The sequence below is a fragment of the Oncorhynchus masou genome, chromosome 11 (assembly GCF_036934945.1).
Source record: "Oncorhynchus masou masou isolate Uvic2021 chromosome 11, UVic_Omas_1.1, whole genome shotgun sequence".
NCBI classification, from domain to species: domain Eukaryota; kingdom Metazoa; phylum Chordata; class Actinopteri; order Salmoniformes; family Salmonidae; genus Oncorhynchus; species Oncorhynchus masou.
In genome coordinates this window covers 29,781,469-29,921,844 of record NC_088222.1, presented here as the reverse complement: position 1 = coordinate 29,921,844, position 140,376 = coordinate 29,781,469, and the positions used below count along the sequence as shown (strand labels likewise).

Sequence of the window (140,376 nt, the reverse complement as noted above, 5' to 3'; positions counted from 1 at the left end):
AGGCAGTGGAGTGTGCGTATGGATAAATTGTCATGCTTGTGTACTAATACAAAAGGTTGTAGAGAAGTAGTCCATGTAGAAGGACAAAGGAAGGAAATGAATACGGTGGAGAATAGGAGATATCTGAGAATATCTGTGTTTAAAGATAAAACATTGTGAGTGGGAATGTGGATGGTGATAAAAGGTTGCCTACAAGTTCTGGAGGAGAGCCTCATCCATGGTTAGAGAAGCAAAAAGATATTCAAATGTTGTTTGAACATGATTTGAGTGTATTAGCAGTATCAATAAGGAGAGAGGTTGGTTTATGCCCTACTGGGGTGGGGAACCGTGACAGATTATGTGGAAATAGGAAAACAACTGAATCATTTTGGTTGTGTGTCGTTAACAATGATATTTATACCGTATTGTCCAGTAGTAAGTTGGCAGACACTTCAGTGTTCGTTTTAATACAGGGTATCAGTTGCCGTGACCAATTAATAGGTATAAATACCATACTTACTCTCAGGGAAAGTGAGTATCACTACCTTGGAAAATTGTTAGTAGTGAATTAGGAAATCTAAACACCGTCGACAGAGGCGCAGAAGTAGCCACTATTGAGATGGCACCCGTGTCTTCTGAAACTCTTGTAAAAGGGGGAATAGAAGAGAACTATAGTAAAGCCAAAGGGGTGCTAAAAAAGCGCTCAAGCATTGTACCAATTATGTTCGAATATGGGAATAATTTAGCAAACTGGATAAAATTGGTCCGCATTTCTCTGCTGACAGAAAATTCCAATCTAATAAAGAATTCAGAGATGCTATTGTGAGTTGGCACAATGACAAAAGAAATCAATCTCAATACACTAGCGTTTTGATTTCAGCGTTCTATCAACAGAAAAGCAAAACCGATGGAACAAAAAATTTGAAGCTGTACTCAGCATCGAAAGGGCTGGGTATATGAGTACCTTTTATATAATTATTTGTATCTCTGCTTAGATCGCAGGTTTGAAACCTGTTATCAAAACGGCTATTGCGGGGGTAGTGGACCAATATTCTCATTGGGATGAAATAGTACAGCCAGCCTTGAGAGTAGAATCTAATTCCGCTCACTTTGCAGCTGTGCGAGTAGTTAATACGGCTACAGTGAAAGTCACTAACAGTGGTTTTAACGGCCCAAGTAAGATGAAGAAACAGGGAAGGAAAAGTAGCGAAAAAATACAGAAGCGTAGCGATAGATCCCTGTTTTAAATGTGGGACCGTCGGTCATTGGTAGAATGAGTGTACTGGAGCCTACTGCACTCTGTTACGTTTTCATTTTTCAGAGTAAATAACTCACGGACACTAGAGAAGCTTAACCAAGTTTAATTATTCTCAAAGGGTTGTTACAGTTGTAATTCAGACAAAAACATGTTCTCACCATCACAAGTATATATACTCCACTTTGAACACTCCTTCTCTCCAATCCTAACATCTTATGGTTCCACAGGAAGAGGGTACTAGGATAATAAACCCTTATTACTCCCTTCAGGGGATCTGACCTGACCTCAACCCCTCCGTTTCCTCATCCACAGATGTCCATCCGCTTCCCCTATAGCAATCCTGTGATCTCCTCCCGTTTGCCCAACACATTCCAAAGCCATCTGTCTTTCGACAGAGACCCATTACCTCCTGACATAAAACCCAGTCTCTTTCACTCCTTACACACAATGAGTCTGATCTATCATGTCTTTAATATCTTAATGTTCAAAGTTTACCCTGAATCCAACAACCCGCATCTTCTGGAGGGAACGCCGCAATGCAGACATTTGGCGCACTAGACAGCAGCAGCAAATTCTCTTGAAAGCAGTGGGGCAGGAAAACTTCACATTGGGCTGGCTGGCCTCTATGGTCGATTGTGGTTCGGCGAGAGGACGGTTTCCATGTGGAGGGGGATGTAGGAGGCCGTAGGAGGCCACGTATCACAACTTTGTAATAGATATCGGCGCTCAGATATCACTGATTCCTTATGATGAGAAATTGCCAATGGAAAATTATAGTCTTTGCGAAATGACAGGGGAATGGATTCTAAAAGGTAACAAGTTAAAATTGGCACGGCTAAAAACCGTGGTTTTTGTTTAATCTTGTGAGACACTTTATTCTGAAATAGAATTTACTAAAGGAAGGAGGGGTCCTCACAAGAAATTAGAGTGGAGTTAATATTGTGAGTAATTGTGGAGTTTTGATAAAGCAATTCTGTCAAGCGACAGCATTGGGGTTACCAAACCTAAACTTACCAATTTTGTAATGAGGTGGTGACACAAAATCATGGGGAAAAGAGAGACCAGTCATGTACGGAAGGAAATCGTTAGACTCAGTGGCGAGAGGAATGTCTCCATGTCTAAGTGTAGTACAGGCTACATAAAGGGTACGTAAACATTGGGATGAGTGGAAGGAGGACAGTGGGCTCCCAGAAGTTATGTTTTGTTTTGTCTGTAATTTCACTGATTAAGATTTAGCATAGTGAATACTAACAAAATGTACACACTCTCTTCCAGGAGAGGATGGGGTGTCCCCATCTCTCTCTTTGAAATGTTTCCAGAGGCTGTTGTCTTGGGAGAGCAGTTAGTGAAATTATGCAGTTTTATAAAGTATAAAAGGTACCTGGATCCAGCTGTAAAGGAAGCTCCCAATTAAGTAAGGCCTGGCCATTTGTTTGTTTTTGCACTACGTTTTACCACACACACCAGCACACGCAACACCATTTATGAATATTTGTTAGTGGTGGTTACCCATGTAAATTCTCCTGATAAGAAGGGTACTGAAAAACCCAATGTAAACCAGGTAAGCAGAATGATGGAAATGTAGTCTGAAGTATAGGGAAAGAAAATACTTAATGGTGTTGAATGACAGTTCTGACTTTCTGGTGGGGCCTGATCACCCTCACTAGAAAGGCTAGAGACATCAAATCACATGCCTGTCACACCCTGATCTGTTTCACCTGTCTTTGTGCTCGTCTCCACCCCCTCCAGGTGTCGTCCATCTTCCCCATTATCCCTGGTGCATTTATACCTGTGTTCTCTGTTTCTGTTGCCAGTTTGTCTTGTCAAACATACTAGCGTGGTTTCCCACACTCCTGTTTCTTGTTAGTTCTATTTTCTAGTTCTCTCGGTTTTGACCATTCTGCCTACCCTGAGCCTGCCTGCCGTTCTATACCTTACGGAATCTGCGCTGGATTACTGACCTCTGCCTGCCCTTGACCTGTCGTTTTCCTGCCCCCTGTTTCGTAAATAAATATTTGTTGTTTCGAACTGTCTGCAACTTGGTCTTATCCTGAGGTGTGATAGTACAAACTGGCCATGACTGACCCAGCAGACTCGGAACAGCTCCGGAACACTGTCTCCTCTGGAGCCACCCTTTGAAGGCACAAGGAGTTGCTTCTTGGCCTTATGGAAGGTTTCCAGACCTTGGTCGAATGCCATGAACGTTGGATACATTGCTGGAACAATTTTGCGGGTTGTCTGTTAGGCAGCCTACCACGACGGTAACCTCCCAGCCCCTCAGTAATCTGGCTGTCAGCAACGCGTCTCTCCCTGCCACCCCGGCTTCCCAAGAATCCTGCTTACCTCCAACGGAATGCTTCGCTGGAGTGTCGGGAACCTGTCTGCCGTTTCTCGCTCAGGGTTCCCTCATCTTCGAGCTGCAGCCCTCCTCCTTCCCCTTGGACTGCTCGAAGATGGCGTGCCCACTAAAAGACCAGGCTCACCAGCATGGGCAAGTACTCTGGTGGGCCATACGGAGAACTTTCCCTCTCCCTTTACTCGCACCCTTCTCCATGACATCCTGCTGTAGGGAAGCCAGTCGAAATCTCTCCGGGTACTCAATGGCTCTGGGCCTGATGAGAGTTTTTTTTATTTATGCTGGGCATTCCCACTCAGCCCCTCTCCATTCCCATGGATGTTAGAGAGCTGGACGGGTGCTCTATAGGCAGGGTCACCCACAACACCACTCCCATCAACCTACAAGTGTCAGGCAATCACAGCGAGGGTATCCAATATATTCTTATTGTCTCCTCAGGTTCCCATGGTATTGGGATTCTCTTGGCTTCAGCGACACAATCCCCTCATTGACTGGACTGCTGGTGCCATCATGGGCTGGAGTCCATTCTGCGTACCCATTGCCTGAAGTCGGCGCAGCCTGCCCCGGGACATCTTCCTGTTGGCTTGGAAGTTGCTCTGGACCTCTCCGCCATTCCCTTAGAGTACCAGGACCTCCGGGAGGTTTTCAGTAAGGCCCGGGCCACTTCGCTTCCTCCGCACCGACTATGACTGCGGGATCGACCTTCTCCCGGGCACCACACCACCTCGGGGACGGCTGTATTCACTATTGTGTCCGGAGACCAAGGCAATGGAGACCTACATCGAGGACTCCCTGGCTGCAAGGTGTATCTGTCCTTCTGCCTCCCCCGCCGGTGCAGAGTTTTTGTGTAGAAGTACAAAATCCTGTGCCCGTGCTTTGAACCGCTACCCGCTACCACTCATCGCCTTGGCCTTCCAGCTTCTCCAGGGGGCCACCATTTTATCCAAGTTGAACCTGCGGAACGCCTACCACGTGGTGCAGATACAGAAAGGGGACGAGTGCCTTTAAGATGGCCAGCCTTCACTACGAATATCTGGTCATGCCATTTGGTCTATCCAACGCTTCAGCTGTGTTCCAAGGCTCTGGTTAATGATGTTCTCCGCGGCATGTTGAACAGTTTTGTCTACCTCGACAATATCCTCGTTTTCTCCCGCTCAGCCCAAGAACACGTGATCCACGTCCGACAGGTCCTCCAGCGTCTCCTGGAGAACCAGCTTTTTGTGAAAGCGGAAAAGTGCGAATTCCATCGCTCCACCATCCCCTTTCTCAGTTACATCATTGCTGCTGGGAATGTACCGATGGCTCCCGGAAAGATGAGTGGTGGTGGATTGGCCCCAACCTACGTCCGGAGTGCAGCTGCAACTCTTCCTGGGTTTTTCAAAAAATATATGCCGCTTAATCCGGGGTTACAGCACCCTGGCTTCCCCCCTGTCTGCACTCACCTCTCCCAAGGTTCGTTCACGTGGTCCCCAGCTGCTGACCGAGTGTTCTGGGACCTCAAGCGCCATTTCACCACAGATCCCATATTAGTTCATCCTGACCCATCCTGTCAGTTCGTGGTGGAGGCCGACTCTTCGGATGTCGGAGTGGGGGCTGTTCTGTTCCAGCGTTATGCCCTGGACCTCAAGCTGCATCCCTGCGCCGACTTCTCCCATCTTTTTAACGCCACAGAGAGGAATTACGATGTGGGGAATCGTGAGATTTTCTCGGTGAAGATGGCAATGGAGGAGTGGAGGCACTGGTTGGAGGGGGCGGAACATCCTTTCATAGTGTGGACTGATCACAATAACTTGGAATATCTCCGCACCGCCAAGCATCTCAATTCCAGGCAAGCTAGGTGGGTTTAAGTTCTCCCTCTCCTACCACCTACCTACCACGGGATCCAAGAATGTCAAACCGGATGCACTTTCAAGCCGCTATAGCCCCGTGGCTACTGCCTCGGACCCCGAGACTATCCTGGCGGCACTCAGCTGGAGAATAGAGAATCATGTCTGTGAGGTGCAGCGTTCCCAACCCGGGGGGAGGGAGCAGATAACCGGATGTTTGTTCCTGACGCTTTCCACCCCTCGGTCCTGGAGTGGGCACACTCCTTCAGGCTTGCATGCCACCCGGGCTCTCGTTGGACCTGGCCTGTTGTGCAACAACTCTTTTGGTGGCCTACCATGGTCCTTGACATCTCCGCGTTTGTTGCCACCTGCATGAATAAAACTCCTCTGCAAGCTCTGGCTGGTCTCCTTCAATCGATTCCTGTTCCTTGTCGTCCCTGGTCATACATATCCCTGGACTTTGTCACTGGTCTTCCCACATCTGATGGCAACACCGTCATTCTTCCAGTAGTGAACTCATCACGGAGTTCCACTGCCTGCACCCCGCTCAACCAAGTATGAGCCCAGGTAGCTTACTGTGAAATGCTTACTTACAAGCCCTTAACCATCAATGCAGTTAAGAAAATAGAGTTAAGATATTTACTAAAACAAAGAGTAGGAAAAAAAGTGACAAAATAACAATGAGGCTATATACAGGGGGTACCGGTACTGAGTCAGGGGTACAGGTTAGTCGAGGTAATTTGTACATGTAAGTAGGGGTAAAGTGAATATGCATAGATAATAAACAGCGAGTAGCAGCAGAGTAAAAACAAAGTGGTGAGGGGGGTCAATGCAAATAGTCCGGGTAATTGAAAATGATACTACTTTCAAAGTCTCAAAATCTTTCAAACAAGCATTGCAGAGCTGGCTACGATTTAAATTTCATCCCCCTGAAAAGATAGAACAAATATTATGGCTGAACTCAAATGTGCTGGTTGAAAAAATACCTGTATTTATGAGAAAGATGTTTGAAAAGGGTATTTTGTTATTAAATTATATTGTAATAGTAGAGTTATGTCCTGCATGGAGTTATCAGAATTGTACGGGAAGGTCTGCTCAATCCAAGAGTACATCCAATTGATTAAAGCATTACCCCAGGTGGCAGTGGCAGGAGGTAGGGAACTGGTCTGTCTGCCCAATATAAAGGATCAAAACTGTCAGAGGAATACAAATAGCTTAAATAGGAAAGTATACCAGTTTAATTTGAGGACCAGGCTGTTGACCGCTGTGTCATACAGATAGCAAAATAGTTGTGAAGAGATTTTTGATGTACCAATTAGAGGTCGACCGACTATGTTTTTTCAACGCCGATACCGATTGGAGGACCAAAACAAGCCGATACCGATTAATCGGCCGATGAAAAAAAAATATATATATATATTTTTTTTAATATACAACAATATATATATATATTGTTGTATATAAAAAAAATGTAAATGTATTTTTTTTATTTAATTTTTTTTTTATATATATATATATATATATAATATAAATCAATATCTGCTTATTTTGGGTATATATTTGTAGTACTTTCTCACGGTTTCTAGAGGGAAATGCTGTAGGAATGCTCAAACGGTGTCGCTCATTCAGCCGACAGAAACTTTCAACCGGTTTTCCCCATTAAGCAACGAGTCGGAGTCAGAGGCTGAGCCTTCTCTTGTCTCTACTCCTCCCGTTACGGGATCTGAGACGCCGAAGCTTCCCACCATTAGCTCGGACAAATTGAAAACTCTAGTCATTGGCGACTCCATTACCTGCAGTATTAGACTTAAAATGAATCATCCAGCGATCATACACTGTTTACCAGGGGGCAAGGCTACCGACGTTAAGGCTAATCTGAAGATGGTGCTGGCTAAAGCTAAAACTGGCGAGTGTAGAGAGTATTGTTATCCACGTCGGCACCAACGATGTTAGGATGAAACAGTCAGAGATCACCAAACGCAACATAGCTTCAGCGTGTAAATCAGCTAGAAAGATGTGTCGGCATCGAGTTATTGTCTCTGGCCCCCTCCCAGTTAGGGGCAGTGATGAGCTCTATAGCAGAGTCTCACAACTCAATCGCTGGTTGAAAACTGTTTTCTGCCCCTCCCAAAAGATAGAATTTGTAGATAATTGGCCCTCTTTCTGGGACTCACCCACAAACAGGACAAAGCCTGACCTGCTAAGGAATGACGGACTCCATCCTAGCTGGAGGGGTGCTCTCATCATATCTACCAACATAGACAGGGCTCTAACTCCTCTAGCTCCACAATGAAATAGGGTGCAGGTCAGGCAGCAGGCTGTTAGTCAGCATGCCAGCATAGTGGAGTCTGCCACAAGCACAGTCAGTGTAGTCAGCTCAGCTATCCCCATTGAGATCGTGTCTGTGCCTCGACCTAGGTTGGGCAAAACTAAACATGGCGGTGTTCGCCTTAGCAATCTTACTAGGATAAAGACCTCTTCCATTCCTGTCATTATTGAAAGAGATCGTGATACCTCACATCTCAAAATAGGGCTACTTAATGTTAGATCCCTTACTTCAAAGGCAATTATAGTCAATGAACTAATCACTGATCATAATCTTGATGTGATTGGCCTGACTGAAACATGGCTTAAGCCTGATGAATTTACTGTGTTAAATGAGGCCTCACCTCCTGGCTACACTAGTGACCATATCCCCCGTGCATCCCGTAAAGGCGGAGGTGTTGCTAACATTTACGATAGCAAATTTCAATTTACAAAAACAAAATGACGTTTTCGTCTTTTGAGCTTCTAGTCATGAAATCTATGCAGCCTACTCAATCACTTTTTATAGCTACTGTTTACAGGCCTCCTGGGCCATATACAGCATTCCTCGTTGAGTTCCCTGAAATCCTATCGGACCTTGTATTATTAGCAGATAATATTCTAATCTTTGGTGACTTTAATATTCACATGGAAAAGTCCACAGACCCACTCCAAAAGGCTTTCGGAGCCATCATCGACTCAGTGAGTTTTGTCCAACATGTCTTTGGACCTACTCACTGTCACAGTCATACTCTGGACCTAGTTTTGTCCCATGGAATAAATGTTGTGGATCTTAATGTTTTTCCTCATAATCCTGGACTATCGGACCACCATTTTATTACGTTTGCAATTGCGACAAATAATCTTCTCAGACCCCAACCAAGGAACATTGAAAGTTGTGCTATAAATTCACAGACAACACAAAGATTCCCTGATGTCCTTCCAGACTCCCTCTGTCTACCCAAGGATGCCAGAGGACAAAAATCAGTTAACCACCTAACTGAGGAACTCAATTTAACCTTGCGCAATACCCTAGATGCAGTTGCACCCCTAAAAACTAAAAACATTTCTCATAAGAAACTAGCTCCCTGGTATACAGAAAATACCCGAGCTCTGAAGCAAGCTTCCAGAAAATTGGAACGGAAATGGCGCCATACCAAACTGGAAGTCTTCCAACGAGCTTGAAAAGACAGTACCGTGCAGTACCGAAGAGCCCTTACTGCTGCTCGATCATCCTATTTTTTCAACTTAATTGAGGAAAATAAGAACAATCCGAAATTCCTTTTTGATACTGTCACAAAGCTAACTAAAAAGCAGCATTCCCCAAGAGAGGATGACTTTCACTTCAGCAGTAATAAATTAATGAACTTCTTTGAGGAAAAGATCATGATTATTAGAAAGCAAATTACGAACTCCTCTTCAAATCTGCGTATTCCTTCAAAGCTCAGTTGTCCTGAGTCTGCACAACTCTGCCAGGACCTAGGATCAAGAGAGACACTCAAGTGTTTTAGTACTATATCTCTTGACACAATGATGAAAATAATCATGGCCTCTAAACCTTCAAGCTGCATACTGGACCCTATTCCAACTAAAATACTAAAAGAGATGCTTCCTGTGCTTGGCCCTCCTATGTTGAAAATAATCAACGGCTCTCTATCCACCGGATGTGTACCAAACTCACTAAAATCTTATCTGTCGGAAAGATATCAGTTCGTCTCTGTGAATGGTTTGTCCTCTGACAAATCAACTGTAAATGTAGGTGTTCCTCAAGGTTCCGTTTTAGGACCACTATTGTTTTCACTATATATTTTACCTCTTGGGGATATCATTCGAAAACATAATGTTAACTTTCACTGCTATGCGGATGACACACAGCTGTACATTTCAATGAAACATGGTGAAGCCCCAAAATTGCCCTCGCTAGAAGCATGTGTTTCAGACATAAGGAAGTGGATGGCTGCAAACTTTCTACTTTTAAACTCGGACAAAACAGAGATGCTTGTTCTCGATCCTGCCATACATGCCTACACGTACACTACGGTCACAAGACGCAGTCCTCCTAATTGTCCCTAGAATTTCTAAGCCAACAGCTGGAGGCAGGGCTTTCTCCTATAGAGCTCCATTTTTATGGAATGGTCTGCCGACCCATGTGAGAGACGCTAACTCGGTCTCAACCTTTAAGTCTTTACTGAAGACTCATCTCTTCAGTGGGTCATATGATTGAGTGTAGTCTGGCCCAGGAGTGGGAAGGTGAACGGAAAGGCTCTGGAGCAACGAACCGCCCTTGCTGTCTCTGCCTGGCCAGTTCCCCTCTTTCCACTGGGATTCTCTGCCTCTAACCCTATTACAGGGGCTGAGTCACTGGCTTACTAGGGCTCTTTCATACCATCCCTAGGAGGGGTGCGTCACTTGAGTGGGTTGAGTCACTGAGGTGATCTTCCTGTCTGGGTTGGCGCCCCCCCTTGGGTTGTGCCGTGGAGGAGATCTTTGTGGGCTGTACTCGGCCTTGTCTCAGGATGGTAAGTTGGTGGTTGAAGATATCCCTCTAGTGGTGTGGGGGCTGTGCTTTGGAAAAGTGGGTGGGGTTATATCCTTCCTGTTTGGCCCTGTCCGGTGGTATCATTGGATGGGGCCACAGTGTCTCCTGACCCCTCCTGTCTCAGCCTCCAGTATTTATGCTGCAGTAGTTTATGTGTCGGGGGGCTAGGGTCAGTTTGTTATATCTGGAGTACTTCTCCTGTCCTATCCGGTGTCCTGTGTGAATTTAAGTATGCTCTCTCTAATTCTCTCTTTCTCTCTCTCGGAGGACCTGAGCCCTAGGACCATGCCTCAGGACTACCTGACATGATGACTCCTTGCTGTCCCCAGTCCACCTGGCCGTGCTGCATCTCCAGTTTCAACTGTTCTGCCTGTGATTATTATTATTTGACCATGCTGGTCATTTATGAACATTTGAACATCTTGGCCATGTTCTGTTATAATCTCCACCCGGCACAGCCAGAAGAGGACTGGCCACCCCACATAGCCTGGTTTCTTCCTAGGTTTTGGCCTTTCTAGGGAGTTTTTCCTAGCCACCGTGCTTCTACCCCTGCATTGCTTGCTGTTTGGGGTTTTAGGCTGGGTTTCTGTACAGCACTTTGAGATATCAGCTGATGTACGAAGGGCTCTATAAATAAATTTGATTTGAATCATCAAAGCTCTGCAGATTTTGTTGTGAGGATACAGAATCAATAGACCATTTATTTTGGTATTGCCCTCAGGTAGCTTGTTTCTGGTCTCAGGTTCAGGAATGTCTGAAAATTAATAACATTGATCTAAAGTTGACCCTAGAAATAGTACTAGAGACCGGGTCAGTCAATTGCTAATATACTAGTACTCTTAGTAAAAGTTTTAACCTGGGGCGGCAGGGTAGCCTAGTGGTTAGAGCGTTGGACTAGTAACCGGAAGGTTGCAAGTTCAAATCCCTGAGCTGACAAGGTACAAATCTGTCGTTCTGACTCTGAACAGGCAGTTAACCCACTGTTCCTAGGCCATCATTGAAAATAAGAATTTGTTCTTAACTGACTTGCCTAGTTAAATAAAGGAAAAATAAAAAATATGTGCAGGTGTTTGTACTCAAACATATTCAGTTGGCCTTGCTGGGGGGGAATATATTTTAAAAAATTAGTTCTATCGTATTTTCTTGGGGGGGACTGTGGGCGGGGGGTGTCTCTGTTGATGTGCCTTTTAGCAGGGTGTTGACACTGGTTGCTTCTGTGTTGCTCTGGATGGGAGTCCGTTAGATGACTAATTTGGTGCAGTTGTTGATCGGCTTCACTGTACAGTTGAAGATGGAAGTTTACATACACCCTAGCCAAATACATTTAAACGTTTTTCATGATTCCTGACATTTAATCCTTGTAAAAATTCCCTGTTTTAGGTCAGTTAGGAACAGCACTTTATTTTAAGAATGTGAAATAGAATAATAGTAGTCATTTATTTCAGCTTGTATTTCTTTCATCACATCCCTTGTGGGTCAGAAGTTTACATACACTCAATTAGTATTTGGTAGCATTGCCTTTAAATGGTTTCACTTGGGTCAAACGTTTTGGGTAGCCTTCCACAAGCTTCCCACAATAAGTTGGATGAATTTTGTCCCATTCCTCCTGACAGAGCTGGTGCAACTGAGTCAGGTTTGTGATGGCCACTCCAAAACTTTGACTTTGTCTTTAAGCCATTTTGCTACAACTTTGGAAGTATGCTTGAGGTCATTGTGAATTTGGAAGACCCATTTGCGACCAAGCTTTAACTTCCTGACTGATGTCTTGAGATGTTGCTTCAATATATCCACATAATTTTCTTTCCTCATGATGCCATATATTTTGTGAAGTGCACCAGTCCCTCCTGGAGCATAGCACCCCCACAACATGATGCTGCCACCCCCGTGCTTCACGGTTGGGATGGTGTTCTTCGGCTTGCAAGCCTCCCCCTTTTTCCTCCAAACATAATGATGTTCATTATGGCCAAACAGTTCTCTTTTTGTTTCATCAGACCAGAGGACATTTCTCCAAAAAGTACGATCTTTGTCCCCATGTGCAGTTGCAAACCGAAGTCTGCCATTTTTATGGCGGATTTGGAGCAGTTACTTCTTCCTTGCTGAGCGGCCTTTCAGGTTATGTTGATATAGGACTCGTTTTACTGTGGATATAGATACTTTTGTACCTGTTTCCTCCAGCATCTTCACAAAGTCCTTTGCTGTTGTTCTGGGATTGATTTGCACTTTTCTCACCAAAGTACGTTAATCTTTAGGAGACAGAACGCGTCTCCTTCCTGAGTGGTATGACGGCTGCGTAGTCCCATGGTGTTTATACTGGCGTACTATTGTTTGTACAGATGAACGTACCTTCAGGCGTTTGGAAATTGCTCCCAGGGATGAACCAGAATTATGGAGGTCTATAATTTTTTTTCTGAGGTCTTGGCTGATTTCTTTTGATTTTACGATGATGTCAAGCAAAGAGGCATTGAGTTTGAAGGTAGGCCTTGAAATACATCCACAGGTACACCTCCAATTAACTCAAATTATGTCAATTGGCCTATCAGAAGCTTCTAAATCCATGACATCATTTTCAGAAATTTTCCAAGCTGTTTGAAGGCACAGTCAACTTAGTGTATGTCAACTTCTGACCCACTGGAATTGTGATAGAGAGTTAAGTGAAATAATCTGTCTGTAAACAATTGTTGAAAAAATGACTTGTGTCATGCACAAAGTAGATGTCCTAACCAAGTTGCCAAAACTATAGTTTGCTAACAAGAAATTTGTGAAGCGGTTGAAAAATGAGTTTTAATGACTCCAACGTAAGTGTATGTAAACCTCCGACTTCAACTGTATATTTTAAATATTCAATAAAAACTTTTTTAAACAATTGTCCGAATGGCGATTTGATTAATTGTTCAGCAGTCTTATGGCTTGGGGTGGAGGAGTCTTTGTCCATTTTTTGGGGCATTCCTCTGACACAACCTAGTGTGTATGTCCTGGATGGCAGGGAGCTTGGCCCCAGTGATGTACTGGGCTGTACGCACTACCCTATAGCGCCTTATGGTCGTATGCTGGGCTGTTGCCATACCAGGCGGTGATGCAACCGGTCAGGATGCTCTCGATGTTGCAGCTGTAGAACTTTCTGGGGACCCATGCCAAATCTTTTCAGTCTCCTGAGGGGGAAAGGGCGTTGTTATGCCTTCTTCATGACTTTCTTGGTGTGTTTGGACCATGATAGTTTGTTGGTGATGTGGACACCAAAGAACTTGAAACTCTCGATCCGCACCACTACAGCCCCGTCAATTTGAATGGGGGTGTGTTCGGCCCTCCTTTTCCTGTAGTCCGTGATCATCTCTTTTGTCTTGCTCAAGTTGAGGAAGAGGTCACTGACCACCTCTCTATAGCCTGCCAGGTCTCTCTCTGACCTCCCTCTAGGCTGTCTCATCATTGTCTGTGATCAGGCCTACCACCGTTGTGTCGTCAACAAACTTAATGATGGTGTTGGAGTCATTCTTGGCCATGCAGTCGAGTGTAAACAGGGAGTACAGGAGGGGACTAAGCACACACCCCTGAGGGGCCCCCGTGTTGAAGATCAGCGTTTCAGATGTGTTGTTGCCTACCCTTACCACCTGGGGGCGGCCCATCAGGAAGTCCAGGATCCAGTTGCAGAGGGAGGTGTTTAGTCCCAGGGTCCTTAGCTTAGTGATGAGCTTAGTGGGAACCCTGATGTTGAACGCTGAGCTTTAGTCAATGAACAGCATTCTCACATAGACATTGGGTGAGATTTAAGTATAATATGAAGAAGTGTTCTTTTGGTTGTTTTGGGCTTTGTTTCAATACTAATCTCACCAGATTGGGTCTGCTGTATGGTTAGCCCTCTTACTCCCTGACCCTGTAACTCTGCCGTGAGGTTGCCAATATGATACGGGAGTATAAGCCAATTTGCAAAATGGTTTCAGCAGTGTGTTGTTATTCTCTTTGACATTCGTCTTAGAAATGTTGTATTAAAAAAATTGGTTACGTAATAATTTGTCATACAATGAATAGTTTGTCTGGATTTCCTGAATCAGAAATGCCCTAAACTATTCTGATCTGCCCTCTCTTGGGGTAATGGCCATATTGACTCCAGATGGTATCTTGATACATGGAAGGGATAATTCGACAGAACAGTGTGAGCCTCACCCCCTCTAACCGGCTGAAGTAATGGTGACAATTGCGCTCACTACGGCCCTGTCTTTCACCATTCCTACCTGAGACCTGAGTCTGAGCCAGCAACCTGTGTTCGAGCGGCAGGACTGCGGTATGAGTCCTGACACTACATGTGGAGGGAGCATTGAGAAAGTTCCCGTCCAAACTGCTCATGCTGCTGGTGTACTAGTCAGAAAATGAACAGGACAGAATGGATCATACAGAATGATGGTGGCGGCCTAGGTGAGAGATTAGTTTGCTTGGGATAATCTGATTTATTTCCCAGATATTGAAATCGGGACATTATCAAGGGACATTCACTTTGACAGGCATGAGTTACATGTGTGCCATTGTGAGGATGAACTGCAACGTTATCCGATAAAGAAAATGAAGAGACCCCAGAAGAATGAGTGCCGAGAAGGAGTGGGGTGGTCAACTGCCTGTAAATTCATTTAAATTGTTTATTTGGGGTATCAAGTCGATTGAGGGGGGTCTGCACACTGGAAAATTTGTAGTAATTTAGACTAGAAATGCATTGAGATACCGATCTGTCATTAACATGCCACACGCGACAGGGATAAACGGTGGCAGTGATGAGAAAATGTCATGCTGGTATAATATAAGTAGTACATACTGTATATACATTTTCCCCCATCTGTAAATGTACATTCTGCTACTGTCGGTGCGTGCTAAGTTGAGGGTCTTGAATTCGAGTGATAGACTCAATGTGAGCACTGTCATTCTAATTTTGGATAGGATAAGATATCAATAGTTCTAAGTATGACTCGGAAAGGCAAGGAGAGAGAGCGCAAAGTGAGGGGAGGGTGCACTGCTCGAATCTATTGAGTCTAGGGAGGATTTCCTCCCAAAAAACCTTGTCTTTTAGTGTCCTCTAAGAGGGAGATTATCAGAGAACCCACTAGCTTGGGCTAACCATGATGGGGACATTGATAGTAGGGGTTTTGTTTTACCATGTCATCAGAATCCTAATGTTAAAGCGCATCAATACATATGGCTTTCTGGATGATACTGTACAATTAATTACTTACAAGGCTCATAGTCTGCATCTTGCTTTGACACCTGAGGATGAAGAAGACTGGCATGGAGACTAGCATCCCATTGGCATAGAACAGAACGGATGGGATGGTCCTTGCCCCAATCATTCTCATTAAGGGTGTATGAAATAGTTAAACATTTATTCTCTCTTCCCTGTTGAAGTCAATGTGTTTTCTAGGTGGTGTGAACATGGTAGGACTGACATCAGTGCATTCTAATGAGTCCCAAAAGCCATAGCGATAAAGTTACAGGGAATTGGGAAAGTGGAATGGAATATGACTGGGGTGGAGATTTGTGTGGCTCATAAATTAAGGAAGTGGGTAATAGAGTCTCTGGGGAACGATACAGTCATCACTGTATAGTGATACAGGGGATAGCTCTTAGTAGAGGAAGGACAGCTGACTATGTACAATATAGAAACTACTATGAAGACAAGTTGAACGTCACGCATACCCAGATCATGGTGGAAGTAGCAGAGCTAGTGTTGTCATTTTAGACACCATTGTCAACTTTCAGTGATTGGTTCAACTCTTGAAAGAATAGCCACAGATCCTTGTATACAGAAAGCCACCTCACCGGAAGGGGAGTTTACTATAATAATAGCATCACATCTCCTGCAGAGTGTGATTAAGAAACATGTGACTCAGAGTTTTGTAAGGTTGGATACTCTTCCAACGCCACTAATCTGTCCCTCAATCCTAACCACCAGCATTGGGGGAAAGTGTAACAGGAAAGGTAACAGGAAAGTGTCAGAAGGTTGCGGCTTATCAACCGTTGGGACCCAAAGTTTACACTGTAACGAGGATGTTCACAAAGGGGTGGGGTGTAGATCGGCCTCAAGATGAGAGATGTGTACCTAACCTGAGCACAGGGAAGTATTATCCACAGATACCGACTCTAGCTGAACATAGGATGTCATTGGAGATGTTGGTGGCTAGAAAACCGGGTATGAGTTGGGAGAGAGTATCTGAAAGATTCAGTCCTAGATCTATCAGTGAACCACAACGGCAACAATAGCTATTCTCACGGCAGTCGCTGTAGGGACAGTAACTGAAGGAGCAGTAGTAGTGGTGAAGGATGCTATAGTAACTGCATGGAACTGGACAACGGCACAAACTAGGAGTATTTTGAAGTATGCATAATGGGTAGTGTTAGTGGTAGCAGGAGTTACCTTGTTAGCATTGCTGGGATATCACCTTCTGAAGGCATTGATGTTGAAACGTATATAGAGTGCTGATTTACCTCAAGATGAGGTAAAGTTGATTAAGGTCACCGCACGTGTATATCAGGTGGCCATGGAGGAAGAAGTAGATTGTGAGCGAAGTGAAAATTATATGGCGTTAGAACACTTTTTATAACCTGTGGCTAACGGAGGAAGATTGGGTGAAAGCATGAGGAGGTTTTTTTAGGGCCTTCATTTTTGTGGACCCCAGAAGAACAGTATCCCGAAGGTATAGAGTCAGGCTAACAGAGAGTGGGAATTATCATGTTATCAAACTTTGGTTTTTCTTTGCATATATAATTATGCATAGCTTAACGCATTATTAATACTTGTTATGTTTTGTGTTTCCTTTTGCTTTTCAAGTTTTGTGCTATCACTCTCTTAGGAACCCGAAAGAGGAAATTGATCAAGTCAAAAGCTCCAGCTGAAATGTCACTATCAGTACAATAGGAGTGGGAATTAGTGTGCATAGCGTGATCATAAATCAGAGGTCATAAGTCTCGGAGGTGCAAACATACAAATCAACTGAGAATGTTAATCATGTTTTATCTTCTGTTCATTTATGTCATTTCAAAGTTTACATAATGTTGAACAGTATGAAGTTACTAATAAATAGGAGGGACTGTTGATAATGATTACATGTATAAGGAATGTATATGGTGGAGTCAGTGGAGGGTGGATTAAAAACTAGGGGTCTTGACAGTTACTGAGTGAGGGAAAATGTAATCACCTGGTTGCGGTCACTGAAAAGGTTGGATAGCTGTGGATTAGTGAGGAATTTGGGCCCAGGTCAGGTCAGATGAACTGAGAAGGAACCGTTTTATTACACACACCACCTAAGTTCCTGCCTAGCAACAGAGGTGTATTGACTGTCTAGATGGGCAAGGAGGAACTCCGCCTAATAGGAGTGTATAAATACTTGTGCTGGTGGAAACGTGTTTGTCTTTGCAGCTGTTTGACCCAGTGGGGAATAAACTTGGTTTTAACTTTAGTTGTCTGTGAGTGTTACTCTGTTGTTTCAGAACCTAACAGTATAGAATAACAAATTAATTCTACATAAACTAGAAACTGAATGCAACAGATGTGGCACTAACCAGTCCTCCATGGAAGATGGTAACAGACTCACCAAAGACATGCCTCTCACTGGTGCAGTGATTTAGAGCTGTGTGCACTGTTTAAAATAAATAGTCGCAACAGGGATGTAATCATCACTACAAACAGTTGTAAGATGTTCTGTTTTACAACGAAAACTAGTGTTTCTATTCGACAGATTCCCTGTTTGCTGAACCTGTCCAATAGAAACGCTAGTTTGTTACAAAATGGAACGTGTTGCAACTGCTTGGAGTAATGATTACATCCTGGAGTGTATTCATTAAGGAAACTTTACAGTTGTAGGACCAAGCGGACACAAATAGAGCAAAACGATAGTTTCTATTGGACAAATTCAGGTAGGTTCATCCCTGTTTCATTCACTTCCACTTAACTTCACTAGGGTAGGGGGCACTATTTTCATCTCCGGATGAAAAGCGTGCCCAAAGTAAACTGCCTGTTACTCAGGCCCAGAAGCTTGGATATGCAAATAATTGCTAAAATAACAAAACTGTTAAAATAATGTCTGTGAGTATAACAGAACTGATATAGCAGGTAAAAACCTGAGAAAAATCCATTCAGGAAGTGGGATTTTTTAAATGTTTGCAGTTTTCCATTGACTGCCTTTACAGTCTCCAATGACTTAGGACTCAGATTGCACTTCCTATGGCTTCCACTAGATGTCAGTCTTTAGAAATTGTTTCAGGCTTGTATTCTGAAAAATGAGAGACTAAGACCAATCTGAATGAGTGGATCCTGCAGTGTCCCAGAGCTGTTTACTGCGAGCGACCGAGAGCGCGCCTTTCTTGTTTTTCTTTTATATTAACGTAACTATTGTCCGGTTGAAATATTATTGATTATTATGACTAAAAACAACATGAGGATTGATTAGAAACATAATTTCACGTTTCTACAAACTTTACTGATACTTTGGGGATTTTTCATCTGCCTGTTGTGACCGCCTTGGAGCCATTGGATTACTGAACAAAACGCGCCAACATAACGGAGGTTTTTGGATATAAAGAGAGACAATCGAACAAAACTAACATTTATTGGGTAGTTGGGAGTCTTGTGAGTGCAACCATATGAAGATCATCAAAGGTAAGTGATTAATTTTATCGCTATTTCTGACTTTTGTTACTCCTCTACTTGGCTGGTTTGTAATGTTTTGTGTGCTTGGTGCTGTCCTCAGATAATCGCATTGTATGCTTTCACCGTAAAGCCTTTTTGAAATCTGACACAATGGTTGGATTAACAAGAAGTTCATCTTTAAGCCTATGTATAACACTTATGTTTTATGAATTTTTATTATGAGTATGTCTGTTTTTGAATTTGGCGCTCTGAAATTTCACCGGATGCTGGCCAGGTGGGACGCTAGTGTCCCACACCCCCTAGAGAGGTTAAGAAACATTTTGCAACCGTCGGCTAATGAATACGCCCCAGGGCTTTGTCTTTGAACAGTAATCTGATTACTAAACGGAGGGAAAGAAATGTGACTCATTCCCCACTAGCGCAATGATGAAGTGGCTTTTTTAATGGTCTCACAAGGGCACACCCTTAATCAATATAAATCAGTAACTGTTGAACTGTGTGTTACATGGAAGGACGAGGAGATTTTATACTGATGGGGTAACTGGAGGCGGTACGTGACAGGGTTGATGTGATGGATTACCTTGAAGGGACCAATGAAGTGAAGACAGAACTTTTTGTAGGGGAGGCAGAGCCGGACATGCTGTCTGGGGTGAAAGAGTGGCGTAGGTCGGCAGCGTCTGTCGGCAAAGCGTTTCTGGGTATTAGAGGCTTCCTGCAGATGCCGGTGCGCGGTCCCACATTACCGCTCACTATGCCGAAACCAGTCATCGACAGCTGGGACAGTACCAGGCTCTGCCTCCCAGGGAAACATGGGGGGTTGGAAACCAAGTACACATTGAAACGGAGTAATGCGGAGGGATGAATGCATGAGTGAGTTCTGAGCGTATTCGGCCCAGGCCATATACCGACTCCAGTCGTGTGAAGAGCCAGAACATTGTTGGTGGAGGTACTTCCCTATTTCTTGGTTCAGGCGTTCCTTCTGCCCGTTGGTCTGGGGATGGTACCTGAAGGAGAGGCTGAGGGCGACCCCCCCCAGTCACAGGAGGCTCACCACACCCAGGAGATAAACTGGGGCCTGCAGTCAGAGACGATGTCCTTCGGAATCCCATACAGACGGAACACCTGCTGGAACATACACTCACACTCAGACAATTCCATGGCATTAGGTAAATGAGGAAGAGGAACCAGACGACACATTTTTGAAAACAATGGTCTACTATGACAAGGATGGTGGTGTAACCAGGGGATTCATGAAGGTCTGTGATGAAGTCAACAGCTATGTGGCACCAGGGTTTGTGAGGGATTGGCAAAGGTTGAAGCTTACCGGAAGGGAGATGACGAGCGCTTTTGGTTTGGGCACAGACTGGACAGGAGAGTACGTAATCCCTTACGTCGGATGCAAGTGAGGACCACCAGAACTTCCGGGCTAGATGTTTGTTGGTTCGTGTAATACCCAGATGTCCTGACCCCAAGGACGTGTGACACCATCAGTTGGGGTCTAACAGTTGCTGGTACGTAACTCTTCCCAGCTGATGTCTCAGGAGGAGCCGGGTCCTCCCACTGTACCTGTCCCATAATTCAAGAGGAAGGAAGAATGGGTGTAGGGTCTGAGTTACTGGTCGGAAGTTCAAACTGGCGGGAGAGAGCATCAGCTTTTACGTTTTCTTTCCAGGGATGTAAGTGACATGAAAATGGAAGCGTGTGAAGAAGAGAGCCCAGCGGGCTTGTCTGGAGTTTAACCTCTTTGCCCCTCTGATATATTCCAGATTCCGATGATCTGTTAGGACGAGAAATCAAATCAAATCAATTTATATAGCCCTTCGTACATCAGCTGATATCTCAAAGTGCTGTACAGAAACCCAGCCTAAAACCCCAAACAGCAAGCAATGCAGGTAGAGAAGCACGGTGGCTAGGAAAAACTCCCTAGAAAGGCCAAAACCCAGGAAGAAACCTAGAGAGGAACCAGGCTATGTGGGGTGGCCAGTCCTCTTCTGGCTGTGCCGGGTGGAGATTATAACAGAACATGGCCAAGTTGTTCAAATGTTCATAAATGACCAGCATGGTCAAATAATATTAATCACAGGCAGAACAGTTGAAATTGGAGCAGCAGCACGGCCAGGTGGACTGGGGACAGCAAGGAGTCATCATGTCAGGTATTCCTGAGGCATGGTCCTAGGGCTCAGGTCCTCCGAGAGAGAGAGAGAAAGAAAGAGAGAATTAGAGAAAGCATACTTAAATCCACACAGGACACCGGATAGGACAGGAGAAGTACTCCAGATATAACAAACTGACCCTAGCCCCCCGACACATAAACTACTGCAGCATAAATACTGGAGGCTGAAACAGGAGGGGTCAGGAGACACTGTGGCCCCATCCGATGATACCCCCGGACAGGGCCAAACAGGAAGGATATAACCCCACCCACTTTGCCAAAGCACAGCCCCCACACCACTAGAGGGATATCTTCAACCACCAACTTACTATCCTGAGACAAGGCAGAGTACAGCCCACAAAGATCTCCTCCACGGCACAACCCAAGGGGGGGCACCAACCCAGACAGGAAGATCACATCAGCGACTCAACCCACACAAGTGACGCACCCCTCCTAAGGACGGTGTGAAAGAGCCCTAGTAAGCCAGTGACTCAGCCCCTGTAATAGGGTTAGAGGCAGAGAATCCCAGTGGAAAGAGAGGAACCTGCCAGGCAGAGACAGCAAGGGCGGTTCATTGCTTCAGAGCCTTTCCGTTCACCTTCACACTCCTGGGCCAGACTACACTCAATCATATGACCCACTGAAGAGATGAGTCTTCAGTAAAGACTTAAAGGTTGAGACCGAGTTTGCGTCTCTCACATGGGTCGGCAGGCCATTCCATAAAAATGGAGCTCTATATGAGAAAGCCCTGCCTCCAGCTGTTTGCTTAGAAATTCTAGGGACAATTAGGAGGCCTGCGTCTTGTGACCGTAGTGTACGTGTAGGAATGTATGGCAGGACCAAATCAGAGAGAGAGGTAGGAGCAAGCCCATGTAATGCTTTGTAGGTTAGCAGTAAAACCTTGAAATCAGCCCTTGCCTTGACAGGAAGCCAATGTAGGGAGGCTAGCACTGGAGTAATATGATCACATTTTGTGGTTCTAGTCAGGATTCTAGCAGCCGTATTTAGCACTAACTGAAGTTTATTTAGTGCTTTATCCGGGTAGCCGGAAAGTAGAGCATTGCAGTAGTCTAACCTAGAAGTGACAAAAGCATGGATTAATTTTTCTGCATTATTTTTGGACAGAAAGTTTCTGATTTTTGCAATGTTACATAGATGGGAAAAAAAGCTGTCCTTGATATGTTCTTCAAAAGAGAGGTCAGGGTCCAGAGTAACGCCGAGGTCCTTCACAGTTTTATTTGAGATGACTGTATAACCATTAAGATCAATTGTCAGATTCAACAGAAGATTTCTTTGTTTCTTGGGACCTAGAACAAGCATCTCTGTTTTTTCCGAGTTTAAAAGTAGAAAGTTTGCAGCCATCCACTTCCTTATGTCTGAAACACATGCTTCTAGCGAGGGCAATTTTGGGGCTTCACCATGTTTCAATGAAATGTACAGCTGTTTGTCATCTGCATAGCAGTGAAAGTTAACATTATGCTTTCGAATGACATCCCCAAGAGGTAAAAATATAGTGAAAACAATAGTGGTCCTAAAACGGAACCTTGAGGAATACCGAAATTTACAGTTGATTTGTCAGAGGACAAACCATTCACAGAGACAAACTGATATCTTTCCGACAGATAAGATCTAAACCAGGCCAGAACTTGTCCATGTAGACCAATTTAGGTTTCCAATCTCTCCAAAAGAATGTGGTGATCGATGATATCAAAAGCAGCACTAAGGTCTAGGAGCACGAGCACAGATGCAGAGCCTCGGTCTGATGCCATTAAAAGGCCATTTACCACCTTCACAAGTTCAGTCTCAGTGCTATGATGGGGTCTAAAACCAGACTGAAGCATTTTGTATACATTGTTTGTCTTCAGGAAGGCAGTGAGTTGCTGCGCAACAGCATTTTCTAAAATTTTTGAGAGGAATGGAAGATTCGATATAGGCCAATAGTTTTTTTATATTTTCTGGGTCAAGGTTTGGCTTTTTCAAGAGAGGCTTTATTACTGCCACTTTTAGTGAGTTTGGTACACATCCGGTGGATAGAGAGACGTTTATTATGTTCAACATAGGAGGGCCAAGCACAGGAAGCAGCTCTTTCAGTAGTTTAGTTGGAATAGGGTCCAGTATGCAGCTTGAAGGTTTAGAGGCCATGATTATTTTCATCATTGTGTCAAGAGATATAATACTAAAACACTTGAGTGTCTCTCTTGATCCTAGGTCCTGGCAGAGTTGTGCAGACTCAGGACAACTGAGCTTTGAAGGAATACGCAGATTTGAAGAGGAGTCCGTAATTTGCTTTCTAATAATCATGATCTTTTCCTCAAAGAAGTTCATGAATTTATTACTGCTGACGTGAAAGCCATCCTCTCTTGCCATCCTCCAGGTGTCAGTACGAAACTGAGGAAGTTTACCCGAGGTTGCATGGAAGGTGGTATTTTCAGCCTTCACATAAAAGGTTATAGTCAAGGAGCCGTTGAAGAACCTTTTGCACATGCTGTATGTGTTCCTTCAGGGAGTGGGAGTAAATCAGGATGCCATCAATGTAGACCATGAGAAAGCAGTTGATTATATCCTGGAAAACCTTGTCCATAAAGGATTGGAAGACGACAGGGGCGTTAGCAAGGCCGTAGGGCATGACCAGGTTTTCACAGTGCCCTTGTGCGATAAAGGCTGTCTTCTATTTGTCGCCTTCACGTATACAGACAAGGTTATATGCACTTCGCAGGTTGAGTTTTGTATAGATGTTGGCGCAGCCCACTTGTTCAAGGGTCGCTGGGATCAGAGGAAGAGGGAAATGGTTATTGACTGTGATGTCATTCAAGGAACGGTAATCAATACATGGACGGAGACCACCGTCCTTTTTTCCAATGAAGAAGAAGCTGGACGCAGCCGGGGAAGAAGGCCAAATGAAACCGTTTGAGTGCTTCATCAATGTAGTTCTACATTGCCTCATTTTCTGGGATAGATAGGGGGTAAACACGTCCCTTCGGTGGGGACACTCCAGGGAGTAAGTCAATAGCATAGTCCCCTGGGTGATGTGGAGGGCTTGATTTTGCTGAAGAGATTGCTGTACTGGGCGTATTCAGATGGTATGGTGGGTGCCACTTCAGAGGCAGAGTCCTCAATGGTGATGGCTTTGCAGGGTAGGCTGAGACGACTGGTGAAGCAGGTAGAAGACCAGGACAGTAGTTCACCTTGTCGCCACGAGATGGCAGGGTCGTGACGACAAAGCCAGGGGAGTGGCTGTTTGGGGGACGAGAGTTCCATGAGTTGAATGGTTTCGGTGTGGAAGTCTCCAATCTGGAGGGTGACGCTCTGTGTCAAGTGCGTAATGAAGCTTGTGCCCAATGGCTGCCCGTCCAGGTTGTTAATCCTTAACCTTTTTGGGTAGGGGGCAGTATTTTCACATCCGGATGAAAAGAATGCCCAAAGTAAACTACCTGTTACTCAGGCCCAGAAGCTAGGATATGCATATAATTGGTAGATTTGGATAGAAAACACTCTGAAGTGTCTAAAACTGTTAAAATAATGTCTGTGAGTATAACAGGCAGGCGAAACCCCGAGGACAAACGATCCCCCCAAAAATAAATTCAGCCTTCCACAGTTTCCAATGGCTTTCATGTTTATTATGAGGCGAAGTCCTCCCAGATTGCAGTTCCTAGGGCTTCCACTAGATGTCAACAGTATTTTGAAAGAGTTTCAGGATGGTTTTTGGAAAAATGAGTTAGAAGTTGTAGTTTTTCTAAGTGGCTCCCATTTTGGCTGCAGTGTTTCCATGTGCATGGGTGAAAGCGCTTTCTTTTATTCATCTCCGGTAATGAACATACTATTCTCCGTCTTAAATTTGATCCTTTATTTACATATTAGGGTACCTGAGGTTTGATTATAAACATTGTTTGACTTGTTTGGATAAGTTTATTGCTCACGTTTGGGATTCATTTGGTATGTATTTTGAAGGATGGAAACCGGTGGATATTGAATAAAGCGTGCCAGCTAAACTGAATTGTTATGGATATAAAGAAGGACTTTATTTTTTACAAAAGGACCATTTGTGATGTAACTGGGACTTTTTGGAGTGCCAACAGAAGAAGATCTTCAAAGGTAAGGCATTTATTATATCGCTATTTCTGACTTTCGTGTCTTACCTGCCTGGTTGAAATTTATTTTTCATGTTTTTGTATGCGGGGCGCTGTCATCAGATAATTGCATGGTGTGCTTTCACTGTAAAGCCTTTTTGAAATCCGACACAGTGGCTGGATTAACAAGAAGTTAAGCTTTATTTTGATGTATAATACTTGTATTTACATGAATGTTAAATATTTAAATTTCTGTCATTTGAAATTTGCGCTTTGCTACCGTCCCACCTGCCCATAAGAAGTTAAGGGAGAGGTTACAGGTGTTAGATCAATGTCAAGCTCTTGTACTAGCTGGTGATCAATAAAATTACCTGCTGCTCCCAAGTCTATCAAGCCCTCTACGTACTTTGTAATCCCCTTCACGGTTATCAATACTGGGACGGAGAATTGCTTCTGGGAGATGTTTATAAATAAGGACACGCGTGGTAGCGGAGGGACCCTTCTCATCTCTCTGTGTGGGGCGAACAGGGCAATGGCTGAGTAGATGGTCTTTCCCTCCACAGTATAGTCAGAGCCCTTCTTTGATCTGCCTTTGACGTTCAATACACAGGAGAGGAGCATGGCCCAACTGCATGGCTCTGGAAGACTCGGACGGGATGACGGAATCATGGAAAGACAAGGTTTTGGCAACACGTGTGTAGCTTTTTCCCCCACTTGCAACGTAGCACGCTGCAAACTAAGTAAAACGGTAAGTAACTTCTGCGTTATCTCTCAGAAACATGACCAAGGTAAAGAAGGAAAAAGGTACCAAGGAGGAGGAGGCTGGAGCGACGGAGACTGTAGGGACAGAGAAGTCGTATCAAGAGTTGATTGCAAACATCAACCCAATTGCTAATCCACTGGCCACTAGGAAGCTAAGCAAGAAGCTCTACAAATGTGTCAAAAAAGCATCTAAGCTCAAACAAATTCGCCGTGGAGTGAAAGAAGTTCAGAAGTTCATTAACAAAGGAGAAACTGGGATTGTGGTGTTGGCTGGAGATACTCTTCCAATCGATGTTTACTGCCATCTACCCGTCATGTGTGAGGACAGGAGTCTGCCATATGCCTATATTCCCTCAAAAGTGGACCTTGGTTCGTCTGCAGGCTCAAAGCGTCCCACCTGCGTCATCATGATCAAATCTCACGAGGACTATAAGGAGGCCTATGATGAGTGTTTTGAGGAGGTCTCTGCCCTGCCCAAACCCCTCTGAACCTGTTCTCTGGCTATCAGACTCAAATTGTATCTGAGAATGTCTGGCTGTAGGCAGAATCAATGGGGGGGGATGAACTGACTAACTAGAGCCAAGCTGCAGGGTGGTGTCTCAGTATACATCCATACCCCAGCAGTTATCCAATGTCATCTTTGTTTGTTTTGGTTATTAAATGTAAACGGGGCCTATGAAGGTCGGCAGCATCCTTTGGTATTTTAAGTAGGTGCTGACTTGAAACAGGACTTTATTTTCCTCGTTTTGGTGGTATCCATGCGTTGTCTACAGCCAGATCTGAATATGTCTACCAAGTACATTCAGTTTTTACATTGTGTTATGTGCTTTCATAACTTGTGTTATTTCAACGTCACACCTGCTATCGGTTGCACTGCTATATAACATACATTTTGGTATTAATAATAAATCTGCACGCTGATTTTGAGTTGATGAGCCTTGTTGTGTTTGAATGGTCGGGACTCGGGTTAGGTAACAGCATGTGCTTAACGTGTGTTTTGTTGGCGTGAACAGCCGGTTCTAATTGAGGGACCATAGGGGACTACATGACTCCTGCGCAGTTAAAGGTGAATTCACCAATTTGTAAGTCGCTCTGGATAAGAGCGTCTGCCAAATGACTTAAATGTAAATGTTTTGGGTTCCTGGGTGGCAGAGTTCTTCGGCGATGAGGTGGTCGATGGAGATGGACATAAGGATGTATTGATTTAAATCCTGAAGGTCACCTCTACAGGCCAGCTCCGCCTGAAGTTCCCTGTTGAGCCCTCTTCGGTAGACGGTAAGTAAAGTAGCCTCACTCCATCCACTCCCTGCAGCCATGGTGCGGAACTCGAGGGCAGCTGAATTGCGTCCTTGTTGAAGTCCTATAGGACGACCGGAAGGAGAGTGATTGAATACCTCTTTGAAGAGGGTGTGGAAATGGGTCTCAGATATGAGTTCTGTGCTGTTGGCAGTCCATATGACAGTTGCCCAATCCAGGGCTTTGCCTGTGAGTAGAGACACAACAAAATCCACCTTGCTCTTGTCGGTGGCGAAGTTAGTGGGGTTGTGCTCAATGTATTTGCTGCATTGCATCAGAAATCCCTGACATTTCCCAGGTGAACCGTCATATTTTCCAGGCATGGATATGAATGGAGGAGGGCTATGGGTTACGACACCTGGCATCGGAGGAGTAGGGATAGGCTGGCAGAGAAGATGGCAGATTTCCTCCATACGCTCCTCTTGCTGGGTTAGGTGCCGCTGTAGCTCCGCTGAAACCATTACCTTTTTAGGTTAGGTATTCTGTAATGAATACTCAGGGAGAAAAGGTGTAGATTCATTCGCAGAGCACCGCAGGTGTTAATTTCGCCTTCACTAAAGGCAGGAATCGTCGTCACAGGCAGGCGAGGGTCTTACACAGGTAGGCAAACAGGCAGGAATCAAAACTAGGACTGAAGGCTATAACTGGTTCACACAAACAAGCTAGGAAAAGGCTTAGTAGAGTCAAAATGAACAATACATTAAATGTGTCTACCTTGTATAATTAAAATATCTAATAGTAACACAGCACATGTATATACCAGTTACTTAGTTTCCAAATTCCTCTTATCAAAAAGTGATACAAATTGAGGTAACTCTAACCTAATGTAGGAGTCGTAAAATAACCGCCTGAAACTAGATCCCCTACATACTGGTCTTAACAAGGAGGTTCTCTCCTGTACTGTTCAACCAATCCATTAAATGTGGAGGTGGAGTTAAGATGGAGTGTTGCCTTGTTTATGGGTCGTCACTAGTTACCACAACCATAAACCTTGCCTATTTCAAAGATTTATCTTCTTAAAATCGGATTTTAAACCTAACCATACTGCTAAGTTTATGCATAATTCTAACCTTAAATTAAGACCAAAAAGCTAATTTTTAGTTTCCATGAATTTGCCCAAAAGCTGAACACGCTCACGAGGTCTCTTTCCAGTTCCCCTGAAAACCGGAACATTCGGTTGTTGGGGGCTCTGTAGGGTTTGTCTAGAAGGGATATAGCTTTTGTCAAAACTTTTCATAGCAGGTTTAGGAAAATTTACGCAGCACGAGATTTAACGTAGCAGGTTAGGTTCCCCCACCTTTATTTAACCAGGTAGGCCAGTTGAGAACAAATTATCATTTACAACTGCGACCTACATTAAGAAAAGGTTTCGCTAAAATGCAAGAAACGACTTTTGACGTTGTATCCCATCTAGAAAAGTTGTATCCCCATCTCGACATGGCCACTCGACAGAGGCTATTGGAATCAGAGATTATATATTATATTGACAAGATGACCGAACTAACAATTGAAATACATGTTTTCATGAAGGGACCATTCTAGCCAATGAGTGTTCAGATACGCGTGTGAACGACTGGCAAAACTATGTAGTTTTTCTCAAAGTGGCTGGAATGCCACGTGCATCCACTTATGTCAGTACATTTGTAATAGTCTAAACATTACGAAACTATTATTCGATCAGGCCTCACGTAATTCGAAAGTCTCATATACAAAAAAATCCTCTCGCTTCGCCTCCTCCACTCTGGTGGAACTTAATCATTCAGTCTTGTTTTATTCTCTGATTGGCTTCTGTGTTTCAAAATGCAAAGTCCCGCGCACTAATAATATGTCATGATTGGCTTATCTTTCTTTCTTTTCTAGTCGGCCGCATCCGGTATGAATGACGCCGCCGCGGATACAAAAAAAAAAGAGAAAGGGAAAAAAGCTAGGAGAATTGTTAGCTAAGATCAGCGTTAAATATTTTACTCGTTTTTATATTTTGCGAATCCGTTAACATCGGTAGTCAAAACAGCTGATAACTAACTTATGTTAGCTAGCCAACAGAAAGAGATGATAGATATTTGAGAACATTTAGCTGTTTTATTTAGCATTAGCCTAGCTAACTATTATTAGCTAGCTGGCTAGCTACATGCTTAGCTAAATAGCTACCGAGGAAATAGTTAACACGGCACGCTGTCTAGGTGACTACATATTTCACTCTATTTGTTTTTATCTGTGACTTTTTGTTAATCTTGGTGAGAATGGCAACAACGGCCCTCTACGCGTGTACGAAGTGTAACCAGCGGTATCCGTTCGAAGAACTGTCGCAGGGACAGCAGCTGTGCAAGGTTTGGAATGGAGGTGTGGGTGCTAGCTAGTTGTGGGCGCCTGCTATTTAGTTAGCCCAAAATCTGGCAATATGAATGGTTAAGTTAACTAACGTTACTGTACTATTACAGACGCATACGTGTTTCACGCGTGTTTAGACTGCTACCTGGATGTAGAATTCCAAGGTCTCTGGCCACATTCAGCCCTTATAGCGGTTACATAATTATCACTCGCTATATCATTGCAACATGTCTGGGATGCAAATGGCATCATCGTAAGCTCGATAATATACAATGGGACTATACAATGTATCCGCGAGTTGTTTTCTCACCGAAGTGTCCGCTAGGTGTAACAGACAAAATAATGTCAGATGAACTTGTGTTATTAACTAACGTTATCTATTTTCACATTGCATCGTCCATGACCTGTTCAGTTGTCATTAGTTTATACTTCATGCCACTTACTAACAAGTCTGTTTTATCATCAATGTAGTCTAACTACCGGCATTTACAAAACTGAATTCCAGTGGGCTCAATGTAGCATTCCTCTTCGGCCTGTAGGGTAGGCTATGTTCCACAGAAATTCAAAATGGAATGGGCAAAAATCGAGTTATAATTCCAGTGGCAAATTATTACATTTATTAAAACATTTTGCTATTCATGCTGCTGCATTGTAAATACATATTTCCCATTGCCATAAACTCACCACCACACACACAGGTTTTCAAGCTTTCTGCCCAGATTGACTAAATAAAAGGTTTGTTGTAAACACTTCCCATTCATGGTAAATAATTATGAACAAATGTTTAACACTAAATAAAGGCAGACAAAGGTGTTTTGACAGGTAGGACAAACAACTCATGATTGGGGGGGTTTAATAACTAAGTTATTTATTAGTGTTATTGCCAACATTATTATTATTTTTATACACGATTATATTTATATTTTGTCCTTGAAAGAGCTTTATAAACTTTGAAGAGATGAATCACTAATGCTTTGTTTCTTGTGTCATCAGGAGTGTCGCATCGCTCATCCCATCGTCAAGTGTACATACTGCAGATCAGAGTTTCAGCAGGAGAGGTGAGTTCTGCTCCAGCACCTGGTATTCTTATTCCATTCTTAATATAGTGAAAGGACGTTGTTGTGATTTCTCTTTACCGTTCTTTATTCCAGCAAAACAAACACCATTTGCAAGAAGTGTGCCCAGAATGTAAAGCAGTTTGGGACAGTATGTTTGACTTGAATTATCTGTTTATAATTGTACATTATGTACTGATTGACTCAGTTCCGGATATGCTGGCCAAATTGTCTGCCAAATCAGGTTGAAACTGTCTTCTGTTGTTTCCCACATAGCCCAAACCCTGCCAATACTGTAACATCATTGCTGCTTTCATCGGGACAAAGTGTCAGCGTTGCACCAACTCGGAGAAGAAGTATGGCCCTCCACAGACCTGCGAGCAGTGCAAACAACAGTGCGCATTTGACCGCAAGGAGGAGGGCAGGAGAAAGGTAGGCACAGATTCCTGCTGCATTGGTACCCTGACATGCATGTTGTTCAACACTTGCGTATTCACTATCCTCCACTGTCCTGTGTGTGTTGTGTCAGGTGGATGGGAAACTGCTGTGCTGGCTGTGTACTCTGTCCTACCGACGTGTACTGCAAAAGACCAAGGAGCAGAGGAAAGGCTTCAGCTCCTCCCACTCCAACTCCTCGCTCAACGAGAAGGACCACCACTCCAGACAGCACCATCACCACCAGCAGCAAAGACACAGCAGCTCACACAAGTAGGCCCTGGCACCACAGCCCTCTCCTCTACATGTTAGTCCTTTACATCCTCTGTAATGCAGGTCTCTGCTCTGTCACAATACTATATATGTATTGTGCTGAACAGGCACTGTTTGGAAGGATGTAGGGGTCTGAGTAATGATGTATTTGTCAAATATCAGAAGAAACATCTTGAAAGATGATTACATAACTTGGTTTTTGTTTGTGTGTGTGTATTTTCTTGTCTCTGTGTTGTAGACTCAGTGGGAGCTTAAGTCCAGAGCAGGAGCAGGGAATGTGGAAGCAGAGGTGACTTACCACCACTTTCTGAATCACATTCCCTAGTGTTTTGACTTATGACAAGCCCATTTGCTTAGTTATGCAATGTATTTTAACTATGGGGCAATCTGGGACGAGTTCCGTTTTTGATGGAGCCTCTGTGGCTTAAGTTGTGTGTTGGTTCTCCCTTCAGCCATAAATCGTCTTCGATCCAGAAGGATACCCCAAAGAAGAAACCAAAACTGGAGATGAAGCCATCCAACGGGGACAGGTACGAGAGGAGTTTCAATCAGATGTAAGGAGTTACACACTCGTTCTAACTTTTTGAAGTAAACAGGGCTGAACATCCAGTATGTTCCTGACACTTATTTTTGGCCTTCTTGGTTCTAACACACATCTGTGATGGTTGCCATCAAGGTGTTGTTGGAGCAGGTAAAGTTGGCCAGTGTGAAAAAGATCTCCAAACAGGTATTTTCCTTTTTCTGCCACCCTAACTTGTTTTTTTCCCTGCTCTCTCCCTGCAGTAGTTCAATCACCCAATCTATGGATTCTGGAGGAACGGACAACTTCATTCTGATCAGCCAGCTGAAAGAGGAAGTGATGTCATTAAAGAGAATGCTTCAGCAGCGGGATCAGACAATGCTGGAGAAGGACCGAAAGGTACATGCCTAGCTAATAGAGATATACCTAAACCTACTCGTTCCAGGGTTTTTCTTAATTTTTACTGTTTTCTACATTGTTGAATAATAGTGAAGACATCAACTATGAAATGACACTCATGGAATCGGGTAGTAACCAAAGTGTTAACCTCTGGGATATTCTGGACGGTAGCGTCTCACCCCGCCAACAGCCAGGGAAAGTGCAGGGCGCCAAATTCAAAACAACAAAAATCTCATAATTTAAAATTCCTCAAGCATACAAGTATTTTACACCATTTTAAAGATCCAATTCTCGTTAATCCAGCCACAGAGTCTGATTTAAAAAAGGCTTTACAGCAAAAGCACCACAAACGATTGTTAGGTCACCACCAAGTCACAGAAACACAGCCATTTTTCCAGCCAAAGAGAGGAGTCACAAAAAGCAGAAATATAGATAAAAATTCATCACTAACCTTTGATCATCATCAGATGACACTCAGAGGACTTCATGTTACAGAATACATGTATGTTTTGTTTGATAAAGTGCATATTAAAGTGCATTTTTATATATCCAAAAATCACATTTTACATGTCAAACGAAGTATAGAATCAATCTTTACAATGTTTTTATCATAAATCTTCAGTAATGTTCTAACCGGAGAATTCCTTTGTCTGTAGAAAAGCAATCCCCTCTCATTCGGCCCCACTTCACAGTAGAAGCCTCAAACAAGGTTCTAAAGACTAGACTTCTAGTGGAAGCCTTAGGAAGTTCAAAATGACCCCACAGACACTGTATATTGGAATGACAGAGTTGAAAATCTACAAACCTCCGATTTCCCACTTCCTGGTTGAATTTTTCTCAGGTTTTCGCCTGCCATATGAGTTCTGTTATACTCAGACATTCAAACAGTTTTAGAAACTTCAGTGTTTTCTGTCCAAATATACTAATTATTTGCATATTCTTCCAGCTTTTATGGCTGAGTAGCAGGCAGTTTACCCTCGGCACCTTATTCATCCAAGCTTCTCAATACTGCCCCGCAGTCACCAAGAAGTTAAACAAATCAAAATATATTTGAGATTCTTCAAAGTATTCTTCAAAGTAGCTACCCTCTGCCTTGATGACAGCTTTGCATTATCTCAACCAGCTTCATGAGGTAATTCATTTCAATTAACAGATTTGCCTTATTAAAAGTTTATTTGTGGAATTTCTTTCCTTAAATGCATTTGAGACAATAGTTGTGTTGTGACAAGGTAGGGTTGGTATACAGAAGATGGTCCTATTTGGTAAATGACCAAGTCCAAATTATGGCATGAACAGCTCAAATAAGCAAAGAGATGGCAGTCCATTACTTTGACTGACCTTCATGTCTTAATCTGGAAAATTAAGAACTTTGAAAGTTTATTCAAGTGCATTTGCAAAAACCACCAAGTGCTATGATGAAACTGGCTCTCATGAGGACCGCCACAGGAAAGGAAGATCCGGAGTTACCTCTGCTGCAGAGGATAAGTTCATTAGAGTTACCAGCCTCAGAAATTGCAGCCCTAATAAGTGCTTTAGAGTTCAAGTAACAGACACATCTCAACATCAGCTGTTCAGAGGAGACTGTGTGAATCAGGCCTTCATGGCTGAATTACTGCAAAGAAACCACTACTAAAGGACACCAATAATAAGAAGAGACTTGTTTGGGCCAAGAAACACGAACAATGGACATTGGAGTGGTGGAAATCTGTCCTTTGGTTTGATGAGTCCAAATTTCAGATTTTTGATTCCAACTGCCGTGTCTTTGTGAGATGCAGAGAAGGTGAACGGATGATCTCTGCATGTGTGGTTCCCACTGTAAAGCATGGAGGTGTGGGGGTGCCCTGCTGGTGACACTGTCTGTGATTTATTTAGGATTCAAGGCACACTTAACCACCATGGCTGCCACAGCATTCTGCAGCAGTAAGCCATCCCGTCTGGTTTGGGCTTAGTGGGACTATAATTTGTTTTTCAACAGGACAATGACCCAACACACCTCCAGGCTGTGTAAGGGCTACTTTACCAAGAAGGAGAGTGATGGAATTCTGCATCAAATAACCTGGCCTCCACAATCACCTGACCTCAACCCAATTGGGATGAGTTGGGCTGCAGAGCGATGGAAAAGCAGCCAACAAGTGCTCAGCATATTTGGGAACTCCTTCAAGACTGTTGGAAAAGCATTCCAGGTGAAGCAGGTTGAGAGAATGCCAGGAGTGTGCAAAGCTGTCATCAAGGCAGAGGGTGGCTACTTTGAGGAATCTCAAATGTAAAATATATTTTTGATTTAACACTGACATGATTCCATGTGTTATTTCATAGTTGATGTCTTCACTATAATTCTACAATGTAGAAAATAATAACTGAATAATAATTAGAATGAGTAGGTGTCCAAACTTTTGACTGGTACTCATACACACTTCTAAACTGTTTTATGTGAAATTTGACTTTTGGTCATGTTGTATTCATTAAATTGTCTGCCTCCTTTTTTTTTTTTTTGTACTTTAGCTCACAGAGCTCAAGGCAGACTTCCAGTACCAGGAATCCAACATGAGGGTGAAGATGAACAACATGGAGAAGGCACACAAAGAGTCCATGGAACAGCAACAGGTAGACTAGACATTTCCATGCATGCCTTTACAAGAAAAAAACCTGACAACTTGTGAGCCATTGGCTACATTTACACGGTTGGCCCAATTCAGATCTTTTGCCCAATTATTGGCAAATGGGTTGATCTATTAGTGGAAGAAGATCAGAATTGGCTGTCTGTGTAAACGCAGCCATTGAGACAAGTTCCAACCCAATATGTTGACCTTTAGCCCCTCAAGTACATGGGATTCAAACAAATTTCCTAAGAAAGAGGCACAGTCGGATGTAATCAAACACTACTAGCTTGTGTGGTAAATGCTTTCATTAAACATAGATGGTTACATACTCACTACTTTTCTTTTACTACAGGCCAAAAATCGGGAGCTGCTAAAACAAGTGGCCGCACTCTCAAAGGGCAAGAAGTTTGACAGAACAGGGAGTTCACTGCTGTTACCGTAACGACAAGCCCACCCAACCACAGCTCGGAGGGGCTTTGTTGTTTTAACACTGTGAAAGGCTGATGCCATTCAACCTTTCCCCTCTCCTTTCTGTTTTCTCAATTTTGATTCATTTCAGTTTTCTTCATTGGAAAACCTGGTGAACATGCTGTACATGGAAATTGTCTTTCATGTTGACATGACAATAAGAATGCGTCCTCATGTTATTTTTTTTTATCTGGCTGTGACTGTGGATGGAGGGAGGAGAGAGCCTCGTTAACACTGCCTGGGTCCAGCAGCATGGTTTGCGCAAGGTGGAAAAGATTGCCAGCATCACAGAACCAAGTTGATTTTTATAGATGTCATGGAATTATTTATTCAATTGTCTTTCTTAGTGTTTTCTCACCACATACTCTGAGCATTTCCCAGGGTTTGGGGATTTTTGTCTTCAACAGCAACTTTCTCTTAACATATTAGTTATATTTTTCTAATTGGACATAATTATGGAAAAGGTTCTCTCCTCATTGGAGAGACCATTCTCAGCTTACTATGTATGCAAATGTTAAAATAGTGTCCAACCACAGTGTTGCTGGCCAGCAACGGAGACTTCTCTCGGCGTTAATGTCTAAAAACCATGAACTCTTTGAGAGATTTTTAAACCTTGTTATTTAGAGACACCTCCCCTCCCGGCTGCCCTCTTTCTCACTGTGACAGCTGTAGTGCTTTGCTGTTTCTCTGTAGTGGAACGATTGTAATACTGCATGACTTAGTGCCATATACAGGTTGGCATTGTGGTCTCATGTACTTTTAGACTTTTGTCTGTTTTTTATCACATGTAAAGGTATTACAGGGGTCAGCCTATGTATTTAAAATGTGTAACTTGTATCGGTTTTAGTGAGTATGTGTAGGCTGGGTAATTATATGTAGAATATGGTTTTTAAAGGAACACAACTTTCACTTTACAGCTCTGGACCAAACTGGTTTCATACTGTGGCGTACAGATCACTTTTGTACTTTTTTTCCAAACCCAATGTTTAAAAAAAATATTAAATCTGGTTAAACATGTTTTGGTTTTTATTTGTTGCATTCTCAGCAAGGAGTGGCTCTCTACTATTGTGCCCTGTATCATTCCTTCATAATACTGCCAGACTCACCCAAACACCACCATATTGTGCCTGTAAGTTTTCCTGTTCCACCAGAGCAGGTGTAGGTGTCAAATGATATTCAAGGTTTGACCACTAGGTGGCACTTGTTTGCTTTACTCTATAAAATCTGACATGCTGATTCAGACATTGCTCTACATTCAATGGGTGCATTGGACAGTCGACTTTAAAGGTGAATCCAGACTGATTGATCTACAAATTAGCTTGCATCACAAATAACTACTCGATATTAATTATTGATCAGTCAGTGTCACTATTTACTAGGGCTGGAAATTGCCAGGGACCTCACAATATGTTATCACGATACTAAAGTCCCATTATGATAGTCTAATGAATTGCGAATGGATACTAATTTTATTACTATTTGATGTTCCAAACTATGCTCACCATTTGTCTGATGCAGAGAGACATGAGAATGAGTTTGGATCAGTCATGGGGAAAAAGAGCTGAAAACAAATTGTCTCTATTTAAAAAAGAGCAAAAATAATATCCTGGTATGTAACTATGGATATTTTTCACCCACCTCTACAATTTATCCATGATCACAGTTTGGATGGTCTGGAACTAATCTAATGTTACCTGAGGATTTTCTGAAGAAGACGGATAGAGAATTCTTTATATCTGTCCAATTGTGGCATCTGAGGTGAAGGGCGGTGCCAGTGAGGCCATCTCCATTTTGAAGTAGTCAATTTCCTTCTGATAGTTCTGGCAAACAAACTGAAAGGGTGCACATTGCCACCTGGAGTGTTTGAACAGATATAACGCCAAGGTTGTTGATTTACTGCTACCTGTAGTTATAAAATGTTTGATCATGAGCATAATTCATTGGCTGATAACTTGGATGGAATTATATGATGCTCCCTTAACCCATAGGAAGACCCACCCAGTTGACTACTTCAAAATGGCAAATATCCTCAATGGCGCTGCCCATGCTAAAAATTTTAAGGCACTAAAGTCCTCTTTCACCTTTGGATTTGTTTTGTCTTAACCCTACAACAAGGACCTTTTCTCAATTGGATTTGCACAACTCCTGCGTCCTGTCTCCTCCGTCCTCTCTTGCCTCTTGAAAAAAGTCAAAGATAATCGAGGCGAATGAAGGTAGACGAAAATGTGCTTGTGAGAAGATCCTTCATTTGCGAGTCATCAGGCAAATGACATTTACAGGGGTGGTTCCCAAAATAAATGTATAAAGTGATAAAACTAATTAAGGTAGGTAGGCATATCGTTTTTTTAAATGTGCACATGCTTTTCTGCTTCGAAAATACAACAGCTGAATCAAAGGGTGTATGGCAGGTATCAAAACTCTTCCACGGTAGGATACACTTGTGCTTCCTCACCAAAAGGAGTCTATCAAGGAGGGGAGGACAATCTTCTGTTTAGCATACTCCTCAACCATTTACAATTTACAGGTGACGGAGGAGAGAGGACGGAGGACAGACTTTTGCCCAAATGAGAAAATGCCAGGGAATCAGCACAGTAGAATTTTGGGAGATTCTCAATTGGTTTGATCAACTCTTCCGTCCTCTCCTCACCTTGAAAAAGGTAAATGGTAGTCGAGGGGAGGAGAGGAAAGTAGAAACAAATGGACATGTATGAAATGAGACTCCTTCTTTACTCACATCATGCAAATGACGTTTACAATGGTGGAGTCCTCAATTAATTGTGTAAAGTAGTAAAAATACATTTAGTTAGTTGTGATAAACATTTTATAGATAAAAGGATAAAAAAGCATATTGTTTCTGAAATATATGCATGCTTTCTCCTCCGTGTAAACAACAGCTGATTCAAATGGGGTGTGGCGGATCTCTAAACTCTTCCGCGAAGGACTCAGGTAGGATACTCTTGTGCTTCCTCAGCGGAAGGAGGCTGTCAAGGAGGCGAGGACACTCCTCCGTTTGCCTACAAACTAACTGATATTCTCCTCAACCACTTATAGGTTTCCTGGTCACAGAGGAGAGAGGATGAAGGAGTCAAGGAGAGGACAGTCTTTTTCTCAAGTAAGAATCTCCCTTAGACTTGTGATTTCCATCAAAAAGGTTACGTGAGTGCAGAGAGAAGGTGCCCAACATTGAAGGCCTGTCATCCCATGTCACTTTGTTTAGAAACAAGTTTTCGCAATTCTATTTACATAAGTTATCTGCTAGTCATTCAAAATGGTATCCGCAAACACATTGCAGTCTATGGATCAGGTAGTTCAGCCCTGTAGAAGGACATATGCTTCAGAAGGGTCAGCTGGGCTGAAGTAAGGGTCAACAGTCCAGAATGTGGGTCAATGCAATTATGAATGTGGATCAATGCATTGGGGTCTACACTCGGGTCCTCTTGACTGAGGCAGTATTATCTATATGGATGCTTCTTTTCTCCTCCCCCTTTCCTGCTCTCCCTGTCAGAATTTATTGGTGATGTCAATGACCTACCCCAACAACAGAATGGTGTGGGCGTTTACTAGTCATTAAAAATATTAATGTAGACCACTGATCGGCCAGTTTAGCTAATGAAGCAGGATGGCATTCTCTTTTAGGAAATAGCAAGCATTTTTTTAACTTCTGTTTGAGATTCAAGTTTGAGGTGGAGATTTTGAAGTGTTTTTTCTCCAATTTATGCTTTGACCACAAATACGAGTATAAGACTAGTCAACTGCATTTTTTGGGTATGGGTTAACAGAATATTAACTTTTAAAAAGGATATTTTCACAGTTACTTTAAGAGTTACATTTTATGTAAAGTAGATGTAACTTAGACCCAATATATGTGGCCCCACATTTATGGTTTTAGATTCTGTTTTATTATGCCCTTTACCATTTACGAAATCCGCCGGGATCATTTTGTAATATTACAATGGTTCTTATGGAATTTACTGTTGATAATACACGACGTTGTCCTTCAGTCTTCCAATAATGTAAGGATAATACACTATGTTGTCCTTCAGCCTTCCAATAACGTAAGGATAATACACTATGTTGTCCTTCAGCCTTCCAATAACGTAAGGATAATACAATTATTACTGACAGCTTGACAATAGCCATACAGTTAACACAGCCTTAACTAGAGAAACAGCAGGTGAATGTCAAAGTTTAATCTGCTCAAACTCATGCAGAGAAGAGAGAACAGCAGTACGTATTCACAGAACTCTGACAGACAGAAAGGCACTCCGGATCTGTTCACAAAACAGGAAGTGAATACTTCTGCCAAGAAAACCTGAATCAGACCAACATATTTTTATATATTCACAAGAACCACATTACATAAGTCTCAACAATAATGAGACTTAAAACTTTATGAACAAAGGCACACAATAAACCTTTGTTATTCATTGTTTGAACTGAATTGTGGCCAGGCATTGAACCTTGATTGCTGAGATATGAAGTAGGAGTTGTTTATGAATTTTATTGTTATACTGCGATGTGTTGTAATGCATAATATAGTCATCCTCACACATTATAGGAAGTACTGAGAATCTGATATCCAATCAGAAGCCACTCGCTCCTGCCAGCTACCAATCTGAACTTCCTCTGTGTCACTGTCCAGCAATGGAAACCAAATATTTTATTGCTTTGAAAAATTATCAGCGGTTAGGTATGCTCACTGTACGGTGCAGACATATCTGTGGGGCAGACTGTAATATGCATAAACACAAATTCCAATATAGCCAAGCCATTTCCGCATAACCTCGCAAACACCGAGCTAACAGGGTCTGGAAATCAGTCTCTTGCTCTAGCCACAACCAGTGATCTGTGTCTGGGTTTCCCAGTGAGCTCAGACAGGCTTCATTGTGTTGGAGGACCCTGTGTTATGATAAGATGTATTATTTTGTTGCTGAAGTGGGACTGAGTGTTGTGTAAACCAGCCATTGAGGGTCAGGCAGTGCAATACCTGATGACAGAGTTTGAAAGTAAACCAGCTACAAAGGAACTGGGAGAAAGGTGCACATTCAATACCCACCTATTGGAACAAAAATGAGAAGCATATGTGTCCTGTAGTAGGGACAGGTTTTTATTTATTTTATTTATTTCACCTTTATTTAACCAGGTAGGCAAGTTGAGAACAAGTTCTCATTTACAATTGCGACCTGGCCAAGATAAAGCAAAGCAGTTCGACACATACAACGACACAGAGTTACACATGGAGCAAAACAAACATACAGTCAATAATACAGTATAAACAAGTCTATATATGATGTGAGCAAATGAGGTGAGATAAGGGAGGTAAAGGCAAAAAAAGGCCATGGTGGCAAAGTAAATACAATATAGCAAGTAAAACACTGGAATGGTAGATTTGCAATGGAAGAATGTGCAAAGTAGAAATAAAAATAATGGGGTGCAAAGGAGCAAAATAAATAAATTAAATACAGTAGGGAAAGAGGTAGTTGTTTGGGCAAAAATATAGGTGGGCTATGTACAGGTGCAGTAATCTGTGAGCTGCTCTGACAGTTGGTGCTTAAAGCTAGTGAGGGAGATAAGTGTTTCCAGTTTCAGTGCTTTTTGTAGTTCGTTCCAGTCATTGGCAGCAGAGAACTGGAAGGAGAGGCGGCCAAAGAAAGAATTGGTTTTGGGGGTGACTAGAGAGATATACCTGCTGGAGTGTGTGCTACAGGTGGGAGATGCTATGGTGACCAGCGAGCTGAGATAAGGGGGACTTTACCTAGCAGGGTCTTGTAGATGACATGGAGACAGTGGGTTTGGCGACGAGTATGAAGCGAGGGCCAGCCAACGAGAGTGTACAGGTCGCAATGGTGGGTAGTATATGGGGCTTTGGTGACAAAACGGATTGCACTGTGATAGACTGCATCCAATTTGTTGAGTAGTGTATTGGAGGCTATTTTGTAAATGACATCGCCAAAGTCGAGGATTGGTAGGATGGTCAGTTTTACAAGGGTATGTTTGGCAGCATGAGTGAAGGATGCTTTGTTGCGAAATAGGAAGCCAATTCTAGATTTAACTTTGGATTGGAGATATTTGATATGGGTCTGGAAGGAGAGTTTACAGTCTAACCAGACACCTAAGTATTTGTAGTTGTCCACGTATTCTAAATCAGAGCCGTCCAGAGTAGTGATGTTGGACAGGCGGGTAGGAGCGGGTAGCGATCGGTTGAAGAGCATACATTTAGTTTTACTTGTATTTAAGAGCAATTGGAGGCCACGGAAGGAGAGTTGTATGGCATTGAAGCTTGCCTGGAGGGTTGTTAACACAGTGTCCAAAGAAAAAGGTTTAACGAAGGACACAAACTACCCACTGGTTACAGAAGTCACTTCACGGTATAGCTTTGATTTACAGTTGGTTGAGTTGTCATCTAACGTTAATTCAACGAGAAATCAACAAAATAATTCAGTGTAATTGGATTTATGTTCAAATTTAGGGGAAAAAACCCACAATGCCCTTATGTTAATGACTTTTTACAGATCCAATCAGTTTTGCATGTTGAGTCAACGTCATCACAGATTATTTTGGTTGAAATGTCTTGGGAAAAAACGTTGATTCAACCAGATTTTGTCCAGTGGGTAGCTTCAGTGCCACAGAGAGATTATAATGTATGCGACACACAGCAGCACTGACCAAATAGAGGGGTTACAGTTCTTTCAGAAAGTATTCAGACCCCTTGACTTTTTCCACATTTTGTTACGTTACAGCCTTATTCTAAAATGGATTACATACACAATATTTGCACACAATAATCCCATAATGACAAAGCCAAAACAGTCGCATCTGGAGGAAACCTGGCACCATCTGTACGGTGAAGCATGGTGGTGGCAGCATCATGCTGTGGGGATGTTTTTCAGCAGCAAGGACTGGGAGACTAGTCAGGATCGAGGCAAAGATGAATGGAGCAAAGTACAGATATATCCTTGATGAAAACCTGTTCCAGAGTGCTCAGGACCTCAGGCGAAGGTTCACCTTCCAACATGTTAATGACCCAAGGACGCAGCCAAGATAACGTAGGAATACCTTCGGGAAAAGTCTCTGAATGTCCTTGAGTGGCTCAGCCAGAGCCCGGGTATGAACACGATTGAACATCTCTGGAGAGACCTGAAAATAGCTGTGCAGCGATACTCCCCACCCAACCTGACAGAGCTTGAGAGGATATGCAGATAAAAATGGGAGAAACTCCCCAAATACAGGTGTGCCAAGCTTGTAGCGTAATACCCAAGAAGACTCGAGGCTGGAATCGCTGCCAAAGGGGCTTCAAAAAAGAACTAAGTCTGAATACTTATATACATGTGATATTTCATTATTTTATTTTTTATATACATTTGCAAACATTTCTAAAAACCTGTTTTTGCTTTGTCATTATGGGATGTTTTGTGCAGACACCATTTTCACTGTAGCTTTCGGCTGGAAAGTCTCTCAGTTTACAACATTGTAAATGTCGGATTTCTTACTGGGTAACACTTTTTGCTTGTTTGAAGCAAGCCCTCGCACGGCAGATTTACAGTGTGTATGAAAACACAAGCTGAAATCCAGACTAGTGTCAAATTCAATAATACACATTGAATTACACCTGAATAAACAATTGTGACTCGTTTGAAATATTGAGACTATAAGATGTCATATGTATAACTCTTTATCTTTGTATGGGAGGAGCCAGGAATCAATGACACAGCCAATCAGATAATGCCAACATGACATGAGGGCTTGAGTATTTTTCTCTCCAGTTATTGTTATAGTATTAGTACAGCATAGTGATCACCTACAGTACAATGAAGGTCTTCAATTCCCCCAACATACAGTATATAAATACTCTGGATGTTTGCAGCTGTACACAGCCCATCTGTAAATAGCCCATCCAACCAACTACCTACCTCATCCCCATATTTGTTTTTGTTTTTCTGCTCTTATTTCTACTTGCACATCCTCATCTGCACATATATCACTCCAGTGTTAATTGCTCAATTGTAATTACTTCACCACTATTGGCCTATTTATTGCCTTACCTCCTTACTTAATTTTCACACACTGTATACAGATTTTTCTTTTGTGTTATTGACTGCACGCTTGTTTATCCCATGTGTAACTCTGTGTTGTTGTTTTTGTCGCACTGCTTTGCTTTATCTTGGCCAGGTTGCAGTTGTAAATGAGAACTTATTCTCAACTGGCCTACCTGGTTAAATAAAGGTGAAATAAAAAATATAAAAATACAATTTTGGAAGATAAGTGCAGATACAGATACACTCAAGTGTAAAACTGTTCCAATGAAAGGCCTGTACTGTGTATGTACAACCCATTCACATTACAACCCATTCACATTACAACCCATTCACATTACAACCCATTCACATTACAACCCATTCACATTACAACCCATTCACATAGCATTACAAACAGTAAATAATCATCTAAATGTCACTCTTCTTAGAAAAAGGACGACAACGACAACAATAGTCGGTATGAAAAACTAAGCAGAGAGAATTTTGGGGTGAGCCAGTTGTTGACTGACCTTTGATCAATACTTTGACCTTTGATACATACTTGATGGAGCACATTTCAGTTTCATGGCTAATGATTAGTAATAGTTTTTTTATAGGGAGATTTAAAGAATTTTACTTTACAAATATAAGTGGGAAAGCCAAACTCAAAGCCTAATGCAGAGGGATAATGAGCAGTAGAGCACCTAAGCCAGGGTCACCTGGTATCGCCTGCTGAGACTCCCTGGCAATGAGGTGGAGGAGATTGTCCCTAACTACCTTTTGACCTGTCACCTTTTCAATCAGTTAAGTAAAAAACAATGTAGATTGTTCCAAAAGAGATAATTCCAAAAGAGAATGTAAGGGACAAACGGATTGCATCAGTGGCACTCATAAGATTACCAGTGTTGGGGAGTAGTTTACTACTAGTAATTAAACTAGTCTGCAGTAGCTTGGTTTAAATCTACATCGTGTTTTCAGTAGATAATTACTTTTTTGCTCAAATAAAATATGGGTGAAGTAGGCAAGAATGTCCTTTATTTTCAGGCTTCAGACCAGCCTAATTCTCCCATGAAACATTGCTTTTGTGTTTAATAGCATAAATTACACATTATGTTATTGCATTTTTTATTCGATGACATTTCAGATTTAGATATGAGAATTTCACGAGGTATTCAAAGTAGCTTTAGTTAAGTAAACTGTTTTTCTTAAAGGTAGCTTTAGTGTAGCTTAACTTCTTCCAGTGTGTAGGTAGCTTGGTAAACTATATTTTCAGAGTAGCTTTCCCAACACCCATATTTAGGGGTTCACAGCGAGGCTGTCAAACCTATTTTTATTCTTAGATTTTTTTTCTCTTGACATGGTCAAATAACTCAAGTTCAGATTGGTAACTTTTTTCTAATTTGGCACACAGAAACTAGAGGCCTTGAGTAACTTGGTAAAAACAAAATGGCACGATTTGCCTATAGGTGGGTATCACTAGCAGGCCCGCTAGTTTCTCGAAGATCCACTACTGCTCGCTTCACAGTTGGGTGCACAGTTCGCATATGCCGGTGTAGGTTGTGCGTAGAACCGGCTTTATATGCGATTTTGTTTTGGCAAATTCTACACTGTGCTCTAACATTGTGTACATTATTAAAATGCATCCACATGCTACTGTGCTTCCGACTCATTTTCCAGCTGTTGTTTTCACAGCTGTCCTTCCTCTCTCTCCTCGCTGCTAAATGTGTGACTGTGAGCGAGTTGGCTCGGCCCTCCCCCACGCATCTTTGGTTCATTGGTTGACACTGTGTGTCTGATTGACAGGAACAACCGGTAAGGCTGTTAGTCTGAGCAGACAGTCTGAAAGAATGTGTTGAGCATTTAGGCCTATATATTTGATTTCTTTGTTTATTCTTTGAATTTGTTAAGTCTATTCGTTTAAATCTTTTGATTATTCATATCTTAATGTTTTTATATTTTTATAAATATATTTGGCTCTTCTGATATGCGAGCCGGCTCCCAACGTTCACCACAAGAGCTGGATCTTAGAGCCGACTCATTCGCGAACGACCCATCACTACCACTCATGGCTGCACCCCTACACAGTCATGTAAAATCCATAGATTAGGGCCTAATTCATTTATTTCAATTGACCGATTTCTTTATGTGAACTGTAACTCAGTAAAATCTTCCAAATTGTTGCATTTTGCGTTTATATTTTTGTTTAGCATAGTTCACTACTCCCCAGCCCTGGGTGAGACTTGAAAGGAAGAAGAGAAAGGGGGTGAAAGATGATGAGACATATCTTTACATGTCTGTGGGGCTGGATTAGTCAAGATTTCTGCTGAGTGGTTTTGTTACCACTGCTGCCCTCTTTGTTTGCTGACTCAATGTTGTACTTGTATGCAATATTTTCTGCTTCCTCAACTAATAATGCATTTCAAATTAAAGATAATTTACAGCATACCAGCAGAAAGTATGGTGACTCACGTCAGACTTGCCAGTACTACCATGGCCCCATACACGAAAAACAAAAGGAGGATCCTTCCTTTATGTCTGTATTTATTTATAGTTTTTAGTATAAAAATGAAAATAATGGTTTTATTCTTGAAGATCTACATGGCTGAAGGCCTGTGTTGCGTTGCTCTGCAAATTGCTGAGCCTTCGTTTTTCATCTTGTTTGTTTACACACACACACACACGCGCGCACACACACACACGCACACACCCCTACGTAAAACTTTATTGCCTATTACTAAAACAAACCTTGTAGACCAGAGTATTGTATCCTGGTTCTATCCATGCTGTTATATCCAATTGAAATTACTCATGACAAACGCATTGTAATTTATCTATACATCGTAACACAAAGAAAAGTAATCAAATTGTATTATTTTGCTGAAGGTTGTTTTTTCCTTTATTTGGTTCGGATTCAAGTTGCTTTTTAGTTGTCTTGGGTCTAATAAAAGGATGCGGGTTGTGGAAAGTTATTGCTTTAATAGCTAACTGAAGACAGCAGGCGTATGTTGTTTCGCAAACACACCCCTCTAGCTGTTGTGCGTCGCTATTGGCTGGTGGGCGTGCCCACCTCCGGCAGAGCAAAGTCAGAAGTTTGCTCACCGAACTGCCTGGCTTTGTGTGGTGAGCGAGACTGGGGAAGACAGAGCCTCCGTATACCACTCTCGAAAAACGGCTTGGTGATATAACAACTCTTCGGTCTCCCCAACCCACCACTACCACACCTGCAAGAGTGACATAGGCCTACAGTTATTTAAAGTACCGTTTCTACGACGGTTACAGTGGCGGCCAGCATGAGCTTCAGTGCGGACTCCACCTCCCCCAACCCATTTCACATGTGTAACATCTGTCAAAAGGTGATAAGGAAAAAGGTATGGTGTTTTCAGATTGATTTCTCCAAATGTTATTTTTACTAGTCGACCAATAGCATGTTTTATCAAGGTGATTAGTCATTCCTTCCAATTTAGATATAATATCATTGCACCCTATTAAGTTTTCAATTAGATCCTAGTACAGTAAGTCGCCTATAGACTCTAGTAGGCTTTGATTAGATCTACTGATTCAGACAGCAGACATACACATTTCTTTTCGTGGGCCTAATCCTTCCCTTACTGATATGTTTGTATTACATTCTGTATTTCAACATCATCTATATATTTGCTTCAGGACCTAAATTGCTTTAGATTTAGGCCTATTGTAAATCATCTCAAATCTAATAATTTAGTCATTAGTCATGGGCTTTTTTGCAATTCATGAACAACATGAAAGTTAATGATAATTTTGATGACAATCGGGCTGTTTTTCCATTCAAACATATCAGACAACAATCTGCAAAAATTGTACCATTTGCCTTGATTTAATTCCCAGTATGGTCATCAATCAGTATGAAAGCAATAGAGTTGGGGGGGGAATTGATAAGAGTCTCTAACTCACTCACTGCATGTAAATGGTAAACTCATTAGAAATGTATCTGCATTTTGCACACAGATGGCACATATCCATTACATAATTCATGTACTCAAAAACATTTAGCAGAACACATAGAGACTGCCTTTGATATTAGTATAGCATGGTGATCATATTTCCACTGCATCACTTCCATTTTCTCTGCAGATTCACTGTGGAGTACCAGTTGTATTTACATTTTGTGGTAATATTTGTATAGGCATGTGAGTGTATAGATTTGGACAACTATACCATGAATTTATAGGCTAAAATGATTGTAATCTGTCATAGAATACTTGTTATTATCGACTTCAAGTGTAATTCATTTCAAGTACATTTCTAAAAATGTTCTGGTATATTTCTAGTTAATCCCTACTTTTATAGAAATCCACCTCTTAATTCCGACTTTTTTCTAAATCTCTACTTCGGTCTAAACAACATTCTGTTGAAGAACTTCAAAAGCATCTCTCAGTCAATGAATGCATCAATACTCTGGCCTATCCCTGTTGCCACAGTTATCGGTTTAACAACAAAACAGGAGGACATACAGATTACAATGCCTAGAGACAGCTTTGTCTGTATGCACACCAGAGTCAGCCCTTTCATGACAAACATCACTGACAGAAAAAAAACACTTTCATGTCTGCCTCCTACATTTACCAACATATACTGGTAAATACTCTATGCCTCAATCAGATATACATATACTGGTAAAGGCAGAAACTATAGATATTTTATTTTGTAGGTTAAAACCCAAAAGGTTTCATAGAGGTTGTTCTCAACAGACACCCTATTGGTTGGAAATAGTTTACTGAGAGAGAGAGAGAGAGAACTGTCACTTGGCATTTTACTTAATGTATCTTTAATTATGATGTAAGATTCTTGTTTTTGATTACTTTATTACTTATTTAACAAATACTTATCCCACAATTACAACTGTCTATTAGTTTTTTTGTGTGATGGAGACAGACGGGTCCAGGCTCTTTTTAGATCTGCACAGGCCAGGATATATAGGAGCACTTGAGCCACATCTCTCTGTATCATCTCAGGTAGTTGCATCAGCCACGCTGCCCCAGCAACAGACACACATCACACACAAAGGGCCAGAGGGCAGAGAGAATAGGAGAATAGAGGGGGATAGGGAGAAAGAGGGAGGGGTTGCTACCAGGTTGCACCTGTCTGCAGCACAGGGCAGGTCTGTCTGTCTGTGTGTGTCACCGGTGGCAGTGGGAGACACAGGGCTTCAACCCAATTAGCTAAATTCACGGGAAATTGCCTGTCTGTTGACAGAAGGCACATTCAAAGGTCTGTTATGTAATAAGACATATGCCACTGGAACAGAGAGGGGTCTCTCTGACTCTTTCTCCTCCACCCCCATATGTATTGAGCCGACACTGTCGTTAGCTTGTGTGACATAATTTTACAGTTCTTGTTTACAATGTCCTTCATAAATATTATACACTTCATGTAAATTTTTTCAAAATTGTATATATATTTTTTCTCTATCGATATATTGGACTTTAGCTATATTATTTGCTGTAATATTATATCTGCCTTTTCTGGAGGATGAAATTGTAGCCAACTCTGTATGACTTAATTTAAACAGGAGGATACTTTAAACAGGAATCCATTGTCAATCCGCTGAAAATGTAAGGTTTTAATCTGCAAAAAGGTAAAGATAGGATGGGCCTCTCTTAGTAGCTTGCTAGAAATCCTATTTGGATTTACAGTAGATACAATTGTGGTACAATGGAGGCTTTAAGAGAGGTTTAATGTCTTAATATTTAATCGTTTTAATGCTCATGTTCGTTATATTAATATGCTCGTTTAACTTTATCTGGTTTGCCATTCCAAATAAATTGAAAAAAAACCGTCTTGCATTGTTTGAAAAAAGGATTCTCCTGGAGTCAGTAGAACATGACTAAATATGTTAACTGTGATTTCACTAGAGAAACTGGTACATTTTCCAGTTACCAAACAATTGATTCACATTCAAAATCCTATGTTCCCTAAACCTAATCCCTAAATCTAAAATAGCCTTTTTTCTTGTGGGGTTAGGGTTAGTCATGTCCCCAATTTTCTTGTTTTACTATCCTTCTGAGCAAAAATATAAAATGCAATATGCAACAATTTCAAAGATTTTGCTGCGTTACAGTTCATATAAGGAAATCAGTCAATTGAAATAAATTCATTAGGCCCTAATCTATGGAATTCACATGACAGGGAATACAGATATCCATCTCTTGGTCACAGATACCTTTTTTTTACGCTAGGGGGCCTCCCGAGTGGCGCAGTGGTCTAAGGCACTGCATCGCAGTGCTAGCTGTGCCAAATGAGATCCTGGTTTGAGTCCAGGCCTTGTCCCGGCCAACCGCGACCTGGAGACCCAAGGGGAGGCGCACAATTGGCCCAGCGTCGTTCTTGTCCCATCACGCACTAGCAACTCCTGTGTTTCCTCCGACACATTGGTGCGGCTTCCGGGTTAAGCGGGCTTTGTGTCAAGAAGCAAGAAGCTGGGTTGTGTTTCAGAGGACGCACGGCTCTCGACCTTCACTGCTCTCTCGAGTCCGTACGGGAGTTGCAGCGGGAGTTACCAATTGGATACCACGAAATAGTGGAGAAAAAAATAAATAAAATGTATAAAAGAAATGTATATACTTTAGCGTCGTGGATCAGAAAATCCATCAGTATCTAGTGTGACCACCATTTCAGGCCTGTGGAATGCTGTTTCACTCCTCTTCAATGGCTGTGAGAAGTTGCTGGATATTGGCGCAAACTGGAACATGCAATCCAGAGAATCCTAAACATGCTCAATGGGTGACATGTCTCTTGATCATGTAGAACTGGGACATTTTCAGTTTCTAGGAATTGTGTGTAAAATAGCCTTCTCCAGTGTACGTACCAGTGACCATCGAAGGTGAACATTTGCTCACTGAAGTCGGTTACGACGTCAAATTCTTGTCAGGTCAAGACCCTGGTGAGAAGGGTGAGCACGCAGATGAGCTTCCCTAAGATGGTTTTTCGGTTGTGCAAACCCAGAGTTTCATCAGCTGTCGGTGGCTGGTCTCAGACAATCCCGCAGGTGAAGAAGCCAGATGTGGAAGTCCTCGGCTGGTGTGGTTACACGTTGGGTCTGCGGTTGTGGGGCTAGTTGGACGTGTGTACGAAACTAATTTGTCTGCAGTTGTGGGGCAAGTGTAGGGAAAAAATTTGTACACAACATTTGAGAGAAATACACTTTTTGTGCATATGGACAATTTCTGGGATCTTTTATTTCAGCTCATGAAACATGGCACCAACACTTTACATGTTGCGTTTATATTTTTGTTCAGTGTAGTATTTAAAAGTATTTTTACTTTACATCACTGCGTCTGGGAAGAGATCTCTTTAACCTTCCTCTCTCCTCAGAGCTCTCAGTACATTCATTTCAATAGATGTACAGGTGTGACATACACAACCTAACATAAATCTACACTTTAACATGCCAGACTGACGCACGCGCACACACACACACACACACACACACACACACACACACACACACACACGACAATGTGAACTATAAAGCTGCCGTTCTTTCCTCTGCCCAGGACTTGATCCCAATGTTCCATGGCTAATGTGTGTGCACACAGGCTGTTTGCTCATCTCAAAAGGTTACAAGAGGAGGGGGTTACTTTACCTCCGAGCAAATGGATTGATGCACAAAGGCCTGGCTGTTACATTTTAGTCACTTAGCAGACATTCTTATCCAGAGCGACTTACAGGAGCAATTATGGTTGGATGCCTTGTTCAAGGGCACATCGTTAGATCTTTCACCTAGTCGGCTCAGCGATTTGAGCCAGTGTACTTTCGGTTACTGGCTCAATGCTCTTACCCGCTGGATTTACCTGCTGCCTATTACATATCAATAAATACCTTATACCTTAAATACCTTATTTACATAAGCATTCAGATCCTTTGATATGAGACTTGAAATTGAGTTCAGGTGCATCCTGTTTCCATTGATCATCCTTGATGTTTCTCCAACTTGATTGGATTCTACCTGTGGTCATTTCTATTGATTGGACATGATTTGGAATATATAAGGTCCCACAGTTGACCGTGCATGTTAGAGCAAAAACCAAGCCATGAGGTAGAAGGAATTGTCCTAGCTCAGAAACGGGATTGTGTCGAGGCACAGATCTGGGGAAGAGTACCAAAACATTTCTGCAGCATTGAAGGTCCCCAAGAACACAGTGGCCTCCATCATTCTTAAATAGAAGAAGTTTGGAACCATCGAGACTCTTCCTGGAGCCAAACCCGAGCAATCGGGGAAGAAGGGCCTTGGTCAGGGATGTGACCAAGAACCCGATGGTCACTCTGACAGCGCTCCAGAGTTCCTCTGTGGAGATGGGAGAACCTTCCAGAAGGACAACCATCTCTGCAGCACTCCACCAATCAGGCATTTATGATAGAATGGCCAGACAAAAGGCACATGATGGCCTGTTTGGAGTTTGCCAAAAAAAAGCACCTAAAGGACTCTGACCACGAGAAACAAGATTCTCTCGTCTGATGAAACCAAGATTGAAGTCTTTGGTGTCACGTCTGGAGGAAACCTGGCACCATCCCTACAGTGAAGCATGGTGCTGGCAACATCATGCTGTGGGGATGTTTTTCATTCAGCGGCAGGAACTGGGAGACTATTGAGGATCGAGGGGAAAGAAGTACAGAGAGATCCTTGATGGCAACCTGCTCCAGAGCACTCAGGACCTCAGATTGGGGCGAAGGTTCACCTTCCAACAGGACAATGACCCTAAGCACACAGCTAAGACAGCGCGGTAGTGACTTTGGGACAAGTCTCAATGTCCTTGAGTGGCCCAGCCAGAGCCCGGATTTGAACCCGATCGAACATCTCTGGAGAGACCTGAAAATACCTGTGCAGAGACGCTCCCCAGCCAACCTGACAGAGCTTGAGAGGATCTGCAGAGAAGAATGTGAGAAAATCCCCAAATACAGGTGTGCCAAGCTTGTAGCATCCTATCCAAGAAGACTTGAGGCTGTAATCACTGCCCAAGGTGCTTCAACAAAGTACTGAATAAAGGGCCTGAATACTTATGTCAATGCAATATTTCAGTTTTGTTATTTTGAAAATTTCTAACTAATTTTGTCTTTGTCATTATGGGGTATTGTGTGTAGATTGAGGGGGAAAAAACAATTTAATAAATTTTAGAATAAGGCTAATGTAACAATGTGGAAAAAGTCAAGGGGTCTGAATACTTTCCCGAAGGCACCGTACATGCCCTCTTTTTCACTTAATTTAATTTTTTTTTCTTTGTTTCCCCAACATGGCTGAGTTCATTTAAGTGGTGCTTAAAGTGGGGTTGTACATCTAAGTTCCTTGTGTACTATGGTTCCTTAGCTAACCCAGTTTCCTTATCTAACGCTCTTGTCTCGTCTCAGGATAAAGGAGTCAGAGTGCCGCGACCCTTCTCCAGTGGACCCAGTGCCTTCATTCCAAAGGAAGAGGTGAGAAAATGCTTTCGTTCTGTCTTGAGACTATACTTCCCCCTGTCCTGCTTACACTCTCGTTTTCTGTCACTTTTGTTTAATCTCTAACTTTTCCCCCTTTGTCTTTCTTTCCACCTTTCTTCTTCTAGCCTCGAATTTAGGTGTAAACCATATTTTAGATTACAGCAGCAGCATTTTTACTGTAACACGATTTCAATACACACCGCCTAACTGAAACCTCTCTCTTCCCTGTCCTGCCGGACCCCTTCCCCCTATCCCTCCTTCCTGGTTCCAGATTGTGGTGGCATCCCAAGTGGACCCCCTCACAGAGCAGCTCCTAGCCGAGGCCTACTCTCCGTCAGGCCATGTGGACCACCTGACCCAGGTGATGGGACTGCACCCCCACTACCTGGAGTCCTTCCTGCACAGCCAGTTCTACCTGCTGAGGATGGACGGCCCCTTGCCTCTCCACTGCCGACACTTCATCGCCATCATGGTAAACACTGGAGTAGGATGAACAAGAGATTATCATTGGGTGTGTCTAAAATTGCACCATAGTTCCCTATATAGAGCACTACTTTTGACCAGAGCCCTGGGAACTCGTCAAAAGAAGTGTAGTATATATAGTGTGCCATTTTTCCCTGCAATGGTTGAGGTTAGGATATAGGTAAGGTAAGCTGATCCTACAGGCAACTTCTACCTGAAGCTGCATGATACAGGATAGGTCAACGGTCAAGCTAAGCCGAGGGGGATGTCTCCTGCATAGACACGTCCTCTCTTAGATTCTCCCTCCCTGCTCAGGAGACCTACCTAACACATCTTCTACTGATTTATATCATCTCCATATTCACCCATTTCCTTAACAACCAATAGCTGTCCCGACGTGACGGATTATATTTTTCTTTATGGTGTTTAAACTTTCGCCTCAGTGCTGAGATTCCCCCGGAGGGAGGGAGAGAGAGGGAGAGGTGCGCGCGAGCCTAGGCATACTGGCCACTCAACACCTCCATACTGGTCACTCAACACCTCCATACTGGCCACTCAACACCTCCATACTGGCCACTCAACACCTCCATACTGGCCACTCAACACCTCCATACTGGCCACTCAACACCTCCATACTGGCCACTCAACACCTCCATACTGGTCACTCAACACCTCCATACTGGCCACTCAACACCTCCATACTGGCCACTCAACACCTCCATACTGGCCACTCAACACCTCCATACTGGCCACTCAACACCTCCATACTGGCCACTCAACACCTCCGTCTGTGGAGCTTTGTTATGCAGCCATCTCAGGGGGTCCTCCCAGCACACCTCCAACTCACCCAGTTCCTGATGTGGCCCACAACTAGGCCAAAGTCTGCCCCCTCACTCTTAACGACACAGCATGTTATGTCAGGAGGAACAGCTGAATGCAATGCATTGTCAAATAACCATGTGGAAACCATCAATGTGCAGTTTAAAATAAGTCATGCTTAGAAGTGACAGTATACAACATGCATATAAAATATTAATTTAGTATAGATCGTGCATATACAGGCAAAATGTATGCTTTATATTAGTCTGCCAAGCCAGCTACATGGTGAATGCAAACTAAAACAGGACTGTTAAATACAGTACTACCCAGAATATTTATTTCATTTTTATTTCACCTTTATTTAACCAGGTAGGCTAGTTGAGAGCAAGTTCTCATTTACAACTGCGACCTGGCCAAGATAAAGCAAAGCAGTTTGACACATACAACAGAGTTACACATGGAATAAACCAACATACAGTAGGAAAAGTCTATATACAGTGTGTGCAAATGAGGTAAGATAAGAGGGGAGGTAAGGCAATTACTAGGCCATGGTGGTGAAGCAATTACAATATACCAATTAAGCACTGGAGTAATAGATGTGCAGAAGATGAATGCGCAAGTAGAGATACTGGGGTGCAAAGGAGCAAAATAAATAAATACAGTATGGGGATGTGGTAGTTGGATGGGCTATTTACAGATGGGCTATGTACAGGTGCAGTGATCTGTGAGCTGCTCTGACAGCTGGTGCTGAAAGCTAGTGAGGGAGATATGTCTCCAGCTTCAGTGATTTTTCCAATTTGTTCCAGTCATTGGCAGCAGAGAACTGGAAGGAAAGGCGGCCAAAGGAGGAATTGGCTTTGGGGGTGACCAGTGAGATATACCTGCTGGGGCGCGTGCTATGGGTGGGTGTTGATATGGTGACCAGTGAGCCGAGATAAGGCGGAGCTTTACCTAGAAGAGACTTGTAGATGACCTGGAGCCAGTGGGTTTGGCGACGAGTACGAAGCGAGGGCCGGTCGCAGTGGTGGGTAGTATATGGGGCTTTGGGGACAAAACGGTTGGCACTGTGATAGACTGTATCCAATTTGTTGAGTAGAGTGTTGGAGGCTATTTTGTAAAGGACATCGCTGAAGTCGAGGATCGGTAGGATGGTCAGTTTTATTAGGGCATGTTTGGCAGCATGAGTGAAGGATGCTTTGTTGTGAAATAGGAAGCCGAATCTAGATTTAATTTTAGATTGGAGATGCTTAATGTGAGTCTGGAAGAAGAGTTTACAGTCTAGCCAGACACCTAGAGTATATAGAACAAGAATATAAATAGTTTAGACAGTAGAAAACAACAAAGTATATGCAGTAAAGGAAGAGTTTTCCCAGTAGGCTATAAATATAGATATGAAAGCCTCCCCTCTTTCTCTCTCCAGGCTGCAGCGCGTCACCAGTGTTCCTTCCTGGTGTCTCTGCATGTGCGGGAGTTCTACAGGATGGGGGTGTGTCTGGACTGGCTGAAGGGCCTGCAGTACGTCCCTCAGAGACTGAGGAACCTCAACGAGATCAACAAGCTCCTAGCACACAGACCTTGGCTCATCACCAAGGAGCACATTCAGGTTAGAACACAGACATGCATAAAACATACACATATTCAAGGACATTATCCACATATGCACATACTGTATCTATTCAAAAACACAACTTTTATCCACATACGCACACAAAGTAACTCGCACCAAACCTTTTTCTTCCCCTCTACTTTAGAACTTGGTGAAGACAGGGGAGCACAGTTGGTCTTTGGCAGAGCTGGTCCATGCTGTGGTCATATTGGCCCATTTCCATGCTCTGGCCAGCTTTGTGTTTGGCAGTGGCATCAACCCCCAGGTTGACACACAAAACACCAACGGCTTCCAGGCCGTCTACATCAGCAACTACTGTACATGTGACCTGGCCAGCGACCATCACCTGGACCGAGATCTCAGCAGTAGCAGCCCTGAGGTGAGATTTAACTATGTGTGTTTGGAGGGATTGTGTTGGAAATGTATCTAAGTATGTGTAACTCTATTGTCATAATAATCGAGTTCTGCTTTGTTGTGTGTGTTTCAGACCACAGACTCGGTCAGTGAGTTGGAGGCGCTGATGGACAGAATGAAGAGGCTGCAGGAGGAGAGAGAGGAGGATGAGGCTTCGCAGGAGGAGATGGCCACACGCTTCGAGAAGGAGAAGAAAGAGAGCCTATTGGTGGGCTCTGGAGGTACTGCAACCACACCTGTTCCTGTTGTGTCTCTCTCACTGAGTAAAGGGATTATGTGATTACTGATTATGATCCATCTACATTGTGACTCTGCAGATTTAGAGGATGAGGTGATGCCCATATCCAAAGTGTCTCAGTTTGTGGAAGATGCCACCTTCGGGTACCAGGACTTTGCTCGACGCGGGGAAGACAATCCACCAACTTTTAGAGCACAGGTGGGTGATAATGGAAAACCTTAATTCCACTGTCATGCCTGAACAACTTCACTCGCTTTCGCTCTGTCTCTCTCTGTCTGTAGGACTACTCGTGGGAGGACCATGGTTTCTCTCTGGTCAACAGGCTTTATTCAGACATCGGGCTGCTGCTGGATGACAAGTTCCGGACAGCGTGTGACCTGACCTATTACAACATGGCCAGTCACGAGGACGTGGACACCACCATGCTCCGACGTGCACTCTTCAACTATGTGCACTGCATGTATGGCATCAGGTAAGGCATCAGTGCCACATACACAGTGTCACATACATTTCTCATTCACTATCAAGTGTGGACACTTAGTATTAATCAAGTTAGTGTGATAATGATAATATTTAAATGAGTAAGTGTTTATTGAAGCCCTGAAGTAGTCCATAGCAGACCGTAAAGTGATGCTCCAGGCTTGATGTCCTGTCTGCAGATATGATGACTATGACTATGGGGAGGTGAATCAGCTATTGGAACGCAGTCTGAAGGTCTATATAAAGACCGTAACATGTTATCCAGAGAGGACCACTCGTCGCATGTATGACAGCTACTGGAGGCAGTTCCGCCACTCCGAGAAGGTTAGAAAACTGCAGATGCTCGTATTTGTGAGAGTGTATAATCGTATGGTGTTTATGTACGTGTGTATCCTTTGAAAAACAACGTTTTGCTTTGCTTTACACCGTCAACAGCCACAGAAATGATCTTGTGAATCCTGACATGTCTTTGTAACGAGGCCAGAGTTCAGGGGCAGGGCTGGTCATGCTGTTAGGTTGTGTTTCTGCAGGAGGCTTTGGCTCATGAGTACACTAGGACTATTGAGCAGAGCTGGAGGAAATGAAGCTCTTGGCCGCAGGAACATGCTGTTATTGTGTTTGGGTTGTTCTGCAGAGAGGCCCCCTGTTGGAATCTGACTGGGCTGAAAGAGATGAAAGACGAGCTCGAGTTATTATTAGAACCAGCAGCGTGGAAGTGGGTCATTGTCTTGTTTTTAATGCTCCGGTCAAGACAACCTGGAACAAATGTCTCATCCCTGACGTAATGAGGGCAGCAGCATTCACTTTAGTTAGTAATTATGTCTGTACAAGCATCTTTTCCTTCAGACCCCATTAAAATGTTTCTCAACAGAATCTCACTTGGTTTACATATCCGACTCAGTGAGATGTCTTTTTTCTCTTACAGCCTTGTGCTACATTCTGCAAATGCATATCCATTTTACAGCTCAATGGCTGTCCATACTGCAGTCCATACCATTCCAGTTATATAAAGTAACTGCACTGTGTTATAGTATGTATGGTATGCTAATCCTCTGGCCACCATGCCCCTTCCAGGTCCATGTGAACCTACTCCTAATGGAGGCCAGGATGCAGGCAGAACTGCTATATGCCCTGCGCGCCATCACACGCTACATGACCTGACCAACCACAGCGGGCCATCTGTCTTCACCTTACCAATAGAAACCCAAGCCCACGTCCCCCCAAACACCGCTACTGGCCTTCCCCCTCTCCACAGCCCCAGGAATGCGGCCTCTGGGAACCAGGAAACTGTCTCACTACCAGTCACGTCACTGGCCTCTTACTGTATGGTTGGATGGTGACTTTTACCCATTTTCTTTTACCTTTATGCCCTTTTAAAAGAGGAAGTATGTGAAAATGAAGGAAATCCTACTGTGAGTGTGTAAAAATTGTGAAAACGGGTGCATGTTCTCATCCTTTTTTGCCAAAATGATATTGCCAGTTTGGCTTTAGTGACATAGTGAAGGGGTTGGAGTTCATGACTAACTTTAAAAATATATATATTTATCCAAGCAACCTCAAAGTACTGCACTGTGCTCTAAGGAAATACTGAATAGCCGGAAACGGTGTTGCACAATGTAGAATATACCTCTGAATGTAATGCCTTGATTTGGTACAGTCCCACCGATATCAGGTATAACATTAAAATGTTATCTGATTGAGAGAGCAAGCCCTTTTGTGGCACTATTTTAAAAAGTGCAATATTTCGACATTATTTGCAATTTAAAAAGGTAGACTCAACTAAATGACGTTGCCATAAGCAGCACTGCAGATATTGAGATGAGTGAGATGCAAGACTTCACTCTAACAGTCACACACAGTATCTTCGCATAGGTATGAGTTCGCTTCACACTTACAGCGTGGTAGCCAGGATACCAAAACAGAAGTTGAACCTCTCGCTTCATCATTCTTAGTTGTTGCAGAAATTGACCCACTATGCTGTTTACTTTTATGCATCTGTCATATCGCTGAGTTTACCTTTGACAGAATAATTATGCTTTTCAGTATATTTATACCTTTGTCAATAAATATGTCAATTTAAAATATTTCTAGAGAACTATTTATCTGCAATGTTTGTCCAAATACAGAATAGAAATCACAGCAGGTAACGCACAAGATTTTGTGGCAACATTATCATCAATTTTAGGACTTCTCTCATCCTGTTCTGTGCCAAATGTTTCTCACTGGGTCTGTAAGACATTAAGATTACATACTTGTCTATTTCGACCCAAAGATGCAGTGTACAGATGTTAGATCCATGAGACATTTTTTAAAACATTTTTATATTCCATTAGGAAGTACATTTTTAGAACTGCAATAAGCTATGTAATGCTGGGAATGTGCTCTGTTTTGTTTTATAATTACTGAAGTATCACCACATGAGTGTGTTCCTAATCCTACAATCTGCACTGTTAACTTTGTATCACCAGCATTTATTTGATGCTTATTTCTTCACCAGTGTAGGGTTGAAAAAAATCAGTGTTTTTGTGAATGATTGTTGCTCTTTGCACATCTGTATCTGCAAATGTAGGAACTGCTGATGGCAGTGTCAATCATTTTTGCAGATATTTACTGTAGGAAGAAAAAAAACTCCCAGTTGGAAATATGCAAGAAATGTCAGTATTTCCTTTAAATCCCCTCCCTCTCAAATCTTTCTTGCATTTAATTTCTCAGATGTGAAATGTGTCATATTTTAGCCCCCCCCCCATGTATAGGTTTAGTTACAATGTTTAATCAATGCCTCTGTGAACTCAGATTACATTCACCAAAGTACTGTTTACTTTTTGCCAACCTACCTTTTAAAGGGGTATTTTTTTCATTAGTACACATAATCATGATGCTGTATTAACAGTGGACTAAAGAAAAAAATACCGAAATAGTTTGAGTGGATTTTCATATTTTATTTGAATAAACATAGTGTTAACAATACCAATTAGGCTCTGTATCATCAGAATTATAACTGATGATGGAAGCTGAGATGTCCAAACTTTACAAAATGATAATCTACTGGTCTGAGAGTTAAAGCTGCACTTCTCTCTTTCCCAGATTGTGCTTCAGGATTGCTGTAATAGTTTTGGGAGGTCGTGCCTTCATCAAAGCCACATTCAGCCATTTGCCCCCCCCCCCCCCAAAGCAAAACAAAAAAACAAACAAGCTAAAAGGACAACAGTGCAACTGAAACTGTACCTCGCCTGTAAGGACATTTTCAAAACAATAAAGAAGTTACAAATACATTGTGTTCTGTTTATTTGATACATCAACATGCATACTGGTAACTTGATGTATGATACTGGTATGTGTGTATCTGTAGCATCAGTCAACATTTTAATAACTCATTCTAGATAGAAAAACTGTGGCATGAAAATTAGGCGATTTAGAAAAATGTCTCCCACAAATACACATACTGTAAAATCGGGTTTCAAAATTGTTGTTCGACCTCAGAGGTTCAACTGGTTAGCTAGACATGATAATGCCACAGAACTTTGAGCCAGATATTTCATTGGATGTATAAGTGTGAAGCATCTGCTTGGCGTTTCCACTCACTGCCAAATATGGTAATGAGAGGAAGCCCAGTGACCGGCAGATGGAGAAGTTGGATTTTGGCCAACATTACGCAGATTTTCTCATGAATTAATCGTTTGATCTTACTGTTTTCTGTTCCCAAAACTAGAATATGTTACGAACAGAGTGGACTAAGTCATGTAGATTTTATCCTTTGCCAAATAAAAAACAATATTGTTGTTTAGAATGAGGTGAATTGAGTTCTTGCACACGCATGTCACAGAGTAGGCTTTGGATGTCAATTAAGGCAGCAGAGGGGTTGGGTTAAATGCGAATGACACATTTCAGTTGAATGCATTCAGGTGTACAACTGACTAGGTATCCCCCTTTCCCTTCCTTTCCATAACGGAAATATGCAAATGTGCTAGAACGCGGCTATAGGATCTCGTTAGTGCGTGCTTGGCTCTGCCCTCTCCTCTTAGGATCCCTAACCCTGGACCCATCTTTCTCTACTACTCTTCACTGCCTCAGCATCTGACACCTTCTGTACAACTCTGATCCTGGCAACCTCAACCAGCCTTTCTCTTACCAGACACCTCTGATCTCCAACATCATGGTTACCCCTATAGTTTACACACACAACTTTTTCCACCTATACACCTTCCTTTGTATCATGTCCTTCTGCACACTTCTCAATTTATCCTCCTCAACACTTAATGCCACTAGTTATCACTCCTTTCAACGGTGCCCTGGCTCCGGAGATGAAAGCAAGTCACAGTTTGGGCACCGGAGATGAAAGCAAGTCACAGTTCTTGTCCCCAATCGTGTGGCACACGTTCACTCACTCTGGACGGCAGAAACGCAAAATATCTGCACGATTCCACTTCGAGTCATCATGCAAAACTATAAATCCCTGTAAGCTCCTGCAAGTCATCTCTCGCTGATACATTTGCAAACAGTTAGTGTCATTTTAAAACTTGCACAAGACAGTTCACAGAATTGTCCATTTAAAGAAATGTTGGCAATTTATTCATTACTACATTTAGCTAACATTAGGTAGTTAATCCAGAGATTCTTACCTTTGCCTCGATTCGGTAGTGTAACAGCATTCCTCCTCCTCTTCTGAGGAGGAGATGCGAGAAGGATCGGAGGACCAATGCATAGTGTGGTAAGTGTCCATAACGTTTATTAAAAGACATAAACTGAACACTACAAAATAATAAACGTGAACATGAACGAAAACAAAACAGTACCGTGTGGCCAAAACACTCACACGGAAACAAACACCCACCACTCAAAAGGCTACCTAGGTATGATTCTCAATCAGAGACAACTAAAGACACCTGCCTCTGATTGAGAACCATACTAGGCTAAACTCAAAACCCCAACATAGAAAAACGCACATAGACTGCCCACCTCAACTCATGCCCTGACCATACTAAATAAAGACAAAACAAAGGAAATAAAGGTCAGAATGTGACAGTACTCCCCCAAAGGTGCGGACTCCGGCCGCAAAACGTGAACCTATAGGGGAGGGTCTGGGTGGGCATCTGTCCGCGGTGGCGGCTCTGGCGCGGGACGTGGACCCCACTTCACCACAGTTTTTGTCCACCTCCTCAACCGCCCCCGTGGCCTCTTATGAGCGGCGACCCTCGCCTCCGACCTCCGACTGGGGACCCTAGCCATGGGACCCGAATGAGCGGGAGACTCCGGCAGCGCCGGACAGGCGGGAGCCTCCGGCAGCTCTGGAGTGAAGGGCGATTCCGGCATCGCCGGCGTGACAGGCCAGCCTGTCCTGGCTGGCTGACGGCTCTGGCATATCCTGGCTGGCTGACGGCTATGGAGGCTCCTGGCTGGCTGACGGCTCTGGCGGCTCCTGGCTGGCTGACGGCTCTGGCGGCGCCTGGTTGACTGGCGGCTCTGGCGGCTCCTGGCTGACCGGCGGCTCCTGGCTGACCGGCGGCTCAGGACAGACTGGCGGCTCTGGCGGCTCAGGACAGACTGACGGCTCTGGCGGCTCAGGACAGACTGGCTGCTCTGGCGGTTCAGGACAGACTGGGGCCTCTGGCGGCTCAGGACAGACTGGCGGCTCAGGACAGACTGGCGGCTCTGGAGGCTCATGACAGACTGGCGGCTCTGGCGGCTCAGGACAGACTGCCGGCTCTGGCGGCTCATGACAGACTGGCGGCTCTGGCGGCTCAGGACAGACTGGCGGCTCTGGCGGCTCAGGACAGACTGGCGGCTCAGGACACACGGGAGACTCTGGCGGCTCAGGACACACGGGAAACTCTGGCAGCTCAGGACACACGGGAGACTCTGGCAGCTCAGGACACACGGGAGACTCTGGCGGCTCAGGACACACGGGAGACTCTGGCGGCTCAGGACACACGGGAGACTCTGGCGGGTCAGGACACACGGGAGACTCTGGCGGCTCAGGACACACGGGAGACTCTGGCGGGTCAGGACACGGGAGACTCTGGCGGGTCACACGGGAGACTCTGGCGGGTCAGGAGGACACACGGGAGACACACGGGAGACTCTGGCGGGTCAGGACACACGGGAGACTCTGGCGGGTCAGGACACACGGGAGACTCTGGCGGCTCAGGACACACGGGAGACTCTGGCGGCTCAGGACACACGGGAGACTCTGGCGGCTCAGGACACACGGGAGACTCTGGCGGCTCAGGACACACGGGAGACTGACACCGCTGGGCAGGAGGAAGGCTCTGGCAGCGCAGGACAGGTGGGAGCACCTGTAGGGAAAAGACGGAGAAACAGCCTGGTGCGGGGGGCTGCCACCGGAGGGCTGGTGCGTGGAGGTGGCACTGTATAGACCGGACCATGCAGGTGCACTGGAGCTCTTGAGCACTTAGCCTGCCCAACCTTACCTGGTTGAATGCTCCCCGTAGCCAGGCCAGTGCGGCGAGGTGGAATAGCCCGCATTGGGCTGTGCTGGCGAACCGGGGACACCATGCGTAAGGCTGGTGCCATGTACGCCGGGTCCGAGGAGACGCACTAGAGACCAGATGCGTAGAGCCAGCTTCATGGCACCTGGCTCGATGCCCACTCTAGCCTGGCCAATAAGAGGAGCTGGAATGTACCGCACCGGGCTATGCACACGCACTGGGGAAACTGTGCGCTCCACCGCATAACACGGTACCTGCCCGGTCCCCCTCTCTCCGGTAAGCACGGGACGTTGGCGCAGGTCTCGTACCAGACTTCGCCACACTCCCCGTGTGCCTTCCCCCAATACATTTTTGGGGCTGCCTCTCGGGCTTCCAGCCGCGCTACCGAGCTAGCTCCTCATAATGGCGCCTCTCTGCTTTTCGCTGCCTCCAGCTCTGCTTTGGGATGGCGATATTCCCCTGGCTGAGTCCAGGGTCCTTTGCCGTCCAGAATCTCTTCCCATGTCCATCTCTCCAGATATCGCTGCCTCTCCTGCTGCTGCTGCCTGTTACCACGCTGCTTGGTCCTCTGGTGGTGGGTGTTTCTGTAATGGAAAAACACACATAGACTGCCCACCCCAACTCACGCCCTGACCATACTAAATAAAGACAAAACAAAGGAAATAAAGGTCAGAACGTTACAGGTAGACTTGTCCAGATCATCAGGGCATTTGTAGTTATTTATGTTAGCCACATTAGCAGCTAATTAGCATTTACATTTTTTTAGGGGGGGGGTAAATACAGGCAAACATATTGCTAAAAGTCACCTAGTCCTAGACAGAATTATACAAAACGTCATGCCAGGGTAAGCCTACATGAAACACAGCCCTTATCAAATCAAATTTTATTGATCACACACTGTAGTGAATGGCTTGTGTTTCCAGCTCCTAACAGTGCAGTAGTATCAAAGAACAATTCACAACAATACACATACATCTAAAAGTAAAATAATGGAATTGAGAAATATCCAAATATTAGATTGAGCAATGTCGGAGTGGCATTGACTAAAATACAGTAGAATAGAATTCAAAATATACATACGTGATGAGTAAAGCTGTATGTGAACATGATTTAAACATTATTAAAGTGACTGGTCTTCCCCTATTAAAGTGGCAAGTGATTCTATGTCTATGAAAATAGGGCAGCAGCCTCTAAGGTGCAGGGTTGCGTAACTAGGTGGAAGCCAGCTAGTGATGGCTATTTAACAGTCTGATGACCTTGCGATAGAAGCTGTTTTTCGGTCTCTCTCTCCCAGCTTTGATGCACAAAAACTGACCTTGCCTTCTGGATGATAGCGGGGTGAATAGGCCGTGGCTCGGGTGGTTGATGTCCTTGATGGAGGAACTTGACGCTTTCCACCTTCTTCACTGCGGTCCCGTCAATGTTGATACGGGCGTGCTCCCTCTGCTGTTTCCTGAAGTCCACAATCAGCTCCTTTGTTTTGTTGACGTTGAGTGAGGTTTTTTTCTGGCACCACTCTACCATGGCCCTCACCTCCTCCCTGTAGGCTGCCTCATAATCAGGACTACTACTGTTGTGTCATCTGCAAACTTGATGATTGAGTTGGAGGAGTGCGTGGCCACGCAGTCATGGGTGAATAGTACAACGGTTTGATTTGTTTGATCGTAGCTAGCTAGCTACATAGCCGTCTTTGTATCTAGACAATTGTGTAGTCTAGAGCGATTTTCTAGGTTAGCTAGCCAGCTATTGTCGTTCTTTTAACGTAACGTAACGTAATCATCACTGCTAGCTAGCCAGCTAGCCCCCGAATAGCAGCACTGTAGAAACTATTACACTCGACGGAACGACTTGATTAGTGTAGTGTCAACAACGCAGCCACTGCCAGCTAGCCTACTCCAGCAGTACTGTATCATTTCAATCATTTTAGTCAATAAGATTCTTGCTACGTAAGCTTAACTTTCTGAACATTCGAGACGTGTAGTCCACTTGTCATTCCAATCTCCTTTGCATTAGCGTAGCCTCTTCTGTAGCCTGTCAACTATGTGTCTATCTATCCCTGTTCTCTCCTCTCTGCACAGACCATACAAACGCTCCACACCGCGTGGCCGCGGCCACCCTAATCTGGTGGTCCCAGCGCGCACGACCCACGTGGAGTTCCAGGTCTCCGGTAGCCTCTGGAACTGCCAATCTGCGGCCAACAAGGCAGAGTTCATCTCAGCCTATGCCTCCCTCCAGTCCCTCGACTTCTTGGCACTGACGGAAACATGGATCACCACAGATAACACTGCTACTCCTACTGCTCTCTCTTCGTCCGCCCACGTGTTCTCGCACACCCCGAGAGCTTCTGGTCAGCGGGGTGGTGGCACCGGGATCCTCATCTCTCCCAAGTGGTCATTCTCTCTTTCTCCCCTTACCCATCTGTCTTTCGCCTCCTTTGAATTCCATGCTGTCACAGTTACCAGCCCTTTCAAGCTTAACATCCTTATCATTTATCGCCCTCCAGGTTCCCTCGGAGAGTTCATCAATGAGCTTGATGCCTTGATAAGCTCCTTTCCTGAGGACGGCTCACCTCTCACAGTCCTTGGGCGACTTTAACCTCCCCACGTCTACCTTTGACTCATTCCTCTCTGCCTCCTTCTTTCCACTCCTCTCCTCTTTTGACCTCACCCTCTCACCTTCCCCCCTACTCACAAGGCAGGCAATACGCTCGACCTCATCTTTACTAGATGCTGTTCTTCCACTAACCTCATTGCAACTCCCCTCCAAGTCTCCGACCACTACCTTGTATCCTTTTCCCTCTCGCTCTCATCCAACACTTCCCACACTGCCCCTACTCGGATGGTATCGGGCCATCCCAACCTACGCTCTCTCTCCCCCGCTACTCTCTCCTCTTCCATCCTATCATCTCTTCCCTCTGCTCAAACCTTCTCCAACCTATCTCCTGATTCTGCCTCCTCAACCCTCCTCTCTTCCCTTTCTGCATCCTTTGACTCTCTATGTCCCCTATCCTCCAGGCCGGCTCGGTCCTCCCCTCCCGCTCCGTGGCTCGACGACTCATTGCGAGCTCACAGAACAGGGCTCCGGGCAGCCGAGCGGAAATGGAGGAAAACTCGCCTCCCTGCGGACCTGGCATCCTTTCACTCCCTCCTCTCTACATTTTCCTCCTCTGTCTCTGCTGCTAAAGCCACTTTCTACCACTCTAAATTCCAAGCATCTGCCTCTAACCCTAGGAAGCTCTTTGCCACCTTCTCCTCCCTCCTGAATCCTCCTCCCTCCTGAATCCTCCTCCCCCCCCTCCTCCCTCTCTGCAGATGACTTCGTCAACCATTTTGAAAAGAAGGTCGACGACATCCGATCCTCGTTTGCTAAGTGAAACGACACCGCTGGTTCTGCTCACACTGCCCTACCCTGTGCTCTGACCTCTTTCTCCCCTCTCTCTCCAGATGAAATCTCGCTTCTTGTGACGGCCGGCCGCCCAACAACCTGCCCGCTTGACCCTATCCCCTCCTCTCTTCTCCAGACCATTTCCGGAGACCTTCTCCCTTACCTCACCTCGCTCATCAACTCATCCCTGACCGCTGGCTACGTCCCTGCCGTCTTCAAGAGAGCGAGAGTTGCACCCCTTCTGAAAAAACCTACACTCGATCCCTCCGATGTCAACAACTACAGACCAGTATCCCTTCTTTCTTTTCTCTCCAAAACTCTTGAACGTGCCGTCCTTGGCCAGCTCTCCCGCTATCTCTCTCAGAATGACCTTCTTGATCCAAATCAGTCAGGTTTCAAGACTAGTCATTCAACTGAGACTGCTCTTCTCTGTATCACGGAGGCGCTCCGCACTGCTAAAGCTAACTCTCTCTCCTCTGCTCTCATCCTTCTAGACCTATCGGCTGCCTTCGATACTGTGAACCATCAGATCCTCCTCTCCACCCTCTCCGAGTTGGGCATCTCCGGCGCGGCCCACGCTTGGATTGCGTCCTACCTGACAGGTCGCTCCTACCAGGTGGCGTGGCGAGAATCTGTCTCCTCACCACGCGCTCTCACCACTGGTGTCCCCCAGGGCTCTGTTCTAGGCCCTCTCCTATTCTCGCTATACACCAAGTCACTTGGCTCTGTCATAACCTCACATGGTCTCTCCTATCATTGCTATGCAGACGACACACAATTAATCTTCTCCTTTCCCCCTTCTGATGACCAGGTGGCGAATCGCATCTCTGCATGTCTGGCAGACATATCAGTGTGGATGACGGATCACCACCTCAAGCTGAACCTCGGCAAGACGGAGCTGCTCTTCCTCCCGGGGAAGGACTGCCCGTTCCATGATCTCGCCATCACGGTTGACAACTCCATTGTGTCCTCCTCCCAGAGCGCTAAGAACCTTGGCGTGATCCTGGACAACACCCTGTCATTCTCAACTAACATCAAGGCGGTGGCCCGTTCCTGTAGGTTCATGCTCTACAACATCCGCAGAGTACGACCCTGCCTCACACAGGAAGCGGCGCAGGTCCTAATCCAGGCACTTGTCATCTCCCGTCTGGATTACTGCAACTCGCTGTTGGCTGGGCTCCCTGCCTGTGCCATTAAACCCCTACAACTCATCCAGAACGCCGCAGCCCGTCTGGTGTTCAACCTTCCCAAGTTCTCTCACGTCACCCCGCTCCTCCGCTCTCTCCACTGGCTTCCAGTTGAAGCTCGCATCCGCTACAAGACCATGGTGCTTGCCTACGGAGCTGTGAGGGGAATGGCACCGCAGTACCTCCAGGCTCTGATCAGGCCCTACACCCAAACAAGGGCACTGCGTTCATCCACCTCTGGCCTGCTCGCCTCCCTACCACTGAGGAAGTACAGTTCCCGCTCAGCCCAGTCAAAACTGTTCGCTGCTCTGGCCCCCCAATGGTGGAACAAACTCCCTCACGACGCCAGGACAGCGGAGTCAATCACCACCTTCCGGAGACACCTGAAACCCCACCTCTTTAAGGAATACCTAGGATAGGATACAGTTATCCTTCTCACCCCCCTTTAAATGATTTAGATGCACTATTGTAAAGTGGCTGTTCCACTGGATGTCATTAGGTGAATTCACCAATTTGTAAGTCACTCTGGATAAGAGCGTCTGCCAAATGACTTAAATGTAAATGTACAGGAGGGGGCTGAGCACGCACCCTTGTGGGGCCCTGTGTTGAGGATCATCGAAGTGGAGGTGTTGTTTCCTACCTTCACCCCCTGGTGGCGGCACATCAGGAAGTCCAGGACCCAGTTACACAGGGAAGGGTTCAGACCCAGGGTCCTGAGCTTAATTATGAGCTTGGAGGGCAATATGGTGTTGAATGCTGAGCTATAGTCAATGAACAGCATTCTTACATAGGTATTCCTCTTGTCCAGATGGGATAGGGCAGTGTGATGGCGATTGCTTCATCTGTGGATCTGGGGCAGTAAGCAAATTGAAGTGGGTCTAGGGTGTCAGGTAAGGTGGAGGTGATATGATCCTTAACTAGCCTCTCAAAGCACTTTATGATGACAGAAGTGCTACGGGGCGATAGTAATTTAGTTCAGTTACCTTTGCTTTCTTGAGTATAGGAACAATGGTGGACATCTTGAAGCAAGTGGGGACAGCAGACTGGAGATAGGGAGAGATTGAATAGGTCCGTAAACACTCCAGCCAGCTGGTCTGCGCACACTCTGAGGACGCGCCTAGGAATGCTATCTGGGCCGGCAGCCTTGCGAGGGTTAACACGCTTGGAGCGGCAGAGTAGCCTAGTGGTTAGAGCGTTGGACTAGTAACTGGAAGGTTGCATGTTCAAACCCCCGAGCTGACAAGGTACAAATCTGTCGTTCTGCCCCTGAACAGGCAGTTAACCCACTGTTCCTAGGCCGTCATTGAAAATAAGAATTTGTTCTTAACTGACTTGCCTGGTTAAATAAAGGTCAAATTAAAAAAAAGTTTAAAAAAAATGTCTTACATCGTCAACGGAGAAGGAGAGTCCACAGCCCTTGGTAGCGGGCTGCATCGGTGGCACTGTGTTATCCTCAAAGCGGGCAAAGAACGTGTTTAGCTTGTCCGGAAGCAAGACATTGATGTCCGGAATGTGGCTGGTTTCCCTTTGTAGTCCGTGGTTGTCTGTAGACCCTGCCACATACGTCTCGTGTCTGAGCCATTGAATTGCGACTCCACTTTTTCTCTGTACTGACGTTTTGCCTGTTTCATTTTCTTACGGAGGGAATAACTACACTGTTTGTATTCGGCCATATCCCCAGTCACCTTGCCATGGTTAAATGCGGTGGTTCGTGTATTCAGTTTTGCGCGAATGCTTCCATCTATCCACAGCTTCTGGTTTGGGTAGGTTTTAATAGTCACAGTGGTTACAACATCTCCTATACACTTCCTGATGAACTTGGTCACCGTATCTGTGTATTCGTCTATGTTATTCTCAGAGGCTACCCGAAACATATCCCAGTCCGCATGATCAAAACAAACTTGAAGCATGGATTCCGATTGGTCAGACCAGCGTTGAATAGACCTTAGGACAGGTACTTCCTGTTTGAGTTTCTGCCTATAGGAAGGTAGGAGCAAAATGGAGTCATGATAAGATTTGCCGAAGGGAGGGCGGGGAAGGGCCTTGAAGGCATTTTGAAAAGTTTAGTAGCAGTGGTCCAATGTTTTCTCAGCGCGGGTACTACAGTCAATGTGTTGGTAGAACTTCGGTAGCATTTTCCCAAAATTTGCTTTGTTAAAATCCCCAGTTACAATAAATGTGGCCTCAGGATATGTGGTTTCCAGTTTGCATAAAGTCCAGTGTAGTTCTTTGACGGCCATCTTGGTATCGGCTTCCCTCTGGTGGTAATACGGTCGGCAATTGATTGTGAGGTATTCTAGGTATGGTGCACAAAAGGACTTGAGTTTCTGTATGTTATCACAATCACACCATGAGTAGTTAATCATGGAACATACACCCCCAAATTTCTTCTTCCCGGAGAGGTCTTTATTCCTGTCTGCACGATGTACTGAGAACCCAGATGGCTGTATGAATGGGGACAGTATGTATGAACGGGGACGTGAACATTAGCGAGTAATATAATCGGAAATGGTGGATGGTGTGCACTTTTCCTGAGTCGGACTAGAAATCCACTCCGAATACCTCTTCTCCGCTGGCTGTGTTTTGGAGCAGCCTCTGGAATAAGTTCAATTGCCCTGGGGGCTACGAACAAATTATCCAATTTGGGAAATTCGTATTCCTGGTCGTAACGCTGGTGAGTTACCGCTGCTCTGATATCCAAAAGTTCTTTCCGGCTGTATATAGTTACACAAAACATTTTCTGGCCTAATAATGTAAGAATAACACACCAAAAAAACAAAATACTGCAAAGTTGCTTAGGCGCTAGAAGCAGAGCTGCCATATCTGTCAGTGACATCTTACTATTTCAAGTGTTTCTAAAATCCCTTATAGGAAAAATGAATGGTGGAAAAACGATTGGAACCATTTCCCTATTTGACCTCTAGGTGTTATGGGTATTATGACTTATACTGTGGTACTCTATACTGGCAACCATCTCATTCAGATTGCACCTAGGTTAAAAAAATGCAGAGTTAAAAACGTTCAACAACTGGGACCTCAGAAATCTCTGACTTCCGACTTAAGTGCGTTCAAGATAACTGGGGAATTCAACAAAATATATACAAAAAAGCTCAGCTCTAACTCGGAATTCGAAGTTGGAAACTCAGGCATCTTTCTACAGCTCCAACTTTCCGACTTGAAGATCACCGACATCATGATTTGACCTCGTTTTTTGTTCCCAGTTTCTTGAAAGCACAAAAAGCAAAATACGGACAGTTTGTAGAATGGTAAAAGTGCTTCTGTGAGACGTCACACACTCAAGAAGGCTCACCAATCACCCGATGTAAGTCATTAATATTAATGCCTTTGGCTCCGGAAAGGAAATTTCGCACACGGCGTAACGTCACGTTTCAACCAGTCCAGTTGGTGGCGGAAATACACCTTTTGGGGTTGTAGTCCGCCATAAAACCCACAGAAGAAGAAGGACGGCGTGACGTCACTGTTTACATCTAAAGGCCCTTTCTCTTCCTCATAGTGTGAGGAAAAAGGTACATTTCCTCGACATTATTCCATATTAGCTTGCTAGTTAGTTGATTGTATTTAAAAAAAAAATAGAAATATAGTTTATTATTTTAGTACACTTGTAGCTTTGGTTACTGTATGACTGTTATTTCTCTCGCTGAAAAGATAGTAAATCTAACGTTAGCTGGCAGCCAGCTTGCTAGCTAACAACCCCGGTACACATAACTTACTACCTAGCGTAGACGAGTGTGCTGGTGTTTGCACAGCAATAATCAATACCAAGATTGTACTAAATTCCATGCAATGCTGAAATCGTTAAATTTGCTTTACTAACTAGCTGTGTCGGCTGGTTAGCTAGCCATATATCTAGCTAGCCTAGATGTCTATTTAAGTACAGTACTACTAGCTAGCTAACGTATCTCAGACGTCCACCGTTTGATTGTTTCATCATGGCGAGTTAACATAACTCAATACGTATTTAGTTAGCTAACGTGACATAAAAACGCTGTCACGTGATTTGTGTTAATGGCAGATTCGCTATGTATGTGTTGACCTTTATGTTCTCGCTAGCTAGCTATATTTCCTTGGGTTTTCTATTTTTAGAGCAACCAAAAATGACAACAGCCGCGAGACCAACGTTTGAGCCAGCGAGAGGAGGGAGAGGGAAGGGAGAGGGCGATCTCAGTGCCTTGTCCAAACAGTACTCAAGCCGAGATCTGCCTGGTCACACAAAGATCAAATACAGGTGAGTGACACAAGTAACAAAACCTATTCTTGTTGTGTTTTGACATCTTGGCATCAGTCTTTCCCCATACCATATGCACTGCACCAGTAGTTGGGAACAGGTCCCTCTGGTTGAAGGTAGAGTGATGTCTCACTGTGTCCCTGTCTCATCCCCTCAGACAGCCCACCCAGGATGCCCCCGAGGAGGTGCGTGCCCGTGACTTCCGCAGAGAGCTGGAGGAGAGGGAGCGTGTTGCTGTCCGGGAGAAGACCAGAGAGAGGGGACCTAGAGGTGGGTATCCAGGCATACACAAACTCAGACCTGAGGTAAAGATTGACCTGAACGTAAAATATTGTCTTCTGCATGTAAAAAAGATCAAGAGGATTTAGCATCTGACATACCATTATGCCCAAAGGTTCTTTTTTGTTGGCATGAGTCATCTGCAGGGGCTTTCATCTCAAGCAAGTATCATTGAAATTGTGGTTTCTCTTTTTAATTTTCAGAACACACCACATCTTCATCCTCGTCCTCAAAGAGGCCCAGACTAGATCAGATTCCTGCTGCCAACCTTGATGCAGACGACCCCCTCACTGACGTAGGTGCCACATGTTCATCCACCTGTCACATTAAAGTCTGTGCTTTTTTCCCCATTTTTGAAAGCTCAGCCGCTAACCTTTTATTGTTTTATGTTTTTGGGTGTAGGATGATGAGGAAGATGATGACTCTGAGGACAGTGATGATGATGACACTGCAGCTCTGCTGGCTGAACTGGAAAAGATCAAGAAGGAGCGGGCTGAGGAGCAGGAACGCAAGGTAAGGCCTCCCATGCAGAGATACGAGTCGCTGCAAGATAGTCAATAGCTGCAAGGTCACAGTTGTGCCAGTTGAGTCCAGCCAAGTGCAAATGGCTTACTCCGGTATTGCTGAGTAGTAGAGAATAGGGCTCAATTGACCTGCTAAATTAATGGGTTGTTTTGTTTGAAAAGTATGTGGACACCTGCTAGCCAAACATCTCATTCCAAAATCATGGGCATTAATATGGATTTGGTCCCCCCTTGTTGCTATGACAGCCTCCACTCTTCTGGGAAGGTTTTCCACTAGATGTTGGGACATTTCTGTGGGGACTTGCTTCCATTCAGCCACAAGAGCATTAGTGAGGTCGGGCACTGATGTTGGGTGATTAGGCCTTGCACTAAGTCGGCGTTCCAAATCATCCCAAAGGTGTTCAATGGAGTTGAGGTCAGGGCCCTGTGCAGGTAGTCAAGTTCTTCCACTTCGATCTCGACAAACTATTTCTGTATGGACCTCGCTTTGTGCATCGGGGCATTGTCATGCTGAAACAGGAATGGGCATTCCCAAAACTGTTGCCACAAAGTTGGAAGCACAGACTAGTCTAGAATGACATCATATGCTGTAGCGTTAAGATTTCCCTTCCCTGGAAGTAAGGGGCCTAGCCCGAACCATACATTTTTTTTTAGCTCCAGACCTTTATTCCTCCTCCACCAAATTTTACAGTTGGCACTATGCATTTTGGCAGGTAACCCAGATTCGGCCATCGGACTTCGATGGGGAAGTGTGATTCATCACTGCTGAGAACGCATTTCCACTGCTCCAGAGTCCAATAGCAGCGAGCTTTACACGACTCCAGTCGACACTTGGCATTGCGCATGGTGATCTTAGACTTGTGTGCGGCTACTCAGCCATGGAAACCCATTTCATGAAGCTCCCGACAAATAGTTTTTGTGCTGACGTTGCTTCCAGAGGCAGTTTGGTAGTGAGTGTTGCAACAGAGGAGACTATTTTTATGTGCTACATACTTTAGCACTCACTGATCCCGTTCTGTGAGCTTGTGTGGCCTACCACTTCACAGCTGAGCTGTTGTTGCTCCTAGACATTTTCACTTCACAATAACAGCACTGAGTTGACCAGGGTAGAAATTTGACGGACTGACATTTTTGACGGTGCCACGTTGAAAGTCACTGAGCTCTTCAGTAAAGGTTGTTCTACCGCCAATGTTTGTGTATGGCGATTGCATGGCTGTGTGCTCGATCTTTATACACCTGTCAGCAACGGGTGTGGCTGAGATAGCCAAATCCACAAATTTGAAGGGGTGTCCATATACTTTTGTCATTATAGTGTATAATCCTGGTCAGACATTTTCTGATTTGGATATATACATTTGGATTCAACTGTCAAACCCCATCAGAACCTAAAATATAAGATTTGAGTAAATGCCTCAAAACATGCATGAAACTAATGTTGATATATTGGCTGGTCAGTCATTGCATCTATAGCTCTGTCTATGAATTTCAGAGTGGTTACATATGTTTAAAGGGACAGTCCTGAGTCTACCTTTTTTGTTGATTTTTGAGATGCTTGCAAGCAACTATTTGAGCCTTTTATTAAGGCCTACCAGAAAGTGGCTAAAGTATTGATCTTGGCAACAATGAGAGCTTTGCACCACGTTTCGTGTCCTGTACCAGGAGCGGGAGCAGAAAGCTGAGGAGGAGAGGATCCGCATGGAGAACATCCTGAGTGGGAATCCTCTGCTCAACCTGGCAGGACAGCAGCAGCAGCAACAGATAGTCCCCACCCCGACTGCCTTCAGCGTCAAGCGGAGGTAAACACACACAAACACAACTGCCTGGGCCATGGCTGTGGATGACAGTTGTTTTATATCCTCTCCTGTCTTTCTCTCTAAGGTGGGACGATGATGTAGTGTTCAAGAACTGTGCAAAGGGAGTGGATGAGGCACGCAGGGAGAAACGCTTTGTCAACGACACCCTGCGCTCTGAGTTCCACAAGAAATTTATGGAGAAATATGTGAAGTAGAACTTAAAACTCTGCTTTGAAGGTGTTTCATTTCACTCGGCGCTGCTCTGTTTCCAGTTCATCACTGACTGATAGTGATTAGTCTGAAATCATTGAATGACCCTGAAGAATGGAGGGACCCCCACGTACCGAATCCTCTGTATATAAATGAATCTAATGCTTGACATAAACAGATTAACTAATTTTGTTTAGTGTTAACATTTTCTACCCTTGAAAGGAATGGTTGCAATTGCGACATCGTCAACTTTTTGTTATTTTGCTTTTAGCCTTTTTTTTAAGTGATGTTAATAAAACAATAAATAAAACCTGTCTGTGCTTTTATGGTTTTGTCATTGCTTTTAGCTGTGTGCCCAGGAGTTATAATTCTGCAATGGCAAGCTTGACAGCATGCCTTTTCTCTCCTTTTGTTTTGGGGGCTTATTTTGTGGTCATTGAAAGTCTGTGACACATTACCTTTATGACTCATTACTTTTAATTGAGATGAGGTTAAACCTTTCTGCAGAGGATGTTTATTTTACCTGAAGTGAAGTGTTGGTTAAACTTACTGTCAGCTGCAACCCCCCCGACTGACTGCCTTCAAGAGGAGGTACACACACACACTGGTGAATATCCTCTGAATTAGAGGGGAGATATTAACTATTTAACGGACAATGGAAGTTAAGTAAAACTAATGCGATGGCCAAAAGCCGAAACACTGGTTTTACTTGTAATGTTTTAACTTCCATTGTCCTCCAATAGTTGCTGAGTCTCCCCTTTAGTTTGCTCTTCAGTTCATGCACCTTTGTTGGAGAGCGAGGTTGCAGCAGTGCTCCCTTTGGTGAATGAGTCCAGCCATATTTTTCATAACGCATCACACTACTCAGTGTGGCAGAGAAATGTGGAAAGATTAGTAAGTATTTGTATTTTGTCTGCTTTGATGTGCTAAGCTGTTCCCACTGAATGTCTTCTCTTGTTTGAATTTAACCTTGCCAGATGTTATTTTCCTCATGGTGATAAAGGCAAACATTTAGCTCTGCAGATGTGCTTGACATTAATTTTGAGATGGTGTGATTGTATGTTAGTGTTGCAATCGACATTCTTCACTTTAATTATGACGACATACTTTTTTCCTTTCAGCAGATTAGGTCCTCAGCCAGCAGTACATCTCCAGGGAACTCTGTTCTGGGTGGTTTTCTTGACCTTATTCCATGTGGTTCCTGCCTTTTTAATTTCCTCCTCACTTCCATGGTAGGTAGGTCATTTGACCCCTCATGTCTCAGCCTCCAGTATTTATGCTGCAATAGTTTGTGTTGGGGGTGCTAAAATCAGTCTTTTATCTGGAGTATTTATCCTGTCTTATCTGGTGTCCTGTGTGAATTTAGGTATGTTCCCTCTCGCGGAGGACCTGAGCCCTAGGACCATGCCTCAGGACTACCTGACCTGATGACTCCTTGCTGTCCCCAGTCCATCTGGTCGTGCTGCTGCTCCAGTTTCAACTGTTCTGCCTGCGGGTGTGGAACCCTGACCTGTTCACCGGACGGGCTCCCTCTCCCAGACCTGCAGTTTTCAACTCTCTAGAGACAGCAGGAGTGGTAGAGATGCTATGAAAAGCCAACTGACATTTACTCCTGAGGTGCTGACCTGTTGTACCCTCTACAACCACTGTGATTATTATTATTATTATTCGACCCTGCTGGTCATCTGAACGTTTGACAGCCAGAAGAGGACTGGCCACCCCTCATAGCCTGGTTCCTCTCTAGGGTTCTTCCTAGGTTCTGGCCTTTCTATGGAGGTTTTCCTAGCCCCTGTGCTTCTACACCTGCATTGCTTGCTGTTTGGGGTTTTAGGCTGGGTTTCTGTACAGCACTTTGACATCAGCTGATGTAAGAAGGGCTTCATAAATAAATTTGATTGTACAACCTTTCATACCAAAGTTAAGAATAGTACGTCTAGTGGGGAAACACGACAAAACGATTAACTGGCTGAATGCAACCTGTTTTTGTTTGTTCAATCATGTTGCTCAGTTCTACAATCTTACTTTGCTGAACTTATACACAATATTTTAGCCATTCTCAGAGGAAAAAGGAAATCAAATAAGAATGCACTTTTTCATTCAGTTTGTTTCCTAAACATGTGCTTTGGTTGAATGTATTGCCAGTATGCTTTTTCCTTGTCAGAATACAAAACGGTACATGTCATTGGAAGACCTTTCACAGACAATGTTTGACTGACGGTCTTTGTGATTGCAATAACGCAGTCCTCAGATGTACAGAAGTTATATTATCGGCCTTTCTCTTTCACTCAAAGGCTGTACAGTAATCATAAAGGGCCCCATTCCAACTTAGGAAAGGCAAATTCCTACGCACTTCTCAGTACATTTAACTTAAGCCATCCCTTTAAAGATGGTGTGCCTTTAATTAGAAATTTGTCTACAGACTAGAATACATTGAGAGAACGGGTTCAGAAAATAGGGATCAATGAAAGAAAGTCATCTAAATATATGCATATTCGTCTCCGTTTCAACACCAACTCGTAGATTTAAAAATACTCATGTTAATGATTTAAGCACATTTCAGGGTTGTATGAATCATTAAAAAGAACTGGTTTGGAGAGCCTTTACGCATGAAAGATATTGATGAATAAAAAATGGTGGTTTTAGTCATTCAGAAAATGTTTAACCCAAGGTAATGTATATACAATTATAATAGGGAGAATAGTGTACAATAGCAGGCTATACCCTCATTTATTGCCTGCACTTACCATGGAACTGTGTGATGACATGGCCAAGTGTCCGGTTCAAACTGTTCGGTCTTGGTCTGCTCCATAACAATTTCATTAACTATTACGAATGATCCCCTGCAACAACCACACGTCTGTGATGGAGTTCAAAGGAAGCAAATGAAAGCAAACTAAACAATGGAATGATAATGTAGGCTATACCAACTGAAGGGAACGAACAGTCAATTGGCAGTTGAATATGTGTTGTTATTAGGCCAACTGAGGGTTGAGACTGATCGTGGTATTTAGAAGGTTGGGGTAGCCTGTAATTACAACATTTGAGAGTGCCCATCCCCGTCAGTTAAAAGGCTGTAAAATGTTTATTCTGAATAATGGCACAGCATTTCATAAACGTTACTGTGAGAAAGTTGATATGCTTCACTTTGCTGCCATATGACTGGTTTCACTTCTCCAGCGATAAGGTAAAATATATCTAAAAACAAGTGTCATTTATATTTACAATTCCCTTATCCAAACAGATTACTCATTTACCAAGCTCTTATCAATAGCTTTATTTCTATCTGAAAAAATAAAGTCAATTATTTTTCCACTTGGTAGTTCGCTGGACCTTATTCATGGTTTCGTCATGCGTAAAGTTGGTGGAAATATTAGGGGATTAAGTAAAGGTCAGAAAACTGCATATCTGTAGGCACACCTCTGCCACACCTTCATTTATTCCATCTAAACACAAAATAAATGGCAAGTGAATAGCACCCAATTATCATGCTTAAGTTCAAGGTCAGAATACACAGAAAGAGAAGTGCATTTAAAGGGAAAAACGTTCCATTTACACGCGCTTAACTCAGGTTGGAATCAGGGCCATAGCGATTTGCTGCTGTAAAAAAAAAAAAAAAATACTGTATGAGATGAGCAAGCTGCAGTAGCAAGAGGCTTACCTGAGCAGGTCAAGGGTTATTCACACTCCCATTCACAGCATCTTTGATCCCTCTTTGATCTCACTTTGTTCAAAGTGCCTATATATTTCAGATGTTGTTAAAAGAATGATATGGTTCAGCCTGTCAACGAGCAGAATTTAGACTGACTAAATAAGGATGTAATTGAAGGGTTACTCAGCATCAGCAACCATCTAACTCTCTGACATTCTACTTGGCACTGTCATATATTGAGCCAGGAAATTAGGATAGGTTTCTCAAATTGAAATGTTTGTTTTGATGAAACAGAAGCTAAAAAAGACAAGACAATCACCACTACGTCAACTTTATTTGCAAAGAATCCAATTCTAGGTAGGAGCAATGTAAAAAAATATATTAAAAAATAGTTGTATTAAAATGTTCAATTTGCTGGAAGTTATGAGTTTTTCCTACCAAGGTAATTGCTAAGGTCCACTCATTAAAGAGCTTAAAGAGCCAGTCTTTTCCAGACATCCCATTTATCTGTAAGCTAAGCGCTTCAGTATTGTAAAAGGAAAGGGATTCCATGCTTTGGATTGAGACCCTCTACTGGCCAGACTGAAGGTGAAATCTCTCCAACTCAGTATCCTGTACCCTCTATGACCACAGTACCCTAATGTAGCAGCTACTATTCAAACACATTATGGCACATCACACAAAAAGACAGAGAGACTGAAAGCCAGCTTCTATCTATCAGCTAACTGAACCACGGCCTGAAGGTGGAGACAGTACAGGTGCAACCAAGCTGGGACCGAGAGACTGAAAGCCAGCTTATCTTCAGGCAATTAGACTGTTGTCTATTCACTACTAGCCAGCCTCCGCCCAGTACCCTGCCCTGAAATTGTGTCACTGTTACTAGCCGGCTATCACCCGGTACACCACCCTGCATCTTATAGATGGCTGCCCTTTGTACATAGTCATTGATCACTGGTCACTTGAATAACGTTTACATACCGTTTTACCCACTTAATATATATATATATATATATATATATATATATATATATATATATATATATATATATATATATATATATATATATACCGTATTATAGTCAAGGTTCATCCTATATACTGTCCATAATGTCTATACACACCATCATAGGTCTCATATCTATCTATACTGCCACATCACCATATTGTGATGCCCATGTTCCAGTCCCATGGAGTTAAAAATAGCATTTATCATGGCATTAAATAAGGGACTGGTTGTGTGTGGTGTTCCATTTCACAAAAAGTGAGGGGTAACCGTAAGGGAGCTGTCCCAATATAAACCTGTATCAACCGTCCAAATAATACAACTCAAGATCCAATTATATAATCTCCCACAGATCCCGTAAGGGTACAGTAGTCCTTCTGGCTACAATTTGTCATTGGCCTTTCCAGGGCTCTTTTGTGTGCCTGGCTTTGCATACAACAATCGCTGCTCAATCTCAGCTCTGCATAGTTATTGTTTTTAATGCAGAATTTTTTATATTAGCATGAAAATCTGTCACCAATTGGATGGAAACCTAGCCATGGTTGACATGGTTGTTGCATTCATCCATTTTCAGTCCTGTGGACTTCCACAAGTCACATTATGCTGGCTTGAAAAGTACACTGAACAAGATACAAACAACATTTAAAGTGCTGGTCCCATGTTTCATGAGCTGAAATAAAATATCCCAGAAGTGTTCCATACCCACAAACATTGTATTTCTCTCAAATTGTGTGCAGAAATTTGTTTACTTCTTTATTAGTGAGCATTTCTCATTTGCCAAGATAATCCATCCACCTGACATGTGAGGCATATCAAGAAACTGATTAAACAGCATGATCATTACACAGGTGCACCTTGTGCGGGGGACAATAAATAGCCACTAAAATGTGACGTTGTCGTCACACAATACAATGCCACAAATGTCTCAAGTTGAAGGAGCGTGCAATTGGCATGCATTGGCAGCTGACTGAAAGAATGTCCACAAGAGCTGTTGCTAGAACATTTTATGTTAATTTCTCTACCATAAGCTGCCTCCAACATCATTTTAGAAAATTTGTCAGTACATGCAACTGGCCTCACAACCCACAGACCACATGTATGGCGTTGTGTGGGCGAGCGGTTTGCTGATGTCAACGTTGTGAACAGAGTGCACCATGGTGGCGATGTGGTTATAGTATGGTCAGGCATAAGATGTGGACAACGAACACAATTGTATTATATCGATGGCAATTTGAATGCACAGAGATACCGTGACGAGATACTGAGGCCCATTGTCGTGCCATTCATCCACCGCCACCACCTCATGTTTCAGAATGATAATGCATGGCCCATGTCGCAAGGATCTGTACACAATTCATGGAGCTGAAAATGTCCCAGTTCTTCCATGGCCTGTATACTCACCAGACGTGTCACCCATTGAGCAGGTTTGGGATGCTCTGGATAAACATGTACGACAGCGTTTTTCAATTCCTGCTAATACCCAACAACTTTGCACAGCCATTGAGGAGGAGTGTGACAACATTCCACAGGCCACAATAAACAGTCTGATCAACTCTATGCGAAGGAGATGTGTCATGCTGCATTTGGCAAATGTTCACACCAGGTACGGACTTGTTTTCTGATTCAGACCCCTACTTTTAATTTTCTTTTTAAAAAGGTATACAGATGCATATCTGTATTCCCAGTCATTTGAAATCCATAGATTAGGGCCTAATGAGTTTATTTCAATTGACTGATTTCCTTATATAAACTGTAACTCAGTAAAATCTTTTAAATTGTTGTATGTTGCATTTATATTTTTGTTCAGTGTATTTATCAAAGTGCAGCTGCCTCTACTCTTAAACACCTTATCGCCGTTTTTCAAAGCGCCTTCAGTTTTATCACAGAAAACAGTATTATTACTCATCACTGTATTCTTTACCAAAAGGTTGGCCTCTGAAGTAACATAGATCACATCCTTACACTCCTTTTGTTTCCAAGCCCTGCTCCACAAACTTACGACTTACCTAACATCACTGTTAAGATTTACAATGACAAGTTATCAAACTAAAGAAATACGAAATAGGAATTGGTACCTCTAGGGCATTTCAGATGGCTGTAAGGGGACCTTTTTATTGAAGAATGTGTCTGTTTATGATTGCGTTTAGCTTTTTGTGTATTGTTGTGTATAATAAAGTGTATTTTAATGTGTATATGCATTTGTAGTAATGTGTTTCTTGTATTTGGATGTGTATTATGGTGCTATACAGGGCTCAACAGGAAAAAATATATTGGTCTCAGCATTGACTGAGGGTTAATGTAAAAAACAATAGAAATATTAAAGTGTGTCATTGTACCATCCCACCACTAGAGGGCATAGAAAGCTCTGTGTCTAAATCAAATCAAATGTTATTGGTAACATGGTTAGCAGAGTGTAGCAAAATGCTTGTGCCACTAGTTCCGACAGTGCAGTAACATCTAACAGTAATCTAACAAATCCACAACAACTACCTAATACACACTAATCTAAGTAAAGGAATGGAATAAGAATATGCACACATGGATGAGCGATGACAGAGCAGCATAGACAAGATGCAATAGATGGTATAAAATACAGTATATACATATGAGAAGAGTAATGCAAGATATGTAAACATTATTAAAGTGGCATTATTAAAGTGACTAGTGATCCATTTATTAAAGTGGCCAATGATTTTAAGTCTGTATGTAGGAAGCAGCCTCTGTGCTAGTGATGGCCGTTTAACAGTCTGATGGCCTTGAGATAGAAGCTGTTTTTCAGTCTCTCGGTCCCAGCTTTGATGCACCTGTACTGACCTTGCCTTATGGATGGTAAGCAGGGTGACATTGATGATCTTTTTGGCCTTCCTGTGACATCGGATGCTGTAGGTGTCCTGGAGGGCAGGTAGGTTGCCCCCGGCGATAAGTTGTGCAGATGGCACCACCCTCTGGAAAGCCTTGCAGTTGTGGGAGGTGCAGTTGCCGTACCAGGCTGTGATACAGCCCGACAGGATTCTCTCAATTGTGCATCTGTAAAAGTTTGTGAGGGTTTTAGGTGACAAGACAAATTTCTTCAGCCTCCTGAGGTTGAAGAGGCCTTCTTCACTACAATGTCTGTGTGGGTAGAACATTTCAGTTTGTCTGTGATGTGTACGCCAAGGAACATAAAACTTTCCACCTTTTCCACTGCTGTCCCGTTGATGTGGATAGGGGGGTGCTCCCTCCTATCCTGAAGTCCACGATCATCACGATCATCTCCTTTGTTTTGTTGCTATTGAGTGAGAGGTTGTTTTCCTGACACCACACTCCTGGAGCCCTCACCTCCTCCCTGTAGGCTGTCTCGTCGTTGTTGGTAATCAAGCCTACTATTGTTGTGTCGTCTGCAAACTGCATGGCCACGCGGTCATGGGTGAACAGGTTCTCTCACGTCACCCCGCTCCTCCGCTCTCTCCACTGGCTTCCAGTTGAAGCTCGCATCCGCTACAAGACCATGGTGCTTGCCTACGGAGCTGTGAGGGGAACGGCACCGCAGTACCTCCAGGCTCTGATCAGGCCCTACACCCAAGCAAGGGCACTGCGTTCATCCACCTCTGGCCTGCTTACCATTGAGGAAGTACAGTTCCCGCTCAGCCCAGTCAAAACTGTTCGCTGCTCTGGCCCCCCAATGGTGGAACAAACTCCCTCACGACGCCAGGACAGCGGAGTCAATCACCACCTTCCGGAGACACCTGAAACCCCACCTCTTCAAGGAATACCTAGGATAGGATAAGTAATCCTTCTCACCCCCCCTTAATGATTTAGATGCACTATTGTAAAGTGGCTGTTCCACTGGATGTCAGAAGGTGAATTCACCAATTTGTAAGTCGCTCTGGATAAGAGCGTCTGCTAAATGACTTAAATGTAAATGTAAATGTAACAGGGAGTACAGGAGAGGACTGAGCACGCACCCTTGTGTTGAGGATCAGCGAAGTGGAGGTGTTGTTTCCTACCCTCACCACCCGGGGGTGGCTCGTCAGGGAGTCCAGGACCCAATTGCACAGAATGGGGTTGAGACCCAGGGCCTCAAGCTTAATGATGAGCTTGGGGGGTACTATGGTGTTGAATGCTGAGCTTTAGTCAATGAACAGCATTCTTACATAGGAATTCCTCATCCAGATGGGATAGGGCAGTGTGCAGTGTGATGGCGATTGCATCGTCTGTGGACCTTTTGGGGCGGTTAGCAAATTGAAGTGGGTTTAGGGTAAGGTAGAGGTAATATGTTCCTTGACTAGTCTCTCAAAGCACTTCATGATGACAGCAGTGAGTGCTACGGGGCAATAGTCATTTAGTTCAGATACATTTGCCTTCTTGGGTACAGGAATAATGGTGGCCATATTGAAGCATGTGGGGACAGCAGACTGGGATAGGAAGATATTGAATATGTCTGTAAACACACCAGCCAGCTGATCTGCGCATGCTCTGAGGACGCGGCTAGGGATGACGTCTGGGCCGGCAGCCCTGCGAGGGTTAACATGTTTAAATGTCTTATTCACGTCGGCCACGGAGAAGGTGGGCCCGCAGTCCTTGGTAGTGGGCTTCGTTGGTGGCACTGTATTATCCTCAAAGCGGGCAAAGAAGGTGTGTAGTTTGTCTGGAAGAGTGACGTCGGCGGTTGTCTTTTTGTAGTCCATGGATGCCTGTAGACCATGCCACAGCCGTAGAGTTGTGACTCCACTTTGTCCCTTTACCAACATTTCACTTTGATTTTGACGTTTGATTGCCTTGCGGAGGGAATATCTACACGGTTTGTTTTCTGCCATTTTCCCAGTCACCTTTCCATGGTTTTGCGCAAATGCCGTCATCTATCCACAGTTCCTGGTTAGGGTAGGTTTTAATAGTCACAGTGGGTACAACATCTCCAATGCAATTCCTTATAAACTCACTCACCGAATCAGCGTATAAATCTAGATTATTCTCGGACGCTGCCCGGAACATTTCCCAGTCCGCGTGATCAAAACAATCTTGAAGCGTGGATTCCGATTGGTCAGACCAGCGTTGAATAGTTCTTGTCATGGGTACATCCTGTTTGAATTTCTGCCTGTAGGACGGGAAAAGAAAAATGGAGTCGTCCTCAGATTTGCCAAAGGGAGGGCGGGGGATGAAAGTTAAAAGGAGAAGAGGGGTTCAATAAAGATATTTAAGTTAACATAATTATCGGAAATTGAATGAGGGAAAGCGATAGAAAACTACAGATACCTGTTAATATGTTTGAGACATGGCTTTCAGATCAAGGCTGAAATGAACCCACATTTAAAATCTGCAATTCTCTCATTCTTTTCTGTGAGGATATTTCTCTCTGGAATTACTGTAATTAAAAGGGGATTTACCCCTCCACATCTAGTCTACCAGTAGGGGAACAGTCTGAGTGATTGCATCATTATGTACCAAACTGTTTTGGAGATTGAGCTTTCTTTTTCACACTGAAATATTATCAAGTCATCATGGCCAGACCTTGGTTTACACAGCAGCTCCCATTCATTCAAACTGCTTCACTTCTGAACCAGAGGGCTCTGCTCTGGGCTGGGTGCAGAGTCACTGGCAATAACATCAGACTTACTCTGTTATCTGACATTAGTCAAAGTAATGGAAAGCTGGTTAATCACTCTGTACAATAGAGCATGGCATTTAGAACGTCAGGATTGTTGGTTCAATTCCCGGCGCCACCCATGTGTAAAATGAATGCATACATGACTAAGTTGTTTTGCAGAAAAATGTCTGCTAAAATGGCATATATTATGTATTTGTTATATTATCAGTGGGCTGGGCTGAGGTAGTGTTCTGATCAGGTAGATTAATCAGCTTGCCGGAACTTTCACTAATTACTTTATTACTAATGACAGATAACTTTCTGCTGTTACTTCCAGCCTGATAGATCTGAATATAAATGTGTTTATTGCCACACAACCAAAGGTTTGTGATATTAGTTTTGGGTACAGAGATGGTCTGTCTGAAATATTCCACTGTGCATACCACGGCAGTTCAACGTGGACATTTTAATATTTGGTTGAGACGTTGATCAATGAGATTTCAACCTAGCCAGCCAGAAGTTTGTTGAATTCCCAATGTGTTATCACTACACTTTCAACCATTTAAACACAATTCAAATGGCAAAACAATGTCAGATATTTTGTATTTATACAAACAACTTAATGTGTTATCACTGTGCCTTATCAAATAGCATAACCAAATGACCTGGATTGTAGTTGAGGTTTCATTGAGATTCTGCACAGATTATTATAGCAATGGTGAAAATATCCATAGACATGCGACCTTTGCATGCTTCCTTGAACATGCACGATTTCTATGATTAAATCAGACATCTGTAGTTACAGTAACCTCAATGTGTCCATGGATGTGTTACTCATTTTAAGGTTGAATAAATACTGTTACATTAGTTCAGGGACAGTGGAGTCTGCTGAGGGGAGGACTGCTCGTAATAATGTCTGGAACAGAGCGAATGGAATGGCATCAAACACATGGAAACCATGTGCTTGATGTATTTGATACCATTCCTCCTATTCCGCTCCAGCCATTACCACGAGCCCATTCTCCCCAATTAAGGTGCCACCAACCTCCTGTGTTCAGGGATCATCAACTAGATTCAGCTACGGGCCAATTCTTTCTTGAGCGGATGGTTGGGGGGCCGGAACATAATTACAAATCTTTTGTAGACTGCAAGAAGCTCAAGCAGATATAATATTTGACTAAAACAATTTCAAACCTTACTTATATCACGTGTCTCTTTTATGTATGGTAATACTTGGGAACCGATTTCCAAAATTAAAATATCTTGGAGCAGATTTCCTGGTGTTTTTAACAGTCTTACAGGCAAAAAAAAACAAACACCCGGCCTGCAAGTTGGGGAACCCTGCATTAGTTTGTAAGATAACTTTTGTAAAACAGTAAATAGCCTAAAGTTATGTTGAATTGTCTTTGGTTGACAACTCAACCAAATATGAACATTTATAGGAGATGTATCTAGTGCTTGCATAGATTCATCTGAGCTACTGGCTTAATTCTTTTCTTTAACTTTGATTTTTGGGTTTGGTTTTAGACATGAAACCAACAGATCATCTGTTAACATTTCAACAAGGTAATAGGCAATTTAGCTACTGTATTGCAAAGTTGATATTAAATTGTTTATGTTTGTCAACGCAAACAAATATCAACATCTGAAGGAGACGTATATTTTGTGCCATTGACTTAGTCTGGCTTTAATTCCAGTTTGACTTGTTGGATTCATGTCTACATCTCAACCAAAAAGAATAGGACTAAATCAAAATCACACATGATTTAAAGTTTGACTTGATGTAGTGTGATGGAACAGTTCATGTGGGTGCTTTTCCACCCATACATTTGTGTTCTAGGTTTGTACTTTTCTAATAACTGTTTTCTGTGTTCATGCAAGTGACTGATTGAATGAATCCTCACCATCAGTATCTGCAACTGGCTTTCAGATAGCACTCCAATAATGCAATATCTTAGTCATTTGAAGTCATAAAACAGAGGGATTGAGCATTGGGACTGATACAGTGCCTTGCGAAAGTATTCGGCCCCCTTGAACTTTGCGACCTTTTGCCACATTTCAGGCTTCAAACATAAAGATATAAAACTGTATTTTTTTGTGAAGAATCAACAACAAGTGGGACACAATCATGAAGTGGAACGACATTTATTGGATATTTCAAACTTTTTTAACAAATCAAAAACTGAAAAATTGGGCGTGCAAAATTATTCAGCCCCCTTAAATTAATACTTTGTAGCGCCACCTTTTGCTGCGATTACAGCTGTAAGTTGCTTGGGGTATGTCTCTATCAGTTTTGCACATCGAGAGACTGAAATGTTTTCCCATTCCTCCTTGCAAAACAGCTTGAGCTCAGTGAGGTTGGATGGAGAGCATTTGTGAACAGCAGTTTTCAGTTCTTTCCACAGATTCTCGATTGGATTCAGGTCTGGACTTTGACTTGGCCATTCTAACACCTGGATATGTTTATTTTTGAACCATTCCATTGTAGATTTTGCTTTATGTTTTGGATCATTGTCTTGTTGGAAGACAAATCTCCATCCCAGTCTCAGGTCTTTTGCAGACTCCATCAGGTTTTCTTCCAGAATGGTCCTGTATTTGGCTCCATCCATCTTCCCATCAATTTTAACCATCTTCCCTGTCCCTGCTGAAGAAAAGCAGGCCCAAACCATGATGCTGCCACCACCATGTTTGACAGTGGGGATAGTGTGTTCAGGGTGATGAGCTGTGTTGCTTTTACGCCAAACATAACGTTTTGCATTGTTGCCAAAAAGTTCAATTTTGTTTTCATCTGACCAGAGCACCTTCTTCCACATGTTTGGTGTGTCTCCCAGGTGGCTTGTGGCAAACTTTAAACAACATTTTTTATGGATATCTTTAAGAAATGGCTTTCTTCTTGCCACTCTTCCATAAAGGCCAGATTTGTGCAATATACGACTGATTGTTGTCCTATGGACAGAGTCTCCCACCTCAGCTGTAGATCTCTGCAGTTCATCCAGAGTGATCTTGGCTGCATCTCTGATCAGTCTTCTCCTTGTATGAGCTGAAAGTTTAGAGGGACGGCCAAGTCTTGGTAGATTTGCAGTGGTCTGATACTCCTTCCATTTCAATATTATTGCTTGCACAGTGCTCCTTGGGATGTTTAAAGCTTGTGAAATCTTTTTGTATCCAAATCCGGCTTTAAACTTCTTCACAACAGTATCTCGGACCTGCCTGGTGTGTTCCTTGTTCTTCATGATGCTCTCTGTGCTTTTAACGGACCTCTGAGACTATCACAGTGCAGGTGCATTTATACAGAGACTTGATTACACACAGGTGGATTGTATTTATCATCATTAGTCATTTAGGTCAACATTGGATCATTCAGAGATCCTCACTGAACTTCTGGAGAGAGTTTGCTGCACTGAAAGTAAAGGGGCTGAATAATTTTGCACGCCCAATTTTTCAGTTTTTGATTTGTTAAAAAAGTTTGAAATATCCAATAAATGTCGTTCCACTTCATGATTGTGTCCCACTTGTTGTTGATTCTTCACAAAAAAATGCAGTTTTATATCTTTATGTTTGAAGCCTGAAATGTGGCAAAAGGTCGCAAAGTTCAAGGGGGCCGAATACTTTCGCAAGGCACTGTATTAAATTAGAGGCCATTCACTCTTCAAGGCCTGGTTCACTGCTCTCGTGTTTAAGCCCTCTATTGTTTGGGTTAGAGATAAGCTTCCTGTGGAACAATAGATTGCCGCCAGTACAGACTGTACTCAAACTGGCTGTAAGGGGCACAGTGGGGGAATTTTGGATGGAGGTATGAACAATTGAATAAGATGTTTTTGACAATTTATTACTCAATTCCATAGTTTGGGTAGCACCAGTGATTTAAACAAGTAATGTCATCTAAATCAATAATATGTTTTCATTACGCAGAACTGTGTCCAGAATTGAAGTAGATCCAAGTAAATGTTTTTAATACCGAACGTTGAGCAGATAAGACAGCACCAACGTTTTGAAAGGTCCTAGCAGATGTTAAACAGGTTTTATATATTTTTGACTAAGTTTATGTCCCTGGGAAAGTTTGTACAGAATTGTATCTCAATGCATCAGGTCAAAATGACAATGATTACGAGAGGGGTTCTGGGATTGTTTACTTTAGAAGGTGCATATTCAGCTTGACGGTACACTGTATCATGTGTCTGAAGTATAATTCTGTATACGACTGATGGAATGTCCACTACCAAGTAAAAAAAAACAAAATTTTTAGCAATGATTCTGTATCTCTCCCTTTGAAAGGCTTCCTAAGGAAAGTGCTTTAGGAGAGCAGTTAAATGTACCTGAATCCAGCTGTCAAGGGAGCTCCCAAATTAAGTAAGGCTTGACCATTTTGTTTGTTTTTACCCTGCAATTTTTACCACAAACACAATTATGTCTTTATGGAGTTGTCAAAAGTTGTAATTCTAATTTGATATTCTAATTTGTTTATTTTACATTTATTGGACACATTAATCCCAATGTGAGTCATGTGTACAAAGGGGGAATTACCAGTCCCCTGGAGCCCTGGCCCTTTGGTAGATATGCAAATTGTTTTTGTTCACGTCTGCCTATAAAAAGGAATAAATATATGTTGGTAATGGTTGACAATTACTCCAAATTATTTAAGTTTTCCCCACCTCAAGTGATGTGCATTGCTGTTGCTGTTTTCCTTTCTTCTTGCTTCAATAACAAATCTCACTAGATTGGGTCTGCTGGATGGTTGGGATTTCTCCCTAAGGATTAGCCCTCTAACTCCCTGACCCTGTAACTCTCCAGCGTGATCGCAAAAATGACATTGGAGTATAAAGCCAATTTGTAAGAAAAATAATGGTTTTAACTGTGTTGTTATTCTCTTTGACAATTGTTTTAGATATCTGTACTAAGAATTTTGGTAGTAGTAATAATTTGTCATATAGTAAATAATTTGTCTGGATTTCCTGAATCAGGTCGTGATAATTTAATCAGACAGTAAATAAATTTGGATTTTCTGAATCAGAAATACCCTAACCTAAACTGTTGTTCTGGTCTGTCCTCTCTCGGGTTTTGGTGAAGGTGACCACAGGTGGTTTCTAGACGCATGGAAGAGATAATTTGACCAAGAACCGTGTGAACCTCAACTCCCCCCTAACCATCTGAAGCAATGGCGACAATGGTGTTCAGTATAGTCCTTCACCACATCTACCGTGAGACCTGAGTCCGAGTCAGCAACCTGTACACAGCATCCAGTCGAAGCTATCAACTGCCTTTTCTCTCAGGAGTGTGACATGAGTCCACGTGGAGTGAGCATGGAGAGAGATCCCATCCACACTTGCTGGTGCACTGGTAGGAAAATGAACAAGACATAATGGACTGTAAAGGACATTGGCGGCTCAGGTGAGAGACATTATCAAAGGCCATCCACTTTGAACATGTGCCGTGGGAGGATGAATTGAAACACTATCTGAAGAAGAACATGGAGAAACACCAGAAGGATGATTGCCGGAAGAGAGGGGGGTGGTCAACCGTGCCCATAATTGATTTAGGCTTATCCAAAATTGTTTATTTGGGGTATCAGGTTCATTGTGGAGGTCTGCACACTGAAATATATAGAAATTTAGACTGAGAATGCATTGAGATACCAATCTGTCATTACCACAAGTGATGAGAAAAGTTAATGCTAGAAATATAAGATTAATATACTGTATGTAAATGTACATTCTGCCAGTATCGGTGTGTGCTCAGTTGTGCACCAGGGCCTCCCACTCCTCTTTCTATTCTGTTTAGAGACCGTTTGCGCTGTTCTGTGAAGGGAGTAGTGCACAGCATTGTACAAGATCTTCAGTTTCTTGGCAGTTTCTCGCTTTGAATATTCTTTATTTTTTCAGAACAAGAATAGTCTGACGAGTTTCAGAAGAAAGTTCTTTGTTCTGGCCATTTTGAGCCTGTAATCGAACCCACAAATGCTGATGCTCCAGATACTCAACTAGTTTAAAGAAGGCCAGTTGTATTGCTTCTTTAATCAGGACAACATTTTTCAGCTGTGCTATCATAATTGCAAAAGGGTGTTCTAATGATCAATTAGCCTTTTAAAATGATAAACTTGGATTAGCTAACACAACGTTCCATTGGAACAAAGGAGTGATGATTGCTGATAATGGGCCTCTGTACGCCTATGTAGATATTTCATTAAAAAACCTGCCATTTCCAGCTACAATAGTCATTTACAGCATTAACAATGTTTACACTGTATTTTTTAATCAATTTGATGTTATTTTAATGGACAAAACATTTGCTTTTCTTTCAAAAACAAGAACATTTCTTAGTGAGTCCAAACCTTTGAACAGTAGTGAGCCTGGGATTTTAGTATGGGAACTGGTAGAAAGAGATCAATGGCCAAGGTAAGACAAACGTAGCGAAAAAACATCAAGGCTTAGGGAGATAGATCCCTGTCTTAGATGTGTGGCCGTGGGTCATTGGAAGAATGAGTATAGTGGTAATGGAGTCTACTACACCCGGTGCATTCGGATCGAATGTAGCAATGCAAGGGTTTTGCATCTTTGACAAAAGAACAGAAGCAAACACTGTTAAAGGCAGCGGGACAGGAACATTTTAAATAGTGGTGCATGGCCTCGGTTCAATCAATAGTGGTTCATAGAGATTACGTTATATGTGAAGGGAGACATCTCACACAACTTTTTAATTGATGCCTGGGATCTATTTACCATGTCTTTCAACTTAGGTCCAGTAACAATACACAGAATGAAGTGGAGACGACTTTGGGGTTGGAAAATCCTTGCGAGAAACAAAGACAATGGAGTCTAAAAGGTAACAAGTTAGAATCAGAACGTAAAAATATATTTCTAATCTCGTGAGACATTTTATTTGGTATTTTTCTGAAATAGATTTATAGAATTGACAAAAGGGTGGATGGGTCACTGGAAATTAGATGAGTGTTAATATTGGGAGAAGGTCACAAGAAATTAGAGTTGGGGTAGCCAAACCTATAATTACCTTTTTAAAATGTTGTACTGCAGTGGTCATGGAAAATCATGGAGAAGAGAGACCAGTCATTACGGGAGTGAATCGTTGGAATCGGTGGCAAAATAAATGACGCCGTGTCTAAGGGTAGTACATGCTAAATTAAGTCCATATAAACAATGGGGTGGATTAAAACAAATGATTAATGATTGGAGGGAGGACAGTGGATTTATCATTGAGTTTGGTTTGTAATTAAAACGTACGAGTTGCTGATTAAGATGTAGCATAGTAAATGCCAAGGAAGTGTACACTTTCTCTTCCAGGAGAGGAGGGTCATTTTCATGCTTTTTGGAAGGATTAGGCCATGTAAATGAACTCCCAGATAAGTAAGGCCTGGCCGTGTGTGTTTTCGCCATACGGTTTAACACACACACACACACCAGCATGCAAACACAATTTACTGATAATGAATATGGGTTAGTGGTGTTACTATCGTGGGATTTATTGTTGGGGTCTTAAATTTACATGGTTTCTGAAGGATAGGGAAAGAAAGGGAAAGGAAATAACTAATGGTGGTGAATGACCTTTGTCCTGACTTTCTGGTGAGGCCTGATCAATCTTACTAGAAATAATGGACAATAGGATTTTTAAAGTATAGTCTATTTTACCTTTACCTTATGGGATAAAATAATTTCCTTATGGAGTAATCAAGAGTTGCAATTCTAATTGGATGTTAATAACCTAAGTTGTTTACTTTTGATTGAACAAGCAGTGTTATGTCGGTTAGTGTTTCTGTATTTGTTTTGATACATATTTCACCAGATTGGGGATGTTGTATTGTTGGGATTTCTCCCGAGTGGTTAGTGATGTAACTCCCTGACCCTGTATCTGCTGTGAGGTAGACACTATGATTAGGGAGTATAGGACAATTTAGAAAATGGTTTCAACAGTGTGTGGTTACGCTCTTTGGCATTAACGTTATAGGGAATTGGGAAAGCGGAATTGAATGTGACTGGCAGTGGCTCATACATTAAGTGGGTAATAGAGTCTATGGGAAAAAGTACTACTCTGTATATTGTTACAGAATATAGCTCATAGGAGAGGACAGTTAACTGCACAATATAGAATACAGAGACTAATATAAAGTAAACTGAATGTCATACAGACCCAGATCATGGTGACAGTAGCAGAGATGGTATACTATTGTCAACTTTCAAAGAGGGGTTTGTCAAAGAAGGTATGACGATTAAAAGGAAAGCAACAAATTCCTGTATACAGCAGGTCACATCAACGGAAAGGAAGTTTGCTGTAACAATATCATCACATCTCCTGAAGAGCGTGATTAAGGAACATATGACTCAGAGTTTGTTAGGTTGGATACGATTCCAACGCTACCATAGGACTCATGCCACATGAAGGGTTAAGTGGGAGACCGATGGGACTACCGGGTGCTGTTATTCACGTCACAAATTAGTGATTTGGCCATGCTGGGAGAGTCTATGTTGTCATATTGTCAGGAAATGACCCATGCGTTGCAGTGTATATCTTCCCAGGTGAAAGAGGCCCACCATAGACTCCCTCAGGATTGGAAAGCACACTCACTAGAGCCGGGAGACTACGTGTGCTTGAAGGTTCATCAACCGGGTACCTTTCAGCCCAGGTGGACCAGACCCCACACTGTCCTACTAGTGACTGACACAGCAGTGAAGATGTGGGGAAGGAAGGCCTGGATCCACGTGTCCCAGGTGTAAGCTGTATCAACACCTACTGACTTTGGAGAGGCCGAGCAAGATGGAGAGGCTAGAGCAAATTTTGATAATTGATCATTAATTGTTTTGATAAATTGAGGATTAATTGTGACAGAAGCGGAGGGATGCCTTTCCTATAAATTAAGAAAGTGGTGATATACTCATTAGAGAATGATACCACTCCACTGTGTAGAGTTATACACGGAATAGTGCGTTGTGTGGGAAAGACAGTGGTCTGTGTAGAGTGGAAGGACGACTATGAGGATAAGCCCAACATGGAGGACTCTAGCAGGGTGATCATAACCGTTGCTGAAATAGTTTTACAATTTCAGACTTTAATAGCCACATATGGAGACAGTTTTACTGATGAGGGAACAACAATTGAGAAGGTTGCCACAGACCCATGTATATGGGAAGCTGTATTCCCAGAGATAAAGCTTGCAGTAGTGGTGGCAGCCCATCTGTTGCAGGGGACGGTCAGGAAGCATGTGACCCAGAGATATGTAGAACTGGACACTCTCACTCTGCTCCATATCAAAGGGCAGATAATCCATTGACATACCTCCCATAGAACTGGGACCAACACACGGTAACAGAAATCTGTAGAGGGATTGCGGAAAGACAATTAGGGTTTTCACAGGGGGGTGGGTATGCTGTGGGATGAGAGATGCGATCCAGATCTGAGTAATGGTCATTATTGCCCTCCAGTCCCTACTGTAGCACCACATAAGGAGGCAATAGATAAGCTGGTCAGGAAAAGGTTAGGAGAGGACTGAGAAAAAGGCAGAGAATATCACAAACTCAATCATAGATCTAACGGCAATGCCGGTGATGAAAGTTACTGACAGTGACATAGTGCTGTAACAATACTTACTGCTGTTACATTGGGAGTAATAACAAAAAGAGACTTAAGGTTGTGGAAGGTGTTGTAGGACTATTGATCAAATAAGGTGGATGTTGGAACTAGAATAAAAAGGTTTGCACAGTTTAAAACAAATAAAAAGTTAATCTACAAACAGGAGGAGAAAGTAGATAACTCAACGAGGTTTGAGAGATACGAACAGTTGGTTAGTAAAGCAAATAAAATGTTGGAATATGCGGCATGGGCAGTGTTGGCAGTTACGGGTGAAGCTATGATGGCCTCTATTGTGCGGATTTTCCACAAGAGGAGGTGAAATTGATTCAGGCTACAGCTTGCGTCCTTAGGGCAGCTTTCGGGGGTGAATGCAGTGAGGAGGACGTGGCTGAAAAACATCTCTTGTGATCCTGTAGCCCTTGATGGAAGACTGAGGAAAAGCATAATGGGGATATTTAGAGCCTTACTTTATGTGGTTCTGAGCAGAAAAGCATATCAGTGGGTATAGGGCTCAGGGGTAGCAAGATATTTTGTCAGTTGTGTCCCTCAAGCTGTGGTCAGAGATTTAGTTTATACATGTATCTACATAGATGCTTATGATAATCAGTAGAATTTAGGATTGTTTTAACTCATTGTTTTTTTGTTTGGTGTCTTCTAGTCTTTTCTATGTCTATCAAGTTGGTTTCTATCACACTCTCAGGTCTGGAGAAAACCAAAAGAAGTACGTCTACAGCCGGCAGTTGAATGATTGTTTAGTGATATTAAACAATAAGAAGTGTTTATGGTTTTAATGGGGGGTGAACTGATGGATTCTGTCAAAAATGAAATGTTTCAAGTTAAACTGTAGGTTGTTTTTAGCCTGTTTAGTGAATGATTACTGTGAGTTTAGGCCATGAAACTGTGTGTATGCTCATTTAGAAAGATTAACCTAATCAGATAAGAGGAAATTGCCCAGGGTCAGAAAGCAGGGTCAGGCCCAGAACAGAAGATAGACGGGGTGTGATTCTGACATCTGGCTAAACAAAGAGAGGAGCATGGACATTCCACAGGGGAAAGGAGGGAGACTCATTGGGGCCATAAAATGTATGGCTGAGGAGGTGACACCTACAAGGAATGAAGAGTATAAGATGTTTTCTGAACTTTCTAAATATATGCCCTCAGCTGACTATCCTTGGTATTAAACACTTGAAACTTCACGCTTTTGGTCTCAATTCCTTATTGCGAAGAGGTTGTAATAGCATTTTTCTTTTTAACATTACTTTAAAAAAAATCCATTGTATTTTCCACTTTGATTCCACGTCACAATATGTTGACAAATTCCCGAAACACTTTTATTCAACCAGTTTCTGCCCAGTTGGATGTTGCCTTTTCTCTCACGTACAGCATGATTATAGGTCTAGTAGTGTAGCATGCTATTGCACAGAATGAGTATGACGTTGCATCTTGGTGCAGACAGATCCTTCTACAAACCCTGCATCAGCTCCAATTTGACAGCATGACACCCGGTTGTAGGAAACACATTTCTGAATGAACAGCTCACTGTTGTTTGGCACTATGGCCAATGAAAAAAACTGTCAAACAACGTTTTGTATGTTTAGTGGTGAAGTCTTGATTTCAGCCGGTTGAATCAGGCCAGCCCCTGATAAGGACACACCCTTTCTATTTAAACACTTGGTTCTCTGCTAGGAAGCACAGTTCAGTTACTCGAATTGTGTATACTGTTCTGTCTATCCTACAGTGTGACTGTACTGTACTGCTGTGTTATGGCTGGAGGAGGGGTAGGGTTGAGGGGAGCAGCAGCAGGCCTGGTCCTCTCTCTGTGTCTGGTGGTGTCCTGCCGGGCCGGTAAACTCCTGGTGATCCCAGCTGACGGCAGCCATTGGACGGGCATGAAACCATTGGTGGAGGAGCTGGGTCGCCGCGGAAACCAGGTGGTGGTGGTGATTCCAGAGGTAAGTGGCTCTCTGGGTCCATCAGAACACACCATCACACTGACCTACCCCGTGCCCTACACCCGGACACAGCTCCAGACCATTCAGAGGGCCAACCTGGACACCATCATGGCCTCCGACACCTCCAACGACATCAGCAGGATGTGGAGCTACTACCAGACCCTGACGGTTCTCAGGAACTACACCCGTAACAATTGTGACAGTTTGCTATCCAATCAGGGCATGATGCAGACTCTGAGGGAGCAGCGGTTTGATGCCATACTGACTGACCCCTTTGAGCCATTGGGCGTGATTGTAGGAGCACTCCTCTCCCTGCCTGCAATCAACATTCACAATGGCCTGCCTTGTGGAATGGACTTTGAGGCCTCCCAGTGCCCCAGCCCACCCTCCTACACCCCTGAACGCTTTACTCACTTCACTGATCACATGACCCTGAGGCAGAGGAGCATCAACTTCCTTTGGGCATTGCTTCGCCCCCTGGCCTGCAGGTACCTGTACTCTGATGTCAACCCTAACCCTAAAACAGCGGTACTCAAATACCATTTCAGAAGGTCTGGTCAGACATATTTCCAAGGTGGCAATGGTCCGGATGGATATTTATCAGTGTAGTAACAAACCCTCTCCTCGCAACCCATGCAATCCCAAACTGTTCACACCCCTCTTGTTGGCAGACAAAAATTACAGTTGTATTGCTAGTTTCCTGCAATTCTACACATGATGCCATGGAGTGAAGGAAAAAAATCTAGACCAAATACTTTTTGTTAGGACCCACGGTCCGTTTTGACCCCGTTTTGCGTCTAGATCCGGTCCGTGGTCCACCTATTGAGTATGGCTGCCCTGACCTCAAACCCTTGTCCTGCAGGTACCTGTACTCTGATGTCAACGTCATCGCCTCAGAAATCCTGGGGAGAGAGACCACCATCCCAGAGCTGATGAAGAAGGCATCACTGTGGCTGGAGCGCAACGACTTTACCTTCGAGTTCCCCAGGCCTCTGATGCCTAATATGGTGATGATCGGGGGAATGAACTTTAAGGAGCCAAATGAACTGCCAGAGGTAGCTATAAGCTAAAGACATTTTACATGTCATTTATCCAGAGCGACTTCTTATTCAGTACATGTAACTAAGGGCTCAATTCAATCCGTATTGCAGAAGTTCAGTGCGATTGCAATGTTCCTGCATTCACGTAGACTGCAATCACTGTAAATGCTGCATATGTCGGCACAATCGGAAATTACCTTTCAATTTCAATCGCATTGAACTTTTGAGGTAAGGATTGAATCAAGCCCTAAGGTCAATTAGACAATAGTCTGAACTGATTATTTTTTGTCACTATAAAAAAAGGCCAGATAATATAATGCTGTGTAGGACAATTGCAGATGGTGACTGAGTGTGCCCTAAATGGCACCCTATTCCCTACAGGGCTCTGGTCAAAAGTAGTGCCATTTGGGACATATTCACAGTCTATTGATCAGATGAGCCAAACTTCTAGCCCTCTTCGCTTCTTCTCAATCATCGATTTCGGTTTGTGTACACACATTAGGAAGGAAAAAAAACAGACAGAGGCCCAACCTTTAGAACCGTCCAGAATAGAATCTCCAGCCTGGCCTCAGGGCATGGACAGATGTGTGTTCTGAATTAGACTGTTGGTTAATTGAGTGTTCTGTGTGGTCTCTCTTTTTACTCTGAAGAACCATCATCTCAGTGAAAACAGATGGCCATTGGCTGTATTGACTGTTGTATTGTCCCTGGGGGCCTGGCTGTATTCCTCAGCTAGTTGTTTACACTGTAGTGCCCTGATACCCCAGATACACAAACAAACATGGTAACAACACCAGTAAACTGTCTGATCATATCCAGAATGATGGGCACTGAAAGTAATTTTTATATTTAGCTTCAGTCATTAGGAACCATCACAGTGAGTTAGTTGATCACCTCAACAGTTCCTGTTCAGGGAGTAAATAGAACGTGGTGTAGAGAGGCTCAGTCTGTGGGTGGGACTGTACTCAGGATAACAGTGTTATTATTGATTACAGTCCTTCACCTTTAAAATAGTTGATTAGCACTGTATACTGTATTGTATTGTAATATGTACTGTAATTCAAATATGGTTGATTGCGTAACACTCAGCATTCTTTCAATGCTGATGTATTTTTGTTGATGTTCAAGGAAACAAATCTTTTGTTCTTCATTAACATAGGACAAATGTAATGTATTTGTGTCACTGTGATAAAGGTGGTTTGTCAATAGTAATATTAGCTTTAACTGTAGGTGAAATACTGCTCTATATATCATATGTTAGATGTTATCTCCCGCAGACTGGACGTGTGAGTGTTTGTTTCCCAAGACAGCTGCCTTCGCACGCCACTGGTCTTTTTGAGTGTGTGTATGTGTGCTTGAGAAAGTGTGTGAAAGTATGTGAAAAGTATGTCAGTGTTTTGGGTGGGAGGAGAAAGGGGAGGAGCTGAAGTTAATGATCTAGATTCCTCACGAAACATGAGGTCATACTCTGAGTTTGAGGATTAGAATACCACCATGACTCCTCCCATGGTACGGGTAACTTTGACTTACATGCTCTGTAATGACTTTTTTTTCAATATCATGCTGCTCAATGGGAAATTAATAAATAGTTTATTTTGTGGAAATAAGAAAACACTTCAAACAAGAAAACCGCCCATTTAAATGAGCCATGTTTACTTTTCTTGTTTCAGTACTTGTTAAAAAAATCTAATTGATCATAAGTATCTCTGGTACAGTTTTGCTTTAAAAACTATTACATTATAAGTCACTAGCTAGCTAATCTCGGCACCTAGAACCAACTCAGCTAACCCACTATTAAGGTTGTCACAAGAGATTACTGGCGAGCCAATCTTGTACCTCTCAATTGATCTTAAGGAATCATGAACCAATCAGCCTACAGATAAACTTTAGCCCACAGGAAGGACTGTCTGGTCTTATATAACAGCCTGCCCATAGAGGCAGCGAGAATGAGCAGGGAGACACTCACCAACCCCCCCATCCACAGTTTACTCTGAGGTCCAGCCCCCTCTCAGTAGCACTCAGTGCCAGATCTCAGGGAGGTATTGTCCTTCTCACAGCAGCTCGCATTACTGAGCTGAAAGGCAGAGAGGCATGGGTTGGGGGGAGAATGTTCCTGTGCTGGGGTTGAGGACGGGGCTGAAGATGGGGCAGTGTCTGGGACAGGGTTCGCTGGCCCTGCTGTACTGCCTGGCCCTGTGTCCGGGGACCATCCAGGGGGACAAGGTCTTGGTGATGCCTGTAGATGGGAGCCACTGGCTGAGCATGAAGCTGCTGGTGAAGGAGCTGGCGGCCAGGGGCCATGAGATGGTGGTGCTGGTCCCTGAGACGTCCATCCTCATCCAGGGCTCTGACTACTACAGGACTGAGACTTTTAGGGTCCCTTACAGCAAGGCACAGCTGGACGAGAGCGTCAACAAACTGAAGGACGGCGTGTTTCTCAAGATGCCGGAGGCAATGGATATATTTGTGAGCGTGCAGCATCTGGTTGACTTCACCACCATGCAGGTGAAAGGCTGTGAGGGTCTGCTGTATGATGAACCCCTGATGCAGCGCCTCAGAGGAGAAGGGTTCCAGCTGATGTTGACGGATCCCTTCCTACCCTGTGGATCCATCATTGCTGACTCCTTCAACATCTCAGCAGTGTACTTCCTGAGGGGGATCCCCTGTGGGCTGGATGACAGGGCTGCCCAGTGCCCCACTCCCCCCTCCTATGTACCACGCTTCCACTCAGGCAACACTGACCACATGGACTTCCTAGGGAGGTTGAAGAACATGATGATGTACAGTCTGGAGAGCTACCTGTGTTCATTCATGTTTGCCAGCTTTGACAAGCTGACCAGTAGGTATCTGGAGAAAGACATGACATACAGGGAGCTGCTGGGAAACGGTGCTATCTGGCTGCTGAGGTATGACTACACCTTTGAATATCCCAAACCCAGGATGCCCAACATGGTCACCATAGGAGGCATCAACTGTGGTAAAAGAGCTCCGCTGCCACCGGTGAGTCTCTTGTCAAAATGTTTTAAAACAAACAAGTGGAGAAACTTCCACTTTGCGGAGTTGTGCACCTTATATGTTGTATGGATCCAGGTACAGAAACCTTAAAGGAAAACTTAATCCAAAAACTACTTTGGTATTTGTTTCATTAGTCCATTCTTGATATAGTCCCAAAATGTTTTGCATGTCAGCAATCACATTTTCAAGATGTATAACTTTCATAATACAGAAATACAGCCGGTATACGCGTTTTGCATCATATGACGTTAAATGCCACAAACCAGCTGTATTTTTGTATTTTGAAAGTTATACATCTTGAAAACTTGATTACTGACATGCAAATTATTTTTGGGACTATATCAACAATGGACTAATTAAAGAAATATGTACAGTTTTAGGGTAGAATTATCCTTTAAGGGATAGATTCACTGCAGTGGCAGTTGGACCACAGCAATGATTCCTCTGGATAAAATACAGCAAACTTTAAACTTGTTTACATATTTCAAGATATCAAATTCTTATTTGGGACAATATCCCTTTTCAAGATCTTTATGTTCCAACGCGTTCTCTGAATCCCTTTTTGTTTGGTTTTTTGGGGTGTTGTCAGACATTCAATTAGCAACCGGCTGTAACCTGATCTGTGTTTCCTCCATGAGGATTGACTTGACATAGCTCAATGTTTGTGTACCATGTTCAGCTCCTCCTCACGTTATACAACATGCATTCCAACCTAATTTGCCTTCAAATCTGTGAACCGATCTAGAAACATAGTGTAGACTAGAGAACCAGCTACTTTCCTGTCAATTCTAAGTATCATGCGTTGGGGAGAGTGGAGTAAGTTGAGTCACCCTTTTCCTCCCAAACACACACACACAAAAAATTAAGCATTTTACCAAATATTTAGGAAAGAGGTCATCATTTAATGAATCTGAAGGAAGAAACCACATGGAAAAAGTGGTAAGCAAGTTAAGTCCAAAAAAATGAATTTTCCCCAAGCCAATTGAATGTATTGTGTTACAGGCATCATGAAACCTCTATCTAAACCAAAAGCAGATTATTTTAAGATTGTTCTATACATCAGTTGGGGTCTTTATAAGCTTCAATGTGAGGAGCTTATAGACCTAGCATGAAAGTACATCCTTGTAACTTGGGGTAAGTTGAGCCGATGGCTGAGCCAATGGCCGAGCCAATGGCCGAGCCAATGGCAGGTTGAACAAATTGATGCGTTTTCTTCCCAGGCATAATGCAAGGCATTATCGATTGGATATGAGGTAACAGGGCCTATGGCCTATGTTAAAAGTGGTCAAAAAAGTGCAAAGTGTTTGTTAGGTGTTATTTAGCCTGTATTAATAGATGCTTAAAATGATCAAAAGACAAAAAATTGCAATGTTGTGTTTGGGAAAGGTAGTGATGATATTTCATTCAGGACAGAAATTTGTGGGCAACTTAACTTACCCTGTCCTGCGGTTCAACATACCCCATACCCGGGGTAAGTTGTGCCAAGGGACCATCTTTTTTAGACAAACTATGTTTTCAAATATGTAATGTTTACATTAATTCTGATTATTTCCCGATATACACAACAATATACATATTTGTTAGAAAGAATAGTATATTTCCCTTGACAGAGTGATGCTGAATCTGAGAAATGGCTCAACTTACCTCACTTTCCTCTATTGATAATGGATTTTTTAAATTTAACTAAGCAAGTAAGTTAAGAACAAATTCTTATTTACAATGACGGCCTACCCCAGCCAAATCCAGACAATGCTGGGCCAATTATGCATCGCCCTATGGGACTTCCAACCACAGCCAGATGTGATGCAGCCTGGATTCAAACCAGGTACTGCAGTGACGCCTCTTGCACTGAGATGCAGTGCAGTGTTTTAGAACACTGCACCACTTGGGGTGCCAGAGTGCTATAGGAATCATTAGGCATAAAAGAATCAATGCACCAATAGCAATTCTGCGTAATTACACTTTCAAATTGAGTTTCTGAAAACAGTTCTAGTTAATTTGAGATGTGTTTTTCTAACCCAATCATTGAGCTTGGAGAAGGCAAAAATGACAAAGCAGATGTGCATGGAAAGCATTGGTGTGGTTCTTCATATTTTGTAGAAAGTATTGCTCAACATTAGTTTTGGGAGAGTATTCCTCGCTCTTCTCTAAACAGTCTGGTTGTATCCCAAATGGCACCATTTTTGACCGGGTCCATATGCTCTAGTCAAAAGTAATGCACTATATAGGGAATGGGGTGCCATGTGGGACACTGGCTCTGTGCAGCCAGTGAAACCTGAGCCAGGAACAGCAATTCTTTCCTCCTGGACTGTGGCCATTATAATCTAACAGAGGAACTGAGGGGCCCTATTGTGTTCTTCCAACACTACAAACCTCAGGAAGGGAAACTACTCTGCAGGGATATTTCTGTAGGGTTGGGGTTAGGGTTTAGTATGCCTTTACCTTGTATGACTACAGGGTGTGCTTTCAAAGCATGGCCTCCTTTCATAACCTCACTCTTCAGCCAATGTTTTACTAACTAGACCAACTAATGTTGTAACACTGATGTATGGAAGTTAAGACATATTGTCCAATGTCAACTATATGATTTAGTCCCCTACACGTTTTATTTTGTCCAATGTGAAATGTTGATGGCTACTATGAAGGAACGTTTCAGAGTAAGAGTACACACCAGTTGCTGTCCGTTTTCTGCCTGTGGACATACAATTCCATTGCATAGTGTGAAGACATTTCAAAGGATCTAGTAGCATAACTGTGATATGTGGTTGTACTTTCCCACTAAACTTAGTGGCAAGAAAAAGTATGTGAACCCTTTGGAATTACCTGGATTTCTGCATAAATTGGTCATCAAATTTGATCTGATCTTCATCTAAGTCACAACAATAGACAGTCTGCTTAAACTAATAAACATTTATACGTTTTCATGTCTTTATTGAACACACCATGTAAACATTCACAGTGTAGGGTGGAAAAAGTATGTGAACCCATGGATTTAATAACTAGTTGACCCTCCTTTGGCAGCAATAAACCCAACCAAACGTTGTCTGTAGTTGCGGATCAGACCTGCACAATGGTCAGGAGGAATTTTGGACCATTCATCTTTACAAAACTGTTTCAATTCAGCAATATTCTTAGGATGTCTGGTGTGAACCGCTCGAAGTCATGCCACAGCATTTTAAAATCAGGTTGAGGTCAGGACTCTGTCTGAGCCACTCCAGAAGGTGTATTTTCTTCTGTTCAAGCCATTCTGTTGATTTATTTCTGTCTTTTGGGTTGTTGTCCTGTTGCATCACCCAACTTCTGTTGAGCTTCAATTAGCGGACTGATAGACTTACATTCTCCTGCAAAATGTCTTGATAAACTTGGGAATTAATTTTACCTTTTCCAACCTACACTGTGAATGTTTAAATTATGTATTCAATATAGACAAACATTCAATAATGTGTGTGCTATTAGTTTAAGCAAATTGTTTTTGTCTATTTTTGTGACTAAGCTGAAGATCAGATCAAATTTTATGTCTAATTTATGCAGAAATCCAGGTAATTCCAAAGGGTCCACATAGTTTTTCTTGCCACTGTAGTTGAATGCATTGACTAAGTCACTGGATAAGCGCATCTGCTAAATGACTAAAATGTTAAAATGTAAAATGTCCTTGTTAAGTAACCATTCACCCCCGTGCCTCTTCAGGACCTGCAGGAGTTTGTGGATGAGTCAGGAGAGGATGGCTTCGTGGTCTTCACCCTGGGCTCTTTGGTCTCCCAGATGCCAGAGGAGAGAGCCAAGCAGTTCTTTGATGCCTTCAGCAGGATCCCTCAGAGGGTAAGGACAATGCAAATACATCCTAAATGGTACCCTATTTTCTACATAGTGCACGATTTTTGACCAGAACTGGCCAAATGTAGTGCACTGTCGTTCTACAGAAGTGGTGTAAATTGGGGTCTAACAAACTTTCAGCACACATCTTCCAACATACAGTACGTCAGGTAGACATTTACATTTACATTTAAGTCATTTGGCAGACGCTCTTATCCAGAGCGACTTACAAATTGGTGAATTCACCTTATGACATCCAGTGGAACAGCCACTTTACAATAGTGCATCTAAATCATTTAAGGGGGGGGGGGGTGAGAAGGATTACTTTATCCTATCCTAGACGGCCTACAGGGAGGAGGTGAGGGCCCTCGGAGTGTGGTGTCAGGACAATAACCTCACACTCAACGTCAACAAAACTAAGGAGATGATTGTGGACTTCAGGAAACAGCAGAGGGAACACCCCCCTATCCACATCGATGGAACAGTAGTGGAGAGGGTAATAAGTTAAGTTCCTCGGCATACACATCACAGACAAACTGAATTGGTCCACTCACACAGACAGCATCGTGAAGAAGGCGCAGCAGCGCCTCTTCAACCTCAGTAGGCTGAAGAAATTCGGCTTGTCACCAAAAGCACTCAAACTTCTACAGATGCACAATCCAGAGCATCCTGGCGGGCTGTATCACCGCCTGGTACGGCAACTGCTCCGCCCACAACCGTAAGGCTCTCCAGAGGGTAGTGAGGTCTGCACAACGCATCACCGGGGGCAAACTACCTGCCCTCCAGGACACCTACACCACCCGATGTTACAGGAAGGCCATAAAGATCATCAAGGACAATACCCATCAAAGCCACTGCCTGTTCACCCCGCTATCATCCAGAAGGCGAGGTCAGTACAGGTGCATCAAAGCTGGGACCAAGAGACAGAAGCTGTTTTTCAATCTCAAGGCCATCAGACTGTTAAACAGCAACCAATAACATTGAGTTGCTGCTGCCAACACACTGACTCAACTCCAGCCACTTTAGATTTGATTTGTTTTTTCAACATGACAATGGCTATTTGACCAAGGAGAGTGACGAGTGCTGCATCAGATGACCTGGCCTCCACAATCACCTGACCTCAACTCAATTGAGATGAGTTGGACCGCAGAGTGAAGGAAAAGCAGCCAACAAGTGCTCAGCACATGCGGAAACTACTTCAAGACTGTTGGAAATAGCATCCTCATGAAGCTGATTGAGAGAATAACATGAGTGTGCAAAGCTGTCAAGGCAAAGGGTGGCTACTTTCAAGAATCTCAAATCTATTTTGATTTGTTTAACACTTGTGGTGGATGAATAATAATTAGTTGGGTAACATAAGTAATTAAGATGTCTTATCTACACAATATTGTTATGTGATATTCTTTATTAGAATGCATTTCTTTGGACTCTAGATTTGGCAGTTGCATTTCTTCCCTCAGCTGGGGCTCAGTCACTTGGGGCCCAGAGAGGGGAGAGGTCAGGCTTGTCTTTTACATGTCTCTGGTGCTATGCAGAATATCAGAAAGGGATGAGGACAGGATGGAACATTGTCTTCATATGTGAATGTGTCTTTACCTATTAAACCATGTGAAGGGATGGCGTGATTAATGGGGAACCGATTACTTGTCTCCACAATGTCTGTGAGCAAGTCACTCCCTCCTTTGGCATGGGGGGGGGGGTGTAGGGCAGTGTCTGGAACCCCTTTATGTCCTCTCTGATGTTGCACTTATCCTGGGATAGTGTATGACCTAGAGGCTCACTCCCCTCAGTGAGCTTGTCCAGGAGAGGGGTCAAGAGGGAGTTTACTTGAGATGCGAGTATCTAGAGTTGCCAATTAAGTTATGCCATATACTCACACAATTTGTATAGCATATTTTAAATATTTACCTGAATTCCTTACCACTCCACTAAATGTGTCACTACTGAAACATACCGAAAAAGTTGCAATAAAGGGAGAACCATGCACAGTAGTGATCATTTTGATTTAACCTTCTATTAGATTCATTGTAATATTTTTATTTGCATAACAAAATATTAAAAAACATGATTTTTAACCTGATTTTAAAAACCTTTAAATCGAATGTATTGTTTTCTGTTAAAATGTTCAATGTTGATTAATTGTTAGATGTTTAAAATATCATTTTACCCATCTTTATTTTGGCAAAACAAACTGCAGTTTCAGTCTTGAGTGTCAATCATAGAGATAAAAAGAGCACTCTAGATGGAAATAACTGTTCTGTTGTAGACTTTTCCATTGAGGGCTTCCACCATTTAAAGAGGAAATGCCTCCAAGAACCAACTTCCCTGGTTATAAATGGCCTATGTGGCATCGATAGGAATCAGAAACATTCATTCTGGTGTCAACATTTACTACAATGTGTAAAGAGGATAATTTTGGTCATAAAGTGAGTCTCGCCCAAAACGAGATTTGGAAGTCAACGGGTCACAACGGGTATGGATGGGTAGGTTTTAGATTACTTACATGTCGAATTTTGTCAATGATGTCCAATTGCCCAGAGACAACAAGGTGTGGTCCACCCCCAGCTGCCATGTGTAACGCATGCACACTTGCAAACTTCTAATGCATTCGACAATATTGCAAGGAATGGATTACATACGACAAGATGACTGTGACGTGTGTGGTGAGTAGCTAGCTAGCTATGATACTGTGATGTAACTAGCTAAATACATATCCTCTCTTTATGTGTAATGTCATAGAGAAATTTGCATAGTTATACCTGACAGTACAATTTGATGGGATGTTACAGTCAGCTTGCTATCGATAAGGTTTCAAATTGAATTGGCTAGTTAAGCTCCCTATTAGCGAACCTATGCTAATTCATTTAAATTAGGATAAAGATATAACTAACCTGGATTTGCAAGTTATGTAGCTAGCTAATATTCTTTGTTTTCTTTCTTTTACCCCTTTTTCTCCCCAATTTCATGGTATCCAATCGTTTTGTTTTTAGTAGCTACTATCATCGCTACAACCCAACCAAGCCGCACTGCTTCTTAACACAGCCCGCATCCAACCCGGAAAGCCAGCCGCACCAATGTGTTCGAGGAAACACCGTGCACGCACACTGCGCCCGGCCCGCCACAGGAGTCGCTGGTGCACGATGAGACAAGGATATCCCTACCGGCCAAGCCCTCCCTCACTCGGATGACGCTAGGCCAATTATGCGTCGCCCCACGGACCTCCCGGTCGCGGCCGGGTACGACAGAGCCTGGGCGCGAATCCAGGGTCTCTGGTGGCACAGCTGGCGTTGCAGTACAGCGCCCTTAACCACTGGCTAATATACTTTTTTGAGAACAGGAATGTTATTTGGGTTTTCTCTTGATAACTCTGGCCCAAACAGAATTCTGCCTTTACTGTAATGGATCTCGGAGTTATGATCAATGGCTAGGTTAGTTCGCTAGCTTTCGTGGGCTTCGTCTGCTACTAGTGCTAAAACAAAATGCCTGTTATCATAAAAGTATATTGTTTATTTTCTAGCGCAAAAATAAATGAAGGATGGCATTTGTCTAGCCCGAGTACCAGTCTTTTTAGCGAGCATGCTACAAATGCGTGTCAGCAAGCATTCAGCAAAGGTAACTTTACACACCTGGTTGCATAGAAACGTCAACATCACTGGCCTGAATCTATTCTGTACTTAGTCACTATTTGTATAATTACTTCCAAACTAGAGAAAAGTATTTTTTCTTCGCTGTATGTTTATTGAGTGATGATATTTTTATTCTATTCACAGGCTACTTACAAAACCTGGTGGATTTGTTGTTCAGCAGTGTTATGGGAACCCCCTTACCACATCAGGAGCAGAACTCCCAAGGCATAAGGAGGATGTATTGTACATGAAACTGTTACACTTGAAAAGTTATCATAACACTTTGTTTAGAATATCTGTAGTGCCTTCATAAAGTATTCATACCCCTTGACTTATTCCACATTGTTTTACAGTCTGAATTAAAAATATTTTTTCTTAGCCATCTACACACAATACCCAATAATGACAGTGAAAACAGGTTTTAGAAATGTTAGCTAATTTCTTGAAATTTAAAGATAGACATACCTAATTTATCCAACTATTCACACCTCTGAGTCAATACATTTCAGAATCACCTTTGGCAGCGATTAGAGTCTTTCTGGGTAAATCTAAGAGCTTTGCATAGCTGGATTGTTCAATATTTGCCCATTGTTCTTTTCAAAATTCTTCAAGCTCTGTCAAATTGGTTGTTAAATCATTGCTAGTCTTGCCGAGCAGATATGTCAAAAATATAATTCTACCACTCAGGAACATTTTATTAGCTGTATTAGGATCCCCATTAGCCGGCGCAATGGCAACAGCTAGTCTTACTGGGGTCCGACATATAATGAAAGACATTAGACAAAATACTTGACATACATTTAAATCATTGACATGTAGTGTGTGTGTGCATCCATTTATCAGTTACACATACATGTCAGTACAAACATACAACAAGTAGGTCACGTGGGAAAGGTCTTGTGCCACGAGGTGGTGCTTTACTAGTGTTTTGAAACCAGGTTTGCTGTTCACTTGAGCTATATAAGATGGAAGGGCTCTGTATAATACTATACGTTTCCTTGAAATTGTTCTGGACCTGGGGACTGAAAAGACCCCTGGTGGCATGTCTGGCGGGGTAAGTGTTTTCAGTGCTGTGTGTGTGTGTAAGTTGACTATGCAAACAATTTGGAATTTCCAACACGTTTCTTATAAAAAACAAGTGACGCAGCCAGTCTTCCCTCAACTCTTAGCCAAGACAGACTGGCATGCATAGTACTAATATTAGCCCTTTGATTACATTGAAAAGCAAGATGTGCCGCTCTGCTTTGGGCCAGCTGCAGCTTCATTGGGTATTTCTTCACAGTACTTGACTATATGACTGGGCAATAATCAAGATAAAACTAGAGCCTGCAGGACTTGCTTTGTGGATTGTGGTGTCAAAAAAGGAGAGCACTCTTCTTCTTGGGGTATATATATACAGTACCAGTCAAAAGTCTGGACACCTACTCATTCCAGGGTTTTTCTTTATTTTTTACAATTTTCTACATTGTAGAATAACAGTGAAAACATCAACACTATGAAATAACACAGTAAACAAAAAAAGCATAAAATAGTTTTATTTTATTTTGAGATTCTTCAAAGTAGCAACCCTTTGCCTTGATAATAGCTTTGCACACTCTTGGCATTCTCTCAACCAGCTTCATGAGGTCGTGACCTGGAATGCATTTCAATTAACAGGCGTGCCTTAAGGTAATTTTTTTGAATTTCTTTCCTCCTTAATGCATTTGAGCCAATCAGTTGTGTTTTGACAAGGTATGGGGGTATACAGAAGATAGCCCTATTTGGTGAAAGACCAAGTCCATATTATGGCAAGAACAGCTCAAATAAGCAAAGGGAAACGAAAGTCCATCATTACTTTAAGACATGAAGGTCAGTCAAGCCGGAAAATGTCTAACTTTGAACGTTTCTTCAAGCGCTATGATGAAACTGGCTCTCGTGAGGACTGCCACAGGAAAGGAAGACCCAGACTTACCTCTGCTGCAGAGTTAACTGCACCTCAGATTGCAGTCCAAATAAATGCTTCAAAGTTCAAGTTGCAGACATCTCAAAATCAACTGTTCATTGGAGACTGCGTGAATCAGGCCTTCATGGTCAAATTGCTGCAAAGAAATCACTACTAAACGATACCAATAAGACAACACTTGCTTGGGCCAAGAAACACGAGCTATGGACATTAGACGGGTGGAAATCTGTCCTTTGGTCTGATGAGTCCAAATTTGAGATTTTTGGTTCCAACTCCGGGTCTTTGTGAGACGCAGAGTAGCTGAACGGATGATCTCCGCATGTGTGCTTCCCACAGTGAAGCATGGAGGTGGTGTGATGGTGCTTTGCTGGTGACATGGTCAGTGATTTATTTAGAATTCAAGGCACACTTAACCAGCATGGCTACCATAGCATTCTGCAGTGATACGCCATCAAATCTGGTTTGGGCTTAGTGGGAGAATCATTTAATTTTCAACAGGACAATGACCCAACACACCTCCAGGCTGTGTAAGGGCTATTTGACCAATAAGGAAAGTGATGGAATGCTGCATCAGATGAGTATTTAATAAACTCACAAAATAACAAAGTTCAGAAGCAATAGAATGGCAAGTCTTACCAGACTTGATACATAATCAAACAGGGTTTATTCAAAATAAACACTAACAAACACATACAAGAACATGTTCCAGCTGAAATACATTATCTGATAAAATTGCTTTTGAAAAGGGCACAAGAGGGATGTATTTTCTTTCTCCCCCAATTCTCTTTGCTCTGGCAATTGAACCGCTTGCAGAAATAGTTAGACTGGACCCAAACGTAACAGGTCTCGGTATAGGTTGACATGAATATAAACTGAACTTATTTGCAGATCTTCTGATATCTGACCAATATTGAATTGAAAACTCAATGCTCCCCTTGCTAAAATTATTTTTTCAGGATATAAAATGAACGTGGAAAGAAAACAAAATGGCAAAATGAAAACTCATCTACAACAATCATTTAAGTGGACCAGAAGAAAAAAAATCTAATACTTAGGATGCTTAATAATTGACCAAATAAATGTAAAACTGTATCCCATTAACAATACGAAAGCAGATGTCATTAAATGAAACAATGTTCCCATAAATCCACCATGCTGCCTTGTTGACAAAATGACAGTGGCACAGATTACTGTTTGATTTGAGAATGGCACTCCTCCTTGCCCGATGGTCCTTTGCCTGGCCCTGCATCTCAGCATAATCGAATCCACCCAATGATCATTCGAGCAGCTCCTCACCACTTTGACAGCTCGAACACAGTTACCAGTGATTTACACCCCCAGCCACTGCCAAAACAACAGCTTTGCGGGTGTCGTCTGTTGCCGATTAACACTTGATCTTATTGAATCTAAGCCTTCATTAGCTAAATAAACTGTTGTCTGTTTTTCAGGTTCTGTGGAGGTACACAGGGGTGGTGCCTGAGAATGCTCCAGCCAACGTCAGAGTGATGAAGTGGCTTCCTCAGAATGATTTACTGGGTTGGTTTAATCAGTTAGTGTTATATATTTATAATAAACCATATAGGGGAAGTTACGGAAGGGCACTTCTCAGTGAACCCAACACACTGTTTATGTTGCAAGATAAATACTTAATCTTCTCCTTTATTTTGGATGTCAACACCCTTGTGGTGAATGTTCTGTGTTCATAAGATTTTATGTTCTAGGCCACCCCAAGGTCAAGGCCTTCATCACCCACGGAGGAACCCACGGTATTTACGAGGGGATCTGTAACGGCGTTCCCATGGTGATGCTGCCATTGTTTGGTGATCAGGGTGACAACGTACACCGCATGGCAGTGAGGGGAGTAGGGGAGGTGCTCAGTGTGTTCGACGTCACCTCAGACAAACTGGTGGAGGCCCTCAACAAGGTCATCAATGACAAGAGGTCAGACATCATGCTAACATAATACTAGGACATCATGTTATAGAAGAGAGAAGTGAGATTGCGGGGTTGTCCAGACTGTTTTCACAGTGTTGCTTTAACCATCAGACGACAGAAAACATTTGAGCTGAACAAAGTATGCCAGTGAAAGGGAGGACAGTAGCATGTGACCCAACTGTGGTTTGACTACTATGATTTTGCATGTTAGCCAATTCAATTAAAAATCTGTTAATTTTCTTTCTGTAATTCCGTTACTGATTTGGGAACAGAATTCAGAGTTTTAATCACTTGATACCACTAAAAAAACAAACTAATTGTTAAGTCTACCTTTACTTGCTACTTCTATGAATTCATTATCCTCCGTCATGAGGTTTTTGGTAACGGAATTAAGGCACAAGGCAATGTTTCTTAAACGTACAGAAGACAAATAATTTCTCAAATAATCATCAAATGTATTTTATAGCCCTTCTTACATCAGCTGATATATCAAAGTGCTGTACAGAAACCAGCCTTAAACCCGAAACAGCAAGCAAAGCAGGTGTAGAAGCATGGTGACTAGGAAATACTCCCTAGAAAGGCCAGAATCTAGGTAGAAACCTAGAGAGGAACTATGCTATGAGGGGTGGCCAGTCCTCTTCTGGCTGTGCCAGGTGGAGATAACAGAACATGGCCAAGATTATCATAAATGACCAGCATGGTCAAATAATAGTAATCACAGTGAACAGGTCAGGGTTCCATAGCCGCAGGCAGAACAGTTGAAACTGGAGCTGCAGAACGGCCAGGTGGACTGGGGACAACAAGGAGTCATGCCAGGTAGTCCCTGAGACATGGTCCTAGGTCTCAGGTCTTCCGAGAAAGAGGGAATTAGAGAGAGCATATTTAAATTCACAGAGGAGAAATACTCCAGATATAAGACTGACCCTAGCCCCCCAACCCACTCAAATAAGTGTTGATATTGGCAGGGTTCTGTAATTTAACATTGTGTTTTGATGTATTTCTAAGACTTTTTCTGGTAGATGATGTCTAAGACCCCTTTTACCAGAAATAAGTGTTTGCTTATTCCTAATTATTTGGATGGAAAATGGTTGAAGAATGTATATATGCCTTCACAAAAAAAGTACGCTTAGCTTTCATTTGACATGCTCCTCTGAACTTCACATGTTGGTCGTCATGCGTCCTTTTAGATGGAAATGTTTTTCTATAATAGGAGATACTGTGAACTCAAGAAGCAGTGCAAACACTATAGAGACCAAATCCTAACTTTAAATCCACACACATTGCATTTCAGTACAAATATATGGTCACCAATCCATTATTGGAGGTGACAGTCAGAGTTCCTCATTAGAGGAACCCACTTCCTTCACTGGCACAGTATTAGCAGCCATGAGTTGTCTATTAAGAGATGGCAAACCTTGATGCATTCCTCATGTTCTCTATCCTTCCTCCTCAGTTACAAGCAGAAGATGCTACAGCTGTCAACGGTGCATAAGGACCGTCCCATTGAGCCGTTGGACCTGGCCGTGTTCTGGACAGAGTTTGTGATGCGCCATGGAGGAGCCGACCACCTGAGACCTGCTGCTCACGACCTGAACTGGATCCAGTACCACAGTCTGGACGTGTTCGCTCTGCTACTTACTATAATTCTCACTGTTGTCATGGTCACCGTTAAATGCTGCATTGTCTGCTCCCGCAAGTGCTGTGGAATGATTTGGACAATGAAGATAAAGAGTGAGTGAATGTCCTTCTTGTGGCTTAGGCTGGGATTCAATCCGAAGCTGGTTGTAGTGCACGGTCACCAATAATGTGCCTTTTACAGGCAATGTTTCCGTGTTTGCTGTGATCGCATTCACGTTATATGCTGCAGATATCAACTCAAATTATCTTCAAATGTTAAGCGACCTACAAAGCTATGCTTGAATACCAGCCAAGCCTTAAGGCACTAGAGTCCAGTGAAGCTATACTGCCACCTCTAGGGCCTGTGTGTATAACAGGGAGGATATACTGTAGGCTACTGTAGGTTGAAGTAAAGGAACACCAAAAAAACGACTCAGTAAACCCACACCTGGGTTTGTATAGTGTGAGTGAAGGGTTTGTGTGTCGTGGGGGGAGCTTACATCATGTTTGATATCTCAGGATAATGTCAAAGTAACTTCATGCATCTGTTATCAATAAGGCCTGAATCCAGCAAGACACAAGTCCCATTTCTCAGACACTGTGCCTTTGGAAGAGTATGGCCTAGATGAAATCTGTATTGTGGAAGATCAGTGCAATAGCGCGATTGCCATTTAAAAACAATGTTCCTGCATTTGCGGAGACTGCGTTCACACGTGTCTCAATCGGAAATGTTAATTGCATTATAACGCAGCTCTTCCGCGATATGGTTGAATCTAGACATGACTCAAACTGTTGGCCTTTCTAGTTCAGCCTGTCGTGCTGATTCAATATCCTGTTAAAAGGCACATTTTAATAAAAAGTTGTCCCTTTTCATTGCCGTTAGAATGAGGAAATAACTTTCCAATGAGCACTTGAACACAGCCAAATAGAGAACTACATTACCCATGAGAGATGAGAAACCGGAAATAACCACAGCTGGCTGTTCGGCGAGTAGACGACAGTAAATTAAAATATCATGCCACTTTGTTACCGTACGAATAGGCTATAGTAAATTAAAATATCATATCACTTTTTGTTATCTCTGCAGGAGACTTGCTAACTGTACATTTACGTAGTTTAGCCGCCACTCTTATCTAGTGCGACTTACAGTAGTGAGTGCACACATTTTTCATACTAGTGCCCCGTAGGAAACAAACCCACAATCCTGGCGTTACAAGCACCATGCGCTACCAACTGAGCCACATTACCCTACGCAAACCAATAATAGGTCTGTGGAAATAGCCAACAGTTTTGATTGTTAGAAAATGTATGATTCTACCAGGATGCATCTGGAGGATAAAAATGACAACTCCACCCGACGAGTTTATTAGCTTGACTGACTTCACGAGCTGCGGTACTACCAAACTTTCTGATTGATTTTATCAAGTAGTGTAGTTTACCATTGAAAGAAGTTGTCACAGTTCTACTCAGCGTAAGGGGTGGCTCTCCTGTAAGCACCAATGCAATAGCAGCTGGGTCTGGTCTACTTAGTTCATTGACCGTATATGAACCAGAAAAAAAAATGCCATTGATCCTGCCACAAAATAAAACACTTACGAAACCCGTAACTAGCCTACGGATATTGTTGAACTTGGTTTGTCTAGGGGTCCTAGGCCTAGTTACATGGTCTGTAACCTGAATGAATATGTGCATTTATGTGGGAAATCAGCATTTGGATACACATATGCCCAGGGAGACAGCAATCTTACCTTAGGTCCAGCTCTGTCTCTCTGGACATCTTGGTCAAGCAGAATATTAGTTGTTCAAAGATGACCAAAATAAATATATATAAACAATGAAACTACAAAAAGGCATGCATAAACTCAAGATTAAAAACAAAATGAATGACCTACAGATTTATCATAAAGAATGTGAAAATGTAATTGGATACATTTGCTCTTTTTAAAACCCCCTCAGTCGTTGAGGGTGTGGCTTTAATGAACCATCAGTATGTTGGCAGCAGCCACTCAATGTTAGTGGTGTCTGTTTAACACTCTGATGGCCTTGAGATAGAAGCTGTTTTTCAGTCTCTCGGTCCCTGCTTTGATGCACCTGTACTGACCTCGCCTTCTGGATGATAGCGGGGTGAACAGGCAGTGGCTCGGGCGGTTGTTGTCCTTGATGATCTTTCCTGTGACATCGGGTGGTGTAGGTGTCCTGGCGGGCAGGTAGTTTGCCCCCGGTGATGCGTTGTGCAGACCTCACTACCCTCTGGAGAGCCTTACGGTTGTGGGCGGAGCAGTTGCCGTACCAGGCGGTGATACAGCCCGACAGGATGCTCTAGATTGTGCATCTGTAAAAGTTTGTGAGTGCTTTTGGTGACAAGCCGAATTTCTTCAGCCTCCTGAGGTTGAAGAGGCGCTGCTGCGCCTTCTTCACCATGCTGTCTGTGTGGGTGGACCAATTCAGTTTGTCCGTGATGTGTATGCCGATGAACTTAAAACTTACTACCCTCTCCACTACTATCCCATCAATGTGAATAGGGGGGTGCTCCTTCTGCTGTTTCCTGAAGTCCACGATCATCTCCTTTGTTTTGTTGACGTTGAATGTGAGGTTATTTTCCTGACACCACACTCCGAGGGCCCTCACCTCCTCCCTGTAGGCCGTCTCGTCGTTGTTGGTAATCAAGCCTACCGCTGTAGTGTCGTCCGCAAACTTGATGATTGAGTTGGAGGTGTGCTTGGCCACGCAGTCTTGGGTGAACAGGGAGTATAGGAGAGGGCTCAGAACGCACCCTTGTGGGGCCCCAGTGTTGAGGATCAGCGTGGTGGAGATGTTGTTACCTACCCTCACCACCTGGGGGCGGCGTGTCCAGTACCCAGTTGCACAGGGCGGGGTCAAGAACCAGGGGCTCAAGCATGATGACGAGTTTGGAGGGTACTATTATTGTTAAATGCTGAGCTGTAGTCGATGAACAGCATTCTCACATAGGTATTCCTCTTTTCCAGATGGGTTAGGGCAGTGTGCAGTGTGGTTGCGATTGCGTCGTCTGTTGACCTATTGGGGCGGTAAGCAAATTGAAGTGGGTCTAGGGTGTCAGGTAGGCTGGAGGTGATATGGTCCTTGACTAGTCTCTCAAAGCACTTCATGATGATGGAAGTGAGTGCTACGGGGCGATAGTCGTTTAGCTCAGTTACCTTAGCTTTCTTGGGAACAGGAACAATGGTGGCCCTCTTGAAGCATGTGGGGACAGCAGACTGGGATAAGGATTGATTGAATATGTCCGTAAACACACCAGCCAGCTGGTCTGCACATGTTCTGAGGACGCGGCTGGGGATGCCGTCTGGGCCTGCAGCCTTGCAGCCTTGCGAGGGTTAACACATTTAAATGTTTTACCCACGTCGGCTGCAGTGAAGAAGAGTCCGCAGGTTTTGGTAGCGGGCCGTGTCAGTGGCATTGTATTGTCCTTAAAGCGAGCAAAGAAGTTATTTAGTCTGTCTGTGAGCAAGACATCCTGGTCCGCGACTGTAGACCCTGCCACATACCTCTTGTGTCTGAGCCGTTGAATTGCAAGTCTACTTTGTCTCTATACTGACGCTTAGCTTGTTTGATTGCCTTGCGGAGGGAATATCTACACTGTTTGTATTCGGTCATGTTTCCGGTCACCTTGCCCTGGTTAAAAGCAGTGGTTTGTGCTTTCAGTTTCGTGCGAATGCTGCCATCAAAATCCACAGTTTCTGGTTTGGGAATGTTTTAATAGCTGCTGTGGGTATGACATCGCCAATGCACTTGCTAATGAACTCGCTCACCGAATCAGCGTATTCGTCAATGTTGTTGTTGGACGCAATGCGGAACATATCCCAATCCACGTGATCGAAGCAGTCTTGAAGCGTCAGATTGGTCGGACCAGTGTTGAATAGACCTGAGCGCGCGGGCTTTCTGTTTTAGTCTCTGTCTATAGGCTGGGAGCAATAAAATGGAGTCGTGGTCAGCTTTTCCAAAAGGAGGGCGGGGAAGGGCCTTATATGCGTCGCGGAAGTTAGAATAACAATGATCCAGGGTTTTACCAGCCCCGGTAGCACAATCGATATGCTGATAGAATTTAGGGCATCTTGTTTTCAGATTAGCCTTGTTAAAATCCCCAGCTACAATGAATGCAGCGTCAGGATATGTGGTTCCAGTTTACATAGAGTCAAATGAAGTTCATTCAGGGCCATCGAAGTGTCTGCTTGGGGGAGGAATATATGCGGCTGTGATTATAATCAAAGAGAATTCTCTTGGGAGATAATGCTTTCGACATTTGATTGTGAGGAATTCTAAGTCAGGTGAAGAGAAGGACCTGAGTTCCTGTATGATGTTATGATCACACCACGTCTCGTTCATCATAAGGTATACCCCCTCGCCCCTCTTCTTACCAGAAAAATGCTTGTTTCTGTCGGCGCGATGCGTGGAGAAACCAGCTGGCTGTACCGGCTCCGATAGCGCGTCTCGAGTGAGCCGTGTTTCCGTGAAGCAAAGAATGTTACAGTCTCTTATGTCTCTCTGGAATGCTACCCTTGCCCGGATTTCATCAACCTTGTTGTCAACAGACTGGTCATTGGCGAGTAGTATGCTCAGGAGCGGTGCGCGATGTGCCGTCTCTGGAGCCTGACCAGAAGACCGCTTCGTCTGCCCCTTTTACTGCGACGTTGTTTTGGTTCGCCGGCTGGGATCCCATCCATTGTCCTGGGTGGTGGGCAAAACACAGAATCTGCTTCGGGAAAGTCGTATTCCTGGTCGTAATGATGGTGAGTTGACGTTGCTCTTATATTCAGTAGTTCCCGACTGTATGTAATAAAACCTAAGATTACCTGGGGTACCAATGTAAGAAATAACACGTAAAAAAAACAAAATACTGCATAGTTTCCTAGGAACGCGAAGCGAGGCGGCCATCTCTGTCGGCGCCAGAAGTATTTTGGGACATAGACTGTAATGTAAATGTGTTAATATTGTTGTCTGTGTTTCTGCTTACCCATAGGCTTCACCTGTAGATGCTGAGTGACCGTGTGAGGATGGAGGCGTACCGCCAGGTCACCTTGACCAACGGTGCCCCCCTCAGGGAGAAGGTGGTCATGGACCTGGGCTCTGGCAGCAGAGTCATCAGTCTCTTCTGTGCCCGCCTGGCCCATCCATGATTCTAATATATTATTATTAATGTTAACAGGGTCACTGTGTCACATCCTCCCTGCAATATAACAATATTTAGGATATTCTATTAACTGAATTAGTGGATAGAAGCTAACTTTTCTTTTGAGCCTTGTGTTCACTGTTTATTCCTGTAGGTGTATGCAGTGGAGGTCAGCTCCATAGCAGCACACACTGAGACCGTGGTGAGGCAGAAAGGCTGTGAGAAGGTGGTCAGAGTGTTCCAGTGCTGGCCTGAGGAGCTGAATCTACCTGGCAGAGTGGATGGGCAACTGTCTGCTGGTAGGATACTGTCTGCTGGTAGTAGTTAAAGTGCATGCTTCCCAAATGGTACCCTATTCCCTAGGTAGTGCCCTACTTTGGCAAGTGCACAAAAGTAGTGCACTACAAAGGGAATAGGGTGCTAGTCGGGATGCAAACACAGCACAGATGGGATGAGAACCTTCTTGATTCCCAGCTGGACGTACATTTCCTGTATTTCCCATAGCTCACATTCTGTCCCAGTTGTGTCAAGGACGGCTGTCTCTCCTCTCTCTTACAGTTTAAGTTCATGCTGTCTCTCCTCCTCTCTTCCAGTTTCAGTTGATGCTTTCTCTCTCTCTTGCTCCAGTTTGAGTCAAATCCAATCAAATGTAATTGTCACATGTGGAAAATACAACTGGTGTAGACTTTACTGTGAAATGCCTGCTTACGTGCCCTTCCCAACGATGAAGAGTTTTAAAATAATAAATAGTAACAGAAGAGGAATAAAATACACAAGGATGGAGCTATATACAGGGAGTACCAGCACCAGACCAATGTGCAGGTGTACAAGGTAGTTGAGGTAGATATGTACATGAAGGCAGGGTAAAGTGACTAAACATCAGGATAGATAATAATAAGAGTAAAATAATGAACAGAGTTGCAACAGCAAATTATGAGTGTAGAAGTGTGTATGTGTGTTTGTGTTATGTGTGTGTGTGTGTGTGTGTGTGTGTGTGTGTGTGTGTGTGTGTGGGGGGGGGGGGGGGTGTTTTTGGGAGTGTCAATGTAGTGTGTGAATGAGTGTGTACACTGAGTGTACAGACATTATGAAGACTGACCAGATGAATCCAGGTGAAAGCTTTGATCCCTTATTGATGTCACTTGTTAAATCCACTTCAATCAGTGTTATACCAATAAGATCCTCTCAAATCTCCACAAGTGCATATAGGGTCGTAGGGTTTAGGGGTCGATTTCGATTTGGGCCTCTCTGTGTGGCTGTACCCAAAGTCAATTTGGCAACATGAATATACTTTGTTCTGAGTCTCAGCCATTTTAACACAAGCATCTTTATCTCCCTATAAACTGTTTATCTGTTTTTATCTGCTGGTAGTTTAGGGGATAAAGCTGTTTTTGCTGAAGATATTATGAATCACCAATCATATAAAGACATGGGGGTCTGATGAAGGCCTGATGATTACGACATTATATTACATGATTTCTTTAGAAGAATTCTCTAATAAGTGAGTGGTTATTAAATCCATTCTGTTTCCCTACCATCATCCATCATACCTGCTATGTAAAGACCCCTCTGTTTTCTTAGCGCACCACGTCGGCCCGGGTATCCTGCTGTAAGGGCTCTGTATCACTGTATCACAATCTGTATCACTGAAGCTTTAAATTTAAAGATTATTTCTGATGGACCGACATATGCAGAGTTTACTGTGAATGTCGTCTCCTCTAATGTGGGAACATTGCCTTTAAATTCTAATCACACTAACGCTGATCTTCTGTGATACGGATTGAGTAGTGGCCTAAGTATGTACGATGTTATGTAAGTTATTATTATTATTGGATTCCAGATAGAGGCTCCAGTGGAGGGGTCATGGTGGGTATGCGTTAAGATTGAAGATGATTCAGATGAACCCCCAGACTAACCACAGATTAACATGTTTCTGTCTGAAGACAATGGAACAAAACAAACAAAAATAAGCTTTGTATAAACACTGGTGATACAGCATTTACATTTTAATAATTTAGCAGACACTCTTATCCAGAGCAACTAGGGTTAAGTGCCTTGCTCAAGGGCACATCAACAGAATCTTCACCTAGTCGGTTCAGGGATTCGAACCAATGACCTTTCAGTTACTGGCCCAACACTCTTAACGGCTAGGCTACCTGCTGCCCACAATGTGGTACACACTATGCCCAGGTGTTCTGATGAGTGGTGACATTTTTCATCCTGGAGATATAGTATTTTTACAGCACATTCTGTTTGTTGACATGTGGAAATATGCATTTGTCAGAGGGGTATTCCTGGAAGCCGGATTAGTGATTCCGCAAGATCTGTCAAACAGGAACTTGTGCAAACTCCGACTCCAGAAAGAAAGCTTGAAAGAGAGCCTGATCAGAAACCATAGCAACGAATGCTCTGAAGCAAACGCGCGACCTACTAGGTTAACTTGATCTTAGCCTGTCCTGGTGAATAAATATGGGACCTCTAAGCCAATCAGATACTTGTTCATCATTATGCCCTGTCACTTCTTGGTTAAATCCACTTGACATCGGAGCCTGTGCTGTTCTTCGTGCTTTACAAAGAGAATGTATTTTCTGGACCTCAAATACATCCTTTAGATCTGGGGTTCCCAAAAATTTTCACTCTGGGCTCCCTTTCAAGCTTTGGGGAACATCCCGCACTCCCCTTGCATGCTGCGTCTATTTCTATGGGCACAAGCACTGTTCATGGCACAAACTGTTCACACCCCTCTTGTTCAGAATTTTGCAGGTTAAAGCTTCTGTCCTGCAATTCTACACATTTTGTCATGGTGTACAACGACAATTTTGCAGTTTTATAGCAAATTTTCCCATGTCTAATGTGTATTCATGTAATATTTGAGTGACAAAAGATTTACACATATATGTGGGCAAATTTTTAGCTGACATGGGCTAGTTGATCTGGACATTTATGACAAGTTATAAATAGTTCTCTAAGGTATGCAATGACTAACATGACAAGAGGAAGTGATGATGCACTACCCAATTTTGAAATTGCACCTTGTGCATTCTACTATTACAACTTTCAAGATGAAGTTTAAAGCTGGCCTAATTCACGCTGCAGATTTTCCAACGTCATTGGTGCTAGAGATGGAACACATCCCCCATTCAAAGACCCTCTGGACCAAATGAAGGAGACTACTGTCACGACCTTAGAAAGCTTTTTATGTCTCTATTTTGGTTTGGTCAGGGTGTGATTTGGGTGGGCATTCTATGTTCTATTTTCTATGTTTTTGTATTTCTTTGTTTTGGCCGGGTATGGTTCTCAATCAGGGACAGCTGTCTATCGTTGTCTCTGATTTGGAATCATATTTAGACAGCCTTTTTCCCTTTTGTGTTTGTGGAAGTTAACTTTGTTAGTGGTACATAGCCCTGTAAGCGTCACGGTTGTGGTGTTTGTTGTTTTGTTGGCGACATTTTAAAATAAAATGTACGCTTACCACGCGCACCTTGGTCTCCTTCTTATGACGCCTGTGACAACTATGTGAAAAAAACACATTTTCACAGCATAAATACATGAATGCTGTAACCTACACTTTCACTTTCACCAAATCCTTTTCAGAAACAGTCATTCAATTCAATGATCTTTCTCACTTCTTTTGTCTGTGACTCCCTTGGGGTTACAACTAAACATATAACACATTGTTGCCCGTGTTGTCACGAAAAGCACTATGAATTAAATACATTATTTTTCACCCTACATAGGCTATGGAATGGGCCTACCATTACAATTGTGACATAGGCTACTACAACTTACAGTACATATTAAACCATAGCCTTGACACATATCACCAGTGTTGCAATAAAAGTGCTCTATAAAGTGAAAGCACTATTACTAATCAGGCATGTGTGTCTGCTAGGTCTATTAGATATTGTAATTGTGCCACTTCACTTGCGCATTTTCTCTGTCTGCAATTTCTTCCCAGGCTCCCTCTCTGGTTTTGGCAGTGTCGTTCAATCAAACTTGTCTGTACGTGAGTAAAATAACTGCTAACGGTGTGTCTTTATGAAGGCACATTTATTGTGCTAACTTGACGTTGCTTCACATTACAAGCCACAAGAGAGAGATGCTTTCCTCATGAACACCACAACTCCCCTTTTCAGAGAACAAATGGTAGACTGCCTTTGTTGCAACAGACCTGCTCCTGCCTAGTTCTTCTGGAACATGTCAACATAGTAATCAACATATATTTTCTGTCAACTTTAACCCAAAATGCATATAATTTCTTTTAACACAAATCTACCCCAAAGGTAAGTTAGAACTGTAACGATTTGACAGGTGTTTTTTCATTTTGTTTAACTTTGAGCTCAGTCTTTTGTTCTTGTTGCTTTGACTTATAAGTCCAGTCTTTAACTACTGCTCACCCAGACCTTGTTCTGGGTGTAGCAGGAATATCCATGATTACCTTTGGTGTTGGTGGTTCTGGCAATGCGGTGTGTCACATTATGGGGTATTGTGTGTAGATTGACAAGGGAAAAAATGTATTTAATACATTTTAGAATAAGTCTGTAACATAACAAAATGTGAAAAGTCAAGGGACCTGAATACTTTCCAAATTCACTGTATTTCGCTAAGCGTGAAGACACTTGAATCTTCACCTGCGTAGCGTTGTTGTTCTCGGGTCCATTCATAGGGATGAGGTGATGTCTGTTCCTGCGGACAGACTCGTGGGAAACTTCCACCATGTAGGATTATGGTGCTGCATGTTCCCTCAGCACTGTTCCTGTGACTTTTGAGTCAGTCACACACACCTGTTTTCCAGATGGGAGTCTGCTGAGATTGCTAACTCTGTGACGCTTGTTGAAGCTTTATTGTTCCGCACTCCTCTCTTTTTCCTTTGAGCTGACCATAGCTGTGTTTAAGAGTGATGGGTCTAGCAGCGATGGGAGTGTTGGCACTGTGGTATGAAGCTGTCATCCCATTCTAGAGCGGAGTTGACCGATAGGCCAGCAAAGCAAGTGCGGTCTGCCTCCGTTGCTTTGCGGGAACATTGGACTACTGGTGACATTGCAAGTAACCAGGACCTCAGGTACCCCATGGCAGGCGACGATGGACTTCAGATGAACTATGACTTCCACAGACTTTGTTAGTGACAGGTTTGCGATTTCCATATACCTTGAGAGGTAGGTGGTGATTTTCAGAGTGAACAAGTCTGTTCAGTCTTTGACAGGGTCTCTCAGGAAGTTGTGATGGTATGAGTGGGTGTGGATGTCAGCTCCTCCTTCAGCTCTTTGAAGGCTCTGACTTGGTCGGCTCCCCAGAACCAGTGATTTTTCTTTGAGAATAGGTCTCTGAGAGGTTTGTCATTTTCTGCTAACTGGGGGATGAACTTTCCCAGTTGGTTCACCATTCTTCAAACTCTGCAGCTCGCTGATTTTGGATGGCTTTGCCTTCTCCTTGGCAGCCTCGGTCTTTGCCGGGTCGGGCTGTCCTCCTTTGTCCGAGATGTGACCCAGGAACTTCACTTCCTCCTTTGACAGGTCCATGTTCAGAGTTCAACCGGCTTTTTCCATCTCCTGCAATGCGGCATGAAGTCTTGTATCATGCTCCTCCTGTGTTTGGCCCAAGACCAACACTTCATCCATGTGACAGACCACACCTTCCAGGCCTTCAGTGACCTCTTTCACCATTCTGTTCTGGAAGTGTTCAGGTGCTGAAGCGATGCCAAAAGGCAGACGGTTGAAGTAGTAATGTCCGAAAGGTGTGATGAAGGTTGTTAGTTTAACTGACACCTCAGCTAGCGGGATCTGCGAGAATGTTCGCGTCAAACTCACTGAAGATATTCGCCCCGGCTAGTGAGCCAAGGGTGTGTTCGACAGTGGGAAGTTTGTATTTTTCTCTACACACGGACTCATTGAGACTGGTGAAGTTGACACATATCCGCACGTCACTGTTCTTCTTAAGGACAACCACCATGCCAGCGCACCAGTCCGTGGGCTCCTTTATTCAAGTGACAATCTTGAACCCGTAAACATGCTCTAGCTCTATCTTGACTTGTGGCAGCAATGTCAGAGGAATCTGTCGTGGAGTAAGTAGGGCTCTGCACCAGGTTTCAGCTTGATGGTATATGGTTGTTCTACTGTGCCAAAACCACTGCACAGCTTAGGATAGCTTTCTTTCAGTGTCTGTAAATCAATGCTGTTGAGTCGAGCAACTAGCTCAAGCTTTATGATCGCTGGTCTGCCTAGTAAAGCTGTGTAGATCTCGGATATATACCTCCTCCAGTGTCTCCTTTTCTCCCTTTCTTAGATCCAGACTTGTGTCACGCCGATCACGTCCAGCGGCACTCTTCCTGGTTCTATCAGAGGTTTTGTTGGTTTTTGTAGAGCTGGCTTGCTGGTTCCTGCAAAAATGTGATTGAACACATTGTCTGGGATAACAGTCACATCGGCACCAGTGTCTATTTAGAATTTGACATTTCTAAATGTGATCCCAGACAATGTGTTCATGAGCCGTAAACAACATTTCTTCACGTTTACGGCTCATGATGACATACACACATGTTGGTAATGTCCATTTTTCCCACAGGAGTGACACACTATTTCATTAGCTGTACACTGTGCTCTTGGATGTGCACTTTGACTGATTTTTGTCATTAGCATTTTCATGGCTAGCTTTCTCAAGCTGGAATTTCAGTTTCCACTCGCTGCCTTTCCACCTCACAGGCAGCCTTACTGCTTTTTCACTTCTTCAATTTGCCTTTGTAACGGATGTGAAACTAAGCTAGCTTAGTTAGCGGTGCGCACTAAATAGCGTTTCAATCAGTGACGTCACCTGCTCTGAGACCTTGAAGTAGTAGTTCCCCTTACTCTGCAAGGGCCGCGGCTTTTGTGGAGCGATGGGTAACGATGTTTCGTGGGTGACTGTTGTTGATGTGTGCAGAGGGTCACTGGTTCACGCCCGGGTATGGGCGAGGGGACGGTCTAAAGTTACACCTTGCCATCACTAATTAGTTCATTGTGCAAAAGTCCATAGTTGCAATACTCTGCTATGGCATATAAGGCCATATAAATCAAATCAAATTTTATTTGTCACATACACATGGTTAGCAGATGTTAATGAGAGTATAGCGAAATGCTTGTGCTTCTAGTTCCGACAATGCAGTAATAACCAACAATGAATCTAACTAACAATTCCAAAACTACTGTCTTATACACAAGTGTAAGGGGATAAGAATATGTACATAAAGATATATGGATGAGTGATGGTACAGAGCAGCATAGGCAAGGTACAGTAGATGGTATCGAGTACAGTATATACATATGAGATGAGTATGTAAACAAAGTGGCATAGTTAAAGTGGCTAGTGATACATGTATTACATAAGGATGCAGTAGATCACATATGTCAGAGTCAAGGCCTGCGGGCCACATCCGGCCCGCGAGAAGGTTTTTTACGGCCCCTGGGATGATCTTGATTTATTATTAGAACCGGCCCGCAGACCGCAGCAAGCCGGCAGCCCGCAGATCTTTTACACGCACCAATACTACATTTCCCACAATGCAACGGTGACGCACCGAGCAGTAGGCTGCTTCATTTCAATATTTATTGGCACAGTCGTCAGCATCACAGTAAAATTAACTTTCAGATACCCATCAAAAATGGCAAAACGGAAGGTGGACACTGAGAACCGGGGGTTTCAAACAAGGTGGGAGTCGGAGTATATGTTCACGGAGGTAGCTGGAAAACCTGTGTGTCTTCTGTGTGGAGAAAGTGTGGCGGTACTGAAAGAGTATAATCTGAGACGACATTATGAAACGAAACACGCGGACAAAAACAAGAATATGGACATGGAACAAAGGCTACAAAAGGCAGAGGAATTAAAACGAGGCCTCAAATCTCGACAGGCTCTGTTCAAAAAAGCCAAATCACAAGGCCAGGCTGCTGTCAAGGCCAGTTTTATTTTGGCAGAAGAGATCGCTAAATCAGCCCGGCCATTTACGGAGGGGGATTTCATCAAAAACTGCATGATTAAAGTTTGTGACGTTTGCCCAGAAAAAAGGCAACTCTTTTTAAATGTGAGTCTGAGCAGAAACACCATTGCCGAGAGAGTAGACCAGTTGTCCATCAATCTAAAAGAGCAGCTTGTGAAAAAGGGAAAAGATTTCATTGCATATTCCTTGGCTGTGGATGAGAGCACCGACATTTCTGACATTGCCCAGTTGTCAATTTTCATCCGCAAGTGGACTCCAGCCTAAGCGTGACAGAGGAGTTTTTGGCTTTACGTCCTATGCATGGCACAACTACGGGGCATGATTTGTATGAAGAGGTGTCAAGATGTGTAAATGAGATGGAGCTGCCTTGGGAAAAACTCGTGGGTTTGACAACCGACGGAGCACCTGCGATGTGTGGACACAGGAGCGGACTGGTGGCGAAGATACGGGAAAAGATGCAAGAGGAAAACGCGACAGGTGAGCTGACAGCTTATCATTGTATCATACACCAGGAAGCGTTGTGCGGTAAAGCCTTGAAAATGGAGCATGTAATGAGCATCATCACGCGCACAGTTAACTTTATCAGAGCCAAAGGTTTGAATCACCGCCAGTTCAAGGCATTTCTGCGGAGTTAGAAACGGAGCATGGTGATTTGCCTTATCACACAGAGGTGCGATGGCTAAGCCAGGGAAAGGTGCTTCAAAGATGTTTCGAGCTTCGTGAGGAGATTTGTCTGTTCTTGGACAGCAAAGGGAAAGACACAACACAACTCCGAGACGAAATGTTTCTGTGTGAAATGGCTTTTCTGTGTGACATTACGAGTCATCTGAATGCAATGAACTTGCAGCTGCAGGGTCGGGATCATGTCATCTCTGATATGTACAGTACAGTGAAGGCATTTAAAACCAAACTGACTCTGTGGGAGACGCAGATGCGGAAAGAAAATTTGAGCCACTTTCCCAGCTGCCAGACCATGAAAGAGAAGCTCTCTACCAGTGCGTTCCCGAGCGCACAGTTGGCTGATAAAATAGGTATGCTTGCCGCTGACTTTCGACGCCGATTTGCTGACTTTGAAGCACAAAAAAGCAGGTTGGAACTGCTCGGTAACCCATTTGCTGTTGACGTGGAAAGCTCACCACCAAACCTCCAAATGGAGTTGATTGACCTCCAATGCAATGATGCACTGAGGGCAAAATATGCGGCAGTGGGTGCTGCGGAGTTCGCCCGTTTCCTCCCCGACACAATGCCCCAGCTGCGCATCCAGGCTGCTCAAACGTTGTCTATGTTTGGCAGCACATACCTGTGTGAACAACTTTTTTTCTTTGATGAACCTGAACAAAACATCACACAGAAGTCGACTTACTGCTGAACACCTCCACTCAATTCTGAGGATTTCCTCAGCTCAGAGCCTTACCCCGAACATTGATGAACTTGTGGAAAAGATGGGACACCACCAAGTATCACCCTCAACCTCAAACAAGTGAACATTACTGTGCAATCACATATTTAGAGTTTTTACTCAGTTCAAGTTTAAAAGTTAAAGTTTAATATTTGTTTTCACTGCATGTTACTTCTCCTTAAACAAAGTGTTGTTTTTGATTAATAGATTTTTGCACTTTATTTTATTGTATTTCAATCCAATTATATTTTAAAAATATTTCAGTTGAGTGGATGATAGAAAATTGCTATTATTGTTTTTTTCTTTGAAGTAAATTTAGCCCACTGTTGCTAAAATAGAAAATATAGGCTACTGATGGTGCCTTGAATACCGGTTTCTTTCATTTAATGTTCATGTTATGGGGATTTTTATATAAAGGAAATTTGTCTTTTGTGTCTGTTGAAAATTAAAGATTACTGACAGAGCCATAAGAAAATATTGCTTTATTTATCTGATCATATTGGAATATATTTGTTAGGTTTTCAGTAGGTTCAATTAGGTTCACTAGACTATATGCGTCATTTAAAAAATTTTCAATGAACATTCGAACAGTCCGGCCCTCGGCTTGTAGCTAAATTTTTTATTTGGCCCTCCGTCCATTTGACTTTGACACCCCTGCAGTAGATGATAGAGTACAGTATATACGTATACATATGAGATTAATAATGTAGGGTATGTAAACATTATATTAGGTAGCATTGTTTAAAGTGGCTAGTGATATATTTTACATCATTTCCCATCAATTCCCATTATTAAAGTGGCTGGAGTTGAGTCAGTGTGTTGGCAGCAGCCACTCAATGTTAGTGGTTGCTGTTTAACAGTCTGATGGCCTTGAGATAGAAGCTGTTTTTCAGTCTCTCGGTCCCAGCTTTGATGCACCTGTACTGACCTCGCCTTCTGGATGATAGCGGAGTGAACAGGCAGTGGCTCAAGTGGTTGTTGTCCTTGATGATCTTTATGTAACATCGGGTGGTGTAGGTGTCCTGGAGGGCAGGTAGTTTGCCCCCCGGTGATGCGTTGTGCAGACCTCACTACCCTCTGGAGAGCCTTACAGTTGTGGGCGGAGCAGTTGCCGTACCAGGCGGTGATACAGCCCGCCAGGATGCTCTCGATTGTGCATCTGTAGATGTTTGTGAGTGCTTTTGGTGACAAGCCAAATTTCTTCAGCCTCCTGAGGTTGAAGAGACGCTGCTGCGCCTTCTTCACGATGCTGTCTGTGTGAGTGGACCAATTCAGTTTGTCTGTGATGTGTATGCCGAGGAACTTAAAGCTTACTACCCTCTCCACTACTGTTCCATCGATGTGGATAGGGGGGTGTTCTCTCTGCTGTTTCCTGAAGTCCACAATCATCTCCTTAGTTTTGTTGACGTTGAGTGTGAGGTTATTTTCCTGACACCACACTCCGAGGGCCCTCACCTCCTCCCTGTTGGCCGTCTCGTCATTGTTGGTAATCAAGCCTACCACTGTTGTGTTGTCCGCAAACTTGATGATTGAGTTGGAGGCGTGCGTGGCCACACAGTCGTGGGTGAACAGGGAGTACAGGAGAGGGCTCAGAACGCACCCTTGTGGGGCCCCAGTGTTGAGGATCAGCGGGGTGGAGATGTTGTTGCCTACCCTCAACACCTGGGGGCGGCCCGTCAGGAAGTCCAGTACACAGATGCACAGGGCGGGGTCGAGACCCAGGGTCTCGAGCTTGATGACGAGCTTGGAGGGTACTATGGTGTTAAATGCCGAGCTGTAGTCGATGAACAGCATTCTCACATAGGTATTCCTCTTGTCCAGATGGGATAGGGCAGTGTGCAGTGTGGTTGAGATTGCATCGTCTGTGGACCTATTTGGGCGGTAAGCAAATTGGAGTGGGTCTAGGGTGTCAGGTAGGGTGGACGTCATATGGTCCTTGACTAGTCTCTCAAAGCACTTCATGATGACGGAAGTGAGTGCTACGGGGCGGTAGTCGTTTAGCTCAGTTACCTTAGCTTTCTTGGGAACAGAAACAATGGTGGCCCTCTTGAAGCATGTGGGAACAGCAGACTGGTATAGGGATTGATTGAATATGTCCGTAAACACACCAGCCAGCTGGTCTGCGCATGCTCTGAGGGCGCGGCTGGGGATGCCGTCTGGGCCTGCAGCCCTGCGAGGGTTAACACATTTAAATGTTTTACTCACCTCGGCTGCAGTGAAGGAGAGTCCGCATATTTTCGTTGCAGGCCGTGTCAGTGGCACTGTATTGTCCTCAAAGCGGGCAAAAAAGTTATTTAGTCTGCCTGGGAGCATGACATCCTGGTCCGTGACTGGGCTGGTTTTCTTTTTGTAGTCCGTGATTGACTGTAGACCCTGCCACATACCTCTTGTGTCTGAGCCGTTGAATTGAGATTCTACTTTGTCTCTATACTGACGCTTAGCTTGTTTGAAAGCCTTGCGGAGGGAATAGCTGCACTGTTTGTATTCGGTCATGTTACCAGTCACCTTGCCCTGATTAAAAGCAATGGTTTGCGCTTTCAGTTTCATACGAATGCTGCCATCAATCCACGGTTTCTGGTTTGGGAATGTTTTAATCGTTGCTATGGGAACGACATCTTCAACGCACGTTCTAATGAACTCGCACACCGAATCAGCGTATTCGTCAATGTTGTTGTCTGACGCAATACGAAACATATCCCAGTCCACGTGATGGAAGCAGTCTTGGAGTGTGGAATCAGCTTGGTCGGACCAGCGTTGGACATACCTCAGCGTGGGAGCTTCTTGTTTTAGTTTCTGTCTGTAGGCAGGGATCAGCAAAATGGATTCATGGTCAGCTTTTCCGAAAGGAGGGCGTGGCAGGGCCTTATATGCGTCGCGGAAGTTAGAATAACAATGATCCAAGGTTTTGCCAGCCCTGGTTGCGCAATCGATATGCTGATACAATTTAGTGAGTCTTGTTTTCAGATTAGCCTTGTTAAAATCCCCAGCTACAATGAATGCAGCCTCAGGATGTATGGATTCCAGTTTGCAAAGAGTCAAATAAAGTTCGTTCAGAGCCATCGATGTGTCTGCTTGGGGGGGAATATATACGGCTGTGATTATAATCGAAGAGAATTCTCTTCGAGATAATAGATAGATAATAGATCATGCGGTCGACATTTGATTGTGAGGAATTCTAAATCAGGTGAACAGAAGGATTTGAGTTCCTGTATGTTTCTGTGATCACACCACGTCTCGTTAGCCATAAGGCATACGCCCCCGCCCCTCTTCTTACCAGAAAGATGTTTGTTTCTGTCGGCGCGATGCGTGGAGAAACCCGCTGGTTGCACCGACTTCGATAGCGTCTCTCCAGTGAGCCATGTTTCCGTGAAGCAAAGAACGTTACAGTCTCTGATGTCCCACTGGAATGCTACCCTTGCTCGGATTTCATCAACCTTGTTGTCAAGAGACTGGACATTGGCGAGAAAAATGCTAGGGAGTGGTGCACGATGTGCCCGTCTCCGGAGTCTGACCAGAAGACCGCCTCGTTTCCCTCTTTTACGGAGTCGTTTTTTTGGGTCGCCGGCAGGGATCCATTCCGTTGTCCTGGGTGAAAGGCAGAACACAGGATCCGCTTCGCAAAAGTCATATTCTTGGTCGTACTGATGGTGAGTTGACGCTGATCTTATATTCAGTAGTTCTTCTCGACTGTATGTAATGAAACCTAAATGACCTGTGGTACTAATGTAAGAAAGGAACGCGAAGCGAGGCGGCCATCTCTGTCGGCGCCGGAAGTTAACCAGGAAAAGATTCCACGATTTAAAATAACATGTTAAAGTGTGCTCTCATAGATCACAATAAAGAATCCATGAAATCCGTCTCTTTGTCCATACTGTTTTTGCTCGAGTTCATTTAGGTTTAGACCCCTCAAAATGTAATCTGCTTCATCGCCTATACAGTACGAGAGTATTTATATGGTTCTCCTCAGTAGATGTGTGAAGATTACTCTCATTATGAAAGTGCTCAAACCTCCTAATCCTTTTGGTTCAGGGTAGCCTAGTGGTTAGAGTGTTGGACTAGTAACTGAAAGGTTGCAAGTTCAAACCCCCGAGCTGACAAGGTACAAATCTGTCGTTCTGCCCCTGAACAGGCAGTTAACCCACTGTTCCTAGGCCGTCATTGAAAATAAGAATTTGTTCTTAACTGACTTGCCTAGTAAAATAAAGTAAAAAATAAAAAAATTCTTGAGGTTTAGACAAATCTAACCGCTCCGGCGGCTGTATGCTAAATGTAACACCGGACCTGTATCTGCGTGTATCTGTGCCCCTCCTGCTACACCTTGCACGGGTGGCTCCTGGTGGCTGCTGCACTTCTCCCGTGATGTCTTCCATGCTGATTAGCATCCTTGATTTTCTTCCCCAAACTTTTCAACCCGGTACTGTAAGCTAAACTCTGTTAGCAAATACACTCATTCTAGTCCACTTCTGATACCATGTCATGTAATCAAACTTGTCTGTACGTGAGTAAAATAACTACTAACGGTGTGTCTTTACGATGGCACATTTATTGCTAACTTGACATTGCTTCACATTACAAGCCCCATGAGAGAGAGATGCTTTCCTCTTGGACCCCTACATTCCCACAGGCCATCTTTAGCATATGGCCAATCAGGATGCAATATGCAAGTAACACTACAGACCGTGGCAGATGTTTTACATTTTTTGTGAATATGTGAACATATTTGTATATTGTTTCTTGTTCTAGATCAACCAACCTGCGGTTCGCCTAATACAGTGCATTTGGAAAGTATTCAGACCCCTTGACTTTTTCCACATTTTAATGTTACAGTCTTATTCTAAAATGGATTAAATACATGTTTTTCCTCATCAATCTACACACAATACCCCGTAATGACAAAGCGAAAAGATGTTTAAGAATTTTTTTGCAAATGTAAAAAAAATGTAATACTTTATTTACATACGTTTTAATACCCTTTGCTATGAGATTTTAAATTGAGCTCCGGTGCATCCTGTTTCCATTGATCATCCTTGATGTTTCTACAACTTGATTGGAGTCCACCTGTGGTAAATTAAATTGCTTAGACATGATTTGGAAAGGCACCACCTGTCTATATAAGGTCTGACAGTTATCAGTGCATGTCAGAGCAAAAACCAAGACATGAGGTCAAAAGAATTGTCCTTAGAGCTCTGAGAGAGTATTGCGTTGAGGCACAAATCTGGGGAAGGGTACCAAAAAATGTCTGCAACATTGAAAGTCTCCAAGAACACGGTGGCCTCCGTCATTCTTAAATGGAAGAAGTTTAGAAGCACCAAGACTCTTCCTAGAGCTGGCAGCCCGGCCAAACTGAGCAATCAGGGGAGAAGGGCATTGGTCAGGGAGGTGACCAAGAATCCGATGGTCACTCTGACAGAGCTCCAGAGTTCCTTTGAGGACATGGGAGAACCTTACAGAAAGACAACCATCTCTGCAGCACTCCTCCAATCAGGCCTTTATGGTAGAGTGGCCAGACGGAAGCCCCTCCTCAGTAAAAGGCACATCACAGCCCGCTTGGAGTTTACAAATAGGCACCCAAAGACTCTCAGAACATGAGAAACAAGATTGTCTGATCTGATGAAACGAAGATTCAACTCTTTGACCTGAATGCCAAGCGTCATGTCTGGAGGAAACCTGGCACCATTCCTTCGGTGAAGCATGGTGGTGGCAGCATCATGCTTAAGGGATGTTTTTCAGTGCAGGGACTGGGAGACTAGTCAGAATCGAGTGAAAGATGAACGGAGCAAAGTACAGAGAGATCCTTGATGTGCTCTGCTCATGAGTGCTCAGGACTTCAAACTGGGGGTGAAGGTTCACCTTCCAACAGGACAACGTCCCTAAGCACACAGCCAAGACAACGCAGGAGTGGCTTCAGGTCAAGTCTCTGAACCTGACAGAGCATGAGAGGATCTACTGAGAAGAATGAGAGAATCTCCCCAAATACAGGTGTGCCAAGCTTGTAGCGTCATACCCATGAAGATTTGACGCTGTAATCTCTGTGTTTCAACAAAGTACTGAGTAAAGGGTCTGAATACTTATGTAAATATGATATTTCAGTTGTTTATTTGTACCTAGGGTAGAAACCTGGTGGGGAGGATGGACAGGAGACAGATCTGGATCCACTGGGCATTGAGGATGAGGTCCTGGAGCCCTAACCCCAGTTCTGACAGAAAATCCGGTGAATGGCTTTGAAGCAGTTACAATGTCTATTATCAAGACTGTAAGGTGTAATTTAAAAGGCAGGGAGGAAGGTCAAAGTAACCAGATAGAGTTGCACTGGAAGGACAGCAATTCCTTGTGCATGTCCGGACTCTCACATAAGTCAAGTCTCAACTATCAGCACTCAAGTGCTTCCTCCCAGTCTCAAAGCAACTCAAAGGTCAACCCCAGACGCTCAAGTGTGTCATCTGTCAAGAGACAAGAGGCTGCGGCGGAAGTTGCTGCTAACCAGCTAGAAGTAATGGTTAAGCAAGAACGCCAACTAGAAGAGCTTCAGAGACTTGAAGATGAAGATAAGAAGAGGGCAGCGGAGCAAGAAGCTGAGGCTGTGAAACGCAGCTTAGAAGAAGCTAGGCTGCGAGTCAAGTTAGAGGTAGAAAATGCTGCCAGACGAAGGACGCTAGAAGACAAGCGTAGAGAGTTAGAGCGCCTAGAAGTGCTCAAGAAACTAAATGCTGCCAAGGCGCGAATGCAAGTGTATGAGCAAGATGAAAACTCAGAGGACGAGAAGAGAGAACTACTCTCTAACTGCAAATCTGTGAAAGAAGTCATGCACAGACGTGGCTCATTTCACAGTCTCTCACCACAACATGTTGTGACAAGCACACAGCAAGAAGATGGCACCAAGACCATGTTCAGGTTACTAGCGGAATCAATCAGTGAAAGCCGCCTCCCCATACCAGAACAAGTAACATTCAATGGAGAACCACTCTCGTTCACTGACTGGAAGGTCTCTTCTCAGACTCTGATAGACAGGAAGAACATACCAGCAACTGAGAAGATATATTACTTGAGAAAATATATTGGTGGGCCTGCCAAGAAAGCCATCGAAAGTTACTTTATGTTAGGAACAGAGTCAGCCTACTATGCTGCATGGACCATTCTTGAAGAAAGGTACGGAAACAAATTCCTCATCGCCAAGTCCTTCAGAGATAAGCTCAATGCATGGCCTAAGATAGGATCCAAGGACAGTCTTGAACTTAGAGACCTTGTAGACTTTCTTCGCAGCTGTGAGGCTGCTATGTCTCAGAATAAGGGCCTGGAGGTGCTTAATGACTGTAATGAAAACCAAGTCACCTCGGCCCTAGCTAACAAAACATACAGTACAGATAAATTCTTCAAATTCATTATCTTACACAATATTTTATCACAGCACTGGCAAACCATGGTTGGTGAACGCTCTGACCTTTGTCCCATCATAAGAAGGTTTATGTCCATTCTAATATTATAAATCCTAATTTATAATTCTATACCCATGTGGCTCAGTTGGTAGAGCATGGTGATAGCAATGCCATGGTTGTGAGTTTGATTCCCACAGGGTACCAGTATGAAAATGTATCCACTTGCTATTCCCCACCAGCTGTCGTCACGCTGGACCATGTTCCTGAAGCTGAGAAGAGAGGACTGAATGTAACTTTGTAGAGTTTGATATTTTAGTCTACTAAGGTTTTGTAAGATGATCTAGACTGGTCTAGCCTGTGAACCAGTTGTCTGGTTCAGACTGGCTTACCTTGACATACTCATGGTGGTTCTGCTCCAGTGTCTCCAGATTCATAGGCAGGTAGAGAAACAGAAACAGTAAAATAAGACTTAGAAAGTCCAAGTCACATCTCAAACTTCCTTCATCTGTGTCTCGCATCTCCCTCCCTGTCATACCAGTGATGGCTGTACAACAGGGTTGTCGATAGCTCAATGGCTGTGTGCGTGCAGCAGTTTGCTCCCCATGACGGGCCCTATCCAGTCACCTTGAACTCTCCCAGCTCTTGACCCCCCCCCCCCCTTGGACACAGAAAGTCTTCAAACACACACACTGCAGTGCTGCACATCTACGGTCCATACACAGAGCACACACAATTCAAGTAGCTATCAAGCAAACACATCCTCACATGACTAGCTAGTAGCCTATAAGTAAGTAACGTTAGCCTGTGTATAAATGGTTAGCTAACTAGACACACAATACAATATCAAGTAGTTACTTAGCTAGCTAGCTTCAAATGCTAGCTAGAGATTGTAGTTGTCACGTGCACAGCCGCTAGGTAACAATAGCTGTCTACAGAATTACAATTATCAAGTCACTCAACTAACAGTTGTAATGATTTGACCAAGAACACAAATTACACTCAACGGAGACTGTGTGGCTAGCTACTGTAGCTGCACTAGGAACAATAAATGCACCCAGTTCGGCAATACCCTCCCTTTCCCCGCCTACCTTGATAATGCTTGTTTTCCGATATCCAAAGTGAAGAAAGCAGAACAAAAAAGGCAGATTTCTGTAAATTTCACACATCTTGAAATAACAGATGACCAGTGGTGAAATTATTCTGTCATGCTGCTTAATGAAGGATACCCATTGGCCACAATATACACTGACCTAATTCAGTAGTCAATTCAACATCATCTTTTCTCTCCTATTAAGTCCTGTAGCTAACTACATGTCAGAGCTGTGCCTATACCCGACAACCCTCGTCTCACTGCCTTGACCTGTTGCTGCGTCTCTTCCTAGTCTCTGTGAATGAGTAATTACGAATGTTGTTACAACCAGCAGCACATACTGAGTGTCTGTCTCTCTCGGTCTTGTCTCCAAAACAGACACTAATCTAGACCAGTGTGCAAAATTAAATAATGAAATGTAGTGTTGAAACCAATTCACCCAAACCAAGCCACGTTCAATCTGACCCAGAACGCAGTTCCACCTCGAAATGACAGCCCTGGGTTTTCCAACCCCTTGGTGATCAAGGTGCTTTACCCTCTCTGATGAATAACCCTGTTCTGAAGCAGTACTCTAAAATCAGTATAATCTCTGTGACATACCAGTGTCTTTCAGATCACATCTTTTGGACTGGCTGGAGGAATGACCACCAAGAAGACTGTGTGGAGAACACTAACACAACTCCTGACAAATGCCATGAACTGGAGAGGGGCCAATGGGAAGGAGGCATTCGAACCACTTGCCCCGGTGGCACTGTTTTTTTCACAAGGTATGGGTCTCTCTCTCTGGATTTGAATTAAACTAGTGCTTCTATTTAATGATTTTACCTACCATATTTCTCAGTGTTGAGGCAAAATACAAAACCTCTCTTTTGGAAACAAAATGATCACATGATATGATTTTATTCATATACAGGTTTAAGCTCATGATATTATTGAGTTGATGCAAAAGGGACAAACTGGCTTTTTCATAACAAATGAAAGAAGAAAAAACATTCTGGATTCAATGACCAACAGTGGGAATAGATTAATACTCCTTTAAAAGTGCCTTCCCAGTAAAACAATCTTGAATCCTCCCTCTGTTGTCTCTGTTTTCTGCAGGTGCCTACATCAATGCTCAGATAGAGGAGACAGTAATCAGTGATGGTCTAACATGTGTTGAGTCATACTGCTTTTTTAAATAACTTTGCATGGGTGAGTTGGATTAATGAATGGTCCATTGTGTGTCTACAACTGTCTCCGCAAAGGCAGGAAAAGACATGCACTGCTGTGAAGGATCCTGCCTGACCCAAATGCTTCAAATGGCACAGTTACTGGCACAGGCTGTCTATTTGACAGGCATTTATCAAAAGGAAACCACCAGAACACTATCCCTAAAAACAGTGAATAAAGTGATTGTTTGATTGAACCCGTTTTATCATAGATTAATTACATGTTGACTACATATTTTGTTACCCTTTCCTAATATAATTTCATAAATCCTGACTGCTAGCTCTAGTTTAGACTTGTCTGGCACAAACACAACATACCGCCATTCCCATCCTGTTTCATTTTATGTATCTCATTATTAATAATTTACATAAACATCTGTGTGTGCTGCATTGTGGTATTTTTTTCCTGTGTTGACAGTTGTAATGGTCAAAATAATAAGCATTAGAAATGTATTTATACATTTTCTTTCTTTGATTTTGGTCTAGGTGCCAGTTCCCACATCATAAGTTGTGTACTCTGCAGTTTGTACCCTTTATATAATATTACTTGTTGATGAAAAGGAAATTATAGGATGTAAAACAAGGATCATCAACTAGATTCAGCTGCGTGACTATTTTTTATTGAGTGGTCAGAACATAATAAAAATATTTTTAGAATGCATATTGACCGCAAGAAGCCAAAACAGATATATTTGACTAAAACATAACATTTTCAAACCTTGATTACATTGCCCTGTGAAGGGTGCTGTCTTTCGGATGCGACGTTAAAATGAGTGTCCTGACTCTGTGACTCTGTGGAGATGGTTGTCCTTCTGGAAGGTTCTCCCATTATGGCAGCACTCCACCAATAAGGCCTTTGTGATAGAGTGGCCAGACAGAAGCCACTCAGTAAAAGGCACATGACAGCCCGCCTGGTTTGACAAAGGCACCCAAAGGACAATTGACCATGAGAAACAAGATTCTCTGGTCTGATGAAACCAAGATTAAACTCTTTGGCCTGAATGCCAAGCGTCACATCTGGAGGAAACCTGGTGTAACAGTATAACTTTAGACCGTCCCCTCGCCCATACCCAGGCGCGAACCAGGGACCCTCTGCACACATCAACAACAGTCACCCACGAAGCATCGTTACCCATCGCTCCACAAAAGCCACGGCCCTTGCAGAGCAAGGGGAACCACTACTTCAAGGTCTCAGAGCAAGTGACGTCACCGATTGAAACGCTATTTAGCGCGCACCGCTAACTAAGCTAGCCGTTTCACACCCGTTACACTGGCACCATCCCTACGGTGAAGCATGGTGGCAGCATCATGCTGTGGGGATGTTTTTCAGTGACAGGGACTGGTAGACTAGTCAGAATCAAGTGAAAGATGAACAGAGCAAAGTACAAACCTGCTGGACCTCAGACTGGGGCGAAGGTTTACCATCCACGTCTGCATCTGTCATATCTCTGACTCTACATTTTAAAAATGACACTGTCTGAAATAAATTCCATAAAGTTATTTCTGTCCCAGCCTCTTCCCTGGGTGAAACAGTGACTCCTACCAGATCTAAGAGCCTGTATTGTACTGTATTACTAAGCAATGCTCCACATGCTCTTGTTTCAACTTGGGGTGGCATAGGTCATCGACACACTTATACCTCTACAGCTACATATGTAAGTACATTTTACATCAGGGTTCCCCAGCTGGTGGGCAGAATTTGGCACACGGGTGGTTTTATTTTCGGAAACACCAGGAAATCAGTTCCAATGGATTTTAATTTGGAAATATGTTCCAAGCATTCCGTTGCATAATAGAGAGACATACAGTGCATTCAAAAAGTTTTCAGACCCCTTGACCTTTTCCACATTTTGTTACGTTACAGCCTTATCAGAAAATACATTGTATTTTTCCCCTTAATCTACACCCATAATGACCATGTGAAAACAGGTTTTTATAATTGTTTCCAAATGTGTGTGTGTGTGTGTGTGTGTATATATATATTAAAAAAGGAAATATCACACACAATATCACATTACTTAAGTATTCGGACCCTTTACTAAGTACTTTTGCAGCCTCATCTTCTTCTTCTGTGGGTTTTACGGCAGACTACACTGCCGCCACCAACTAGACGATTTGAGCCCCCCCCCCCAAAAGAAATGTTTAAAAAATAAATACATGTATCCATACGTAATAGTAAAACTAACTTAATCCACCCTAATAAAAATAGTACATTCTCAAAACAAACAAAACTCCTACTTCTTCCTTCTTTTAGCTCTAGGACCTGCCAGGGTGGTCCGGCTTGTGCCAATATTGCATGTAACTCCTTCGCTGAGAAATCTTTCAGCCCCAGGAGCCGCAATCACTATGATTTCTATATTCCTGGGCTTTCTCTAAACCTTGGCAGTGCCACTAATTACCATAGCTATAAATGCCACAAATTCCACTTTCTTACCTTTGAAATGTCAGGATCCTGCTGGTGAAAGGCAACCCCTGCCTCCTGCAGTGTCGGCCTATCCACTTCCATGGACTCTTCTGGTGCACCATTCAAACCCTCAACCCTTTTCACAGCTGCATATGAAATGCTCTGTACAACCCTGACTTTGGCCACATCATTCTCTTTCACCCTTGTGGGGCATTCAGAAGACGTGGAGTCATGGTTCCCACCCAAATTGCAACATGTCACAT

At 43.3% G+C, this 140,376-nt stretch overlaps 7 protein-coding genes across 9 annotated transcripts; all 7 read left to right on the top strand.

Annotated features, from left to right (window-relative positions):
• Positions 1-25,794: 25,794 nt before the first annotated feature.
• On the top strand, positions 25,795-26,798 carry LOC135548479 (H/ACA ribonucleoprotein complex subunit 2-like protein). The gene has a single exon (XM_064978114.1). The coding sequence runs from the start codon at positions 25,884-25,886 to the stop codon at positions 26,352-26,354; it is 471 nt and encodes a 156-aa protein (XP_064834186.1). The 5' UTR covers positions 25,795-25,883; the 3' UTR covers positions 26,355-26,798.
• Positions 26,799-29,041: 2,243 nt separating this feature from the next.
• Positions 29,042-36,257, top strand: LOC135548478 (protein FAM76B-like). Of its 2 annotated transcripts, none has more exons than XM_064978113.1 (10): positions 29,042-29,489; positions 30,484-30,548; positions 30,642-30,696; positions 30,822-30,977; positions 31,075-31,253; positions 31,492-31,542; positions 31,706-31,783; positions 32,037-32,172; positions 34,675-34,776; positions 35,125-36,257. In XM_064978113.1, exons 1-10 carry the CDS (start codon positions 29,403-29,405, stop codon positions 35,212-35,214), a joined length of 999 nt encoding a protein of 332 aa, XP_064834185.1. In that variant the 5' UTR covers positions 29,042-29,402; the 3' UTR covers positions 35,215-36,257. The 2 variants fall into 2 exon arrangements, with proteins under 2 accessions (XP_064834185.1, XP_064834184.1); XM_064978112.1 differs by having other exon boundaries at positions 31,706-31,807.
• A 10,124-nt stretch (positions 36,258-46,381) lies between these two features.
• On the top strand, positions 46,382-59,997 carry LOC135548477 (sestrin-3-like). The gene is made up of 10 exons (XM_064978111.1): positions 46,382-46,623; positions 52,637-52,702; positions 52,980-53,180; positions 55,410-55,592; positions 55,741-55,974; positions 56,083-56,230; positions 56,327-56,445; positions 56,529-56,719; positions 56,907-57,051; positions 57,802-59,997. Exons 1-10 carry the CDS (start codon positions 46,546-46,548, stop codon positions 57,886-57,888), a joined length of 1,452 nt encoding a protein of 483 aa, XP_064834183.1. The 5' UTR covers positions 46,382-46,545; the 3' UTR covers positions 57,889-59,997.
• Positions 59,998-71,163: 11,166 nt separating this feature from the next.
• LOC135548476 (protein CWC15 homolog) lies at positions 71,164-75,110 on the top strand. Its single transcript, XM_064978109.1, has 7 exons — positions 71,164-71,271; positions 71,849-71,990; positions 72,148-72,260; positions 72,473-72,564; positions 72,672-72,782; positions 74,453-74,589; positions 74,672-75,110. The coding sequence occupies exons 2-7, from the start codon at positions 71,860-71,862 to the stop codon at positions 74,799-74,801; spliced, it is 714 nt and encodes a 237-aa protein (XP_064834181.1). The 5' UTR covers positions 71,164-71,271; positions 71,849-71,859; the 3' UTR covers positions 74,802-75,110.
• Positions 75,111-96,350: 21,240 nt separating this feature from the next.
• On the top strand, positions 96,351-97,609 carry LOC135547849 (UDP-glucuronosyltransferase 1A5-like). Its single transcript, XM_064977075.1, has 2 exons — positions 96,351-97,027; positions 97,402-97,609. Exons 1-2 carry the CDS (start codon positions 96,351-96,353, stop codon positions 97,607-97,609), a joined length of 885 nt encoding a protein of 294 aa, XP_064833147.1.
• A 1,929-nt stretch (positions 97,610-99,538) lies between these two features.
• On the top strand, positions 99,539-115,134 carry LOC135548475 (UDP-glucuronosyltransferase-like). The gene is made up of 5 exons (XM_064978108.1): positions 99,539-100,579; positions 104,282-104,413; positions 111,424-111,511; positions 111,697-111,916; positions 113,364-115,134. Exons 1-5 carry the CDS (start codon positions 99,671-99,673, stop codon positions 113,647-113,649), a joined length of 1,635 nt encoding a protein of 544 aa, XP_064834180.1. The 5' UTR covers positions 99,539-99,670; the 3' UTR covers positions 113,650-115,134.
• A 7,683-nt stretch (positions 115,135-122,817) lies between these two features.
• LOC135548474 (uncharacterized) lies at positions 122,818-139,346 on the top strand. Of its 2 annotated transcripts, XR_010456832.1 has the most exons (3): positions 122,818-122,956; positions 137,105-137,268; positions 137,600-139,346. XR_010456832.1 is itself a non-coding variant. In XM_064978107.1 (2 exons), exon 1 carries the CDS (start codon positions 134,274-134,276, stop codon positions 135,519-135,521), a length of 1,248 nt encoding a protein of 415 aa, XP_064834179.1. In that variant the 5' UTR covers positions 132,068-134,273; the 3' UTR covers positions 135,522-137,268; positions 137,600-139,346. The 2 variants fall into 2 exon arrangements, 1 of the variants encoding a protein (XP_064834179.1); XM_064978107.1 differs by lacking the exon at positions 122,818-122,956 and having other exon boundaries at positions 132,068-137,268.
• The last annotated feature ends 1,030 nt before the right edge of the window (positions 139,347-140,376 follow it).

Bases quoted from the DNA above. Each gene is read 5' to 3' on its own strand.
- LOC135548478 (XM_064978112.1), top strand. From the start codon at position 29,403: ATGGCAACAACGGCCCTCTACGCGTGTACGAAGTGTAACCAGCGGTAT. The intron at 31,808-32,036 runs GTAAGGAGTTAC...CTCTCCCTGCAG, and splicing joins GAGAGGAGTTTCAATCAGAT to TAGTTCAATCACCCAATCTA. The intron at 34,777-35,124 runs GTAGACTAGACA...CTTTTACTACAG, and splicing joins AGTCCATGGAACAGCAACAG to GCCAAAAATCGGGAGCTGCT.
- LOC135548479 (XM_064978114.1), top strand. From the start codon at position 25,884: ATGACCAAGGTAAAGAAGGAAAAAGGTACCAAGGAGGAGGAGGCTGGA.
- LOC135548477 (XM_064978111.1), top strand. From the start codon at position 46,546: ATGAGCTTCAGTGCGGACTCCACCTCCCCCAACCCATTTCACATGTGT. The intron at 55,593-55,740 runs GTTAGAACACAG...CCTCTACTTTAG, and splicing joins TCACCAAGGAGCACATTCAG to AACTTGGTGAAGACAGGGGA. The intron at 56,720-56,906 runs GTAAGGCATCAG...TCCTGTCTGCAG, and splicing joins CACTGCATGTATGGCATCAG to ATATGATGACTATGACTATG.
- LOC135548476 (XM_064978109.1), top strand. From the start codon at position 71,860: ATGACAACAGCCGCGAGACCAACGTTTGAGCCAGCGAGAGGAGGGAGA. The intron at 71,991-72,147 runs GTGAGTGACACA...TCATCCCCTCAG, and splicing joins CACACAAAGATCAAATACAG to ACAGCCCACCCAGGATGCCC. The intron at 74,590-74,671 runs GTAAACACACAC...TTTCTCTCTAAG, and splicing joins GCCTTCAGCGTCAAGCGGAG to GTGGGACGATGATGTAGTGT.
- LOC135548474 (XM_064978107.1), top strand. From the start codon at position 134,274: ATGTCTATTATCAAGACTGTAAGGTGTAATTTAAAAGGCAGGGAGGAA.
- LOC135548475 (XM_064978108.1), top strand. From the start codon at position 99,671: ATGGGTTGGGGGGAGAATGTTCCTGTGCTGGGGTTGAGGACGGGGCTG. The intron at 111,512-111,696 runs GTTGGTTTAATC...TTTATGTTCTAG, and splicing joins TCCTCAGAATGATTTACTGG to GCCACCCCAAGGTCAAGGCC. The intron at 111,917-113,363 runs GTCAGACATCAT...CTTCCTCCTCAG, and splicing joins AAGGTCATCAATGACAAGAG to TTACAAGCAGAAGATGCTAC.
- LOC135547849 (XM_064977075.1), top strand. From the start codon at position 96,351: ATGGCTGGAGGAGGGGTAGGGTTGAGGGGAGCAGCAGCAGGCCTGGTC. The intron at 97,028-97,401 runs GTACCTGTACTC...CTTGTCCTGCAG, and splicing joins CTTCGCCCCCTGGCCTGCAG to GTACCTGTACTCTGATGTCA.